This window comes from Trachypithecus francoisi, unplaced genomic scaffold (assembly GCF_009764315.1).
Source record: "Trachypithecus francoisi isolate TF-2019V2 unplaced genomic scaffold, Tfra_2.0 Lachesis_group12, whole genome shotgun sequence".
In the NCBI taxonomy this organism is placed as follows: domain Eukaryota; kingdom Metazoa; phylum Chordata; class Mammalia; order Primates; family Cercopithecidae; genus Trachypithecus; species Trachypithecus francoisi.
Window position 1 is genome coordinate 108,187,770 of NW_022681457.1, and position 144,179 is coordinate 108,331,948.

General features: G+C 44.6%; 2 protein-coding genes and 1 non-coding gene across 5 annotated transcripts; 1 reads left to right on the forward strand and 2 right to left on the reverse strand.

The window, feature by feature from the left end:
• Positions 1–893: 893 nt before the first annotated feature.
• SPEN (spen family transcriptional repressor) lies at positions 894–103,338 on the reverse strand. 3 transcript variants are annotated; one of them, XM_033228165.1, is made up of 15 exons: positions 103,009–103,338; positions 71,096–71,416; positions 67,563–68,039; positions 32,779–32,939; positions 31,285–31,485; positions 26,001–26,152; positions 22,938–23,063; positions 22,467–22,580; positions 21,007–21,120; positions 19,629–19,729; positions 5,121–13,284; positions 3,717–4,226; positions 3,356–3,550; positions 2,493–2,651; positions 894–2,052 (listed from the first exon to the last, which is right to left on the reverse strand). In XM_033228165.1, the coding sequence occupies exons 1-15, from the start codon at positions 103,089–103,091 to the stop codon at positions 1,921–1,923; spliced, it is 11,010 nt and encodes a 3,669-aa protein (XP_033084056.1). In that variant the 5' UTR covers positions 103,092–103,338; the 3' UTR covers positions 894–1,920. The 3 variants fall into 3 exon arrangements, with proteins under 3 accessions (XP_033084056.1, XP_033084057.1, XP_033084058.1); XM_033228166.1 differs by having other exon boundaries at positions 1,459–2,052; positions 32,779–32,936; XM_033228167.1 differs by lacking the exons at positions 71,096–71,416; positions 103,009–103,338 and adding an exon at positions 69,842–71,083 and having other exon boundaries at positions 1,459–2,052.
• LOC117094099 lies at positions 31,589–31,689 on the reverse strand. Its single transcript, XR_004441423.1, has one exon. It is a non-coding gene; the product is annotated as a small nucleolar RNA U13 (small nucleolar RNA).
• A 14,424-nt stretch (positions 103,339–117,762) lies between the features above and the next one.
• Positions 117,763–119,618, forward strand: LOC117093245 (the record flags this gene model as incomplete). Its single annotated transcript, XM_033228173.1, is given in 2 exon segments — positions 117,763–118,440; positions 118,442–119,618. Coding segments are annotated over 2 exon segments (771 nt in total), but the record flags the coding sequence as incomplete, so codon positions are not given.
• Positions 119,619–144,179: the final 24,561 nt, after the last annotated feature.

The window sequence follows — 144,179 nt, forward strand, 5'->3', positions numbered from 1 at the left end:
GGCCACTGCCCTGGCTCTGATGGGCCTAGGGGAGCAGATGGATGCCACACTTGCTTCAGGGTTACCTGGCCTGAGGACTAAGGCCAAGCCAGTGCCATCATCTTTTGGGAAGGTTCAAAAGATGGCATCTCTGCCACCAGGCTGGGGGCCCAGAGGGACAGGAAGGAGCAGCCAGGGGCTTTGATGGGGAGGTAGGGAGCTGGTGGAGCAGCTTTCTCACTCCTGTCAGCAAGGAGTCAGGAGGTACCATCTCAACTCCCTTCCTACAGTTGGCCCCGGCACCTGTGGTCCACCGTTCAGAGGGGGATGCCATCTTCTCAACACCAGGACAGGCCCATTTGTAGGAGCCCATTGGTATTGCAAGTGAGACCACCAACTTTGTAGTCCCCATGTCCCTGCCCCAACTCCACAGCTTGTAGAGGATCCAGCTGCAGGGGAAGCCCGTCCACAACTCCCATCCTCCTGTCTAGAGGCAGATACAGGATCATAGGAGTCCCAAGGGGCCCCAGCAGGCCAATGCCTCTGCAGGAGCCAGCCTGTTTCACACTGGGAGAAGGGAAGAGGGGGCAAGAGACAAGAAACCAAAGCTTGCTAAGATGTTTCTGAGATGGCATGGGGTACGATTATATTCTGTATCAAAATTGGAAGTGCCTTCCACATTACCTAAGAACCAGTTAGGACCTGTGAGAAATGGTCCAGTGTCCGTGACAAAAATCTCCTTTGTACAAGATAAAATTATCCTTGGGGAGGAGTGACTAGGAGGCAGAAGGGAAATAGTTCCCATGTACAGACTTGGCATGGGGAGCAAAAGCGTGATGAGGGCTGACTGTTCCCATTAGCCAAGGACCCATGGTTCGTCCTCCCACCCAAGTGACAATCACATTCACACTTGGTGTGTTTTATATTTTTTAATAAAGTTTGTAATCCAATGGACACACAAAACAAAACTGCGCTGAGAAAAACAGTTTCATAAATTAATAAGTGTTAGGAAGTTGGGGAAGAGGTCAAGGTAATAGGAAGAGGGGTTAGCCAGTCTTTCTGTACAGGTGCCATGTGACACTTCCACATCGCGGGAGCAGGACCCGTGCTGTTCCGAAGCGCACTTATACAAATGAGTGGGCAATACAAAGTCTGAATATGAAAATAAGATTTCCTCTGAAAACACATTTTTGGCACAGATTAAAAAAAATGTATGTCGGGGGATTTGATTTTTTAAGTCAGTATTATATATATTTATATATATTATATATTTATATATACACACATCCCAAGTTCTGCATATCCCACCAAGAGAAAACCTTTCTGTTTGCTCTTCAACTGTAAACTGTACATCCCGGTGAATCAAAGACGGTGGCAGCAGGAGAATAAAGGTGATGCATCCGAATGAGCAAGGAAGATGGGGGCGGACAAAAAACCCAATGAAATGTTCCTTGACCCCAAGGTCTCAGCAGAAGTTTGAAGTCCTTCCTGCGTTAGGAGTCCACGATGTGTGTCTACACACACCGAGACATCCAGAGTGTCACAGCCTGTCTTCACTGGGCAAAAGTCCAAGTCACTAATTTAGTGCAAAGGCAGTTCTGTTTTCTTGTTTCTTAAAAACAAAAAAAAAATTTTTTCATTCCACTGCCCTGTTCCTTTTCTCCAAAAAGAGGAGAGAGAAACCCAGCCCCAGGGTGTCTGCGAGTCCATCGGTTGGTGATGTGTCCTTGGGCTAAAGCATCATGTAAACATACAAGGTAGCAGCACCACTCCCAGAGGAAGTCTGTCCGACTGAGCCGGGCGGCAGGACAGCGAGAGGCTGGCCGTCTGGCAGTAGAATCTGTCCCCTTCGGCAGCTTCTTCCTCTGCTTGGCTGGGTTGTCCTTTGTTTTTACTGCAGAGCCCTGGGAAGATTCACTGAGGTGATAACCACTCAGTGGCTCACACGGAGGCAATGACAATCATGAGGTGGGGAGAGATGTTGGAGATGCTGGCAAGGAGGTCAGGGGCCAGGCGGGACAGGTGACTCTCAGAGAACTCACAAGGCGGGAAGATCTGCAGCACGTAGGCAGGCTGGAGACAGGATAGAGAGCAAAGTGGGACCCTCTCTTGACCCCTCACAACTCCATTTCCACTGGGGGGCCCTGAAGAGGCCCAATGCTAACAGCCAGGCCAAGTCAGTCCCCAACCAGCAAATGTCCCAGGACTACATCCACTGGAAGACCTAGCAGGTGTCAGAAAACTACATACAGGAACCCCCCTGGGGCCCTCTTCCCTATCTTTAAACTCATGGAAAACCTGTGTTCTCAGCGGTTCCCTGGGTTCTCCTCAGGATGGGTGATGGCACCCCGCCCCATGTGCTCTATTGACTTCTGTCCAAAATGCCCCTTTACCCACCTCTGGGAAGCTCTGCAGCCAAATCTAGCGGGTACCAGAAGAGTCAATCCACCTACCAACCCTGACCAGCCCCACCTGTGGGTGTATATGTGAAGGAAGGACACAGGACAACCGACCTGATTGGAGCCAGGATTGGGAACGTTGATGATCCCTGCCGCCTGCTTAGCCTGCAGGTAAGTGATGAAGGCAGCCTTGAGGGACTCAGTCTGGCTCACAACATCCTCTTGGTCGCGGCCACAGGGCAGAGCCAGCAGCAGACAGTAATCTGTCTCCACCTGAGGCAGAGGTCAGCCGCCAGTGAGCAGGGGCCTCTTAGTCAAACAGCAGCCCACATCCAACCCACGGTATCAGGTCCACAAAAACCCCCACCTCTGAGGTGACTTTAAAGTCTACCCTGATATTTGAATGAAAGAAAAAAAAAAAAAAGCTTTTTCAACCTGAGAAAGCTGATTTAAAAAATAATTTTTAAAAACTGTTAAGCCTTGTTTCTGAGTCTAGAGGTACTTTACATCCCCCACCCCAAGTAGAAGCATAGTGGACCCCTTCATTGCTTACTTCAGTAATACCAGCCAGGCACAGTGGCTCAGGCCTGTAATCCCAGCACTTTGGGAGGCCGAGGCAGCCAGATCACTTGAGGTCAGGAGTTCAAGACTGGCCTGGCCAACATGGTGAAATCCCATCTCTACTAAAAATACAAAAATTAGCTGAGCATGGTGGTGCCATGGTGGTGCATGCCTATAATCCCAGCTACTCAGGAGGCTGAGGCACAAGAATGGCTTCAACCCGGGAGGCAGAGGCTACAGTGAACAGAGATCGCGCCGCTGCACTCCAACTTGGGAGACAGAGTGAGACTCTGTTCCAACAACAACAATGAAGTTAACACTTCCATGACAGATCAGGGAGATGGGCTGGCAGGGACTACCTACGTCTTCCCTCCCTGTAGGTGGGGCAGTTGCTCACCTGGGCCTGAGAGTCTTACCGTCATCCTTCGGGCAACCCCTTCCAGCTGCGATGCCTCCAGCCGCATCCTCTGGGCGATCCTTAGTGGGGGCCCTCCTTCAGAAAGGGGCAGGGACCGATGGGCCAGGACATTGTTGCCAGAGACGAAGTGGAGCTGCACAGCAGCTGTGTCATTCTTCAGGGCCAGCAGGCCCTGCCACACGATGGGGTACTTCTGCACACAGGGAAACAAACAGAAATAAGCTCATGGCCAGAGGGCTGAGCCACGCTGGACACAGCCAGAGGCTGTAGCTTGCGGGTCTGTTAACTAGGGCATCTTAGTACATTTGACATGGCATAAAATCTAGGGGCCAGGAAGGGCGGCCCCTGCTCATGCTTACCTTCAGAAGCTGAACCATATCCACGGGTCTCTGTGAAGTCAGGTGTGGAGAGGAACCTTGTTTAGGGGTTGGCTGGAATTCAGTGTGTGGCAGAACCAGTCCTGGTGGGGTGCTGGGGCCAGAGGTTGTTGGGACAAACAACGGCTGTTTTGGGGCAGTCTGAGCGGGAAGAGGGACTGGAAGGTCAGGCTTCATGGAGACAGACACAGGGGAGGGGAAGGAAGTCGGGCCTGTTTCCACTTGTGCCCTCTGAACCTGGGTGTGAGGCTCAGGCGGCCTGTTTGCAGGTCCAGCTGGGAGGCGAGGCTGCTCTACTCCCGTCTGAGTCCCCTTTGCCTCCTGGGACACTTGAGGCATCTTGCCGCTTGGTGGCTGGCCGGGCTGGCTGAGTTGGGAGGGCGGGCAGGGTGGTGCTGTCTGGGCAGGCTGTGTGGACTGCACAGGCTGGGCTGGCTGTGTGGACTGCACAGGCTGAGGGGGCTGCAGGGGCTCACCTTCAGGAGGAGGGCCCTGGGGTTGGGAAGGAAGGCAAAGGGACAGAGTTAGTCTGTTGTGCACAAGCCCCTGGGCCCAACAAATGACCCAAAGGGCCATAGCGAAAGGGTAAGATATGGCATCTCCCATTAAGTCAGGCCCACAGAAGGAGCCTGAACCAAAGGAGCTGCTCTCGGGGTTCCAGGTAAGGAGAGATCCCTGATTACCTGCCTCCCACCGACGCCACCCAGCAAGAGCTCCCTCCCCATGATGTAATCTAATTCTTTCATCTCAGGACTAAGAAAGCTCTTTAAACTCATGAAAAGATCAACATCTTTAGGAACTAGCTGACCAGTTCACTTGTACTCAACCACTATCTTTACCAAAAGGCGGATTTCTTTTTCTTTAAGTAGGGACAGGGTCTCACCATGTTGGCCAAGCTGGTCTTGAACTCCTGACCTCAAGTGATCTGCCGGCCTTGGCCTCCCAAAGTGTTGGGATTACAGGTGTGAGCCACTAGCTCGGCTGTTTTTTTTTTTTTTTTGAGACTGTGTCTCACTCTGTCATTGGAGTGTAATGGCACCATCTTGGTTCAATGCAACCTCTGCCCCCAGGGCTCAAGCGATTTTCCCACCTCAGCCTCCCAAGTAGCTGAAACCACAGGTGTATGCCACCACACCTGGCTAAATTTTATATATATATTTTTTGTTGTTGTTGTTGTTGAGATGGGGTTTTGCCATGTTGCCCAGGCTGGTCTCGAACTCCTGGGCTTAAGCAGTCCTCCCGTCTGGGCCTCCCACAGTGCTGGGATTACAGGCATAAGTCACAACACCTGGCCCCTGATTGCCTTAACACATCTTTGCTTAAAAGCCTGCTGAGCCCCACAAGCACATGCCCAAAAGACAGTGGGGAGATACCTGGCTAGCTCACCTGAGCAGCTGTCTTGGTCCGGGAAGGCAGGCCAACAGAGGAAGCAGCAGGAAACTGAGTGTGTGTGAGCTGGGCTGGGGGGTGGTAGGTGCGGATATCGCCGTACCGGTACTCTTGAAACAGCTCCCCGCTGGAGTGCACAATCTGCACCCCGTGGGTCACCACCACAGGAGGGGTCAGAGGCAGCCCCTGGAGTTGGTTACTGGGGGTAACTGTGAGGATACGGGCCTCACTGTGAGGGGCAGGGGCAGGGAGGGGGACAGGGACAGGGACGGGGGCAGGGGCGGGGGTGGCTTTGGCATCTGGTGTCTTGGCAGCTTCCTTCCCTGGTTGCTGAGGGGCCTTGCTGGCTGGTGGCACCTTCACGACCCCATCCGCGGCCCTGGGTTGCTCGCTGACTGCCGTCACATGTGGATGCACCATGATCCTCACATCCCGCGGCACGGTATAGGGGTGCAGTCGGTACTCAGACTGCATGACTAGTACCTCTGACTGCACAGGGGCTGTGGCTCGAGCGACAGGAAGGTGATAATGCACTTCCTCCTCAGGAGGGTGCTGGGAGGCCAATGCAGGCACGCCAGCTGGGGCTGGCTGCGGGGTGCTGGCACGCTGTGGGGCCCTGACCTCTATTTGCTGGGGCTGCAGCGGAGCCCGAGGAGAGTGAAGCGCTTCTGGCCGGATGCTGTAGGTGATACTGGGCAGCGTGGGAGTGTTCATTCTCACCTCACCCTGCGAGAGGTGGCTCAGGGACACAGTCTGGGTGATGCTGTGGGGTGGCATGATGACAGACTGCTCTGGGTGGATGCTGGAGATGAACTGGGGCACTGGAATGCCTGCAGCCAGCATGACTGTGGCATTGGTGGAGAGCGCCGTGGATGCAGTACTGCTAGGGTGGCTTGCCCTTGGGAAGGAGGATGGCCCAGGTCCACTCGGTCGAGGAGAATGAGCATCTAGCTTTGCGGCTGCCAAATGGGAGACAGTTCGATCTGCTGGGATGCTGGGCCCCGAGGGGACATGGTTTACTTCTGTAGGCAGTTTGCTGGGCAGAGCAGGAGGGTGGTGAGGCGTGAGCGTGGACCCCAGGTTGGCCGGCTGAAGGACCTTGGTCTCAATTTTAAGGGTGACGGGGTCAGCAAGCTTTTTGTTTGTGGTGACAATGCTTGGGGTGAGGACCAGCTGGTTGTGAACCAGCACAGGGGGCGTGTTGATTCCCTGGGTGAGAACCTTCACCGTGCCTCCCTGGGTGACAGGCGTGGACACCGAGAGGTGAATGGGCTCGGGCTTCTCCAAGGATGGCCTATCGGCCTTCACAGACGAAATCACAGGAGAGGCGTTATACGTCTGGGCGGTCAGTACCAACGTGGAATGGGTGGCCACGTTTGCATAGCCTGCAGGAGCTTGAGGGCCTTTGGATGGAGGCTGCGATGCTGTGACAGAATCGGGTTTGACCTGCGACTTGGACACCGACTGCTGAAATTCAATGTCCATTGCACTGGCCGGGGGGATCTGGCTGATCTTGGCGCTGATCCGCTGTGGGCCTTCAGTCTTCTGCCCTGAGTAACTCAGAAGCACAACCCCTTCGGAAGTGTTCACACGCAGTCCCGCCCCTGAGCCTGCATCTGCTGGACGATCGTCGATCACAGGCATGGACCCTGGGTGGAACCGACTGTTTTCATTAGCACTCGCTCTCTGTTTGCACTTTGCTGATGGCGCAATCACTGCCCCTGCCATTGTCACCGTGCCTGTTGTGGCCGTCACACCACCAGATGCAGCAGTAACCGCACCCGCTGCGACGGTCACTGCACTTGCTGTGGCATTCACTGCACTCGCAGCAGCATTAACAGTGCCTGGGGCAGCATTCACTGTACCCACCGTGGCGTTCACTGGAGTGGTAAGAACATTCACTGGCCCCGTAAGAACATTCACAGGCCCCTTCAGGACGTTCACGGGTCCAGCAGGGGTGCTCACCAAACTTTTCAGTGTGGTTACTGAGCCCTTCACGGGACCTTTCAGGGCATTCACTGGGACCAGGGAGACGTTCACCAGGCCAGTGAGCGCACTCACCAGGCCAGTGAGGGTTTGAGGAGCTGGTTTTGCCAAGGTTATCTTCTGTGAATTTTCCAAGTCAATGCTGACAGGCATTCGGCTAATAACAGAGGTAATTTTGGGAGCAATGACTGGAGCCACCTTTTCCTTGTCAGCAGCTACCGGCACCTCCGAAGCTTGTGTCTCAGAGTTGTTTGTCACTGGAGCTGTTGTTTTTTCTTCTAAAGGCTTTTTAGATTCAACTGGAGGGGGCGGGGCCTCATGTAGGCAAGGGGCAGCACTGACAGGCTCTGCAATGGCTGTGGTGACACTCGTGGAAGTGACACCTGTTGCAGACACATACTTGGGATCCATGAGAATCTTCCTCAGGGTGCTAGAGCTGGTGTCGACGTCAGAGGCCTTTGTGTCTGGGGGAAGAGCTGGAGATGGAGTGGACTGACCCCGTGACTCCTCCTGCCTTGTGATCCACTCTGTCACCTTAGCAGGGGGGCTCTGATGTGGGATCCCCCCAGAGGAGACAGGGGGTGAAAGCTTTGCTGCAGTTACAGAAGGCAGTGTGGGTATGGGGATGCTTGGATCGCTGGGTGGGGTCACCGGGTCACTCTCAATGATGGAATGCACCCTGAACCTGGCTTGAGGTTCCTCATCCACCGGCACTGGCTGGGGGGGCTGGGGAAGGTCTGGGGGCACAGATGCTTTGGTTGGAGTCCTTTCCTCAACACTGATTTCTTGGGACGAATTCTCTGTGGAGGGAGTCTTGCTTGGGTCAGAAGTACATGACTGAGGAGGAGTGGAATGGGGTTTCTCACTCTGCTTTTCTTCCTGTGGGGCTTCGGGGTGCTGTAGTGTTGTCCCCTCATTTGCAGCAGGACTCTCGCCTTGAGCTTGGTCAGATTCAGGGACATGGCTCTCTACAGGAGCCACCACTTTCTTGTTTGTGTTCCGTTTGCGGCGTGATCGGGTTGTCTTCTGGCGCCCTTTGTCTTTCCGAACAAGAGTAACTTCCACTTCTTTAGACCCTTTGGCTTCTGGCGCTGAGTGTGAGGTCTCACTGCTATTTCCTCTGGCTTCCTTGGTATCTGTTGGGCCTGCTGAGGGGTCAGGAGCATTGACTGGCGGCCTCGAAGATTCTGTAGCAGCCTCAGTTTCCAGGATGCCAGATACAGCCTCATCCGTCTCCATTCCCTCCTCAGAAGGCTGCAGCGCCTGTGCACCTGCGTGGGGCTGCAGATCTGTCTGGGATTCTCCAGGAAAAGGTGGAGGTGCTGGGAAGTTTTCTGGCTCCCCAGAAATGTCATTGATGATGGAGCCGATGGCCGCAGCCAGCTCTGTTTCACTTGCTTGGTGTGCAGGTTTGTCCCTGTCCTCTGAGGCAAGGCCCTCTGGTGCATCTGCCTTATAGGCAGCAGAGGCAGAGGCCTCAGCAAGCTTTGCGATGTGTTCCACGGCCTGCTCCAGCTCCATCTGCTTGGCTAACTGGGTGGCTTCTGGGGACGGCCCAGAGGCAGACGTGTCTTCTTTCTCTGATTCCTTGTCTGGATCAACTGGATCACTTTTCAATTGGGATGATAAACCATCCTCCTTTTGGGGACTCTCACTTTTCTCAGGGGAGACTGCCACCACCCCAGGTTCCCTCTCCCCTGCCTGTGCCGCAGCCCCCCTGGGACTGACAGCAGCATCCACATTTTTCAGACTTGCAGATTTGTCCACTGCTAACCTGGAGTTGCGAGATCTTCCTCTCTTTGATTTGGAGTTTTTTTCAGGGGCTGGTTTTTTCTCTACAACTTCAACAGGGGCGGCTTCAGGGGGATTTTTGTCTGTGCCAGCATCTTTTCTGTCACATTTCTGTTCGCTCCCTGCCTCCTCCTCAGCAGCCTTGGGTTCCGTGGGGCTCTCTTTCACACTTATTTGGGGGCCCACCTCAGTGGTGACCTCAGGACGTGCAGCATCCACCTTCGGTTCATTTCTTCCCTTTTTCCCTTGGGGGCCACCACCGGCTGCAGTTTTCTGGGACCGTGGGGACCGCCATCCCTCAGGTGGCTTGAGTGTTTCTGCAGGTTCCTTGGCCTCGTTCTCCTCCTCTTCATCGGCTCGCCGGCGTGTCTTTGGAGGCCTTCCCCTCCGAGGGGTGGTGGGAACCGCCGCGGCCTCCTGAAGCTCTCGCTCCAATCTCTTTCTGGTCACTCTTGGTTGCTCAATGGGCTCTTTGACAGGAGAGCGGTTTTCATGGTCACCCATGGTTGCATAGACGCTCCTTACATTACGGCGCCTTGTTCGACTAAGAGGCAAACTTGGTTCGGGATGTTCAAGGTCTGCAGCAGAGTTTTTAGAAGCAGTCCTTGTAATCTTCTCTGCCTCCATCTTCAATTCCAAAAGTTTCTGTGCTTCTCCCCGAGGAGAATTGGACCGCTTGAGTTTTTCCCGGTCTATCCTCTCACTCTTCCTTGTGACAGGCTTCTCCACGATACTCACTGCAGTTGCCTGAACAGGGGTCTTTGAACGCTTGCTTTTGTTTGGCTTTTTATCTTTTGCAGCAACTGGAGGATCAACCTCTAAATCTTCAGAAGCTGGGGGCTGAGCCTCAGGAACAGCTTCAGTTTTCTGGTTTGCGTCAGGCTCAGCATCTGCAGTGGTGTCTGGCTTTTCAACCTTTGGCTCACTGGCTTCCTCAGACTTCTGAGCTGGTTTTGAAAGTGGCTGCATACTGTCAGGCTCTGGATCTACATTGCTCTCTGCCTGGGAAAACGAGGCCCCGGGAGTTGGAGGCTTGGCATCCAGATAAGGCAGCTGGTCACCTGATGAACCTTCCTCAACAACCACAGGAATCACGGCAGCTTCTTTATTGGAGTCTGCTCCTGGGGACAGGTCCACTTGTTCCGGCTGTTCCACAGGGGCAGGAGCAGGTTCAGACACAGGCTTTGCTTCTTCTGAGACAGTGGCTGGCTCCACAGTCTTATCTTCTGTTACCAAAGGCGCCTCTACCATTTTGTCACCAGCGGTCTTCTCTAGTGCTGATGGGGCTGACTCTAGAGTTGCGACTGTGACACTTGGAGGCCCAACGGAAGGTGGAGTTTTTAGTTCTGCATCTTTATTCTCAGGAGCAGATTCTGGGGTCTTGGGATGATTCTCTATATCTTCCTGTTTCTCAACTTCTTTGGGTTTCTGGTCTTTTTCTTTTTCTTTCTGTTGCATTCGTGTGAGCTCCATAAATCTGCTATGGAACAGAACTACTGGTTCTTGAATGGAATCAGTTGTGCTGTTTGCTCCCTCAGATGTCTGCTTACCATAGATCCTACCAGAAATGAAGTCAGAGTCTTCCTCTTTTCTCTCTAGATGCTGCAATCGCTTGGAATCTTGTTCAAAGATTGAGCTGTGTAAAAAACGAGAAGCAAACAATTCCTGCCTCTCTTGCTCTTCTTCTTTATGGTCCTCTTTCTTATCATCCATTTTCCCTTCTGAATCAGTCCTAATTTTCTTCTTTTTCATGTACCAGGATGGAATAGGTCTTGGAGCAGAGTCAACCTTTTCTTTATCTTTGTTGTTTCGAAAATTTGCAAATCGGGAGTCCCAATCAAGAAAAGACCAATTTTCTTCACGAGATGAAGATAGGGATTTAGCTCTTTCAAGCAAAGCTTTAGTGTCTGGTGTGATTGTCTTATCCAATGCAAAAGAGTAAAATTTGTTCCTTTCTAAAGAACTAGAGAGTCTTTCATCTCGCTCACGTAGTTTGTCTTCTCTGTCCCTCAATAAAAAAGACAATCGAGAACTTTCATATAATGCAGAGGCTCTGGGTGAGTGGGATTTGTGTTCACCATCTTCATCAGAATCAGAAGGCACCTCACCAGGTTCCAGATCTCGTACAGACCTTTTTCGAAGGCTATCTCTCTTAATTATGCTGTTTGGGAAACTCACATCAAATCTGCTGGCATCTTGTTTCATTTGAGAGTCCCAACGATTTAGTTCATCTTCAGAATTCAAGACAGATAGTTTTATTTTGGCCATATCTGCCATCTGTTCTCTCCTGCTAGAATCATAAGGATTAAATTTTAAAGACTCTTCCCTGACTGTTATGTTAGAATAGGGGAGGACTTTTTCGTCTACCTTAGGAGACCCCTTTACTGACATTAGCCTAGGGGAGCCTATGGGATCCTCATCTTCATGGAAGGAACCATGTCGGACACTGGGAGAACCACCAGTCCTTTCAGAATCTTCGCTGATTTGGCGTGAACTTCTGTAATTCCGTTCTCTCTTGGTGCAGATATCAAAATCAACATGATCCATCCTTTTCTTTTTGCTGGGAGGAGAGTCATCGGTGACATCTTGAGGGGGTTTGCCTACCTCGTGAACGAGGCTACGTCTTTCATATTCATCTACATCTTTTTTAGGACTGCCAAACTTCTCAGACTTGGCTATTTCCATTTCCATCTGCTGTTTCCTACGACTCTGCTCCATTTGTTTTCGGTAACTCTGTGTGTGATCGATGTCAATGCCAATTTTTTCTTCAGTATTTACTGAATGTGATTTCTCTTGGCCTGATTTATGTTCAGGTGTTTCTTCACGAAGACTGCAGTAGTTTTTCCTAATGTCTTCTCTCTCTGGTCCTTGATCATCTAACACCTGCAGCTGTTTGAGCTGTGGTTTTGAGGGAATGGGTTTTTTTGATTGGATTTCTTGATTTTCCTCAGATTCACCTGCTGGTTCTCCCAGTCTTGCTTGTAGGTCTGAGCTGGGCCTTGAGCCAGACCCAACAGAAACACTGGCAAGCTCCTGACAGTCTTTGGGGCTGGCAACAGTATTCAGTCTGTCCAGTTTGATTTTTTTAGATTCTCTTTTAAGAATTTCTTTCCTCACAGGCTTTCTTTCGGCCTCTCCTTCCCTCAGCAGAATGACCTCTCTAGAGGATACGTCAGGCTGCTTTTTTGAAAGCATGCGAGCATCCTCCATCTCTGGACTGCTTTTCTTGACCTCTGATTTTTGCTTTTCTGCTTTTAAATTGGAATCTGCAAAGCGCCTTTTCCTTGCTTCCAGCTTCTCCAGATCCACAGCACTTACCCCGTCTGCAGCCTGCTCAGGCTTGAGGTGCTTCCTGGCTTTAAGCCTGCCCTCCTTCTCCACCACTTCAACATGGCTTGAAAGCCCCTTTTCCTTTGGTACTTTCATTCTAACAGATTCCAGTTTAGACAAGTCAGACTTTGCAGGCTCCGTCTGAGAGACCTGAAGTTTCTGGTCCAGGGCAGAAGATTTGATAGTGTCATTATCAAGCTTGGCTTTCAACTTTTCCACAGGAGTGTGGTCAATGACCTTTCCCTCTTTCTCTTTTACTCGAGTCAAAACCACGCAAGGCATGAGTTCTAGGCGGTTTTTTGCTATTCCTTCTTTGTCAGCTTTCTCTCTGCTCAGTTTATTGGAACTCCTTGGCTTTTCAGGGCTTTGTTCTCGCTCATTTTCTTGGTCGGTTTCTGAAGACTGAGAACTAGGGGAGTGAACCTTTCCTTTGCGTTTTTGCTTGTCAGTTTTGTCCTTTTCCACTTTTTCCTTCCGTATTAAGCGTCTCTCTCTCTCCACTCTCTCGGGATCAAAAGTTCGTTCTTTATCTGTCTTTTCATTTTTTGTATAGCGCTCCAAACGAGATTTGTCAAGTTTCTCATATCTTGGAGGGGAAAGTGAGCTACAGCTTCCACTCCGGTCTGAGGATCGGCTGTAAAGCCTCCTCTCAGAATCACTCGGCAACCTCTCTGCCTGAGAGGGAGACGCTCCAGGACTCTGTGGACGTCGCAAGTGAACTGGACTTTGACTTCGTTCAATTGGCCTCCTCTCATGGTCTCTGTCCCGGTCGGACTCAAATCTTTCACGTTCTCTTTCTCGTTCCCTTTGCCTGTAACTATATTCCCTAATATCTTGTTCATAAGGATCATTCCTGTAATCCCTGTATTCCCGAGGATCATCGTAGTATCGTGATTCATAGTAGTCTCCTTGGTAAGTTTCCCATTCTGAATAAAACTCTCTCCCTCGAGCTGGATAGTCCCGCCTGGAATCCTCAGGATAAGTACCTGGAGTTCGAACACTCTCGTAATATGTACGATCTTGGTTATAGTCGTAGGATGCCCTTCGTTCCTCTCTGCCAAAAAATAACAAAGATATTAGTTCTTTTGTTTCCTCATCACTTATGCATGAAATCATACACATGAAATCAGAAATTCCTGCTTCTAAAAAATCTTTGACATTATTTAATCATTTGTGAAACGATTAGTTTGTAGTGGTTATCCACTATAGCTTCAAGTAGCTACTAGGCACTTGAAATCTAGCTAAATTGAGACGTGTAAAATACACACTCAATTTTGTAGACATAGTTTATAGAAAAACAACAATTTAGACCGATATATGCTGAAACAATATTTTAGCTATATTAAAGAAAATTAATTTCACTGTCTTTTTAATGTGGCTACTAGAAAATTTAAAATTACATATACAGAACTTATATAACTTACATTATGCTTCTATTGGACAGTGGTGATTCAACCCTTTTTTAATGTTTCTGGTAACTCCGGCGTTGTGACAAAGCAGACACTAGTTACTGGACAATATCCCCACACTCCTAAGTCTCCCACAAAATTACTATATAGAATAATAAAAAGATATTCTTACCACAACTTGGGAAATAAATCCACTGTTTAGAAAAACAGATAAAAATTTTAACTAAAATCTTACCATCTATGTGACCTGTATGATACTGGTAACACTTCTATCTAATTCACAATTTTTAAAAAATACACTAGAACCTGGTTAAACTCTCTGAACTCAGTCTCCTCACTCATAAAATGATGGTAGCTTTTCCTCATAAAGCTCTTAAAAAGATTAAGATAATATCTGTAAAAACTTTCCTAGCATAATCCTAGGCAGGCACTTGGCCTCAGTAAATGTTGTCACTTTCCCCCAGGCTGCCAACTAACAAACCAGGGATGACTGCAAGCACCGTGAGAGAACTCCTCCAGTTTTAAGGAACTCACTACAGGTTTTCTCCCACAGGGACCTGTCTGGTGCATTCAAAATAGGATTAAATTTACACACAAGAACATATATTATATGAAATTAAATACACCTGTAACAGAGGCCAATTACTTCCTTCGCTCGTTCATTCTCAGCAATGTTTGTTCTCTCACGTAGATACACCTGGCTCATTCTAGACAATATTACCATTAGCAGCTCACTGAAAGAACACTAGAACTTAATCCCCATAAAGTTACAGGCTTTGTCTTCTTGGCCAAAATTTCTCTAGCTCTTACAATAGCACTTGGCTCAAAGGACTCAACTGAATATTTGTTGAAAGAATGAACTTTTAGGCCGGGCGCGGTGGCTCAAGCCTGTAATCCCAGCACTTTGGGAGGCCGAGACAGGCGGATCATGAGGTCAGGAGATCGAGACCATCCTGGCTAATACCGTGAAACCCCGGCTCTACTAAAAAATACAAAAAACTAGCCGGGCGACGAGGCGGGCGCCTGTAGTCCCAGCTACTCGGGAGGCTGAGACAGGAGAATGGCGTGAACCCGGGAGGCGGAGCTTGCAGTGAGCTGAGAGCCAGCCACTGCACTCCAGCCTGGGCAGCAGAGCAAGACTCCGTCTCAAAAAAAAAAAAAGAATGAACTTTAGAAAAATACATCAAAGCTGCTACTAAATAATGTTCCAACTCCTTTGAACAGCAAACGAAGTATCTAGACAGAACATTCCAACACCGGAAACATCAATAACACATTGTTTTATATATATCTATATCTATGTGCGAGTGTGTGTGTGTGTGTGTGTGTATTTTTTGAGACAGAGTCTCACTCTTTTGCTCAGGCTGGAGTGCAGTGGCACAATCTCAGCTCACTGCAACTTCCACCTCTGGGGTGTAAGGGATTCTCCTGCCTCACCACCACCCCACCCTACCCCACCACTATGAGTAGCTGGGAATACAGGCATGCGCCACCACGCCTGGCTAATTTTTTTGTATTTTTGGTAGAGACAGGTTCACTGTGTTGGCCAGGCTGATCTCAAACTTCTGACCTCTGGTGATCTGCCCGCCTCAGTCTCCCAAAGTTCTAGGATTACAGACATGAGCCACCATGCCTGGCCTATTGTATGTACTTATATTGAACTTTCTCCGTTCAAAGAAAATACTTTATTGTGTATCTATGACATTTGGTTGAACTGGATTCAAGATGATTCTTCCATAGCTCCATGGGAATCAGATTAATTGTCTAAATACTGACCAGCCAGCTCATAAATAACTGTTACTGGGCATGGAATCGGGCTAATTTAACTCATTACCACCATAAATACATACTTTGGGGATATATTTTCCACATGAAGGTGAACACATTATATACCTTCTAATATTATAAAGTGAGTAAGACATCTAGAATGGTCGTTTACTGCCCATATTAATGGTAGGCTTCAGTCATATTTTAAAAACACAGTATCAAGATATCTTTTTAATTAAGCAAACTAAAACTACTTCTAAAAATATGGGCTGGGCATGGTAGCTTAGGCTTGTAATCCCAGCACTTTGGGAAGCCTGCTTGAGGCCAGGAGTTCAAGACTGACAGGATCAACACAGCGAGACCCCATCTCTACAAAAAAAAAAAATAATTAATAAAAATTTAAAAAGTAGTAACATGAAAAAAGTTTTGGAAGGCAGAAATATATGTATAAACATTCATGCTGGAGCACTATTCAGCTTAACAAATACTTATTTTGCTGGGCCCCATGACAACAAAAGAAATAAGCAGTCCTACCCTCAAAGAATTCAACAGTTTAAGCAGGGACAACACAACTGGCACTTGGACCATGTACGGGGACACTGAGGAACTGCAGAAAGTCAGGTTCAGAGAGAACTCTGTTCACAAAACCAAACAGTATCCAAAGGACCATAAGTAGATGTCATCTGAATCACAATGTGACCCTGTAAATTCATCTCAAGAACCACTACAGTAAAGGGTAAGCTCAATACACTAGCAGGTAGGAACCCTAGGTTTATCCCCAGCCTAGGCCCTTACTGGCCTGTGACCTTATTAGCAAAAGTTCTTTCCATAAAAAGGGTTACCTGACAGAGTATGTGAGGGATCAAATGAAGTACTACTCGGAAAATGGGAAAGCCCTATGCAAATACAGCTGTAATTTGCATTCCTGAGCTGAATTATCATTAGCGTTAAAGCATTTTTTTCATTCATGCATCAACTATTTAGTGAGATAACTTCCATTCTATAGGAAAGGCAAAGATCCTCAAGGTCTACGCAAGAAATGCATTCCATAAGCACTGCCAACTGAAACCACACGGGACAAACCTGGGTCACAGTGAAGTCCCACACCCTCCTGCTTCCTCATGAGGAGATTGAGAAAAAACACAGAACAAACCCAAAGCCAGTTAGTTCATCACTTATAAAAAAAAAAAAAATAATGAGTTTTGGCTGAGCGCAGTGGCTCACGTCTGTAATCCCAGCACTTTGGGAGGCTGAGGCAGGCAGATCACCTGAGATTGGGAGTTTGAGACCAGCCTGACCAACATGAAGAAACCCCGTCTCTACTAAAAATGCAAAATTAGCCAGGTGTGGTGGCGTGTGCCTGTAATTCCAGCTACTCAGGAGCCCGAGGCAGGAGAATCACTTGCACCCAGGAGGCGGAGGTTGTGGTGGGCCGAGATCGCACCACTGCACTCCAGCCTGGGCAACAAGAGCAAAACTCCGTCTCAAAAAAAAAAAAAAAAAAAAAGGTTTTTTTTTTTTTTTGAGACGGAGTCTCGCTCTGTCACCCAGGCTGGAGTGCGGTGGCGCAATCTCCACTCACTGCAAGCTCCGCCTCCCGGGTTTACGCCATTCTCCTGCCTCAGCCTCCCTTGTAGCTGGGACTACAGGCGTCCGCCACCGCGCCCGGCTAATTTTTGTATTTTTAGTAGAGACAGGGTTTCACCGTGTTAGTCAGGATGGTCTCGATCTCCTGACCTCGTGATCCACCCGTCTCGGCCTCCCAAAGTGCTGGGATTACAGGCGTGAGCCAAAAAATAGGTTTTAAGTAGTAATATACAAAAGTAACATCCACATTACATTATTGAACCCTTACAAAACTGCTATTCTAAAATATTTAATGTACACAGAGGATTTTAATGGATTTTCTATGTTTTTAAGTGCAAGTAGGCCTCTGGGACGCTTTCTACTCACATATAGACAATTTCTTGTAAGCATTTACTGTATTAACAATTACTTCAAATTGCTACTTGGGAAGCCAGGATGGAGAAGTTTTTCCTCTCCTGACATAAGACACACACATTCTCTTGCATGTGGCCACACAATTTTATACTCACTCTCGCTCTCTCTCACACTCACACATTTGAGAAAACAGCCTATCAAGCCTGACTTTCTAGCTAAAGGAGTGTTGATCTTTGAAGCTTTGTAATTTGGATTCCGATCTGGTGAGAAACCATCAAAACCTGACAAGTTTGAGCTTTTGAGAATTTGGCCATAGGGAGCATTTTTCATTTAAAAAGCACCAAGTAAGCCGGGTACGGTGTCTCACGCCTGTAATCCCAGCACTTTGGGAGGCCAAGGCAGGTGGATCACGAGGTCAGGAGTTCAAGACCAGTCCTGACCAATATGGTGAAACCCCATCTCTACTAAAACTACAAAAATTAGCCATGCGTGGTGGCATGCGCCTGTAGTCCCAACTACTCAGGAGGCTGAGGCAGGAGAATTGCTTGAACCTGGAAGGCAGAGGTTGCAGTGAACCAAGATGGCACCACTGCACTCTAGCCTGGGCAACAGAGTAAGACTCCATCGCAAAAAAAAAAAAAAAGCACCAAGTATTCAATGACTGTTGTACAATATTCCACTAAGAAATGAATTAATACATATTAATACTTGCTATCACTTAAACAAAAATGAAATGGCAAGAAGAGGCAGTAGAAAGGGAATGCATTCAACAGGGCTTCTGGCAGCGCAACCCTGACTTGGCTCATCTTGCCATGGAGCCCTTTTCATACTTTGAACTCAAGTGTCTAAAGGCGTTTTTCTTTTTTTTGTTGTTGTTGTTGTTGAGACGGAGTCTCGCTCTGTCGCCCAGGCTGGAGTGCAGTGGCCGGATCTCAGCTCACTGCAAGCTCCGCCTCCCGGGTTTACGCCATTCTCCTGCCTCAGCCTCCCGAGTAGCTGGGACTACAGGCGCCCACCACCTCGCCCGGCTAGTTTTTTTTTTGTATTTTTAGTAGAGACGGGGTTTCACCGTGTTAGCCAGGATGGTCTCAATCTCCTGACCTTGTGATCCGCCCGTCTCGGCCTCCCAAAGTGCTGGGATTACAGGCTTGAGCCACCGCGCCCGGCCTAAAGGCGTTTTTCACACAAACTTTTTGTCTAATACGTATGTACAGGGGTGGAGACCTAGTGGGAACATTCCAGAAAACTTAATCAGAGGCATATCTGGAAAAACAGCTTGATCATATGGACCAAATTTCCATTTTCAAAAGTAATCAGCTATTGAAGAATCTGGTGACATTATCTTAAGATGTTTTACTATATTTCAGTCTGTTCAGCAGAAAAAGGTATTAAATACTACATAACCATAACTGAAAATATTAACAAGGGGAAATCAGGTTTGCTCTGCACATTGCCAAACTTGCCAGTTTACATGTGGCTTGGCTTATTGATTCACTTTGAATATTTAAGAGATTCAACTTTAAAACAAAGCTCTTGATATTCTTTTGAAAGTTTTTATTTTTTTTAGTTAAATGTATGAGCACATGTGTGTTGACAACCTGGATGTTGTCATTACTAAATATGTAGCCATTTGACAGTTTATAATGCACTCTAACATATATTAATACATTTACTTTAAGAAGTAACTATAAGCAAGATGATTTGTATTTATGATTAACGGCACATAAAGCAGACCAGGTGCGGTGGCTCACACCTGTAATCCCAGCACTTTGGGAGGCCAAAGCAGGCAGATCACTTGAGCCCAGGAGTTTAAGACCAGCCTGGACAACATGGAGACACCCCGTCTCTACAAAAATTACTCCAGCGTGGTGGCAAGTGTCTGTAGTCCCAGCTCCTCAAGAAGATGACGTGGGAGGATCACTTGAGCCTATGAGGCAGAGATTGCAGTGAGCCATGATCATGTCACTGCACTACAGTCTGGGTGACAGAGTGAGACCCTGTCTCAAAAAAAAAAAAAAGTACATTATCACCTGGCAAAACAGTAACTCAAGCTCTATGAGCATTCAGTGAGAAATCCAGACAGGTTGCTCCAAACCCATAGGAATCACCTGAAAACTGAATTCACAAAAATAAACCTGTGTTTCCATATGCAGTGATAAAAGAGAAGCGTTCTCTATTTTAGAATATAAAAGTAGGGGTAAAGAATGAAAAATAAAATTTAATGCCATCTTAAGTTTCTCTATTAAAACTCAAGCTACACTGGTAAGTTTAAAATACATACCTTCTTTCAGCTAACATTTCATAAAAGTCTCTGATGTCTTGACCAGATTTCTCCATGCAGTGATAAAAAGCCAGCTGACTTTCCCGATTTGCAAAGTCCACCTTTAAAAAAAAAAAAAAGAGGTGTTTGATGCAAGTTTTGAATTTTAATGATGGAAAAATGTTACCAAATTTGAAAATTCTTCACAACATAGCCCTTCTGAGAAAATGTCAGGAAACAGCAATGTATCTCAGGTAAAACTGTCCTCATCACTGAAACTATATTGTATTAACCTGAAATCTCTCAAATTCTGTATAAATCATGATAAAGGAATGAAATTTATAAAATTTCAAATGCAATCGTGGAGTGAAAAAAGCAAAATGGAAAACTCAAAACGGCAATTCAGTAATCAGATCAACTAAATCCAGCAATCTCTGTTGCCAAAGCTACAGTTAGAATATAAAACAAAATATGGATGAACATTTTAAACTTTACTCACAGCTGGGTCTCAAAGTTATTCAAGCATATGATGTTCATCAGCTATCAATTATCTTATCATCTTATTTTTAAAAAACTTCTTTCAACCTAACAATCATAGTTATTAAGTGCATAAATTCCTTCAAACTACCATGAATACAAGTTTTTAAATACATAAACTGGACATAAAATTAAGCTTTCAGTGGCTACCCACTCTTCAGGGGAGTAGGAAAGGAAAGAAAGACGTATCATTCAGGATGCCGGACTGATACTATGAGGCCCTGGGTGTCAGACACCCATGGGTGACTGTGGTTGAGCCTGCGTTGAAAGTGTCTGTGTGAGCATCAGCACCCAGACACTGAGAGGCACACTTCTTTGAATAAGAGGATTTTTAGGGAAGGATCTGTGGGTAATGGTTTAAAGATGCTGTGCCCACAAGTAGCTGAGCATAAAATTGTAATATTCCCCTTAAACACTAATGATACAGCATACATGTCCTGTAAACCCCTCCCCTGACTGGCACGCTGGCAGTCTACAAAATGCTAGTTATTAACGGCGTGAGTTTTTTTTTTTTGGGAGATGGAGTCTCACTCTGTCACCCAGGCTGGAGTGCAATGGCATGATCTTGGCTCACTGCAACCTCCGCCTCCTGGGTTCAAGCAATTCTCCTGCCTCAGCCTCCCAAGAAGCTGGGATTAACAGGCATGCACCACCACGCCTGGCTAATTTTTTTTGTATTTTTAGTAGAGACAAGGTTTCAACATGTTCATCAGGCTGGTCTCGAACTCCTGACCTCAGGTGATCCACCCACCTTGGCCTCCCAAAATGCTGGGATTACAGGCATGAGCCACCATGCCCGGCCCAAGAGGGTGAGATTTAAATAGGACTTTGTTTTGCTTCTGTTTAAAGTCATTCTGCACACCTTAATTTTATTCCCACCGATTTTTCTCCCTTTGGTCTCTTTTACAGCTGCTTGTGCATATTCAATTTCATTGTAGAGAACCAGGGCCATGCCTTTTAAGCGGTCAAACACCACCTGTAAAACAAACAAACAAACAAAAAAGAAATAAGAGCCTCTTCCACTGGACTTTAGTGTCAGTCCCAACAAAATCCTAAGTCACAAGGACACCGATGAGAAAATGTATATTTTTATATATTTTATTCTATTTAAAAAACAGTGTGATGCACATTGTAGTGAATACAAAATGAAAATGTGCAGAGACGGTTTAGAATCATAGATATTATGGCTTGAGATATTATGCCTTTGTTTTTCTGTATTTTACTTTGTTTTCTATGTTTACAAACCACTATATTGTATTTCAGTAAAGCATTCATCTTGTTTTGGCTGAAAACAAAAAAGCAAAGCCAACAACAACAAAAAACACCCTTGAAAGGAAGGAAAAATTAAGAATAACAAAGATTTTCTGTGAATTTTGGCTATAAGTAGCACAACTGTCTTAAGGCTGTGGATTTTTTTATACAGGGAATCTTTAAGATGTGTATTTTTCTAAACAACAAAACCTACATTTAAAGTATTTTCTGCCAGGAATGGTGGCTATAATCCCAGCACTTTGGGAGGCCGAGGCAGGTAGATCACTTGAGGTCAGGAGTTTGAGTCCAGCCTGGCCAACATGGCAAAACCCCATCTCTACTAAAAATACAAAATTAGCCAGGCGTGGTGGTACACACCTGTAATCTCAGCTATTCAAGAGGCTGAGGCTAGAGAATCGCTTGAACCTGGGAGGCAGAGGTTGCAGTGAGCTGAGATCCCACCGCTGCACTCTAGCCTGGGTGACAGAGTAAGACTCTGACTCAATTTAAAAAATAATTAATTTTTAAAAAAAAGTATTGTCAAGGCTATACAATATACCTACCACAGAGTAAACACAGTTTTAAGGAACCGAAGCTTTACCTCCACACACTGAATTGGGTCTAGAGACTCTTTTCCTGTTGCTTATGGATGTATTACATAAAAAACATTGGTTAGATGAATATTCTGTTGTGTGAACTTCCACTCATTTAAAAAAGTCTAATTACCTATTTAGTGTAAATGTGAACAACTTATATAATCAGACTATCTAATTTTAATGTAAGATAAAATTATACAAATCCCTAAGCAACATTTCTATTTCATTCTATTTAACTATACTATGAGAATAGTTTCAAAATTAATCACCTTGGCTGGTTCAAAATAGTTTTTCAAAATACTCATAACTTAAGGCAACAGATGCAAATGCCCTTACTGACCAAATCTTAGCAAACATAATTTCAATGTGCTAGTTATTAAAGAAAAAGGCAATGCTAGCAATTGAGACTGAAGGGAGAGAACACCAAGACGAGGGAGTCAGAAGTCTGAACCACACACCAAAACCTCCCGCCTACCTTTACCACAGGCCCGTATCGGCAGAAATGTCGTGTTAAATACTGATCTGACACGTTCGAAGAAAGCCCATCTAGCCACACGCAGTTTGTAGGCATGCTCTTTCCAAAACCCAGCTGAATATAAAAAGCAAAATTTCTATTAGTAAGGTTCACAATTACTGTTCAACTACAGAATTCTGAGAGAACTGGTTTTCTATAGGAATCTTAGCAAATCAACATCTCAAGTGGGAACCATCTGGTTAAAATTAAATTGAAATTTACAAAAAAGCAATCCTGCCTGGCTAATCAAGTATTAATCAGATTATAGTATATAATAGGATAGGAATGCAAAGAAGTATATCACTTGTATGGTTATCTGTCTTACTGGGATCTTAAATACTAAGGCATATGCAAAAAAAAAAAAAAAACCCTTCAAATCCTAAAAAACAAAGCAAATCATAACAGCACAATAATTTATGCAAATTCATTTACCTTGAGGCGATTATTTCCAAGATATTCCCCATCCATCTTCTTAATAGCTTTACAAACACTAGCAATATCACAGTATTGCAGAAACGCATATTGAGGAACTCCATTTACTTTCTTAATGTCAATATCCTGAAAAAAAACAATGAATACGACTTAGCAATATGTCCAAGAAAATAAATTAGAATGAATCAAGTCCATATAGGGTATTTATTTCTCAAAAAAGTCATGTTCTCAATCATCATTTACTTAGTTAAAAAAATTGTACACCTTAATACAATGGTAAGTTAGTAGTCTGCTGTAAAACACACAGCATTTTTTGTCACAAACCATGAAATCCTTCCCATGTGAAGCTCTCTGCAGAGGAACAACAGCATTGCAATTCAAAATTCAAAATTTAAAATCCCTATTAACAGCATTAAGAGAAACTTAATGATAATAAAGAAAAGGCAGGCTATTTAATGAAGTCCTAAGAAATAATTCCCTTCTGCAACACCTAAAATTGTTATTAGAGGCCAGGCCATTTAAAATATAATATCTGGGTGGGCATGGTGGCTCACGCCTGTAACCCCAGCACTTTGGGAGGCGGAGGCAGGCGGATCACTTGAGGTCAGGAGTTCAACACCCACCTGGCCACCACGGTGAAACCCTGTCTCTACTAAAAATACAAAAATTAGCCAGGCATGATGGCACGTGCCTGTAATCCCAGCTATCCTGAAGGCTGAGGCAGGAGAATCGCTTGAACCCGGGAGGCAGAGGTTGCAGTGAACCAAGATCGCACCATTGCACAGGTGACAAAAGTGAAATTCTGTCTCAAAAATAAATAAATAAAATATGATATCTGAGAAGATTAATACATCTTTGTTCTTTAACCTTTAAAATTAAAAGACAAATAAATAAATAACAGATAACTGTCTAAAGACAAAAGGAGCTGGAGCCCATATAGGCTACTGAATTCCACACCACCCATCTAGGTAGGCAGTAGAACTGCAATTAAGAGTATATGCTACTCCCACAAAACCAAAAGAATTTGGCAGATCAAAATAATTGAAAATGAGGTCATCCATTTCTCCATCAGCCAGTTGGGGTGAGGCTGACATACCTATCAAGGACAATAAAACTAACTACCAGGGCTTCCAGTGCTTTGATGAAACCTCAGATGTGTGAGCTTCTGGCCAAGAATCTGTAATATCATATTGTTGGAGCATTAATTGGGGGTTGCAGTTCTCTATAAGTTTGCTGTGGCTGAACCAAGAAAGAAGACGTGCAGATTTCTACAGAAGTTACGATTCTATGAAAGATTTTGAGGAGATAAGAAAGGCTGATATCTTACAAAATGATATATCCCAGCCCGGGCGTGGTGGCTCACACATGTAATCCCACCACTTTAGGAGGCCAAGCCAGGCAGATCACCTGAGGTCAGGAGTTCAAGACCAGTCTGGCCAACACGGTGAAACCCCGTCTCTACTGAAAAATACAAAAATTAGGCCAGGTGTGGTGGCTCACACCTGTAATCCCAGCACTTTGGAAGGCCAAGGCGGTGGGATCACCTGAGGTCAGGAGTTCGAGACCAGCCTGACCAATATGGTGAAACCTCATCTCTACAAAAAATACAAAATATTAGCCAGGTGTAGTGGCGTGCGCCTGTAATCCCAGCTACTCCAGAGGCTAAGACAGGAGAATTGCTTGAACCCGGGAGGCGGAGTTTGCAGTGAACCAAAATCGTGCTATTGCGCTTCAGCCTGGGCAACAAAAGCCAAATTCTGTCTCAAAAAAAAAAAAAAAGCAAAAATTAGCTAGGCGTGGTGGTGGGTGCCTGTAATCCCAGCTACTCAGGAGACTGAGGCAGGAGAATCGCTTGAACCCAGGAGGTAGAGGTTGCAGTGAGCCAAGATCGCGCCTCTGCACTCCAGCCTGGGTTACAAGAGTGAAACTCTGTCTAAAAAAATAATAATAGTATATCCCAAGATTACAAAGCTGTGACCAAAATATTTTCATTTTTAAACTGACTCCAATTTTGAGTCATAAAGGAACAGAAAACTTCTTGTACCCCTTAATCTAACAATTACTTGCATAATATAATAAGTGATTCAAATTAAAACTACCTAATAGAACTGAACTGCTAACAGACGACATCCATATTCTAGCAATCCCCAAGGTATTTCTGATGTGCACTGTGATCACAAAACAATCATACGCTAAATTGCTGCTTCTGTTTTTGGAGACAGGGTCTCACTCTGCCACCCAGGCTGGAGTACAGTGCTGTGATCTTGGCTCACCGCAGCCTCTGCTTTCTGGGCGCAAGTGGTTCTCCAGTCTCAGCCTCCTGAGTAGCTGGGACTACTGAAGCAAGCTACCAACACCCAGCTAATTTTTGTATTTTTGTAGAGACACGGTCTCGCCATGTTGCCCAGGCTGGTCTTAAAGTTCTGAGCTCAAAGTGATCTGCCTACCTCACCCTCCCAAAGTGCTGGGATTATAGGCATGAACCACCATGCTCAGCCTGCTGCTTCATTTTTACAAACATTTTTCTCTTCCAGATTTTCCTTTCAATCCACAGGATTAGAGATGGCATTAAAACAGAACCCAAAGAACAAAGATAAAAATTGGGTAAGAACCAGCCTGGGCAACATGGCAAAACACCACCTCTACAAATAAACACGAAAATTAGCTGGGCATGGTGGGACATGTCTGTAAGTCCCAGCTACTCAGGAGACTGAGAGATGGGAGGATCGCTTGAGCCCAGGAAGTTGAGGCTGCCGTGAGTCGTAATCATGACACTGCACTCCAGGCTGGGAGATAGAGTGATACTCTGCCTCAAAAAAAAAAAAAAAAAGAGAGAAATAAGAAAATATGTATGTGTAAACAAAGGACATATATTACATTTTTACACACATATATAGAACCATACCCAATGGGTTTCTCTGGATTATCTTTTAGCAAGAGCTAAAAGCATACAGCAATATTCATTACACCATTAAATATCACCTTTCCAAATATAATCTGTACTATATGCTTTATGTGTTATGACAAAGACCTAAAATTGTTTTCATAGTAAAAGCAACATACCACAATTTCTCCAAAGCGTTGGAAGATGTTGCGAAGGTCATGGTAAGTAGTGGTTTTTTCAAGGTTGCCAATAAAGAGAGTTCTTGTTGCTTTGGGGTGAAATTCATCTATCCTTTCATCCAAGGGGCGAAATTCATTTTCACTTTCCGTTTCTGTAAGTAGAATAGGGGCCGAGTAAAAAGAAAAGAGAGTATTTTAATGCATATTTATATATCATGGAAAAAATCTACATTTAAAAAACATAATGGCCGGGCGCGGTGGCTCAAGCCTATAATCCCAGCACTTTGGGAGGCCGAGACGGGCGGATCACGAGGTCAGGAGATCGAGACCATCCTGGCTAACACGGTGAAATCCCATCTCTACTAAAAACTACAAAAAACTAGCCGGGCGACGTGGTGGCACCTGTAGTCCCAGCTACCCGGGAGGCTAAGGCAGGAGAATGGCGTGAACCTGGGAGGCGGAGCTTGCAGTGAGCTGAGATCCGGCCACAGCACTCCAGCCTGGGTGACAGAGCAAGACTCCGTCTCAAAAAAAAAAAAAAAAAAAAAAGTCTGAAATAATAGGCTTGAATACTCACACAAACTGAAATACCATAAACACCTTCAGAAACAGCCACCCCTTATTAACTCTAAAGCAAAAAAGGAATACAAAGGCTAAAGAAACATTTAAAAAAAATTAAGGCTAAAGTAACACTTTGTTTAACCTTTAAAATTAAAAAATAAACTGATTTAAATCTGCTAAATTAGCTGGGAATGGTGGCTCACGCCTGTAATTCCAGCACTTTAAGATGCCAAGGTGGGAAGATCACTTGAGCCCCCAAGTTTGAGCAACATGTTGAAACCCCATCTCTACCAAAAAAAAAAAAAATTAGCCAGGTATGGTGGCGCACGACCTGTATTCTCAGCTACTCGGGAGGCTGAGGTGGGAGAATAGCATAAGCATGAGAAGTCGAGGCTGCAGTGAACTGTGATCATGCTACTGCACTCTAGCCTGGGTGATGGGAATGAGAGAACCTGTCTCAAAAATAAAATAGAAAAAATAAAACAGATATCTTTGCTAAGGTGATCTGTTGTTGTTTTTGGGACAGAGTCTCGCTCTGCCACCCAGACTGGAGTGTACTGGCACAACCATGGCTCACTGGAGCCTCAACCTCCCAGGCTCAAGCAATCCTCCAACCTCAGCCTCCTAAGTAGTTGGGACCACCGGTGCATGCCACCATGCCTAGCTAGTCTTTTCCCCCCACGCCATAGAGATAAGGACTCACTTTGTTGCCCAGGCTGGTCTCAAGCAATCCTCCTGCCTCAGCCTCCCAAAGTGCTGGGATTACAGGCGTGAGCCACTGCACTTGGCATGATTTGTTTTAAAAATAATCACTGACATGGAAATAGATTTTAAACCCCAGCAAAAATGGTAATTAATTATTTGAGCCTAATCCCAATTTCCAAAATTACGTAGCAGGCTCTCAATTTGGAGTATAAAACTACACTCTGATATAAAATAGATATAAAAATTCAGCTGAAAATAGTCCACCTTGTTTGTTTAATTTCATTTACTTTTCAACATTTTACAAGATATTTAGCATTTCGCCCCTCTCATACTAACACAATAAATCAACTGTCTAAATGCAGAAATTTTAGATATAAGAGTAACTATGAAAACTGATTAAAGCGGTATGTTTTAAATATCTTTTGATATTGCATTGTCCCCAATGACAAACAGAAAGAGGTTAAGTGATTGCTACGACTTCTTTCCTTTTTTTTTTTTTTTTTTTTTGAGATGGAGTTTCGTTCTTGTTGCCCAGGCTGGAGTGCAGTGGAGCAATCTCAGCTCACTGCAATCTCTGCCTCCTGGATTCAAGCAATTCTCCTGCTTCAGCCTTCCAAGTAGCTGGGATTACAGGCACCCGCCACCACGCCTAGCTAATTTTTTGTATTTTTAGTAGAGACAGGGTTTCACCATGTTGGGCACGCTAGTCTTGAACTCTTGACCTCAGGTGATCCACCCACCTCAGCCTCCCAAAGTGCTGGGATTACAGGTGAGACACCACATCCGGCCTCTATTTTTTTATGATCAAAAGCCCTGGCTTAACTTCTAATGTATCATAGCCTTTCTCTGAACCTCCATTTATAAACTTGGTCTAAGGCAGGAACACTCAAGGTTTTGTAGATAACAATTATAGGAAACCACTGTGTGTTCTTTTTTCTTAATGTAAAACAAAGCCATCCAAAAAATTAATATTTAATCAACTTTACTGAAATGAAGCATTTAGGGTCAGCCATCGAACATTACTGATAATGTCAACGACACTGGTATTTTTAAAAACTCAATTTCAGGGACCTTGAGTTAAGTCAGAATACATCTCACGTCTGAGTCCAGACTGATGGCTCCAATGGTAGCTCAATTAATCTTACCACTTTCATCAATCGGACTATGATGTACTTTCACAAACTCAGGTGGACCCAGAAACTACCCAGGGCTCATAATAGTTGTCTCCATACATTCTGCACATGTCAAAGGAATATATCTCATTTTAAGCTCAATTTGGTCTTAATTTAAACGTGGGCAGACATTTAAGAATATTTCAAAAAATTCAGATAGAATATTGAGGTTTGTGCTCCGAAAGGCAGAATCACAAGAGGAAAGCATGATTTGCAACTATTAAAATCTGTAATGGCTTCATTCCCACCAAATGGCCTGGTACATTTACTTTTTCTTTCTCCCCCTTGGAGACAGGGTCTTGTTCTGTTGCCCAGGCTGGAGTGCAGTGGTGGGATCATAGCTTACTGCAGCCTCAAACTCCTGGGCTTAAGCAATCCTCCCACCTCAGCCTCTGAAGTATCTGGGACTACAGGGCCTGATTTTTTATTTTTTGTAGAGATGGGGTCTCACTTTGTGGCCCAGGCTCATGTCAAACTCCTGGGCTCAAGCGATCCTCCCACCTCAGCCTCCCACAGTGTTTATAGGCATGAGCTTGGTCAGGCATGGTGGCTCATGCCTATAATCCTAGCACTTTGGGAGGCCAAGGCAGGAGGATCACTTGAGCCCAGGAGGCCGAGGTTTTGGTGAGCCATGATTATGACACTACACTCCAGTCTGGGTGGCAACAGAGAGTAAGACCCTGACTCCAATCAATCAAAGTGTGAGCCACCACGCTCAGCAGTAAATTTTCAAGATCGGAAATTCAGTTAGCAAAAAAAAAAAAAAGTTTTTCACGTGTAGTCCACTTAACCTTCACAACCAGTCAAAGTCTTAATGTCCACATACATTTGGGAAAAAATTTCTTGAACCTGTAATTTCACGTTTAGGGGACTGTAATGCAAATGTATGGGAAAAGAAATCTTAGAAGCCACCAAGGGGTCTGTATGCAAAGTTAGGTTTCTTGGATTTGGATCTTTGAAAATAATCCTTGACCTAAGCAATCAGCTTAATACATTTCAATATAATATTCATGGTTTAACCATCTGACAGCATAATTCCAACTAAGTCTCCATACTCAAAATTCAACTGTTTTCACATATCCCATTTAACTGGTATTTAATGTTGTCCTATCTGGGAAAATTATTTAGCTTTTCTTATGTTTGAACCAACCAAACTTCTCAAAATTTTCACTGGCAAGTAGGTAAATCCTACTTCCTAGGTGCTAAATATCTAGGTTAAAAGCTTTTTACAGTAAAAATCTCAAGCTAGCCCTACCATCTAGAGATAAAAGTTACATACTGAATGCCCTGGATGAGATCTTCCTTACTTAATAATTATAATTATAATTGGCTCTAGAAATGTATATAGATCATATGACATTCTAAATGTTTCTCAAGCAGTTCTGACCTGTTCCAAATGTGTTAAATTTTAAAGAACTCCTGGAGTTGCTCTTAGCTTAGTAAAATTTAGGGCAGTCCATCTCAAACTTGATGGAAGAAGGTCTGTGAAGGCTTAACCTATTATCCTTTGAATTGTTATGTTTCATGGTAACATCAGAGTGACCACTTTGCAGTGATTACCCTAAAAATTCCATGCCAGTTTTACTATGCAAATAATATATTTGTGCATCCTCATCAGGGGAACTACATTTTTTTTCTTTTTAATTGTCTAATAAATGAATTCTGAGAATATTCATATTTATCCTATAACAGGCCATGTTTACCCTACAAATTCCACTTAAAAGTCTTAAAGTTCAATTGTCTCAGCTTCATAAGGTGACCATAAGTTTTTTATGCTTCTATTGATTCCTTTACAAATTTACTCACAAGTTCTCTTAAATCAGGGGTTCCCAAACTTAAGTGTGTAAATTCTGAATCAGTAAGCTGGAGCAGAGTTAAAGAGTCTGCATTTTTAAACAAGTACTGCAGACGGTCCTGAAACAGGAGAAATGCCGATGCAAGCCATGTGTGAGATTTCCTGTCTTACAACAGGTTTCACAGGTAGGTTCAAGATAATAAAATGTTCCCTGGAAATTCTCAGCGGGTTGCACCGATAAGGCTTATTCCTGTTACTCTGTCTTCAAGGTCATGCAAGCTGGAAAAACAGACCCAATTTGTATTTGGCATAATAGAAATAAAATTGGTCTAATAAGTCCCTCACATCAATATTAAGAGGTAGTTTGCCTTCTTTTTTCTTTTTATTTTATTTATTTTTGAGATGCAATGTTGCTCTGTCGCCCAGGCTGGAGTACAGTGATGTGATCTCAGCTCACTACAACCTCCACTTCCCAGGTTCACACGATTCTCCTGCCTCAGTCTCCCAAGTAGCTGGGATTATAGGCATGTGCCACCATGCCCAGCTAATTTTTGTATTTCTAGTAGAAACAGGGTTTCACCATGTTGGCCAGGCTGGTCTTGAACTCCTGACCTCAGCTGATCCAGTCTCCAAAGTGCTGGGATTACAGGCATGAGCCACCGTGCCCAGCCAGAAGTAGTTTCCTTTCTAATTCAGGGTAATTCTGTTGTCACACTCCTAGGAGCTACCTCCTAGTTTTGATAAATTCAATCCTTTTGGGAAGGCTGGACTTAATAAGGGTCTACAGTTCTGCCTTTCAGACTCTTAACAGTTACCAAGTCTCCATTATAGCAACAGAAAAATCTATCCTCCCTAACCAAAACAATGCTTTTTATTAAGTTGAACAATAAATAGAATCATCTTTTAAAACAGAAGACAATGGAAACATGTCCATAAATAAAGTCAGAATAGAATAGTGTCCTCATTCAGGATCATATGCTGCCTTCTCATACACTGCAACACAAACAGTGTGTATGATGTGTAACTCAAACTCAGCTTGCTTGTGTCTTACCTGGACCTATCCATGCTGTTACTTCAATCTGCATGCCAAAGAAAAGTTTTCCTTTTGATGCAGTCAAGGCTTTTTCTTGGTCCTCTTGCTGACGAAAGAATACCAGACCATACCTCTCTTCTGAAGTTCCATGTATCTGCACTGAAGTTACTTTTCCAAATTTCTTAAATTCATGGAAAAGGCCATCTTTAAGGCTTGTATCTAAATTCCCAAACAGAACCGAGTTATTAATTCTTCTAATTTAATTATAACTCAATAAGCAACCTACTAAATCTTTAGCCTGATTTTCTCATTGTTTTGTTCATGTCAGATAAGTAATATGCCAATGTCATAACAAGGTTTGAAGGAGGCACACCGCACACGGCATGAAAACCCAATAATCATGCTTATGAACCACAAATGGATCTAGCCTGAGATGTGACTTAAGGTTTACTGTCATTAAAACATTACTTTTTCAAACAAGCTCCAAAAACACATTTTGGAGATTATTGTACAAGTCTGAAAATAAACTAAGTGTTAGATGATAGTATTGGTTATTTGTTAGGTAAGAATGATACTGTGGTTATCCAGAAAAATGCCCTTATATATTATAGATATATACATAAATATATATCTGTAAGTAGGTGTGAAATAAAACAATATCAAGGATTCACCCTAAAGGTAAAAAAAAAAAAAAAAAAAAGAGTACGAAAGCAGGAAGACAGGAAACAGATAAAGCAAAAATGGCAAAATGATGATTTCTGAATCTTGGATATAAGGGGAGTTCATTTTGCTATTCCTTCTACTTTGGGGTATGTTTCATAATAAAAATTTTATATATATATTTATAAAGTGTTAAAGACTTGAAATGGAAAGGCATCTTTCTATCTTTCCAAGGATCATCTCAATGATAAAATTGTGTGAGAAGTGTCATGTAGCATGCCAAACAATTTTAACATCCTTTACAGATGAATCATACCATCTGGGGGTCTTGTGTTAATTTGCTTTATTAGAAATATAAAAGGTGTATAGAAAGGCAAGCCAATTTTACTCCCTTGTCCATTTCTAAATTACCAAGTAGTCTAAATCAAAAGCTCATCAACACTGATGTCTCAATAACTCTATTCACAAACCTGATACGTAAGTTTTTAGGCTATTTTAATAAATAATTTAAGCAAGCACTGAAATACACTTAGCTAAGAAATAATTTGGTCTTTGTTGGTATGACTATATACTAACAGTTTTAACTTGTTTACATGCTCAACATGACTAATGTAGGAGTAACAGTATATTATGGTCAGCTGTCAATCAAAAATATTACGAGTAAAGGAGAGACCACAGAATAGCTTAAGCAGACTTTTCCATTATTCATGGGTTTCCTCATTTAAAACGTTAATATTTTGAAATGGGTTTTCCATCACAATTTTATGTCCAAAGTTATTTCAATGTAATGCAGTATCATACCTCATTCCTCAGTAGTAGCACAGAGGAAAGGACATTCACACAAAATTTTACCTGTAGAGCGTACTGGAAGATTCTGGACCTTGATCCCAAAACTTTTACGGGGCTCATCTTTTTCCAGAGATGAAAGCAACTGTGAAGTGGGTGCTGGGACTGCTGCAGACTGAACTGATCGAGCTGGAGAATCATCACTTGAACTACTGCTGGAATCACTGCTGCAAAAAGGCAACAATAACAACAAACTTCAGTGAAAAGACAAACAGAAAATGAGCAGCATTAGAAAACTACTTAAAATAACTAACAGGTCTAAACTTTCGGGCTGGAATTTCTGGAGGCCCTGCATTCTACACATCTATCTCATACTCTACCTTCAGAGGTGGCAGAAGATGATAAACATGCAGGAGCACAAAAGTATAATCTTCATTTACCACCACGTACCACCAATGCAAGTGTTGCATTCTATTAATAACGTGAACAAATTTTTTCAAATGAAGTAAGACTAGTGAATTCAATTCACTTAGTGTAATAATAATAATAGTAAGTATATTGGTTTGGGATTCAGAGGTCTAGATTCAAATCTTGGATCAGACATATAGCACGTGTAAGTGGACAAATCACTTAACACCGTTGAAATAGGTTTCCTATCATAATTTTATGCCCAAAGTTACTGCATGGAACACAGGACTCTCAGCCAACATAATAAAACTAAATGAAAATAGTATTTCTAAAATTTCATCATACCCAATTTCCCCCAATATCAAATGTGTAAAATGAAAATAATCAATAATAGTACCTATATCACAGGGTTAAGAAATAAAACAGTCGGGGCGCAGTGGCTCACGCCTGTAATCCCAGCACTTTGGGAGGCCGAGGCAGGTGAGGTCAAGAAATTGAGATCATCCTTGCCAACATGGTGAAAACCCGTCTCTACTAAAAATATAAAAATTAGGTGGATGTGGTGGCGTGCACCTGCAGTCCCAGCCACTCGGGAGGCTGAGGCAAGACAATCACTTGAACGCGGGAGGCTGAGGTTGCAGTGAGCCAAGATTGTGCCACTGCACTCCAGTCTGGGTGACAGAGCAAGACTCCGTCTTCCAAAAAAAAAAGAAAAAAAAGAATTAAATAAAACAACGCACGAGTTTACAGAGTTTGGAATATGACAGGTATCCAATAAATAAAACAGAGCTAGATGTGGTGGCTCACTCCTATGATCCCAGCACTTTGGGAGGCAGAAGCGGGATGATCGCGCAAAGCCAGGAGTTTGAGACCAGCCTGGGTAACAGTGTCAGGCCTTGTTTTTAAAACAAACAAATAAACGAAGCAGTACTGCTCAGTTACTATTAGTAGTAGTAGTAGCACTACTACCTCATGGGTAATTTTTAGGAAAACAATATCCAAAATAATTTTCCAGGTAGATGCAATTTTTAAATTACTGAAGGACTAATGAATAAATATTATGTAAGTTACTAGAGTCATGTTACTTTAGGCTTTCTTCACTGTGGATAACATGGAAAAGTGATAGTTAATGAAACTAATCTCTTCAGTTTAATAAAATCCTCAAACAGATAGTCAACTGAAGGACAAGAAGGAAATGCTACTTACACAGTCAAATTAAGAAAAATATATATTTAAATAAGTTTATTATGCCTTACTTCTCAATGCAAGTTCATAGAAAAAAGTTTATTATGCCTAAGAACTATGTGAGAAACAAAATTCTCCTTTCAGTACTGGACATGCAAGACTCTTGTGGCTTGCTTTTATGGCATTCTCAAATACGTTAATAAAAAGTTATTTACAGATTTTACTATCTTTCTGAAATTTTGCTTCATATTCTCCTCCATGTTATAAAGCCCTCACCTTTCAAGCAAATCACTTTGAGTGGTGAATCCATCTTAAGCACACTAGCTGCAGGACAAGGCCCAGGGTAGTTTCTGTCTTCGCACTAGAACTACAGCTCTCGTATTCAGGACAATCACTAATCCATCCAGACAAATGAGTCCAAATCTAGGCTGAAAAAAATTTGCTACAGCCCTTTTTTTTCTTTTGAGACAGAGTCAGGCTGGAGTGCAGTGGTGTGATCGTGGCTCACTGCAACTTCCACCTCTCGGGTTCAAGTGATTCTCATACCTCAACCTCCCGAGTAGCTGGAATTACAGGCATGCACCACCGTGCCCAGCTATTTTTTGTATTTTTAGTGGAGATGGGGTTTCACCATGTTGCCCAAGTTGGTCTCGAACTCCTGACCTCAAGTGATCCACCCACCTCGGCCTCCCAATGTGCTGGGAAACACAGGCGTGAGCCAACGCATCCAGCTGCTACAGCATTTTTTAAAAGCTAAATAAATTCTATGTTTTCTTATAGAAAACTAAAGATGTCTCTAGAAAACTAATAATTTACACACCATTTTTAGCTCTCACATGTTACAGCAATAGATGAAAACTTGACTGGGTGCAGTGTCTTAGTTCCTGTAATCCTACCACTTTGAGAGGCCAAGGCAGGAGGACTGCTTGAGGCCAGCAGTTCAAAACCAGCCTGGTCAACATAGCAACACCCCATCCCTACAAAAGAAAAATTAAAAAATTAGCTGGGCATGGTGGCACGTACCTGTAATCCCAGCTACTTGGGAGGCTGAGGCAGAGGATCACATGAGCCTAGGAGTTTGAGGTTGCAGTGAGCCATGGTCACACCACTGCACTCCAGCCTAGGCAACAGAGTGAGACCCTGTCTCAAAAAAAAAAAAAGATGAAAACATGCCAGGCGCAGTGGCTCACGCCTGTAATCCCAGCACTCTGGGAGGCCAATGCAGATGAATCACTTGCGGTCAGGAGTTCGAGGCTAGCCTGGCCAACATGGTGAAACCTCATCTCTACTAGAAATACAAAAATTAGCCGGGCTTGGTGGCACGTGCCTGTAATTCAAGCTACTCGGGAGGCTGAGGCATGAGAATCACTTGAACCAGGGAGGCAGAGGCTACATTAAACCCTGATTGCGCCACCACACTCCAGCCTGGGTGACAGAGTGAGACTGTCTCAAAAAAAAAAAAAAGAAAAGAAAAGAAAAGAAAAAGCTTAATAAGGTTATCAGCATTTTCTGATAGTGGTTTGAAATGCAGGAAAATAAACCTCTGTCAGTACAAACTACTAGGGATAAAGGCCTTGAAATAAAATCATAAGCTGTCATTGCTAGGCCCCTTATGAATGACTTAGGTTTAGTTTTCCCATCTATAAGAGGAAAAAATGATTGCCGATCATCCAGCAAAAGCAGTGTTACTAGTATTAAGTAAATACTATCCTGAATACGATATTGTCACTGATATTAAGGTTTAATGAAATTATCTTCTGTTTTTAGCACAGAAGGAAAGATACTTGTTATACATGTTAAATACTCCAAGTAATATTAATACAAGATTATTCACAAGGCCACCAGATGACAGTATAGAATGTTATGTGACTTATCAACTTAGTCAATGGCAATAATCATAAACATTAAGGAAAATATTTTAATTACAATACTACCAATATTATATACACCAAACTTCCTTAGCAACAGTGGTTACAGAGGTAAACAATCACGAGCAAAAGCAAAATGTATGGCTATTGAAATCATTAATAAGGGCCAAGCGCAGTGGCTCATGCCTGTAATCCCAGCACTTTGGGAGGCCGAGGCAGGCAGATCAGGAGGTCAAGAGATCGAGACCATCCTGGCCAACATGGTGAAACCCCCATCTCAAATAAAAATACAAAAAAATTAGCTGGGTGTGGTGGTGTGCACCTATAGTCCCAGCTACTCAGGAGGCTGAGGCAGGAGAACTGCTTGAACCCGGGAGGTGGAAGTTGCAGTAAGCCAAGATTGCACCACCCCACTCGCGAGTCAGCCTGGGGACAGAGCAAGACTCTGTCCCCAAAAAAAAAAAAAAGAAATCATTAATAAGGCAACAAAAAGTTCTACACAAGCTTGTATTATAAAAATGAAGGCCAGGCACGGTAGCTAACACCTGTAATCCAAGCACTTTGGGAGGCCAAGGCAGATGGATCACCTGAGGTCAGGAGTGTGAGGCCAGCCTGGCCAACATGGTGAAACCCCATCTCTACTAAAATTACAAAAGTTAGCCAGGCATGATGGTCCATGCCTGTAATCCCAGCTACTCAGAAGGCTGAGACAGGAGAATCACTTGAACCTGGGAGGCGGAGGTTGCAGTGAGCCGAGATCGTGCCATAGCACTCCAGCCTGGGCAACAACAGCGAAACTCCATCTCGAAATATAAATAAAATAAAATAAAAATAAAAATGGAGGCGGCTGGGTGCAGTGGCTCACACCTGTAATCCCAGCACTTTGGGAGACTGAGGCAGGGAGATCACCTGAGGTCAGGAGTTTGAGACCAGCCTGGCCAACATGGTGAAACACCATCTCTACTAAAAATACAAAAATTAGCCAGGTGTGGTGGCGTGTGGGTGTAATCCCAGCTACTCTGGAGGCTGAAGCAGGAGATTCACTTGAACCCAAGAGGCAGAGGTTGCAGTGAGCCAAGGTTGCATCATTGCATTCCAGCCTGGGCAATAAGGGCGAAACTCCGTCTCAGGAAAAAGAGAGAGACAGAAAAGATAATCAGTGGTGACAATGCCTTTAAAATGAAGTACAAAAATAATGGTAGAAATCAGATTTATTATAAACATTTATACATGTTTATACTATAAACATTTAAACAGATTTATTATAAACATTATCACAGGCCATTATTATAAACATTATTACAGGCACGGTGGCTCATGCCTGTAATCCCAGCACTTTGGGAGGCCCAGGCGGGTGAATTACCTGAGGTCAGAAGTTTGAGACCTCAAAAAAAAAAAAAAAAGAATTATCACACTCTCTTTGGGTGAACCCCCTGCTGCCACACCAATTCTGAAACAAAATGTAGAATTTAACTTTCAGAATCATCTGCTGATTAATGTGAGGTGGCAACTAGAAGGGAAGACTGGTTTTAAAATGAATTATGAAACAATAAAAAATGGTACAAGTTTTTAGTTCACTTTTTTTTTTTTTTTTTTGGGATGGAGTTTCGCTCTTATTGCCCAGGCTGGAGTGCAGCTCACTGCAACCTCCGCCTCCCAGGGTCAAGTGATTCTCCTGCCTCAGCCTCCCAAGTAGTTTGTTGGTCAACATGCCCAGCTAATTTTGTATTTTTAGTAGAGACAGGGTTTCACCATGTTGGTGAGGCTGGTCTCGAACTCCTGACCTCAAGTGATCCACCTGCCTTGTAAACTGCAACGTACCATGGATTTCAAGATCCTGAATTAAAATGAAGGCATGAATGTAGGCCCCCAAATACTTTTCAGTCGTACAAAATTGACAGAAGGCCCAAATGCCTGGAATTCTTGTCCATTTTAATTTTTATGTTCATAATTTTGTTAGAGCTAAAGAATCACAACAGTTCATCAAAATGCATGATATAGTATTCAATTGTTTCTTAAAAGCCAAAAATAGTTCATCAGAAGCTAATCTGAGTTGTCTTAAAAGAAGTAGTAATAATGGTGTATTGACTGATTGTTTTAAGAAAGTAGAATTTACCCAAGCACAACAATATCACATGTTCAATATCAATTAAAAGTTATCATTCTAAGGAACTGGAAGCCAGGCATGGTGCATAGTCCCAGCTACTCTGGAAGCTGAGGCAGGAGGATCCCTTGAGCTCAGGAGTTTGAGACCAGCATGCACATGACATAGCAAGACCCCAGTCTCTTCAAAAACAACAACAATTTGAGGCCAGGCACAACACTTTAAGGCCAAGGCAGGCAGATCACTTGAGCCCAGGAGTCTGAGACCAGCCTGGGCAACAGGACAAAACCCATCTCTACAAAAAATTAGGCATGGTGGCATGTGCCTGTGGTCCCAGCTACCTAGGAGTCTAAGGTGGGAGGGATCACCTAAGCCCAGGAGGTCAAGGCTGTAGTGTGGTGTGATCATGCCACTGCACTCCAGCCTGGGCTGGAACACAATTTAAAAGAAATCTAGTTACACTTTTCCTAACCACATTTCCAAAGACAATTAAGGACAAATTATTTCTTATAATTTGTAATTATTGAAAAAAATGAAGAAGTAGATCTGACCAGTATTTCCTTATGAAGAAACATAAGAGTAGGCAACTGGTTACATAACAATTCTTGATAAACAGAATAAGGCTGGGCGGGGTGGCTCAAGCCTGTAATCCCAGCACTTTGGGAGGCCGAGATGGGCAGATCACAAGGTCAGGAGATCGAGACCATCCTGGCTAACACCGTGAAACCCCGTCTCTACTAAAAAATACAAAAAACTAGCCGAGCGACGTGGCGGGCGCCTGTAGTCCCAGCTACTTGGGAGGCTGAGGCAGGAGAATGGCGTAAACCCAGGAGGCGGGGCTTGCAGTGAGCTGAGATCCGGCCATTGCACTCCAGCCTGGGCGGCAGAGCGAGACTCCGTCTCAAAAAAAAAAAAAAAAGAAAAAAAAAAAAAAAACAGAATATACGATGCTAGGATTCTCATAAACCAAATAACGATATCATATCATCTACTAACCCTATTCCTGCAGCCATTTTACACACAGAACTACATGAGCATTTGACTTTTACCACTGAAAATGCCAAGGCACTGGGTATGCTATTTATAAGATGACTCAGGCTATATTTGTTAACATACAAGAGTGACATCTAATTACTGACTTCTGTATCCCTGTATTATTTGTAAACATTTACTTATGGCAAATATGCATCTATACTGTTTTTTTTTTTTAAGCTGGAAGATTAAAAAGCATTTAACCAAATCAAGTTGAGAAACAAAACTCTGGCATAAACCAATATTTTTAGAAAGGAGGAATCAGGGCAATTAGAAAATATTGCAACTAAGACAGTCAGAAGGGCCCATATGTCATAACCAGGTATCTCCCTACCCATCAGATAGCTAATAATTTTTCTCTCCATATAATCAATATATAATTTGGGTCAATATATAATTGGGGTCAAAAGATTTTCAATCAGGTTTGGGTGCCCACTGGTCCTTATCTAATTTCTATTAGAATAATCATCTATTTTAACTTTTATTTATTTTATTTTTTGTAGAGATGGGGTCTTATTTTGTTGCCCAGGCTGATCTCCAATTCCTGGGCTCAAACAACCTGCCCACCTCAGCCTCTAAAAGTACAGATTATAGGTGTGAGCCACCATTCCTGGCCCATAATCTCTTAAACAGAATGCATCACCACACCAAATAATAATACTTCCACGTCTCATTTTTTTTTATAAGTCCAAATTGTATCTTTCTAGTGCAGCAGTTATCTAAGCATACGAGGACCTGTGAGGACCCAAAATCCTTTTAGGAGATCTGTGAGACCTTCCCTATTTCAACTGTGTATCTCTGAGGCCAGATTTTCTTCACATACTTCACCCAAAAAACCTTATAATCACAGTTTGAATACAGAATTGGTTATGAGAATCTAACTATCTTACTAAACCAGACATTTAAAAGATTTTCAGGCCGGGCACAGTGGCTCACGCCTGTAATCCCAGCACTTTGGGAGGGTGAGGCAGGAAGATCACTTGAAGTCAGGAGTTTGAGATCAGCCTGGCCAGCATGGCAAACCCTCAACTCTGCTAAAAATACAAAAATTAGCTGGGCGTGGTGGCACGTGGCTACAGTCCCAGCTACTTGGGAGGCTGAGGCAGGAGAATGGTTTGAACCTAGGAGGTGGAGGTTGCAAGGAGCTGAAATCATGCCACTGCACTCCAGACTGTCTAAAAAAAATAAATAAATAAATAAGTAAAAAATAAAAGATTTTCAAAAAATAAAATGTCATTCTCAAGCAAAAATTTTAAAGTTTAAATTTCAATGATATTATCCACAATAAACGAAAGCCCGATAATTTTAAAATGTAAAGTCTTAAGCCTAGAAAGTTTTAAAAACAGTTCAGCAGTCTGATGTGACACCACTACCATTTTCAACCCTACCACTTCTGATGTAACCTGAATTTAAGCCTTTGTTGTTGTTGCTGTTGTTTTGAGATGGAGTCTCACTCTGTTACCCAGGCTGGAGTGCAGTGGCAAGATCTCGGCTCATTGCAACCTCCGATTCCCAGGTTCAAATGATCCTCCCACCTCAGCCTTCTGGGTAGCTGGGACCACAGACCACAGGTATGGACCACCATGCCCAACTGGGTTTTTTTTGTTTTGTTTTGTTTTTTTGCATTTTTAGTAGAGACAGGGTCTTGCCACGTTGTCCAGGGTGGTCTCAAACTCCTGAGCTCAAACAATCCGCTGACCTCGGCCTCCTGGCTCATTACAGGCATGAGCCACCACTCCCAGCTCTTTTTTTTCCCCCTAGACAGTCTCACTCTTTCCCTCAGGCCGGAGTACAACGACGCAATCTTGACTCACTGCAACCCCTGCCTCCCAGGTTCAAGCCATTTTGCTGCCTCGGCCGCCCTGACACCTTTTTTTTTTTTTTTTTTTTAAAGGGACGAGGTGTTACTATGTTGCCCAGGCTGGCCTCAAACTCCTGGGCTCAACATCCTCCTGTCTCAGTCACCCTAGAAGAAGCTGGAACTATATGCATACACCACCACACCTGACTCAAGCCTCCATTCTTTTTTTTACTCCAAAAAATAACAGGGAAATAATCAACTGGGTGACCTGCCAAGATACTTCATTTTGCCTCTTAATTTGAATTTCCCTAGCGGTTAGCAGACCTCATGATCTTTCAAGGTACCTACTAGTTTTAGCAGGGTTCTACAACATTTTTGTTGTCACAGTAGGAGTGGGGTGGGGTAGGGTTACCGGCATCTGCTTACCCTACAGTGCACATGACAGTCCCAACAAAGAATTCTCTGGTCTCAAATGTGAAGAGTGCCAAGGCTGAAAAACCCTGGCCTATGTTATTTCTTGGACTGCTTTCCTGTCTTTTGAAAAACCAACATGCTAATTTCAAGCTGTGAGCCAAATGCAGGATCCTTAACGTTGATTATTCTTCCTCATTACTAACGTATCATTTCATAAAAATCTTTGAACTGTAGGAAAAAAATGTAAACTTCTGAAAATCAGACTTCCTCAAGAAGAAGCTGAGATCTAAAACACTCTGGTGTCACTTGATTTTGGAAAACATGATAAAAAGGTAAAGTATAAACAACTTTTTTACAATATGTACTTCACCATTAAATACCAAGGTCACAGTACTTTATAGACAAAACCGTTTTATAATTTTTAAACAAGTTGTAAGTAAAATATATACAGTATTGCCACTCATACTCTAGGTATAAGGTTTACATCAATGAAAACAATTCCATTCATATTGAAATGGTTTTTATAGTACAACAGCTTTCCTTACCTTCAACCTAGGGCCTGAAGGTGGTAGTTAAATATCACAATTAGATTTTTCCTCACCAAAGTACAATGCTCAGAAGAAATTAGAAAAAGGTCTATTTCACACAATAAGGTTAATGGGGTATTTCGCTTTATAATTTTAAGACATTTTAAATTTCCTTTAAAAAGCACACTACAGGCCAGGGGTGGTGGCTCATGCCTGTAATCCCAGCACTTTGGTAGGCTGAGGAGGGTGGACCATCTAAGATCAGGAGTTCAAGACCACCCTGACCAATATGCTGAAACCCAGTCTCTACTAACAATACAAAAATTAGCCAGGCATGGTGGTGTGAGGCTGTAGTCCCAGCTACTCAAGAGGCTGAGGCAGGAGAACTGCTTGAACCCAGGAGGCGGAGGTTGCAGTGAGCCGAGATGGCGCCATTACACTCCAGCCTGGGTGACAGTGACACTCTCTCTCAAAAAACAACAACAACAATAGAAACCACACTACAACTCAACAACAAAAATCAACTTGTTCAAAACTGGTCAAAGACTTCAAAGACATTTTTCCAAAGATACATAAATGGCAGATAAGCACAAGAAAAAATGCGCAACATCTAATAATTAGGGAAATGCAAATCATAACCATGTGAAATTGGGCTCATACTTGTAGTTGACACTACTTGGGAGCCTGAGGCAGAAGGATAGCATGAGCCCAGGAGTTCGAGTTCAGCATGAACAACACAGTGAAACCCTGGATCTTAAAAAAAACAAAAACAAAAAACTCCACCACATGATATATCACTTAACACCCACTAGGATGGCTACTATTAAAAACAAACTGCCGGGTGCAGTGGCTCACGCCTGTAATCCTAGCACTTTGGAAGGGTGAGGCAGGCAGATCACTTGAGCTCAGGAGTTCCAAGACGAGCCTGGCCAACATAGCGAAACCCTGTCTCTACAAAAAATTACCAAAAATGATTAGCCAGGCGTGGTGGTATGTGCCAATAATCCCAGCTACTTGGCGGGGGTGCTGAGGCAGGAGGATGGTTTGAACCTGGGAGGTCAAGGTTACAGTGAGCCAAATTCGCACTACTACGCTGCAGCCTAGATGACAAAGTGAGACCCTGTCTTAAAAAAAACAAGCAAACCAAATAACAAGTGCAAGAATGTGAAGAAATTGGAACCCTTGTGCATTACTGGTGGGAAAGTAAAATGGTACAGCCATGGGGTTCCCCAAACGCTGACTTACCACATGAACCAGCAATTCCACTATGGTTATATACCCAAGAGAAATGAAGACAGGAACTCAAATAGATATTTGTACACTCACATTCATAGCATGTTCAACACCCAAAAGGGGGAAGCAACCCAAGTGTCCATCGACAGATGAGTAAACAAAATATGGTATACACATAAAATAGAGTATTATTCAGCCTTTAAAAGAAAGCAAATTTTGGCCAGGTGCAGTGGCTCATGCCTGTAACCCCAGCACTTTGGGAGGCCACGGTGGATGGATCACCTGAGATCAGGAATTCAAGACCAGCCTGGCCAACATGGTGAAACCCCATCTCTACCAAAAATACAAAAAAATTAGCTGGGCAGTAGTGGTGCATGACTGTAATCCCAGCTACTCAGGAGCCTGAGGCAGGAGAATTGCTTGAGCCTGGGAGGTGGAGGTGGCAGTGAGCCAAGACTGCGCCACTGCACTCCAGCCTGGGCAACAGAGTGAGATCTTATCTGGAAAAAAAAAAAAAAAAAAAAGAAGAAATTTTGACAAATGCTACATCATGAATGAACCTTGAAGATATTATGCTAAATGAGATAAACAGCCATACCCAAAACATATTGTATGATTCCATTTATAGGAGGTACCTGGAGCAGTCAACTTCATAAAGGTAGAAAATAGAATGGTGGTTGTCAGGGGCTGGGGGAAAGGGAGAATTGGGAGTTATTGTTTAATGGGTATAGAGTTTCAGTTGGGGAAGATGAAAACGTTCTGGAGATAAGATGGTAGTGATGGTTGCAAAATAATGTCAATGTATTTAACTGCCACTGAACTGAACACTTCAAAATGGTTAAAATGGTAAATTTTATTTTATACACACACACACACAAGATAAATTAAGAAGTAAAATACAAAGTTAGTGGTCACTCTCTATGTTCCTTAGAAAAAGATGAGCAATTTTAAACCAGTCAAAGTAAACTACCTACTGCTTTTTGTCTACAATGCTCTGCTCAATCAAGGGGTTTCACAACCTGTCTTTCCCAGGTAAAGTTCCTCAGAGATGACATTAGGGCAATGAGTCAGATCTAACTGGTGACTGTGCAACTATGACCTAACTGGGGAAAGCATTGCAGGACTCCACTGTATAAATCATCAATGAAGCCCTTTAGAGCCAAAGTTAATGAAAAGTTATCCAAACTCTTTAAATTTAGAACATGTATTAAGAAAATGCTGTGTTGATACATTAAAACGCAAAAATGCGGCCAGGTGTGGTGGCCCAAGCCTGTAATTCCAGCACTTTCGAAGGCCGAGGCAGGTGGATCACCTAAGGTCAGGAGTTTGAGACCAGCCTGACCAATACGGTGAAACCCCGTTTCTACTAAAAAATACAAAAATTAGGCCGGGCGTGGTGGCTCACGCCTGTAATCCCAACACTTTGAGAGGCCGAAGCGGGCGGATCACCTGAGGTCAGAAGTTTGAAGGCCAGCCTGACCAACTTGGAGAAACTCTGTCTCTACTAAAAATACAAAACTAGCTGGGTGTGGTGGCTGGCGCCTGTAATCCCAGCTACTCGGGATTACAAGCAGGAGAATCGCTTGAACCTGGGAGGCGGAGGTTGCGGTTAGCCGAGATTGTGCCACTGCACTCCAGCCTGGGCAAGGAGAGCGAAACTCCATCTCAAAAAAAAAAAAAGCCGGGCGTGGTGGCGTGCGCCTGTAGTCCCAGCTATTTGGGAGGCTGAGGCACGAGAATCACTTGAATCCAGGAGGTGGAGGTTGCCATGAGCCAGGGTCGCACCACTGCACTCCAGCCTGGTGACAGAGCGAGACTCCATTTCCCCCCGCCCCCCCCAAAAAAAGGCGTTTTTATTATGTAATCAATATTTTAACTTCAACTTTGTTTGGTCTATCAGATTTCTCCCATCATCAGAAACTACAAAGATTTCTAATGGAAAAAGAGCTGATATGATAATGACTAACTTAATAAGCAGAGTGAAACTGACAAAGGAGGAAAGCTTTCTCTTACTAGACATAGGCGGAGGTGGAAAAAGAACCATAACCCACCACCAACGCTAACTTTTCTTTTCTTTTTGGGACAAGGTCTCGCTCTGTCATCCAGGTTGGAGTGCAGAGGTGCAGTCTTGGCTCACTGCAGCCTCAACCTCCTGGGCTCAAGCAATCCTCCCACCTCAGCCTCCTAAGTAGCTAGGACCACAGGCATGCACCACCACACCAGGCTAACACTTAAAATTTCTTGTAGAGACAGGGTCTCACTATGTTGCCCAAGCTAGTAATTTTTCTTCTGACTACAATGACCCTTTGTTGCTGATATAAACAACTAATAACATTTCCTAAAGATTACTTAGTACAAAATCTGGACCTTAGAAATTAACTTCTTAAAGCTCTCCTATTTTCCATCTAGACTTCACCTCTGAATATTTATAAACATCAAACAAATCTAAACCTTAGGCAGGTACTGGCTCCACTTAACTAATAAATTAATAGGCAAGATTTAAGCTTAACTAGATTTAGTGTTGATGGTCACTAAAATAATGGTAAAGGCTGGGCACAGTGGCTCACTCCTGTAATCCCAGCACTTTGGAAGGCCGAGGCAGGTGGATAACCTGAGGTCAGGAGTTCGAGACCAGCCTGACCAATATAGTGAAACCACGTCTCTACAAAAAATACAAAAATTTGCCAGGAGTGGTGACATGCACCTGCAGTCCCAGCGACGTGGGAGGCTGAGACAGGAGAATTACTTGAATCTGGGAGGCAGAGATTGCAGTAAGCCAAGATCCCACCACTGCACTCCAGCCTGGGCGACAGAGTGAGACTGTCTCCAAAAAAAAAAAAAAAAAGTGATGGTAAAATCAAATGCAATAATTAATCAGTTTTATTATTTCTCATCTATTCTCAAGTCCAATAGTTTACATAAATGAGAGGAAAAAAAGAAAATCATTAAAAGACTGCGTTTTATAAAAGTGCCTTATTTTGGTAGAAAATGCTGTTTAAAATGGTGCTTAAATATGCTTTATGTGGTTAGCATGCTCACAAAAGATTAAGTATAGGCCAGGTGTGGTGGCTCACGCCTGTAATCCCCGCATTTTGGGAGGCCAAGACAGGTGGATTGCCTGAGGTCAGGAGTTCAAGACCAGCCTGGCCAACATGGCGAAACCCCATCTCTACTAAAAATATTACAAAAAATTAGCCGGGCACGGTGGCACATGCCTGTAGTCCCAGCTACTCAGGAGACGAGCGGGAGAATCGCTTGAACCTGGGAGGCAGAGGTTGCAGTGAGCCGAGATCACACCACTGCACTCCGCCCTGGGCAACAGAGTGATATTCTGTCTCCCAAAAAAAAAAAAAAAGGTTAAGTATAAGTAAATATTTGGGATCCAATTACAGCTGTAGTTAATGTTTTAAAGTTTACCACTGTCTTTTGGTAGAGTTAAGCAAAAGGAGTATGTTAATAGTTGATCCACAGGGTATCTGGTAGATAATTAAAGCTTATCCAAAAATAATGAAAGAATATTATTCACCCTTATAAAGGAATTAAATTATGATACATGTAACAAGACAGATGAGCCTTGACAATATTATGCTAAGTGAAATAAGCCAGACACAAAAGGACAAATGCTGTGTGGTTCCACGTATATGGGTACCTAGAGATGTCAAGAATTCATGGGGACAGAAAGCAGAACAGTAGTCAGCAGAGGCTAAGAGAGGGAGGAATGGAAGTTATTGTTTAATGGTAATGGATAGTGGTGATGGTCACACGATATGAATGTACTTAATGGCACAGAATTATACACTTAAAAGTGGTTAAAATGAGGCCAGGCATGGGTGATTCACACCTATAACCCCAGCATTTTGGAAGGCTGAAGCAGAAAAATCACTTGAGCCCAGGAGTTTGAGATCAGCCTGGGCAAGAGAGAGAGACACCATCTCTACAAAAGAAAAAAATAAATAAAAATTAGCTGGGCATGGTGGTACACGCCTATGGTCTCAGCTACGTGGGAGGGTAGCTTGAGTCCATGAGGTTAGGGGTGCAGTTAGGGGTGACTGCGCCACTGCACTCCAGCCTGGGTAACAGAGAAATACTGTCTCAGAAAGTAAAACAAACAAAAAATGATTAAAGTGGTAAATATTAGGCCGGGCACGGTGGCTCACGTCTGTAATTCCAGCACTTTGAGAGGCCAAGGTGGGTGGATCACTTGAGGTCAGGAGCTCCTGACCAACATGGAGAAACCCTGTCTCTACTAAAAATACAAAATTAGCCAAGCGTGGTGGCACATGCTGTAATCCCAGCTACTCAGGAGGCTGAGGCAGGAGAATCGCTTGAACCCGGGAGGCAGAGGTCGCGGTGAGCCGAGATCGGACCACTGCACTCCAGCCTGGGCAGCAAGAGCGAAACTCTGTCTCAGGAAAAAAAAAAAAAAAACAGTGGTAAATATTATGCTGTGCATATTTTACTACAATTTAAAAAAAACTTTTTTGAAGCCTTCTAAGCTTTGGCATTAAAAATATAATATGGACCGGGCACGGTGGCTCACGCCTATAATCCAGCATTTGGGAGGCCAAGACAGGCAGATCAGGAGGTCAGATCGAGCCCAATCTGGCCAACATGGTGAAACCCTGTCTTTACTCAAAATACAAAAATTAGCTGGGTATGTGGCACATGTCTGTAATCCCAGCTATTTGGGAGGCTGAGGCACGAGAATCGCTTGAACCCGGGAGGCGGAGGTTGTAGTGAGCCAAGGTCACATCACTGCACTCCAGCCTGGTGACAGAGCAAGACTCCATCTCAAAACAAAACAAAACATAATATGGTAGTTTCTGGATCTACTATCCTAATAACAGTAGCAAAAATGGAAAGAGGCTACGTTTTTGTTAATCTATTATTAAGAATCATGTGACTTATTTTCTGGTGGGTTTTACTGGACCCTTCACACTCAGAAAACCTTGTACTCAAGTAACTCAAAGCAAAAAGCATCAAACATGCATACTCCCTGAAAGTAGTAAGCAGATGTAACATGTCTGCCTAAGAACAAGAAATCCTTCCAACCTGGCAGCAGTCTTTTATATTTAAGAGACAAAAAAGATGAGAAAATTTAAACTGTCAAATACAATGGAATTTTCTCATTCCCTTAGTCACACAGTATATAAAATCTGGTACTTCTTGTTATGAAAAAACTACAACGTTTCAGAAGGCACAGGCCAAGAAAGCACACAGATCAAGTATGTGTGTGTGAGTGTGTGCGTGTTTTAATTCCAAATGGTCACATACAACTGATGTAGCATTACCAAACCCACAAGCAAATTTGAACTTTCAGGTTTTTGCCTTTTCTGTCGCCCAGGCTGGAGTACAGTAGTGCAATCTTGGCTCACTGTAACCTTCATCTCCTGAGTTCAAGCGATTCTCAAGCTTCAGCCACAAGTAGCTAGGATTACAGGCACACGCCACCACACCCTGCTAATTTTTGTATTTTTAGTAGAGACGGGTTTTTGCCATGTTGACCAGGCTGATCTCAAACTCCTGGCCTCAAGTGATCCTGAAGCCTTAGCCTCCCAAAGTGCTGGGATTACAGGCAGGAGACACTGCACCTGGTTTGCATTTTTTTTTTTTTTTTTTTTTTTTTTTTAAAGAGACAGGGTCTCGCTCTGTCACCCAGGCTTGAGCATACTGGCCTTTTTTCAATTTAACTTTGATACTAATTACATCTCCTTTCTATCCAGAATGAAAAAGAAGTTTGCTATTTCCCGCGTCTGAACTCTCCATTAGGGCAGTTCTAGGGACAAGGAGTTAGAAAGGTACCTAACTCCCTACCAGAAAGCCTAAGCCATTCACTATTTGGTATACTTTTTTGTTTATTTATAAATGACTACAAATTAGTAAGAAACCTCAGGCTAAAGTTGTTCTGCTTAAATATAATTACTTCTTTGCAGTTTCTTCCAGTGACAGATACAAAGCTACAGTCCAAGATGGCTCCATACACCATGACACAGCATAATCAGGAAGCTAATCTGCCCCTCTCTACCACCACTGAAAATAACATATAAAGAATCATAGACCTCTCTCAGTTTGGGTTATACAAATCATGCCTAGAAGCAACACAGATGTGTATTATTTGTGTCTTCTAATTCCAGTCTATTAGCACCAGTATGTAAACAGACATATTTTAAACCTCTATCAAAAGTATTAGCCATCACTTAAAATTGATCAGATGAAAGTGTTTTCTTTTTGTTTGTTTTGTTTTGTTTTGAGACAGAGTTTCACTCTTGTTGCCCAGGCTGGAGTGCAATGGCACAATCTCGGCTCTCTGAAACCTCCACCTCCCTGGTTCAAACGATTCTCCTGCCTCAGCCTCCTGAGTAGCTGGGATTACAGGTGCATGCCACCATGCCCAGCTAATTTTGTATTTTTAATAGAGACGGAGTTTCGCCATGTTGACCAGCCTGGTCTCGAAATCCTGACCTCAGGTGATCTGCCTGCCTTGGCCTCATAAAGTGCTGGCATTACAGACATGAGCCACTGTGCCCCACCGAAAGTTGTTTTTTAAATTTTAAAAATAAACTTACTCTGGTTAAGATTATTTGATTTTCTTCTTGGGCAATTAATTTATTTAGGGGCTTTGATATTAACATATTTCTAAGCCTAGAACCTGGACTTTGAAATAAATATTTCGGTTGAGCCATTCCCTCAGTCACCCTGGAAACAAACATGCATTTTGGCCTGACCAGCACCTGAAGTGTTGAAGATGGAATCTGGAAGTAGTTTAGTTTATATTTTAGGCATAACAGTCCCAAGAGCCTTTTCTATTAACCCATCATTTTCAAGAGACTAGAAGGGTTTGGGAAATTTAAAAAAAAAAAAAAAAACTCTATTTGTCTTTAAACAAACTCAAAAGCACTAAATTGATACACAAATTACTTCGTGATATTACAGCCTGATAGAGCTTGCTTCTAGAAGAGCACTGTCCAGTAGAAATATAAGCCACAGAATTTTAATTTTCAAACAGTCACATCTGAAAAAGTAAAAAGAAGATTGCTAGGTGTGGTGGCTCACGCCTGTAATCCCAGTACTTTGGGAGGCTGAGGCGGGCGGATCACGAGGTCAGGAGATCGAGACCACCCTAGCTAACAAGGTGAAACCCCATCTCTACTAAAAATACAAAAACAAAATTAGCCGGGCGTGGTGGCAGGCACCTATAGTCCCAGCTACTCGGGAGACTGAGGCAGGAGAATGGTATGAACCTGGGAGGCGGAACTTGCAGTGAGCCAAAATTGCGCCACTGCACTCCAGCCTGGCCACTGCATTTTAGCCTGGGCAACAGAACAAGATTCCATCTCAAAAAAAAAAAAAAAGTAAAAAGAAACAGATTAATTAATGTAGTAACATGCTTTATTTAACCTAATACATTCAAAATATCATTTGAACATGCAGTCAACATAAATAAACTTTTTTTTTAACCAGGTCTCCAGAACTTGGTGTGGATTTTCAAACAGTTCTACTGAGATATATGTGAATTTATCAACATGACACCATGACATTAGTTTTTCTTAATGGTTTTTATATTAGCCCAGGTATAGTGACTCATGCCTGTAATCCCAGTGCTTTGGGAGTCCAAGGCAGGAGGATCACTTGAGGTCATGAGTTCTAGACCAGCCTGGGCAACGTAGTGAGACCCTATCTCTTAAAAAAAAAAAAATTTTAGCTAAGTGTGGTGGCATGTCTATAGTCTCGGCTACTTAGGAGGCCGAGGTGAGGGGATCCCTTGAGCCCAGGAGTTCAAGGTTGCAGTGAGCCATGATTGCACCACCACTCCAGCCAGGGTGACAGAGCAAGACTGCCTCTAAAAAAATTTTTTTTCGTAGCAATTATTTCCAAATGTGCTAAACCTCTAAGTGTTAGCTCCTGTAAATGGAATTTATTTGTTAAAACCCACACACATATATTTCTGGGCTATGCTTAAGCATTATAAAGGCCTACCATTTTCTCCTGAAGGATGATGTGCTGGTTTATTAGGGAGGTTTTTGTTTCTAGATAGGATATCCAATACTGCAGCCACTAGTCACATGTGGCTACCGAGTACTTGAAATGTGGCTATTCGGTGCACCAGTACTGATCAATGGTGTAACATGAATGAACTGCAAAAACATACTAAGTGAAAGAAGCCAGTCACAAAAGACTGCAATATGGTATGATTTTCCTTCTATTAAATGTCCAGAATAGGCAAATCTATAGAGACAGATTAGTAGTTGCCCTGGGCGGGAGGAGAAAAAGAATGGGGAGCAACTGCTAACAGGTATGAGGTTTCTTTTCGGGATCATGAAAATGCACTAATTTCATTATGGTTGCAGAATTCCATAAACGTATTAAAAAGCATTAACTGTCCACTTTTAAATGGATGAATTTTATAGCGGAAGTTGCAGTGAACAGAGATTGCACTCCAGCCTGGGAAGCAGAGCAAGACCCAGTCCTTTAAAAAAAAAAAAAAAAAGGAAAGAGAAAGAAAGAAAATAAAAGAAAAGAAACCTGAGTCAAAATCTAAAAATGTCAACCAGCCCGGGCACGGTGGCTCATGTGTAATCCCAACACTGTGGGAGGCCAAGGTGGGCGGATCATAAGGTCAAGAGTTCGAGACCAGCCTGGCCAACATGGTGAAACTCAAATCTCAGTAGAGAATATAAAAATTAGCTGGGCGTGGTGGTGCGTGCCTGTAATCCCAGCTTACTAAGGAGGCTGAGGCAGGAGAACTGCTTGAACCCAGGAGGCAGAGGTTGCAGTGAGCCAAGATCACATAAAAAATAAAAATAAAATGTCAACTTGATTTTATTAAACTGTATATAACCCACCTATTTGTAAGAAAATGTTTTACTGCTGTACATCTCTCTTCCACACCAAATGAAAGATTTTAGAGGATGAGTGAAATTCTTAGAAACAAACTCTACAAAGACATTTTTAAAGCTATTTCACTTACTGTTTTGTCTACCTGGACATAGGAAGTTTATTTATAGTACAAAGTGGATTTAGAAAGATGTTCTATGGGCCGGGCGCAGTGGCTCATGCCTGTAATCCCAGCACTTTGGGAGGCCCAGGCGGGCAGATCACCTGAGGTCAGGAGTTCAAGGCCAGCCTGGCCAGCATGGTGAAACCCTATCTCTACTGAAAAATACAAAAATCAGCTGGGTGTGGTGGCACACGCCTGTAATCCCAGCTACTCAGGAGGCCAAGGCAGGAGAATTGCTTGAACCTGGGAGGTGGAGGTTGCAGTGAGCCGAGATCACGCCATTGCACTCCTCCAGCCTGGGTGACACAAGCAAAAAACTCCATCTCAAAAAAAAAAAAAAGAGAAAGAAAAGAAAGAAAATGCTAATGTTTAAAATGAGAATGCTACATTTTCCTTAATTTCTGGACATGCATGATTCCTTGTTTGGGGCAAGGTAAATTTGTGCCTTGGCTTCTAAGAATGACCATAGAGAACTTCCAAGTACAAACACCCCAAAAGAGATACAAGAAAAGAACAAGATGACCTGAACTGCACTAAGTTTTACCATAAGTAAAAATGATTGGCCAGGCACAGTGGCTCATGCCTGTAATCCTAGCACTTTAGGAGGCCGAGGCAGGTGGATCACACAAGGTCAGGAGTTCGAGACCAGCCTGACCAACATGGCGAAACCCTATATCCACTAAAAATAAAAAATTAGCCGGGCATGGTGGCACATGTCTGTAATCCCAGCTACTCCGGAGACTGAGGCAGGAGCATCACTTGAACCCAGGAGGTGGACGTTGCGGTGAGCCAAGATTGCACCACTGTACTCCAGCCTGGGCACCAAGAGCAAAACACAACCTCAGAAAAAAAAAGAGTTTACATACTTTGGCTGGGCGTGGTAGCTCACGCCTATAATCCCAGCACTTTGAGAGGCCAAAGTGGGCGGATCACCTGAGGTCATGAGTTCAAGACCAGCCCGACCAACATGGCGAAACCCCCATCTCTACTAAAAATACAAAAATGAGCCGGGTGTGGTGACATGTGCCTGTAATCCCAGCTACTAGAGAGGCTGAGGCAGAAGAACCACTTGAACCTGGGAGGTGGAGGTTGCAGCGAACCGAGATCATGCTACTACACTCCCGCCTGGGCAACAAAGCAAGATTCTTGCCTCAAAAAAAATAATAAAATAAAAAATTTTAAAAAAAGAGTTTCCATACTTTGTTTCCAAGTCAAACAAATACAATTTGACATGGCAGTTTTTATTTTTAAATTTGTTGTTTTCAGGATGCTGAGGCGGGAGAATCACTTGAACCCAGGAGGTGGAGGTTGCAGTAAGCTGAGACAGCACCACTGCACTCCAGCCTGGGCGACAGAGTGAGACTCCATTTCCAAAAAAAAGATAAGCAAATAAAATAAACTTTGTTGTTTAGAACTTTAATCTGCCTAATCACTTATTATTTTTAATTCTGGGGTTTTTATTGAGGTGGAGTGTCCCTCGGTCACCCAAGCTGGAGTGCAATGGGGCAATCTTGGCTCGCTGCAACCTCTGCCTCCAGGGCTCAAGGGATTCTCTTGCCTCTGCCTCCCGAGCAGCTGGGATTATAGGCGCTCACCTTACTACCATGCCCAGTTAATTTTTGTGTTTTTTTAGTAGAGACAGGGTTTCACCACGTTGGCCAGGTTGGTCTCGAACTCCTGACTTCAAGTGATCCGCCCGCCTCAGCCTCCCAAAGTGCTGGAATTACAGGTGTGAGCCACCGTACCTGGCAGATTTGTTTTTCTTTAAGAGATGAGGTCTTGCTATGTCTCAAACACCAGGCCTCCAGCGATCCTCCCACATGAACTTCCAGAGTAGCTACAAGCACATACCATCACACCAGGCTCAACTTTTTGATTTTTAGCAACATTAAAAATCAAACGTTGATTTGATTTTTAATCAAATTTTTTGTGGCCAGGCGAGGTGGCTCATGCCTGTAATCCCAGCACTTTGAGAGGCCAAAGTGGGCGGATCACCTGAGGTCATGAGTTCAAGACCAGCCCGACCAACATGGCGAAACCCCCATCTCTACTAAAAATACAAAAATGAGCCGGGTGTGGTGACATGTGCCTGTAATCCCAGCTACTAGAGAGGCTGAGGCAGAAGAACCACTTGAACCTGGGAGGTGGAGGTTGCAGCGAACCGAGATCATGCTACTACACTCCCGCCTGGGCAACAAAGCAAGATTCTTGCCTCAAAAAAAATAATAAAATAAAAAATTTTAAAAAAAGAGTTTCCATACTTTGTTTCCAAGTCAAACAAATACAATTTGACATGGCAGTTTTTATTTTTGAATTTGTTGTTTTCAGGATGCTGAGGCGGGAGAATCACTTGAACCCAGGAGGTGGAGGTTGCAGTAAGCTGAGACAGCACCACTGCACTCCAGCCTGGGCGACAGAGTGAGACTCCATTTCCAAAAAAAAGATAAGCAAATAAAATAAACTTTGTTGTTTAGAACTTTAATCTGCCTAATCACTTATTATTTTTAATTCTGGGGTTTTTATTGAGGTGGAGTGTCCCTCGGTCACCCAAGCTGGAGTGCAATGGGGCAATCTTGGCTCGCTGCAACCTCTGCCTCCAGGGCTCAAGGGATTCTCTTGCCTCTGCCTCCCGAGCAGCTAGGATTATAGGCGCTCACCTTACTACCATGCCCAGTTAATTTTTGTGTTTTTTTAGTAGAGACAGGGTTTCACCACGTTGGCCAGGTTGGTCTCGAACTCCTGACTTCAAGTGATCCGCCCGCCTCAGCCTCCCAAAGTGCTGGAATTACAGGTGTGAGCCACCGTACCTGGCAGATTTGTTTTTCTTTAAGAGATGAGGTCTTGCTATGTCTCAAACACCAGGCCTCCAGCGATCCTCCCACATGAACTTCCAGAGTAGCTACAAGCACATACCATCACACCAGGCTCAACTTTTTGATTTTTAGCAACATTAAAAATCAAACGTTGATTTGATTTTTAATCAAATTTTTTGTGGCCAGGCGAGGTGGCTCATGCCTGTAATCCCAGCACTTTGGGAGGCTGAGGCGGGCGGATCAGGAGGTCAGGAGATAGAGACCATCTTGGCTAACACAGTGAAACCCCATCTCTACTAAAAATACAAAAAATTAGCCGGGCGTGGTGGTGGGTGCTTGTGGTCCCAGCTACTTGTGGTCCCAGCTATTCGGGAAGCTGAGGCAGGAGAATGGCGTGAACCCGGGAGGCGGAGCTTATAGTGAGCTGAGATCATGCCACTGCACTCCAGCCTTGGCGACAGAGCAAGACTCTGTCTCAAAAAAAAAAAAAAATTCAGGCCAGGTGCAGCTCATACCTGTAATCCCAGCACTCTGGGAGGCAAAGGTGAGCAGATAGCTTGAGCCTACGAGTTCAAGACCAGCTTGGACAACACAGTGAGACCCCATTTCTACAAAAAATACAAAAATTAGCCCAGCTTGGTGGTGTGTGCCTGTAATCCTAGCTACTTAGGAGGCTCAGGTGCAATGACAGCTTGAGCCCAGGAAGTCAAGACTGCAATAAGCTGAGATCACCACTGCACTCCAGCCTGGGCGACAGAGCAAGACCCTGTCTCAAAAATAAAAAATAAATAAATAAACAATCATCCAGAGTAAATTAAAACACACAAAACATCATGTCATGTCACAACTTTGCCACCAAAACCTATTTTAATTCCTTCCACCTAAGAAACCAAAATAAAAAAATCCCAGTACAACCTAATTGGTAAGAATGAGAAGGGGTGAGAGGGACAGTTCATTTCAAACGGACTAACCTAACTAAAAGCAACACTCCTGGGGACTTTGGTAATAAACTCCTTGTCACCAAATGCTGACCATGTTGTGATGTGGCCAAGCACTGGCAGTGCAGAAGCAGTTTTACAGAAGCCGTAGCTTCTAAAAGGTAGAAGACTAAAAGTTACCATTAAAGCAAGGGCTAATAACAGAAAGCAGTATTAAAAATAGAGTTCGCACCAGCTTGCAGTCGGGCGTTCACCCTGGCTAGATTTGAAATCCTCCTCCCCAGGAACACTAAGGCACAGCCGTCCTGCCCCTCCCACCACCCGGCCCAGTCACCACGCAGCAGCCGGGTCCCTGTGCCCCGCCCCTGGACCGAGGGCTGTGCAGAAACTGGCAAAACAAGGAAGCCTCCAGGAGGTGGCAAGCAGCCAACTCAAACTGGATGGTTCCAGTTTAGGCTGGTTCGAGTCACAAACAACAGTTCCTAGTTTCCCCCACAATATTTAGACGCAGGGGCTGCCCGGGTGAGCGCTTCTCATCTGCTTCCAGAGCTAAGTCTATCTGGTTCTCATTCCTCTGCAGTAGAGCATCCTAATTAAACGCAAGGTTCCCACTTCAGCAATATGGGTCAGCCCAGCACTTGTTTCCAAAATGGAATGCCTATTCCATACAAGACCTTGCAGCTGACAACACCTACATATCTTTAAAAAAAAAAAAAAAAAAACATATTAAAACGCTGTATTTGACCAAAAAAGGAAATCCAGAAAGGAAACAGACCTATTCACAGGTATCCATTATGAGAGCTATGCCTACCAGAGCAATCAAGAGAGTACTCTTCCATGTTCCATATTTAGCACAAAAAAAGGCTTGGCTGGCTAATATGACCCCCTAAAACAGAAGGTTGCTTATTGCACAATAACAAGCTATGCAAGCAATACAGCAGCCAAAAAAAAGAATGTGTTTCCAAAATGTGGGCTCTTCAGTGACCTCTGCAGTTTGTCTGCCACTGATGGGGGAAAAAAAGGTTTTTTTGGTGTATTTCTCGTCCAAAGCGCACACCGCTGAACATTTATTCCATGCTGCTAAACAGCACCAAAATAGCATTAAGGAGGGAACAAGCAAATGCTTATTATTTTGTAAAGTATTTAAGAGAACCACTCAAAATGAGGCAAGACCTAACGTTTCTCAAGTATTACAGACACTAATATGCCTGCTGTTCTTTTCTTCCCTAACCCTTCCAAGTAGGTAACCTTTTAAATAATGTAGATACAAGTATTTTAAGGAAAGAGCACACTTAATCATACACAGTCAATAAAACCATTAATTGTCTCTTACAGGATTCCATCACAAAGAATAATTATAAACTTCAAGACAGAAACTTCACGTACACTTTCTCTTGTATGCTTAAAAAGAAACTTCATGTAACAGTTGGAAAGATCCAAAGCAATAAATATGTTTTATTCATAACACTAATTTTCAGCAAGAAATTCTCCCTTTAAACCTCTGGACAATCTAAAAAAGTAATAATGAAGCAGAACAAACTAATTAAAATCAAAGAATGGGCTGGGCGTGGTGGCTCACGCCTGGGCAACAGAGCGAGACTCCATCTCAAAAAAAAAAAAGAATCACAAAGCTACAAAACAAACTTATATCTACCACTGAATCCAGAAATTATTTGCCTATTCATTATTATAGATAACTTTTGATAATAAATCAGACAAATTTGTTTCTACAACCATCACCGAAAAATGATCACTAATTATTAATTCCTTTAACACTTTAAAACACTGACTTTCAGGCCAGGCTGGGTGGCTCATGCCTGTAATTCCAGCACTTTGGGAGGCCAAGGTATCCCAGCACTTTGGGAGGCCGAGGTAAGTGGATCACTTGAGGCCAGGAATTTGAAACTAGCCTGGTCAACAGGGCAAAACCCCATCTTTACTAAAAAATATAAAAATTAGCTGGTGGCGCAACCTGTAATCCAGCTACTAGGGAGGCTGAGGCAGGAGAATCACTTGAACCTGGGAGGCAGAGGTTGCAGTGAGTTTAGATTGCACTACTGCACTCCAGTCTGGGTGACAAAGTAAGACTGCCTTTAAAAAAAAGAGAGAGAGAGAGGGAGAGAGGGAGAGAGAGAGAGGGAGAGAGGGAGAGAGAGAGAGAGAAAGAAAGAGAAGAAGGAAGGAAGGAAGGAAGGAAGGAAGGGAGGGGGGGAGGGAGGGAAGGAAGGGGGGAGGGAGGGAGGGAAGGGAAGGGAAGAAGGGAAGGAAGGAAGGAAGGAAGGAAGGAAGGAAGGAAGGAAGGAAGGAAGGAAGGAAAAGGAAAAGGAAAGAAACTGACTTTTACTTCATATGTATTTTAAAACTGCTGCTAGGTCTGGCAGTTCCCAACACATCCCACGTATCATAACAAACTGTACAGCCAGGTAATAAAATCAGCATTCCTTCTCCCAATTAACACCTGAATGCGCATACCTGTTTAAAAAAAAAGAGAGACAAATGGAAGGTACACCGTCACTTTAATAAATACGATGCCACCATTCTTAATGGTTTTCCTCACCTTTATAGCCTCATCCACATTCTTTCACAAGACTATAAAAATGACAGCATTTTTGAAAAATTTTCTACTTGAACTTGGAAGAAAATAACTTCTCCTAACTACAATAAGTTAACTGCAAAATCTCAAGAAAAGACAAAAGGATATGTGAATAAAATTCCCCCTCTAGGAAAGAAACTATAATCTATAATATCTAAATTGTTTATGATTTGCAGATATGGTCTTTACAGAAAAAAATCCTTCTTATTAGACTAGAGACTTTCATGCTTTTTTAAGTTAAACGGGTCATATTCCTTTCTATAACCTTATATCTGTTGTTAAAATCCAGAATTCATTCAATATTCTAATTACTGTTTACCCATAAAAGAATCTTAGGCAGGGCGTGGTGGCTCACACCTGTAATCCCAGCACTTCAAGAGGCCGAGGTGGGCAGATCACAAGATCAGGAGATCAAGACCATCCTGGCTAACATGATGAAACCCCCATCTCTACTAAAATTACAAAAAATTAGCCGGGTGGGGTGGTGGGCGCCTGTAGTCCCAGCTACTTGGGAGGCTGAGGCAGGAGAATGGCGTGAACCCAGGAGGTGGAGCTTGCAGTGAGTCGAGATGGCACCACTGCACTCCAGCCTGGGCGATAGAACAAGACTCTGCCTCCAAAAAAAGAAAAAGAATTTAAATTGTCTAACATTAGGAAAAAAAGTAATAGGGTTATAGACAACTTTTGATATACTTTACTCAGTATACGTAATTTTTAAAAAAACTATACAGACAGGTTGTGCAAAGAATACCATCAGTAATAAGAAATACTTTCATTTCCCTTTAAATTAAAAAGTAAATTGTGGTAGGCCAGGAACAGTGGCTCACACTTGTAATCCTATTAGCCAAAAAATTAGCCAGATGTGGTAGCACACGCCTATAGTCCCAGCTACTCAGGAGGCTGAGGCGTGAGAGTTGCTCCACCCAGGAGACGGAGGTTGCAGTGAGGTGAGATCATACCACTGCACTCTAGCCTGGGCGACAGCACAAGACTCTGTCTCAAAAAAAAGAAAAAAAGCAAATCGTTCTAATGCAAAGCTAACACACTGGAGAAGAGAGAGACATAAGGCTTTCCGTATCTTAACATGGCACAAGAGCTGAAAAGTCTGGTTACTTGAAGTTCTATATGCTTTCCTTGTTACTTTAAGCAAACATCACAAAGGCTTTCACAGGTCTGCTTCCCTGCCCAGGAACTGTGTGTATGTCTTTCTTTCCCCCTTTCTTGTTCCCAAGCTTCTCCCTTGTATCTTCTAGCTTATGACAATGCAAAATAAATTTTAATAATGTAACAACTATACAATGAAAATGTGAGAAATGCATTTTTTAAAAATCAGCTCATTCTAACTTTTTAAATATATTTAAGAAAGCTTGGTCTCAAATTCCAATTTCTGGTGGATGCAGTGACCCTGTCACCCATTGCCTCCTTTCCCCTCTCTCTTCTGGGAAGAAGGGGGTTTCCTGCTGAGGGGGGAAGGGAAACTTCATCCTAGCCCCATGACTCAGACTTGGTTGGACCCTGGGGGAACCAAGAGCCCCAGGGGGAGTGTGGCCTGTGATGCTGCCAAGCAGAGCCATGAGGGCCTACCAACATACTCTTCTGCCATCACTCTAAAACTTGAGCATTACTCAACACCTGCTAGCCCTCTAGGCTGTGCCTTTCATCCTAGTACAGGTGTGTCCCATTGCATGTGCCCAGCATGTGCTAGCTGTCCACACCAATCTAGTTAGTATCTGTGCATTCCTTGGCTTACGGCAAATAAGAATTTTTTTTTTTTTTTTTTGAGATGGAGTCTTGCTCTGTTGCCCAGGCTGGAGTGCAGTGGTATGATCTTGGCTCACTGCAACCTCTATCTCCCAGGTTCAAACAATTCTCCCAACTCAGCCACCAGAGTAGCTGGGATTACAGGTGCCCCCTACTACATCTGGCTAATTTTTGTATTTTTAGTAGAGATGCGGTTTCACCATCTTGGCCAGGCTGATCTTGAACTCCTGGCCTCATGATCTACCCGCCTCAACCTCCCAATGTGCTGGGATTACAGGTGTGAGTCACCGCGCCTAGCCTGAAGGAAACTCTTACCACTTGATGGGGGGGGGGGGGGATTCCAATAATAGGGAACTATAGAAATAAAGTATGTTCAACTTCAATCAAGGGATTTTAAAATAAATGCTTCTGTGGAATTTATGCATTTAAAATGTTCTGTTGAAAAGACATGTGGCTCAATAAATGGCCATGACAGAGAAACGAAAAGACGTCAAGCAGTACATAGCAGCACATGGAGCCACGAAGGCCCAGTTCTCACCAGTTAAATACTGTAAATGGTTTTGCAGAAACAGTCGGTGTGTTATTTATAAGGGCTTCACAACTAGACTGCCATTAATCCCATGTTTACTCATTTCATCAAAACTATAACAATTAATAAGGATGGAGACTGATTAATTTCCCTATCAGTCATGAAGACAGAAGACAAACTTGTTTCTATAGGTAAAACTAAGCTATATTTTGCCCACTATACAAGTGCTAACTTTAAACATCTTTAAAGGACCTTTAGGAATGTCACAGTTTCACAAGTTTTAAAAATCAGAAGAAGTAACTTATTTCTTCCAAAAGGAAAACTGAATATTCTGAATTTCATAACATCTCAAAATATTACACTTTGAATTCAATATAATTATAGAGGAAAAGAGAACATCTAGGCCGGGCGCGGTGGCTCAAGCCTGTAATCCCAGCACTTTGGGAGGCTGAGACGGGCGGATCTCGAGGTCAGGAGATCGAGACCATCCTGGCTAACACGGTGAAACCCCGTCTCTACTAAAAAATACAAAAAAACTAGCCGGGCGAGGTGGCGGGCGCCTGTAGTCCCAGCTACTCGGAGGCTGAGGCAGTTCTCCATAAACCCAGGAGGCGGAGCTTGCAGTGAGCTGAGAACCGGCCACTGCACTCCAGCCCGGGCGACAGAGCGAGACTCCGTCTCAAAAAAAAAAAAAAAAAAAAGAGAACATCTAATAAAAGGGAATAATGGGTAAACTCTGAACACCAGAGGATTATTATTTCTGTACACTTGCTTCAATCACAATTTAAATGACAAACACTCCAAGCGCAGTGGCTCACACCTGTAATCCCAGCACTCTGGGAGGCCAAGGCGGGCAGATCACCTGAGGTCAGGAGTTCGAGATCAGCCTGAGCAACACAGTGAAACCCTGTCTCTACTAAAAATAAAAAATTAGCCGGGCATGGTGGCACATGCCTGTAATCCATCCCAGCTACTCAGGAGGCTGAGGCAGGAGAATCGCTTGAACCTGGGAGACGGAGGACACAGTGAGCCGAGATTGCGCCATTGCACTCCAGCCTGGGCAACAAGAGTAAATCTCCGTCTCACCAAAAAATAAATAAATAAGTAAATGGCAAAAACTTTTAGCTATCTACATCAATTTTGCTTTATCCTTAATGTTAACTAAGAACTGTATCTAAGTATTTCAACTACTTATTGGACATGTATTCTGAGAAAGGCAATAGGTTCTGTGATATGCATTAAGGCCACTCAGTCTTGTTCTTTCATATTACCAGAAAGTTCATTGTTTTTTACACATCAGGATAATCTGATTCTTAATACAATGTCTCTCCCACCTATTCCAAATTTCCCTTCTCTGAGGTACCAAGAGTAGGAAAAACAGAGATTATGAATAAGTCACCAGTTGCCTTTCTAAAGCAGAGATCTCAACAAGCTATATCTCCTTTCTTAAATATTTTAATGGCCCTCTCTGCATACAGAATAAAACCCAAAAGTTGGGCATTGTGGCTCACACCTGTAATCCTAGCACTTGGGAGGCAGAGGAGGAAGATCGTTTGAATCCAGGAGCTCAAGACCACCCTGGACAACAAAGTGAGACTCCGTCTCTACGAAAAATTTAAAAATTATCAAGGTGTGAATGATGTGCACCTATAATCCCAGTTACTCAGGAGACTGAGGCAGGAGGATGGTTTGAGCCCAGGAGCTATGACTGTATCACTGCACTCCGGCAGCCTGGGCAACACAGCAGGATTCTGTCTCTCAAAAAAAAAAAAAAAAAAAATCATTACCACAATTAAACCATTCTAAATTATCTGCTGTGCTCAAAACATTCTTCCATCTCAGGTTGTTTCTTCTACCCACAGTGTTACCTGTCTAGCCTAATCCTCCTCTCTTCTTGTTGAAGTCCTGCATATCCTTCATAGCCTAATCAAATGCTACCTATCAGGTCCTCCCAGCAGTCAGAAGATTTATCTCACTGTTCTTTTTATGTATAGATACAAAAGCTATCATTGGCCGGGAGCAGTGGCTCATGCCTATAATCCCAGCACTTTGGGAAGCTGAGGTGGGTGGATCACTTGAAGTCAGGAGTTCGAGACCAGCCTAGCCAACATAGTGAAACCCCTGTCTCTACTAAAAAATACAAATACTAGCCAGGCATGGTGGCAGTGCCTGTAATCCCAGCTCCTCAGGAGGCTGAGTCAAGAGAATCGCTTGAACCCGAGAGGCAGAGGTTGCAGTAAGCCAAGATCGCACCACTGTACTCCAGCCTGGGTGAGAGTGAAACTCTGTCTTAAAAAAAAAAAAAAAAAAAAACTGTAATTACATAAAACTTGTCACATCAGGCCGGGCGCGGTGGCTCAAGCCTGTAATCCCAGCACTTTGGGAGGCCGAGACGGGCGGATCACGAGGTCAGGAGATCGAGACCATCCTGGCTAACACGGTGAAACCCCGTCTCTACTAAAAATACAAAAAACTAGCCGGGCGAGGTGGCGGGCGCCTGTAGTCCCAGCTACTCCGGAGGCTGAGGCAGGAGAATGGCGTAAAACCCGGGAGGCAGAGCTTGCAGTGAGCTGAGATCCGGCCACTGCACTCCAGCCCGGGCGAAAGAGCAAGACTCCGTCTCAAAAAAAAAAAAAAAAAAAACTTGTCACATCAGTGAGATTAGAAGGAATCAATAAATTAATGAATGAGATTCAAGTAACTTACTAAAAGCAACGTGTAAATATAGGGTTGAAATCTGTTAGCTCTAGAAAATATGACTATATATGAAATGAAACCAATAACCTAAGTAAATGCTCTATAATCTCTCAGAAGGAAAAAAAAATAGTGATTTATAAAAAGGAAAAATCTACACAGACATAAGAAAGGGGGAACAGAGCAAGAATCTCTCAATGATTCTTCCCCAAGTCCATGGTAAGAAGGTGACTTCAACCAGCAGATTTCAGGATCCCTTACTTCCTTGTCAGGTATGGTCCTACAGTGCAAATCAGAGGGAAATAAAACATATAAGAGCCTAAATCTGGCCTTTGAGGTGGAAATTCCAATTTTTTAAATACTGGCAATAATTTAAAACACTATACAAGATGAATTAAATTTGTCTGCTGGGCCGGGCGCAGTGGCTCACACCTGTAATCCCAGCACTTTGGGAGGCGAGGCAGGCGGATCGTGAGGTCAGGAGATCGAGACCATCCTGGCTAACACGGTGAAACCCCGTCTCTACTAAAAATACAAAAAATTAGCCAGATGTGGTGGTGGGCGCCTATAGTCCCAGCTACTCGGGAGGCTGAGGTGGGAGAATGGCATGAACCCAGGAGGCAGAGCTTGCAGTGAGCCGAGATCATGCCACTGCACTCCAGCCTGGGCAACAGAGCAAGACTCCTCCTCAAAAAAAAAAAAAAAAAAAATTTGTCTGCTGGTCAGATGTCAAACCTCTAGGTTGTAGCTTTTGGTATATAAATGAATACATCTAGCTGCCCTAACGTGATAAAATAATCATCAAAAATCCCCTTTCTCACTAACTTTTTTATTGTAATTTAGTCCACAGGCAGATTTTCTAAGTGCATCTACCCTTCTAGCAGTTATCTTTCTGAGTGCAAATATTTAGAAGCATAGAACTGCTTTTTTTTTTTTTAATCACACGAGCAGGGATTAAGCTCTATCAAATTTATCAGATAGCCTCTGGGTTCAAGCTTCTGAGCCTACAATTCTGAAGGCGGATCCATTATACTCCCATCAAAGTATAATGCTACTCTGCAGGCATCATTCTCCTCTAGCAATCTCAGCTCACTGCAACCTCCGCCTCCTGGGCTCAAGCGATTCTCCTGCCTCAGCCTACTGAGCAGCAGGAATTACAAGCATCCACCACCACCCCCAGCTAATTTTTGTATTTTTAGTAGAGATGGGGCTTTACCATTGACCAGACTGGTCTCGAACTCCTGACCTCAAGTGATTTACCCACCTCAGCCTCCCAATGTGCTGGAATTACAGGTGTGAGCCACTTTGTCCAGCCTCAACACCTTTTCTTTTCTTTTTTTTTTTTGAGACAGAGTCTCATCTCTATCACCCAGGCTGGAGTACAGGGGCTTGCTCACTGCAACCTCTGCCTCCCGAATTCAAGTAATTCCCCTGTCTCAGCCTCCTAACTGGGATTACAGGCATGGCCACCACGCCTGGCTAATTTTTGTACTTTTAGTAGAGGCAGGGTTCCACCATGTTGGCCAGGCTGGTCTTGAACTCCTGACCTCAGGTGATCCACCTGCCTTAGCCTCCCAAAGTGCTGGGATTACAGGTGTGAGCCATCACACCCAGTGCCTCAACACCTTTTCAGTAAGTTTTGATCCAATGGAATGCAGTCACAGCTTTTTAATGAGGTAGGTTTGTGAAAAATGACAAAAACTTGAGTATTTTAGACAATTCTATGCAGAAAAAAAGTGGAACAACAAGATTTTATAATTAGTTTACATGGTTCAAATGAATTTCATCTATCATTTATCTAGACAGCATACCAAATAAAAGCAAAAGAGTTTTCATCCATGTCACAGGGCTTGAGAGCTGAGCACAGAATGCAACTTTCCTGACTTCCTAAACTATGTGCTTGTTTCATTTTAATATGCAAAATCTTCCAGAATGTTTGAATTATATCTAGATAGGCAGACGGATAAACAAAATGTTTTCATGTATTATTTTGAATAAGAAAATTTAGGAAGCCTAAAAATAGCCATTCAACTACATGACTATTTGCTTAATTTTAAGCAGGCAAAAGAAAAGTAATCTGAGCCTATTGATCAGGTCAAAGAATTTGACTGTAAATTTTAAATATATACCACCTAAACTGAAAAGTAGGACATGTGGGATTAACAAATTGAATAGAAGCATTTTTTTAAACATATACTAGGTATCAAAGTAAGCATTTTACATGAAGTTTTCATTTTAATTTTCACAATAACTTTTTTTTTTTTGAGACGGAGTCTCGCTCTGTCGCCCAGGCTGGAGTGCAGTGGCCGGATCTCAGCTCACTGCAAGCTCCGCCTCCCGGGTTTACGCCATTCTCTCGCCTCAGCCTCCCGAGTAGCTGGGACTACAGGCGCCCGCCATCTCGCCCGGCTAATTTTTTGTATTTTTTTAGTAGAGACGGGGTTTCACCGTGTTCGCCAGGATGGTCTCGATCTCCTGACCTCGTGATCCGCCCGTCTCGGCCTCCCAAAGTGCTGGGATTACAGGCTTGAGCCACCGCGCCCGGCCCACAATAACTTTATTAAGGTCCTTATTAAAAATGAGAAAGCTTGGCCAGGCACGGTAGCTCACGCCGGTAATCCCAACACTCTGGGAGGCCAAGGCAGGTGGATCACCTGAGGTCAGGAGTTAGAGACCAACCTGGCCAAAACAGTGAAACCCCGTCTCTACTAAAAATACAAAAATTGGCTGGGCATGGCGGTGGGCACCTGCAATCTCAGCTACTTGGGAGGCTGAGGCAGGAGACTCACTTGAATCCGAGAGGTGGAGGATGCAGTGAGCCAAAATCACACCACTGCACTCCAGCCTAGGTGACAAGAGTGAGACTCCATCTCAAAAAAAAAAAAAAAAAAAAAAAGGGAAAGCTGAGACCTGAAGAACATAAATAACTTATCCCAGATTACTTAAAGGATAATCTATATCATATACCTAGATCTGTGATTTCAAAATCCATATAACTAGGTTTGAAGCTAGGTTTCTTACTAAGATTACCTTCAACTTGCTATTTTTGCTTTTCGAATAAAACTCCTTGGTTGGGCACTCTGGCTCATGCCTGTAATCCCAGCAATTTGAGAGACTGAGGAGGGCAAATCACTTGAGGTCAGGAGTTCAAGAACAGCCTGGCCAACATGGCAAAACTTCATCTTTACTAAAAATACAAAATTAGCCAGGCGTGGTGGCACACGTTTGTAATCCCAGCTACTTGGAAGGCTGAGGCAGGAGGACTGCTGGAACCCAGGAGGCAGAGGTTGCCGTGAGCTGAGACTGCACCACCGCACTCCAGCCTTGGTGACAGAGCGAGACTCTGTCTTTAAAAAATAATTATTATTATTTGTAGAAAGAAATTCTCAGCTAGTGAGATCAGTTTAGAGAACAGTAAAGTTACAACCTGCATTCAAAGGAAGCTTTTCTACTTGAGTTTATAAACTGGTTACCACCCTGATGTTAAAATTAGCTAAAATTTGTTCATAAGTTGATTTAGTCATTAATAATAAATGTGTCAACAATATATTTCACCAATACATATTTAACCAGCTTTTACAAATCTTCAATCAAAATAATAGAAATAAACTGGTATTATATACCTACAAAATTAAAAATGTTAAAGAGATACCACATTTTCAGTGTCACAAGATTTGCCTTGCACAGCTAGAGTCACCACCTCCCTTCCTCTTTGATCATTTAATTTTAATATTGTGCATCTGGAGGATAAAATAGCACTTTGCAAATCATCACTTAACTTCAAGTACTTAGAACAGTTAATTCAATAGCCACATGCCAGTTTTACTGATTACATACATACATGATCCAAGATTACTTTAAAAAATAATACTATGCTGAAACCATTCCCACTGATTGTTGAGAATTTGTTTAAACCTAGCTCATCTGTTATAACAAAAGGCTGTTAACCTACCTGTCACTGCTGGTACTACTGCTGCTGCTGATTGAATCACTACTGGAGGATCTACTTCTAGAGCCGCTGCCGCTAGGGGACCTTGTGGGTCTAGACGCTTGGCTAGCCAGTCTCTGAGGAGACTGATTTCTAGACTGGGATGAATGTGGTGACCGACTCCTGCTGTGCTGGTAATTCCGCTCTGGCCTTCTGCCTCGTACCTCCCGGGTAATATCATCCCTGTAGATATCCCTGTGTACCACACTCGGCAGTGTAAACTGCTCACGAGCCCTAGGTTCGTATCGGGGGTCATGAGCATCAAAGCGATTTGGACTTCGACTCCGAGAAGCATAATAGAGCCCATGTTGTAAAGTCCGCTCTCGAGGATCTCTATAGTAATCCTGATCGTAATGTCTTGTCCGATCAAATCCTCCCGTCCCCCGTTCATGGTGTCCATAGGCACTATGTTCATAAGCACGCTCCCTGTTATCTGAAGCCCTGCATTTAGGAGGGGGAAAAATATTTAATCAGAAAGGAGCAAGCAAAACTAAAAGCAAGTCATGCAAACATTCACTTCAGCATTGTCTTTGTCTTTGCAACTGGTCATTTTCTAAACAGCATTAACCTACTTAGTAAGCAAATGCTAACAAGCTTAACATTTTACTTGACTCCAAAAATTATTTTCACAGCTGAGGAATCATTGTTTTCATTATTGGGCTTTCATGACAAGTGTTCTGCAGCTCAGTTGCTCACTTTAATTAGAGATTTTCTGACTTGCGTACATAAATATACAATCTCCTTTTCATGTTAACGGAACAAGACTATTTTAATAATATGAAAGTTTTTACACTTTCATCTGATTAAAGTATATACCAAATTTTATTTATTCACAAATTTCTTTCAGGCCACATTTCCATGCTATGTTTTAACTTAGACATGAAAGCCCTGCTGCAGCGCATGTCTCAACAGTAGGAAGGACTTTCAAGAAGTCCAGAAAAAATTTTCTAAGTTTAACTTTTTCATTAAGTTTTGACTGCTTGGATAATTATAAAAAATTACTAGACTACATAAACTAGACTACATAGACTGCACAGCGGTACCCAATTACATTTAATATTAAAAATAGAATCTCAAAAAAAAACCACTTCAAATATCAAAATATTAGGTTACCACATGCTACGCTACGTAAATTTAAATAAAAATAAAAATTACTCCTGTGTCATCAAATTCCAAATGACTTTAAAAATGACTATTCCATGATTCAATTTCTTAATGTATAAACTTAATGGCTGCAAGAAATACGTTCTTTTAGCTTTCAGCTATACTCAAATTGCCTGTGATGAAATTAGGCAACATTAGGAACTACAAGATATTCTAAGGTCACTATTAGCAAAATAGCTTAACTTAATTAAAAAAATCATTTAGTAGGATGTGAATATCTGTCAACCTAAAAAGTACAAAACACGTTGCATGTACAATTACACACATGCAATTATGTGTTAATATTAAAAACTAATTATAATCCTAAAAAGAAATCATAAGTTCTCTACTTTTGTAGAGAACTAGAACTCAGCTCCTGAGTTCCTAAAAGACCATTTCACTTGAGTTTCTCTTCAACCCATCTCTGGATCTATCTTCTATCAAAAGGGATTAAGGAATCATGAAACATAAAGAATTAGAATCTCTCCAATGAAGAGTATCTGGCAAAATATTTTAACAATTAATACTAGATCCCCAGTACATGCTTAGATTCCAGGTCTCTCCACTAATATTCATTTTCACCCATCATTTCACTTAGTAGCAACCCCACCTTCCTAGGCTTAGTTTAGCTTTTCTGCTGCTATCGTGAAAAACTGGCATGATAAACATTCTATATCTTTCCTACTTAAATGTATTAAATGAGTTTCTCTTTTATTTACTACAGTTCCGAAATTTTTGTATTTCAATGTCTAACAAATAAGAGGGTTTCCTTTGAGACTTAAGAGAAAATGCCATAAATAATTAATTTAGCACCCTATCAAATGTTAATCAGTGAAAGCCATTATTAATGATTTAACAGAAGCAATAGGCAAAAAAGTTCCAGGACAATTACTGCTACAGCTGCTATTTTATAAATATGCAACGTTTTTATCCATTAAGAAGACACAGAAGGCAGGCACAAGAGGTAGCAGAGTTGAAATCTAATGGCTATTCTCTGATTCACTATTAGTACTAAATACTTCTAGAGTTAGTGGGGAAAAAAAGAGAGTTTGACTTGGGTTAGGAGAGGGGCTAATATACACAGGTCAGGACATACCAACCTTTTCCAAGTGTGGAAACACGACCTATAATCCCAATTAAATCTAGGGAGAGAATTGTGAACATAACTTCCCCAATTTTGGCCCCTCTTATGGGGGTAATCCACCTTCTTAATGGGCAAGGGTGTCAAATGATATTTAGATGAACCACAAGAAAAAAAAATCTTAGTGACCAGACAAAATAATTCCACTGGAAGCAAGCAGTCCCAGACAAACTGTAACTCTCAAACCCCCAGACTTCTTTCTTGAGATAGTAGACAATTAGAAATTTATCCACATTCATAAATATTTCCAGCCCTAAGTATGAATCAGGCAGCTGGCAGAAGAGGAAATATCCTCTACAATTCCAACAAATGAGGAAGGCACAGATGCTCGCCAATAGTTCACTTTTGTAGCCATCCAGCCCAGTCAATTTTGATTGCTGTATCCACAACTGATCATCACCATGTGTTCAAAGCTAAAGTACCTTTGACTGGACAGCAACTTAAGAAATGATATAGTAATCCTCTTTCCCTGGGCTAGTGGAATCTTGACAGCATGACATCCCATATATCCCAGCAATTAGAAAAGAATGGCTATATTCCAGGATTTAGGAAACGTCCATCATTTTAATTTTTCCCCATTCCATCAAAGAGTGTAATTCCAACAATACAGAAATTGTGTAGATCCAAAATGGAAAAATCAAGCATTGCCTTCTCTCTTCTTCATCCAAGAACACATTTCCATGTTAAAGTATTGTTTGTAGAATCCAAGTGGTTGAATCATTATGGTCTGCTAGATTTTTTGTGACAATCCAATTTGTTTGTACATTTTATGTAGTGAAAATGGAGAGGCAGATATCAACTTCTAAAAGAATCTGTAGGCTCTAATATTCCAGAAATATTCCATATAGTATGAACACAAAAGCCAAATAGCTCCATCAGGTAGAAGGGATATATCCAAGGAAGGACTTAACATTATCCAAGAGAAGGAATAATTAATTCTAGAAGACAGGTAACTCCAAAAATGATGCTTCCATAGGAAATCTTCCATCACATTATATCTCAGGAACAGATATCCAATCAGCTGCAGGAAATATCCTCTATGATTCCATAAGATACCAGCCATTGGGACAGAAATCACTTCCGTTTCCAACCCAAAATAGGAAACATTGAGAATGCCCAAAACTTTAAATCCGTCTGGGGCCCCTAAATATGAGTTTCTGTTTCTCACCATATCAAATACAAAATACCTGCCTACAGAAACCTTGGAACTTACCCATCAAGTCTCCGCTCATAACGTCCTTCTCGTGCATGAAGTGACGGTGGGGGACCATAAGCAGGCCCTCCACCACCTCCTCTGAACCCAGAAACCTCTCTACTACGAGATGCTATGGAAACTGTATCATCCAATCCCCGAGCAGCACTCGGGATGGTGCCTGGTTCATTATAATCCGTGCGTAGGTCTCTATCTCCCATTTTGTTGACCGAGTTGTGAGCTTTCTGTGCACTTTTGATGTCCACAAAATCCACAAAGGCAGCCACTCCTCCTTCAGATCCCCTCTTGGGGAGAATTTTGACACTTTCCACGCGGCCATATCTGGAAAAAATAAAGTCAACGTTATTGCTGCATATCAGTAATTTTCCAAAATGAGTTTTTAGATTTATTTTTTTGCGGGGGTGGGGGGACAATTTGTGTTATGTATGTAGGAGGGACGACCTTTTCAAATGGATCTGTTTTACACTTACATTTTTCTCTCTGGGGAAAATATCTGCACCACATTATTACATTACTCTCATTTCTTTTTTTTTTGAGACGGAGTCTCGCTCTGTCGCCCAGGCTGGAGTGCAGTGGTGTGATCTCAGCTCACTGCAACCTCCGCCTCCCGGGTTCACGCCATTCTCCTGCCTCAGCCTCCTGAGTAGCTGGGACTATAGGCGCCCGCCACCATGCCCAGCTAATTTTTTTTGTATTTTTTAGTAGAGACGGGGTTTCGCCGTGTTAGCCAGGATGGTCTCAATCTCCTGACCTCGTGATCCGCCCGTCTCGGCCTCCCAAAGTGCTGGGATTACAGGCATGAGCCACCGCGCCCGGCCTACTCTCATTTCTTAAATATAATATTTACTAAATTCCCCTTCACCTTTTTACCTTTCTAGAACACTTAGCTGAAATGCACTTTTTTTTTTTTTTTTCTTTTTGAGACAGAGTCTCACTCTGTCACCCAGACTGGAGTGCACTTACTGCAACCTCCGACTCCCAGGTTCAAGCAATTCTCGTGCCGCAGCCTCCCAAGAAGCTGGAATTACAGGCATGTGCCACCACACCCAACTAATTTTTTTTGTATTTTTAGTAGAGACGGGGTTTCACCATGTTGCCCAGGCTGGTGTCAAACTCCTGACCTCAGGTGATCCGCCTGCCTTGGCTTCCCAAAGTACTGGGATTACAGGTGTGAGCCACAGCACCAGGCCTTGAAATACACTTCTCAGAAGCTTTTAGAAATATTTATAGTCTAAAAATGACTACTAAACCTAAGATAGAATCAAAGTAATTTAAAAATCTGTAAAACTTCCTATTAAAACAAAAACTATATATAGCTATTTTACAGATTTCATTTTAACTTAATTCATTAAGTGACAATTATACTGGAAAACTGAAGTACTCAAACACTCCTTACTTAAAGGCAAAAATAAATCCAAGTATTTTTGTGTCCATTTGCAAGTGATAGTCTAATTTTTCTTTTTTTTTGAGACAGAGTCACGCTCTGTTGCCAGGCTGGAGTGCAGTGGCACGATCCCAGCTCACTGCAACCTCCACCTCCTAGGTTCAAGCAATTTTCCTACCTCAGCCTCCCGAGTAGCTGGGACTACAGGCACGCACCACCACGTCCAGCTAATTTTTTGTATTTTTAGTAGAGAGGGTTTCATCATGTTGGTCAGGATGGTCTCGATCTCTTGACCTCGTGATCCGCCTGCCTCAGCCTCCCAAAGTGTACCGTGACTCACACCTGTAATCCCAGCACTTTGGGAGGCCCATGCAGGTGGATCATTTGAGGTCAGGAGTTCGGGACCAACCTGGCCAATATGGTGAAACACCTATCTCTACTAAAAATACAAAAATTAGCTGGGCATGTTGGCATGCATCTGTAATTCCAGTTACTCAGGAGGCTGAGGTGGGGGAGGATCACTGGAACCTGGGAGGTGGAGGTTGCAGTAAGTCAAGATCGCACCACTGCACTCCTGCCTGAGTGACAGAGCAAGACTCCATCTTAATTTATACAGATTAATAAATCTAAGAAAATCTTTTGATAGACCATACATTCTAATTTTTATTCAAAAAAAAGTGTACAATGTCTGTAAAGAAAAATTTTGAGATACTTGTTACATTCTGAAGCACATGAGAAATAAAAGTTGTAATCACTAAAGAAAATCATGAAAATACTATAAATTTCATTAGGAGTTAACACTTACAATTTTATGTACTCGTAATTTGGCATTTTAGAAAGGCAGACACAAGCGCTTTTAAATATAACACTTATTTTGCTGACAATCGACAGTCATAAGTTTACACTTCCTCTGAAGAAGCTGACTTTATCACAAAGCAGAATTTTTCTTTTTTGTATCCCCTAGCATGATTTAAGTTACCACCTCATACAAAGGAAACATAATCCTAAAACCAGTTTCATCAGGAAACTGAAATAGAAGTAATAAAACTATTTGGCACAAATTAATTTATTAAAATGTCCTTTTTCCCCCTTTACTGAGCAGCCCCCAAACCACCAGAATAGTTTCAGAGAGATCCCCAAAAAGGACCTTTTTAATTTAGGGGAAAAAAAAAAACTGATAGGAATTGAAATAGTTCTTTCCACACAAACACAAAAAAATGCCGTCCAATGTATTTGACAAAGGACTTGTATCTAAGAACACAAGAAACCTTACAACTCTATCCATTTTTCTTTAAATGGGCAAAACATTTCAGCCAAAAAGATATACAGATGGCAGACAAGCACATGAGAAGATGCTCAAAATCTTTAGTAATTAAGGAAATACAAATCAAAACCACCATATGATACTATTTCAAGCTGGGCACAGTGGCTCACACCATAATCCCAGCACTTTGGGAGGCTGAGGCATTAAGAATACTTGAGCCCAGTAGTTTGAGACCTGCCTGGGCAACAAAGCAAGACCCTGACTCTATGAAGAAACAAAAAAAAAAAAGGAGCTGGGCATGGTGGCATGTGTGCCTGTGGTCCAAGCAGCTGCTCAAGAGGCTGAAGCAGGTAGATCACCTGAGCCCAAAAGTTCAAGGCTGCAGTGAGCCAAGATTGTGCTACAGCACTCCAGCCTAGGTGACAGAGTAAGACTCTGTCTCAAAACAAAAACAAAAACAAGACATACTACTTCACACCCAAGATAATGGCTTTTCTTTTGAGTTGCAGCCTAGCTCCGTCACTTAGGCTAAAGTGCAGTGGCATGATCTCAGCTCACTGCAATCTCTGCTTCCCAGGTTCAAGCCATTCTCCTACCTCAGCCTCCTGAGTAGCTGGGATTACAGGTACCTGCCACCAGGCTCAGCTCATTTTTGTATTTTTAGTAGAGACAGGTTTCACCGTGTTGGCCAGGCTGGTCTTGAACTCCTGACATTGTGATCCGCCCACCTCCGCCTCCCAAAGTGCTGGGATTACAAGTGTGAGCCACCCTGCCTGGCCAAGAATGGCTTTTTTGTGTGTGTGAGACGGAGTTTCGCTCTTGTTGCCCAGGCTGAAGTGCAATGGAGCAATCTCGGCACACTATAACCTCTGCCTCCCGGGTTCAGGCAATTTCCTACCTCAGCCTCCCGAGTAGCTGGGATTACAGGCATGTGCCACCACACTCAGCTAATTTTTGGTATTTAGTAGAGACGGGGGTATCATCATGTTGGTCAGGCTGGTCTCGAACTCATGACCTCAGGTGATCCACCCGCCTCAGCCTCCCAAAGTGCTGGGATTACAGGTGTGAGCCACCATGCCCAGCCATGGCTATATTTTTAAAACTCTAAAAAATAAAAAAAAGTACATCCTTGCAAACACTTCTTTTCTGGTTTTTCATTTTTTTGTTTTTGGCTGGGCATGGTGGCGCATGCCTGTAGTCCCAGCTACTCAGGAGGCTGAGGCAGGGGACTCGCTTGAACCCAGGAGATAGAGGTTGCAGTGAGCCAAGATCGCACCACTGTACTCCAGCCTGGCGACAGAGCAAGACTCTGTCTAAAACAGAAAAAGAGAGAGAGAAATTTAAATCCTTATGCATAGGTGGTAGGCATGTAAAATGCTGCACAGCCCTGTGAAAAAGTTTGGCATTTTCTCAAAAAGTTAACCATAGAATTACCATATGACTCAGCAATTTCAGTCCAAAGAAATGAAAATTGGGACTCAAACAAGTATGTGTCTACCAATGTTCAGTGCAGCACTATTCACAATAGGCAAAAGGGTATAAACAACACAAATGGCCAGCAATGGATGAAGAGATAAAATGTGGAACACACAGAAAATGGAATACAAGATATTAAAAAGAAAGAGGTTCTGATAACACACTACAACATGAATAAAACCTTGAAAACATTACGCTAAATGAAATAAGCTAGATACAAAAGGATAAATAGTACATGATCCCACTTATATGAGGTATTTAGAATAGTCAAATTCATAAAGAAAGTAGAACAGATTACCAGGACGTGGGAGAAAACAGGAATGGGAAGTTATTGCTTAATAGGTAAAGTTTTTATATGGGATGATGAAAAAGTTCTGACTAGCCGGGCATGGTGGCTCGCGCCTGTAATCCCAGCACTTTGGGAGGCTGAGACAGGCGGACGGGTGGATCACGAGGTCAGGAGATCAAGACCATCCTGGCTAACACGGTGAAACCCCGTCTCTACTAAAAATACAAAAAATTAGCTGGGCGTGGTGGTGGGCGCCTGTAGTCCCAGCTACTCGGGAGGCTGAGGCAGAAGAATGGCGTGAACCCGGGAGGCAGAGCTTGCAGTGAGCTGAGATCGCACCACTGCACTCCAGCCTGGGCGTCTGAGCAAGACTCCGTCTCAAAAAAAAAAAAAAAGAAAAAGTTCTGACTATAGTCATGATGGTTACACAACACTGTGAATGTACTTAATGACACTGAATTGTAAATTTTAAGTGATTAAAATAAATTTCATATTACATATCTTTTACTCCCCCAACATACACATATACAGTTTATTGCTAAACTCAAGTTCACACATATTTTTCTCCTACCTAAAAAGAACAGAAAACAACAAAGAAGGAAGCAACAAATAACTTAGCCAACGGACACAAATGTCTAAGTTTAAATCCTAAAGAGCTGAATGCAAAAGAAATACATATGGAATGAGGAACTAAATACTCAATGCAGGTAGGGTGTGGTAGCTCACACCTGTAATCCTAGCACTTTGGGAGCCTGAAGCAAGAGGATCACTTGAGCTCGGGAGCTTGAGATCAGCATGGGCAACATGGAGAAACTTTGTCTCTACAAAAAATACAAACATTAGCCAGATGTGGTGGCATGCGCCTGTAGTCCCAGCCACCTGAGAGGCTGAGGTAGGAGGATGGCTTGAGATCAGGAGACAGAGCTTTCAGTGAGCCCAGATCCCACCACTACACTCCAGCCTGGGCGACAGAGCGAGACTCCGTCTCAAAATAATAAATTAAAATAAAAATAAAATAAAAGCATAGATGAATGCACACAGAACAAAAATCAAAGCATAATCCTTTCTTACAAAGGTGCGCTCACTGCTCATATCGTTTTTGTATAAGGAAAGTACCTTTTGAAAACAAACCACAAATTTATCTCCAAATTTAACAAAGAGAACAAATCAACACTACTCTTTTACACTAAGAAGACTGGAAACTCCCAAATTTTAAATAAACAAAAAGGGCTGCTTAAATCTTCATATCCGTGAAAACTTAGCTGGTAAATATGATTTCCTGACTTTGTCTACTCTTTCCAAAACAACACATTTCCCTTAGTATTCAAGCATCCCTCCAGTATTCAAACTAAACCATTTACCTGACATTTATTAAGTAAAAAAGAACAAGAATAATCAAACCACAGTTAGATATATTTTCCTTTTTTTTATTAACAATATCAAGCCTTAGCTATAAGTTTCCAGAGAACCTGCCTATGCAATATTCTCCAGTAGTAAGTATAAATACATCAGTTTCTAAAATAATATGGTCACTGGTTATGGTAATAAGCTAACTCATTTGTAGTTTTTATTTGGAAACAGGGAGCCCAGGCTGGAGTACAGTGGCCTGATCACAGCTCACTGTAGTCTCAACCTCCTGGACTCAAGTGACCATCCCACCTCAGCCTCCCTATCAGCTGGGACTACAGATGCACAACACCACACCTAGCTAATTTATTTTTAATATAGACAGAGTCTCGCTGTGTTACCTAGGCTGATCTCAAACTCCTGAGCTCATCTCGGCCTCCCAAAATACTGCGGTTACAGGTGTCAACCTGCAGTGGCACCCTGTCCTCATTTGTAACTTTTAAAGAATTAAGAAAACTGAAATTGGCCAGGCATGGTGGCTCATGCCTGTAATCGCACCACTTTGGGAGGCTGAGGTGGGAGGATCACTTCAACTCAGGAATTTGAGACCAGCCTGGGAAACACAGCAAGACCCTATATCTATTTAAAACAATTTTTTAAAGAAAATCAAAACCAGAGAGAAAATAAAGCTAAGAAATTCTACTTGAATGCTACACAGTGCAGTATAAAACAATGAGTTTGCCTTAAACAATTTTTAAAGACACTACTAGGTGGATCACGAGGTCAGGAGATCGAGACCCTCCTGGCTAACACGGTGAAACTCCGTCTCTACTAAAAATACAAAAAATTAGCTGGGCTTGGTGGCAGGCCTGCAGTCCCAGCTACTCTGGAGACTGAGGCAGGAGAATGGCGTGAACCCGGGAGGCGGAGCTTGCAGTGAGCCGAGATCGCACCACTGCACTCCAGCCAGGTGACAGAGCAAGACTCCGTCTCAAAAAAAAAAAAAAGACAATACTAAATTGGTTATGTTTAAAAAATCTTTCACAGCTAAGCATGGGGCTCATGCCTGTAATCCCTGTAATTTGGGAGGCCAAGGTAAGAGAATTCTTGAGCCCCACAGTTCGAGACTAGGCTGGGCAAATAGTGACACCCCAAAATAAATAAATAATTTTTTTAAAAAATTAGCTAGGTGGTGGTGTAGTCCCAGCTACTTGGGAGGCTGAGGCAGGAGGATTGCTTGAGCCCAGGAAATTGAAGCTGCAGTGAGGCATTATTGTGCCACTGCACTCCAGTCTAGGCAATAGACCAAGACCCCGTCTTTTTAAAAAAAAAAAAAAAAAAAAACACAATGCCAGGCGCAGTGGCTCAGGCCTATAATCTCAGCACTTTGGGAGGCCGAGGCGGGCGGACCACCAGGTCAGGAGATGGAGACCATTCTGGCCAACATGGTGAAGTCCCGTCTCTACTAAAACACACACATAGAAAAATTACCTGGGTGTGTTGGCACGCACCTGTAATCCCAGCTACTCGGGGGGCTGAGGTAGGGGAATCGCTTGAACCTGGGAGGTGGAGGTTGCAGTGAGCCGAGATCGCACCACTGCACTCCAGTCTTGGCAACTGAGAGAGACTCCATCTCAAAACAAAACAAAAAACTTCCCTATCACTAACATTTGATCAATATACACTATAGTCTTCTAAGTTTTCAAGAAAGAATGAAAAGTTACCCAAAATAATGCCAGGTGTCCTGAATGTTTGATCTCTTTTCAATATTTAGCAATCCATATAATAAGCACTGACAGCGTTAGAAGTGCCTGAAGAGATACATACATACACATAAAGATTTTCTTTTTTTTTTTAAAAGACTTGAGTCTCGCTCTGTTTGCCTAGGCTGGAGTGCAGTGGCACGATCTCAGCTCACTGCAACCTCCACCTCCTGGGTTTCAGTGATTCTCCCGCCTCAGCTTCCCAAGTAGCTGGGATTACAGGCATGGGTCACCATGACCGGCTAATTTTTGTATTGTTGGTAGAGACGGGGTTTCACCATGTTGACCAGGCTGGTTGTGAACTCCTGACCTCAGGTGATCCACCAGTCTTGGCCTCCCAAAGTGCTGAGATTACAGGCTTGAGCCACCACGCCTGGCCAATTTCAGTATATTGATGACCTCAGATTTCACATTTGAGAACAATGTGATATAGTGGAGAAAACACATGGCTGGGTGCAATGGTTCACACCTCTAATCCCAGCACTTTGGGAGGCTGAGGTGGGTGGATCACTTGAGGACAACAGTTTGAGATCAGCCTGGCCAACACAGTGAAACCCCATCTCTACTAAAAATCCAAAAAAATTAGCTGGGTGTGGTAGTGCACATCTGTAATCCCAGCTACTCAGGAGGCTGAGGCATGAGAATTGCTCGGGGTCAGAATTGTGGAGGTTGCAGTGAGCCAAGATCGCACTACTGCACTCCAGCCTGGGCGACAGAGCAAGACTCGATCTGAAAAAAGAATAGAAAATACATGAGAAAAGTGACTAGGGTTCTAATCCTGACTCTGTTATTAACTATATGGTTTTAAAAGCCACTGTTCAGGCCAGGCATGGTGGCTTATGCCTGTAATCCCAGCACTTTGGGAGGCTGAGGCGGGCAGATCACGAGGTCAGGATTTTGAGATCCAGCCTGACCAACATAGTAAAATCCCGTCTCTACTAAAAATACAAAACTTAGCCAGGTGTGTTGGCGCACGCCTGTAATCCCAGCTACTCAGGAGACTGAGGCAGGAGAATCACTTGAACCCAGGAGGCGGTGAGGATGCAGTGGGTCAAGATCCAGCCTGGGCGACAGAGCCAGGCTCCATATCAAAAAAGAAAAAAAGGCATTGTTCGAGAAGCTTAACACATCCTGGGAACAAAACAGAGATCCCTAGCCTCATGACATTTATTTACAATTTTCAGTTTGTTTGGTATGTGAAAAGAAGACCCCTCCCATTCTAAAATTGTTTTCATCAACTGCATAAGAAACTCACTCCATAACTTCCAAAGCATCAATTACACAAAGCTTTAAAATCCTTAGTATGCTAAAATCCAAGGAATTCTCTCAATACTCCTCCTTTCTAGAAGGGACTACATTCAACCTTTATTGGCTAGGCTATCAATAGGAACACAATTATTAATTTTAATCTCAGCTTTTGCAACTGACCTAATAAGCAATAGGAAAGAATTGCCACATACTTCATTCTCACGCAAGTCATACTACTATAGAAAACAATCCTCTCTGAGTCATTCTTGAAGCAAGACAACAGAACACCAATGAAAACAACACTTCCAAATTTTGCATCTAATCCCTCTTGGCCCAGTTAATTTCTAGAGCTAAAAAATCACATCTGAGTCTTTTTATGATCAGTAACATTACTGTTCTATTTCCAGGGAATGAGATCCTACCTTTACTAGCTCTCAAAGTTTTGAAATCCTGCTATGGGAGAAAAAGTTATTACAGAATTGTAAATGAGGACAAGTATCAAGCCTTTGGAAGATGCATGCAAACTACATAGCCACCCATCCATCTAAAACCCAATATATAACTTTAGAAAGATCACATTTTTATCAAACTACCCACGGCTTTGTGTATTGCCTACTTTTCCACCTTTCCGCCTCATCATCACCACAGCTGTGCCTTATTCAAAAGCAAATGATCGGCCTGCACGGTGGCTCACACTTGTAATCCCAGCACTTTGGGAGGCCAAGGTGGGTAGATCACCTGAGGTCAGCAGTTCGAGATCCAGCCTGACCAACATGGTGAAACCCCGTCTCTACTAAAAATACAAAAATTAGCCAGGCATGGTGGTGCGTGCCTGTAATCCTAGCTACTCAGGAGGCTAAGGCAGGAGAATCACTTGAACCCAGGAGGCAGTGAGGTTGCAGTAAGCCAAGACCACGCCCCTGTACTCCATCCTGGGCAAAAGAGTGAGGTTCTGTCTCGAAAAAAAAAAAAAAATTAGTCACTATAGACAGACAAAAAGCAAAGAGGAAATAAACACACCATAAAGGATAAGAAAAAATCTTAAGAGATGAATATATTCAAGTTTGGCTAGGCTACCTATAATGGTAGAGGTAATGGGCCAAATGTGGTGGCACACACCTGTAATCCCAGTAATTTGGGAGGCTGAGGCAGGAGCATCAGTGAAAATGGCCATGAGTGAGTCATGGCCATGCCACTCACCTCCAGCCTGGGCAATAGAGCAAGACCCTGTCTCATAAATAAATAAATAAAAACAGTAGAAACAATAAATGTTTGTGCTGGTTTTTTACATTATAAAAAGATTAAAATCATTCCTCTTTTGAACTCAGTTAAATCATAAATGTATCCATTACAACCACCAAATTATGTGGGCTAATGTAGTAACATTAACACGTATATTACTTTAACACAATTTTATAAATGAATTACTAACTTACAATTCAACCCACGTGAGTTTATATTTAGACCAAAAGGGCCAGGCACGGTGGCTCACACCTGTAATCCCAACACTTTGGGAGGCAGAGGTGGGCAGATGACCAGGTCAGGAGATCAAGACCATCCTGGTCAACATGGTAAAACCCTGTCTCTACTAAAATACGAAAAATTAGCCAAGCGTGGTGGTGCCTGCCTGTAGTCCCAGCTACTCGGGAGGCTGAGGCAGGGGAATGGCTTGAACCCCAGAGGCAGATTGCAGTGAGAGGAGATCACGCCATTGCACTCCAGCCTGAGCGACAAGAGCAAAATCTCTGTCTCAAAAATAAATTAATTAATTTAATAAAAGCTGTTGTCATCTACATAACTGAAGTAGATATTAAGACTACTCCATTCACAATTACTGATAGCCCCACATTTCAACATATTAAATGTAGCATATAACTTGAAATCATATACTCAGATTACAAGACTCCTACAATTTGAACATAATCAAATAAGACAGTAAAATTTGTAATATGTCATATACCTCATATCAGTTAAAATAAATTAAAACCAAAAGTAAAATTTAACAATTATCCAGCAAGTCAATGATAAATCTAAGTAGCTAAATGACAATGGCAAACTAAAACAGTTTTAAAAGTTTTATTCTGGCCGGGCGCAGTGGCTCACGCCTGTAATTCTAGCACTTTGGGAGGCCGAGGCGGGCAGATCACGAGGTCAGAAGATCGAGACCATACTGGCTAACAGGGTGAAGCCCCGTCTCTACTAAAAATACAAAAAATTAGCCAGGCGTGGTGGCAGGCGCCTGTAGTTCCAGCTACTGGGGAGGCTGAGGCAGGAGAATGGCGTGAACCCAGGAGGCGGAGCTTACAGTGAGCCAAGATCGTGCCACTGCACTCCAGCCTGGCAACAGAGGGAGACTCTGTCTCAAAAAAAAAAAAAAGTTTTATTCTATCTAAAGACATATCAAAAATAGATATAAACCTATGGAAGAGGAGAAAATATTTACAAATTACATCTCTGATAGGGAACTCTTAAAACTCAATGAAAAGCACAATCCAATTTTTAAAACTGAGACTGGACACAGTAGCTCAAGTCTGTAATCCCAAAGCTTTGGGAGGCCAGGTGGGAGGATCACTTGAAACCACGAGTTCCAGACCCACCTATACAACACAACAAGACCTCATCTCTACAAAAACAAACAAAAAATTTTTTTAACTAGCTGGGGCCGGACGCAGTGGCTCACTCCTGTAATCCCAACACTTTGGGAGACTAAGGCAGGTGGTTCATTTTAGCCTAGGAGTTTTGAGACCAGCCTGGGCAACATGGCAAAATCCCAACTCTACAAAACATACAAAAATTAGCTAAGGATGGTGGCATACACCTATAGTCCCAGCTACTCGAGGCTGAAGCAGGAGGATTACTTGAGCCCAGGAGGCGAAAGTTGCTGTGGACTGAAATCACGCCCCTGCACACCAGCCTGGGTGACAGAGCACATATACATATATACAAAGAGATGCATAAATGGCCAATAAACACATGAAAAGATGGCAAATTTAGTCCTCATTAGTCATTGGGGAAATCAATATCAAAATCACAATTATAAACCTCTTCATACCCACTAGGGCAGCTAAAAAAAAAAAAAAAAAAAAGCAATGATAACTAATAAATGAGGATTAGGAGAAATCTGAACCCTCATACATTGCTGGTGAGATAGCCACCCAGTCTGGGTGACAGAGCAAGACGCTGTCTCAAAAAACAATGAATGTACAGATATTTTTATAACAGCATTTTTCAAAATAGCCAAAAATGAGAAACAATCTAAATGTCCATCAACTGATGAATGGATAAAAAACGTGGCATGAGCCAGGCATGGTGGCTCAGGCCTATAACCCCAGCACTCTGGGAAGCCAAGGTGGGCAGATCGCTTGAGCTCAGGAATTGGGGACCAGCCTGGGCGACATGGTGAAACCCTGTCTCTCAAAAATAAAACTAAAAGGGGGGAGGGCATGCCCGTTCAATGGAATACTGTTCAGCAATAAAAAAGAACGAAGTCGGGAGGCTGAGGCAGGAGAATGGCGTAAACCCGGGAGGTGGAGCTTGCAGTGAGCTGAGATCCAGCCACTGCACCCCAGCCTGGGCGACAGAGCGAGACTCCGTCTCAAAAAAAAAAAAAAAAAAAGAATGAAGTTCTGATATATGCTAAAATATGGATGAATCTTGACAACATGCAAAATCAAAGAAGCCAGTCACACACTGCATGATTCCATAATACACAAAACGTCCAAAACAGGCAAATCCATACAAACAGAAAGTAAATTAGAGATTGCCAGGGGCTGAGAACAAAGGAGAATGGAGAGTGACTGGTTTCATTCTGGGGTGATGAAAATATTCTACAATTAGTGATGATGGTTGCACAACTCTGTGAATATATTAAAAGCAACTGAATTGTATAATTTAAATGGGTAAATTTTATGGTTTATAGCTTAATAAAACTGTTATCTTTTAAAAATACAAAAAATACCTGTCCCTGTCCTTCAACACAAAAGATTTTATATCTCCTTTAGTCACAAGCTTCTACATTATCTCACTATAAATCAACTGTACGCCACATTTATTATAAATAGGCAATCATGGAAGGCATTTTTCTATTTCAAGCATGCCTAACTAGGAACGTTACATATGATGAGGTGCCGATGATAGTCAAAATCTGCTAGCTTCATTTCATGATAATATTGAACTCTTTCAAGAAATTTATTATGAAATGGTTTTATATATAAAATGGATATATGAGCTGTTCTTAAATAACTAATGCATTCCTCCTTTAATCACTCTTTTGAGTAACAAGTATTTAGTAACAAATAATTACTAAAGATGGCAAAAGACACTGAGAATCCCTAAAGTCAGCAAAAGAAAGTTAACTACAGAGCCCTAATTTCATTTTCAGAAAAAGCTCATACCCTGAACTATTTCTCTACTAGGAGGGATGGGAAAAGGAACGGAAAAAGAGGTGGGCAAGAAGATTTTTCACAGTTTAAAGATATGTATTAGCTCTACGCCAAAAATAATAATTGAGCTGTCATATACTTTTGGAACTAGCAAAGAACTGGCATGATATAAAATCCCTAAACCATAAAGGAAAAGACTACATAAATCAAACCACATAAAAATTACAACTCCTGAATCACTTGAACCCAGGAGGCGGAGGTTGTAGTGAGCTGAGATCATGCCACTGCACTCCAGCCTGGGCAAGAGTGAGACTCCGTCTCAGAAAAAAAAAAAAAAAAAAAATTAAGGCCGGGCGCGGTGGCTCAAGCCTGTAATCCCAGCACTTTGGGAGGCCGAGATGGGCGGATCACGAGGTCAGGAGATCAAGACCATCCTGGCTAACACGGTGAAACCCCGTCTCTACTAAAAATACAAAAACTAGCCAGGCGAGGTGGCGGGCGCCTGTAGTCCCAGCTACTCGGGAGGCTGAGGCAGGAGAATGGCGTAAACCTGGGGCTGAGATCCGGCCACTGCACTCCAGTCCCGGCGACAGAGCGAGACTCTGCCTCAAAAAAAAAAACAAAACAAAACAAAAAAAAATTAGAACTCCTATATAGCAAGATATAAAGTCAAAAGACAAATCGAGAAAAAAATACTTGCAACACCTGAGAAATAAATTATTTCCTAACTATGCAGAGTTCTTACAAATCAAGCGAGACAAGATGCCCCAACAAAAAACGGCAAATGTGGCTGGGCGCAGTGACTCACATCTGTAATCCCAGCACTCTGGGAGGACAAGGCAGGCGGATCACCTGAGGTCAGGAATTTGAGACCAGCCTGGGGGCAATACGATGAAACCCCAGCTCTACTGAAATACAAAAATTAGCCACGCATGGCGGTGCGTGCCTGTAGTTCCAGCTACTTGGAGGTTGAGGCAGGAGAATCGTCTGAACCTAGGAGGTGGAAGTTGCAATGAGTTGAGATCCAGACACAGTACCGTCTCAAAAAAAAAAAAAAAACAGGCATATACCTGCATAGGAAGAGTTTCTAAAACACACTTACTCACAAATGGTAATTAAAACACACTCGCCAGACGTCGTGGCTCACGCCTATAATGCTAGCACTCTGGGAGGCCAAGGCTAGCAGATCACCTGAGGTCAGGAGTTTGAAACCAGCCTGGGAGCAATACAGTGAAACCCTGTCTCTACTAAAATACAAAAAAATAGCCAGGCATGGCAGCCTGCACCTGTAGTCCCAGCTACTCGGGCGGCTGAGGCAGGAGAATTGCCTGAATCCAGGAGTCAGAGGTTGCAGTGAGCTGAGATCTCGCCACTGCACTCCAGCCTGGGCGACAGAGTGAGACTCCATCTCAAAAAAAAATTAAAATTAAGATTAAAAACACACTCAAAGCTGCTCAATTTCACTCAAAATCTTACAAATGGCCAGGAATGATGGCTAACATCTGTAATCCCACCACTTTGGGAAGCTGAGGCGCGAGGATGATTTGAGGTCAGGACATCAAGACCAACCTGGACAACAAAGCAAGACCCCTCCCCACCTCCCCACCCCACCCCCATCTCTACTAAAAATAAAAACATTAGCCAGATGTGTTGGCACTTAGTAGTAGTCCTAGCTACTTGAGAGGTTAAGATGGGAGTTTGAGTCCTAGCTACTCAGTAGGCTGAGACAGGAGCTTGAGTCCAGTAGTTCCAGGCTGCAGTGGGCGATGATCATACTACTGAACTCCAGACTGGGTGACGGAGCAAGACCTTGTCTCAAAAAAAAAAAAAAACAAAAACCACAAACCTAAGTTCACAAACCTAGAAATTCCATTCACAAAAATTTATCATACATGTATAATTGCACTTGTCTGCAAGTGTACAAAATTGCTTACTACAACACTGCTTACAGTATTTAAAAAAAAAAATAAGAAAAGAAAAAAGCAGCCGGGCATGGAGGCTCACGCCTATAATCCCAACACTTTGGGAAGCGAAGGCGGGCAGGTCACTTGAGGCCAGGAGTTTGGGAACAGTCTCGCCAACATGGCGAAACCTCCATCTCTACTAAAAGTACAAAAAATTAGCCAGGCGTTGTGGCAGGTGCCTGTAGTCCCAGCTGCTTGGGAGGCTGAGACACGAGAATCACTTGAACCCAGGAGGAGGAGGTTGCAGTGAGATGGAGTCACTGCCACTGCACTCCAGCCTGGGCAACAGAGTGAGACTCTGTTTCAAAAAAAAAAAAAAGCAACCACTATTCTATTTGCTGTCTTTATGGAGCTGACTACTGTAGCTAGGTACCTCACATATGTATATCATACAGCCCATTTTTCCTTGTTTTGTAACTGGCTTATTTCACTTACGTAGTGTCTTCAAATGTTGTAGCATGTTTCAAAACTTCCTTTCTAAGGCTGAATATTCCACTGTATAAATCCTGTTTATTACACATCTGATAAATGCATTCTGTTTATCTATTCATTGATCATCAACATTAGAGATGCATTCACCTTTTGGCTATTGTGAATAGTGTTGCTGAAAACATAATTAGATTAGTTTTATTGCTTGTTTTGTTCTGAGACAAGGTTTTGCTCTGTTGCCCAGGCTGGAGTGCAGTGATGCAATCTGGGCTTACTGCAGCCTCAATCTCCCAGGTTGAAGCAATCCTCCTATCTCAGCCTCCTAAGCAGCTGGGACTGCAGGCAGGCACTACCACACCCGGCTAATTGTTTTTGTTTTCCATAGAGATGAGGTCTCAATATGTTGCCCAGGCTGGTCTCTAATTACTGAGCTCAAGCAATCCTCTAGTCTCAGTTTCCCAAAGTGCTGGGATTACAGGTATGAGACACTGCACCCGGCCAGATTACTTTTTTATATTAGAAACTATTTACTGGTTCTAATTAGAAAGGCTAAGAAAATTTTAAGAAAAAGAATAAGCTTAATTCAACCAATAAAACTATACCCCTATCTGTTTACTGAATCCAGGGTGAGTGCCTAGATCCCTGAACATAGAAAACTTGATAATTACAACTCCTGGGAAAAGGCATCTGTTTTCAGTAAAGCTCTGAACGTAGACATTCTTCAGAACTACTGCAGGCTTCATTACTCCAGTGAGGAAAAAATTGTATGTGTCTGTGTGTGTGTGCGTGTGTGTTATTTTGTTTTGTTTTTTTGAGACAGAGTCACTGTCACCCAGGCTGGAGTCCAACGGCACAATCTTGGCTCACTGTAGCCTCAACCTCCCAGGCTCAAGTGATCTGCTCACCAAAGCCTTCCAAGTAGCTGGACTATAGGTACATACCACCACGCCCAACTACCTTTTATTCCCCATCGAGAATGGGAATAGTGCTGGGATTACAGGCACGAGCTACCGCACTTTGCCCAAAAAAACTATTTATGCACATACATACTCACATTATATTTTACTCCAATCTAATGAGAAATTATTTATTAAGTAAAATTAACAAGTTCCAAAGTTTCTGTAATCTTTAGATTCTACTGGTCTTAGAGCAAATAAAAAGCCTGAATATTTCAGATAATCTTGGAAAAAACTCACAATGTGCTTCTTTCCCAGAGAACAAGACAGGAGTCTATACCACAAAAATCAAAAAGTAAAGTGCAGGAATATAAATATTCCTTAATGGTCATAATGACCATTAAGCTAACATTCAGACACTATTCTCACAATAATTAATGAGTAGCTTTCATAAATCTATCTGATTCACATAGTACTTTTCTAGGAAGAACTGAAGTATAATTGTAAATAGAACTGCTAATAACCAACATCAAATATTTCTTAAAGTAATGACAGTAAACAAAGCATTTAGATTAAGAAAAAAGGTACAAGGCAAGCTGATACAAATGCGAAGGCTGCAAAACACAAAGCTGAAGTTAGCAGAAGCCAAGAGATTAAATCATAAATTAGCAAAAATCTACATTAAGGGTCCCTCGAAAGGCCAGGAATTGTGGCTAACTCCTGTAATTTTTTCGGTGGTTGTTGTTTTTATTTTTTGAGACGGAGTCTCGCTCTATTACCCGGGCTGGGGCGAAGTAGCACGATCTCAGCTCACTGCAACCTCGGCCTTCCAGATTCAAACGATTCTCCTGCCTCAGCCTCCTGAGTAGCTGGGATTACAGGCATGTGCCACCACGCCCGGCTAATTTTTTCATATTTTTAGTAGAGACGGGGTTTCACCATTATTGGCCAGGCTGGTCTCGAACTCCTGATCTTGTGATCCACCCACCTCAGCTTCCCAGAGTGCTGGGATTACAGGTGTGAGCCACCGCGCCCAGCCCACTCTTATAATTCCAGCACTCTGGGAGTGGAAAATTACAAGAAAATTGCTGGGAATGGAAAGGACTCTGAAAAGGTGCTTACTAATACTGTTATTTACAGTATAATTGCTGAGAAGGAAATCAGATTCTATCCTTATGACTTACTTTTTAGTACAATAATAATTTTTTTAAACTTTGGGAAATATACAAATATTTCTAATATTTGACTTAACTAGTGACTTTTATCCTTACTCCATAAAAAAGTATTTGGGCCAGGCGCACTAGCTCACGCCTGTAATCCCAGCACTTTGGGATGCCGAGGCAGGCAGATCATGAGGTCAGGAGTTTGAGATCAGCCTGGCCAACATACTGAAACCCCGTCTCTACTAAAAATACAAAAATTAGCCAGGTGTGGTGGCACATGCCTGTAGTCCCAACTACTTGGGAGGCTGAGGTGGGAGAATCGCTTGAACCCGGGAGGTGGAATGCAGTGAGCCGAGACCACACCATTGCACTCCAGCCTGGGTGACAGAGTGAGACTCCATCTGAAAAAAAAAAAAAAATCATTCAGCCTGACCAATGTGATGAAATCCTATCTCTACCAAAAAAAAATTTTTTTTTTAAATTAGCTGGACATGGTGGTACACAACTGTGGTTCAAGCTACTTGGGAGGCTGAGGTGGCAGAATCAATTGAACCAGGAGGCAGAGGTTGCAGTGAGCCAAGATCATGCCACTGTTCTCCAGCCTGGGCCACAGAGTAAGATTCTGTCTCAAAAAAAAAAAAAAAAAGTCCGGGTGCGGTGGCTCACTCCTGTAATCCTGGCACTCTGGGAGGCCAAGGCAGGCACACGACAAGGTCAGGTGATCGAGACCATCCTAGCCAACATGGTGAAACCCCCTCTCTACTAAAATACAAAAAAATAGGCCGGGTGCGGTGGGCTCAAACCTGTAATCCCAGCACTTTGGGAGGCCGAGACGGGTGGATCACGAGGTCAAGAGATCGAGACCATCCTAGCTAACACGGTGAAACCCCGTCTCTACTAAAAAAAATACAAAAAACTAGCCGGGCGAGGTGGCGGGCGCCTGTAGTCCCAGCCAAAAAAATACAAAAAACTAGCCAGGCGAGGTGGCGGGCGCCTGTAGTCCCAGCCGCTCGGGAGGCTGAGGCAGGAGAATGGCGTAAACCCGGGAGGCGGAGCTTGCAGTGAGCTGAGATCCGGCCACTGCGCTCCAGCCTGGGCCGCGACAGAGTGAGACTCCGTCTCAAAAAAATAAAAATAAAAATAAAATACAAAAAAATTAACCAGGCGTGGTGGCAAGTGCCTGTAGTCCCAGCTACTCAGGAGGAAGAGGCAGAGGAATCGCTTGAACCCGGGAGGTGGATCGTGCTACCGCACTCCAGCCTGGAGACAGAGCAAGACTCCATCTCAAAAAAAAAAAAAAAAAAAAAAGTCGCTAATGGCCGGACATACACACCTGTAATGGTCACACTTGTAATCCCAGCACTTTGGGAGGCTGAGGCGGGAGGATCTCCTGAGCCCAGGAGTTTGAGACCATCCTGGGCAATACAGTGGGACCTTATCTCTACAAAAAAAAAAAAAATTAGCTGAAGCTACTTGGGAGGCTGAGATGAGAGGGTCATTTGATGAGCCTGGGAGGTTGAGGCTGCAGTGAGCTGAGATTATACCACTGCACTCCAACCTGGGTAACAGAACAAGACTGTCTTAAAAAGAAAAATAGTCACTGAAGTCTATGCCTTAAGATGTTAACTAAGCTGGGCACAGTGGCTCACGCCTGTAATCCCAGCACTTTGGGAGGCCAAGGCTGGCGGATCAAAAGGTCAGGGGATCAAGACCATCCTGGCTAACATGGTGAAACCACATCTCTACTAAAAATACAAAAAATTAGCCGGGTGTGTTGGTGGGCGCCTATAGTCCCAGCTACTCGGGAGGCTGAGGCAGGAGAATGGCGTGAACCCAGGAGGCGCTTGCAGTTGAGCTAAGATCGCGCCACTGCACTCCAGCCTGGGCGACAGAGCGAGACTCTGCTTCAAAAAAAAAAAGATGTTAACTGATCATTCTTTACACTTATTAAATACCTGAGCCTCTCCAGTCAACATTTTAATCTTCTGAATTATAGTATCTCTAGAACAAAAATCTTTCTCCAGAAATAAGAAGTATTTTTAGGAAGAGTCCTCTTGAAAATCATTTTTAAAACAAATTTCAAATCAATTCAATATACAGTAAATAAAAGGTCATAACTCTTTGAGACACAAAGCTGTGATGAAAGTTCCTTTTCTATATCTACTTTTAGAATGACAAAGCAAACAGGTTGAAAGGGAATGATCTGTGTCAAAAAAAAAAAAAAACACTGTGGAAAAGGGTTCCTTCTTAAGAAAAATAGAGGTAGAAGAGACCAAAAAAGAAAAAAGAGTGCATATCTTATATCTTTATAGAGCACAGATTAGTATAATGGAGTATAACAGAGCACACGGTCATTTTTTTAAAATTAACTGTGGCACACACTCATAATCCCAAGTGCATTGCTTGAGTTCAGAAGTTTGAGATCAGCCTGGGCAACATAGTGAGATCTCATCCCTACCAAAAATACAAACATTAGTTGAACATGGTAGCGTGCACCTGTAGTCCCAGCTACTTGGGAGGCTGAGATGGGAAGATCATCTCAGAAGGTAAAGGCTGCAGTAAGCCATGATCACACCACTGTACTCCAGCCTGGGTGACAGAGAGAGACCCTGTCTCAAAAAACAAAAGAACTATAAATAGAGTGCAGTGGCACATACCTGTAATCCTATATACCTGGGAGGTTGAGGTGGAAGTATTGCTTGAAGCCAAAAGTTGGAGGCTGCAGTGAGCTATGATCTCACCTGTGTATAGCCACTGCACTGCAGCCTGGGTGACATTGTCAGACTCCATCTCTTAATTAAAAAAAAAAAACTAAAAAAGAAAACTGACTGCAATATAATTTAAAACTATTTGAGGCCGGGCGCGGTGGCTCAAGCTTGTAATCCCAGCACTTTGGGAGGCCGAGACGGGCGGATCACGAGGTCAGGAGATCGAGACCATCCTGGCTAACATGGTGAAACCCCGTCTCTACTAAAAAATACAAAAAACTAGCCAGGCAAGGTGGCGGGCGCCTGAGGCCGGAGGCTGAGGCAGGAGAATGGCATAAACCCGGGAGGCGGAGCTTGCAGTGAGCTGAGATCCGGCCACTGCACTCCAGCCCGGGCGACAGAGCAAGACTCCGTCTCAAAAACAAAAAAACAAAACAAAACAAAAAAAAACTATTTGAAACTTTACAAATACTAATTAAGGAGAGATATGTTTGATTGAAGAACATAGCTGGTTAGCAGAAGGATTCATTTCAAAGTAACTGATACACCAATGTCACATATAATAGCTATACGCTATTTTGAAACATTAAGTTTTTTGTTTGTTTGTTTGTTTTTTCAAACAGGGTTTTGCTCTATTGCCCAGGGTAGAGCACAGCAGCGCAATATCAGCTCACTGTAGCCTTTGCCTCATGGCCCCAAGTGATCCTCCCATCTCAGCCTCCTGAACAGCTGGGACTACTGCACCACCATGACCGGCCTTTTTTTTTTTTTTTTTTTTTTTTTAAAGCCTGGGTTTCACCATGTTGCCCAAGCTGGTCTGGAACTCCTAAACTCAAGTGATGCACCTGCCTCGGCCTTCCAAAGTGCTGGAATACAGGCGAGAGCCACTGTACCTGGCCAAGTTCTTTTAAAATTCAACTGATCGGCTGGGCGCGGTGGCTCAACCCTGTAATCCCAGCACTTTGGGAGGCCGAGACGGGCGGATCACGAGGTCAGGAGATCGAGACCATCCTGGCGAACACGGTGAAACCCCGTCTCTACTAAAAAATACAAAACACTAGCCGGGCGAGGTGGTGGGCGCCTGTAGTCCCAGCTACCCGGGAGGCTGAGGCAGGAGAATGGGGGTAAACCTGGGAGGCAGAGCTTGCAGTGAGCTGAGATCCGGCCACTGCACTCCAGCCTGGGTGACAGAGCGAGACTCCGTCTCAAACAAAAAAAAAGAAAAAAACAATTCAGCTGATCATCCAAATATAGTCATGCATCACTTAAGAACAGGGATACATTCTGAGAAACGCATCTTTAGGTGATTTCATCATTGTGAAAACAACATAGGGCGTACTTACGCAAACCTCGATGGTAGAGCCTACTATACACCTAGGCTATGGTTTGGGTGGTATCAATTCTGTTGTACCAATTCTGATTTCCTAACTAGGAGGACTACAGGGTGGCAATACAGGAAAGTGTCCTTGTTTCAGGGAGGTACACACTAGAGAATTTAGAGTGGAAGGACATCATACCATAAAGACAACAGAGGGTAATGGAGCAAATGTGACAAAATATTAACTGGGGAATTTGGGAGAAGGGGATGTGGGAGTTCTAGTCTCATCCTGAACTTTTTTTTTTTTTTTTTCCTGGGCCCACTCATTCCTGTAATCACAGCACTTTGGTAGGACAAGGCAGGAGGATCACTTGAACCCAGGAGTTCAAGAACAGTCTAGGCAACATAGTGAAACCTTGTCTCTTTTTTTTTTTTGAGACGGAGTCTGGCTCTGTCACCCAGGCTGGAGTGCAGTGGCCGGATCTCAGCTCACTACAAGCTCCGCCTTCCGGGTTTACGCCATTCTCCTGCCTCAGCTTCCCAAGTAGCTGGGACTATAGGCGCCCGCCACCTCGCCCGGCTAGTTTTTTTTTTGTATTTTTTAGTAGAGACAGGGTTTCACCGTGTTAAGCCAGGATGGTCTTGATCTCCTGAGCTAGTGATCCGCCAGTCTTGGCCTCCCAAAGTACTGGGATTACAGGCTTAAGCCACCGCGCCCAGCCCCTTTTTTTTTTTTGAGATAGAGTCTTGCTCTGTCGCCAGGCTGGAGTACAGTGGCACGATCTTGGCTCACTGCAACCTCCAACTCCCAGGTTCAAGTGATTCTCCTGCTTCAGCCTCCCAAGTAGCTGGGATTACAGGAACGTGCCATCACGCCCAGCAAATTTTTGTATTTTTAGTAGACACGGGATTTCACTATGTTGGCCACGATGGTCTTGATCTCCTGACCTCATGATCCACCCACCTTGGCCTCCCAAAGTGCTGGGATTACAGGTGTAAGCCACCAGACCTTGTCTCTAGAACAAATTTTTTTAATTAGCTGGACATTATGGCTCATGTCTATAGTCCCAGATACTGAGAAGGCTAAGGTGAGAGGATACCTTGAGCCTAGGAGGTCGAGGCTGCAGTGAACCATAATTATGCCATTACACTCCAACCTAGTGGAAAAAAAATTTTTATGGAAAAAAGAAAATAGGGGCCAGGCATGGTGGCTCATGCCTGTAATACCAACACTTTGGGAGGCTGAGGTGGGCAGTTGCTTGAGGTCAGGAGTTCAAGTCCAGCCTGGCCAACATCGTGAAACCCCATCTCTACTAAAATTACAAAAATTAGCTGGGTGTGGTGGCGTAGGCCTGTAGTCCCAGCTATTCGGTAGGTTGAGGTAGGAGGATCACTTGAACTCAGGAGGTGGAGGTTGCAATGAGCTGAGATCACGCCACTGCACTTCAGCCTGGACAACAGAACGAGACTCCGTCTCAAAAAGGCTGGGTGCAGTGGCTCGCACCTGTAATCCCAGCACTTTGAGAGGGTGAGGCAGACAGATCACTTGCGCCCAGGAGTTCAAGACCAGCCTGGGCAACAGAGTGAGCCCTTGTCTCTACAGAAAATACAAAAATTAGCTAAGTGTGGTGGTACGCGCCTGTAGTCCTAGCTACTTGGAAAGCTAAGGTGGGAGGATCTCTTGAGCCCGGGAGGTCAAAAGGACAGTGAGCAGTGATCACACCACTGCACTCCAGCATGGGTGACAAAGTGAGATCTTGTCTCAAGAAAAAAAAAAAAAAAATACAGGAAGGAGAAAAGTAGATAGGCCATAGATGATGGTTGTTGGAGATGAACTACAGGTACTTGGGATTCACTGACTATTGTGTCCACTTTTGTGTATGTTCAAAATTCCTGAAATAGAATTTTTAAGATATGTAACACAAATTCATCATATGGTAATATATATGCTTTTTTACTAACACACCAAATAAAAGTATCTAGGCCAGGCGCGGTGGCTCATGACTGTAATTCCAGCACACTGGAAGGTCAAAGCGGGCGGATCACCTAAGATCAGTAGTTCAAGACCAGCCTGGCCAACATGGTGAAACCCCATCTCTACTAAAAATACAAAAATTAGCTGGGCATGGTGGTGAGCGCCTGTAATCCCAGTTACTCGGGAGACTGAGGCAGTAGAATTGCTTGAACCTGGGAGGCAGAGATTGCACTGAGCCAAGATCATGCCACAGCACTCCAGCCTGGGCAACACAGCAAGACTCTGTCTCAAAAAAAAAAAAGTATCTGGCAGCAGGTCTAACAGCTACTGTAATTTCCAAGTTGTGACGACTATAACGAAGTATTTGCAAAAACTGTAATACAAAATATGAAAATACATATGATTTGTATTGGTGATGAAAATCACAACTACTACCTATTAGTTTTCTCTATATTACAGTTGAAGGAAATATTAGATCCCAGTAAGAAGTTACTAAAAATAAAGATGTATTTTCCCACCCAAGTTTAGTACTTCCTCCTGAATTCTGATTGACGTGGTCTTCATTAAAGATTCTAACATCCGGCCGGGCACGGTGGCTCACGCCTGCAATCCCAGCACTTTGGGAGGCCGAGGCGGGTAGATCATGAGGTCAGGAGATCGAGACCATCCTGGCTAACATGGTAAAACCTCGTCTCTACTAAAAATACAAAAAAATTAGCCGGGCATGGTGGCAGGTGCCTGTAATCCCAGCTACTCAGGAGGCTGACGCATGAGAATGGCGTGAACCCAGGAGGTGGAGCTTGCAGTGAGCCAAGATCGCACCACTGCACTCCAGCCTGGGCAACAGAGAGAGACTCTGTCTCAAAAAAAAAAAAAAAAAGATTCTAACATCCTTTTCATATAATAAAGTAATAAATTGTTCTTTTATCTTTTAATCCAAGGAGACTTTTAAATAATCTTGAATGCAAATGAGCCTTCACTGCAAACAGCATACATATGTGTGTGTGTGTGTGTGTGTGTGTGTGTGTGTATATATATATATTTTTTTTTTTTCCTTGAAACAGAGTCTTGCTCTGTCACCCAGGCTGGAGTGCAATGGCATGCTCTCAGCTCACCGCAACCTCCACCTCCTGGGTTCAAGCGATTCTCCTGCCTCAGCCTCCCAAGTAGCTGGGATTATAGGCGCTCGCCACTATGCCAGGCTAATTTTTTGTATTTTTAGTAGAGACAGGGTTTCACCATGTTGGTCAGGCTCATCTCGAACTCCTGACCTCGTGATTCACCCACCTCAGCCTCCCAAAGTGCTGGGATTACAGGCAGGAGCCACCACACCCGGCTGCAAACAGCGTAATGTTAAAAAATTAATGGTTCAGACAAAATACTTCTACCACCCACCAATTTGATTGGTAAAAGACAAATCGCTACATGTTAAATGTAGTTTTGTAAACTACAAAATTTTTTTTTTTTTTTTTTTTTTTTTTTTTTTTTTTTTGTTGAGACGGAGTCTCGCTCTGTCGCCCAGGCTGGAGTGCAGTGGCCGGATCTCAGCTCACCGCAAACTCCGCCTCCCGGGTTTACGCCATTCTCTCGCCTCAGCCTCCCGAGTAGCTGGGACTACAGGCGCCCGCCATCTCGCCCGGCTAATTTTTTGTATTTTTTTAATAGAGACGGGGTTTCACCGTGTTAGCCAGGATGGTCTCGATCTCCTGACCTCGTGATCCGCCCGTCTCGGCCTCCCAAAGTGCTGGGATTACAGGCTTGAGCCACCGCGCCCGGCCCAAAATGTTTTTTGAGTTCATAAGCCCCAGTTTTTAAATCAAAGGAAAAAATATGATATGTAAAAAAAAAAACCACTTTTAGTCAAACAGTTTTAAGAATCAAAGAAACTATGAATGTATTACATGTAAAAGTACATATGTTATGTGTAACATAATGGGAATATAACAATCAAAGTCAATATAATGTATAATTAGATAAATCTTCATATCATTTGGCAATGTTCCCTAGTGACCCAAACAGCATCTAATACAAAGACACCCACATGCAACCCGTGCATTTAAGGCTGGACTAAAAATCTAGCACCAGGGACACAGTATAAGAAATAGTGTTTCTCGTTTGAATTTTCCCACAAATATTCCTTAATTCTAAGGATTGGAGCAGTTCCTTAAACTATATAACACAAATCTTTAAATATGCTAGAGTTCATTTCATTTCTATACTCAAAATGAAATCATAATTAAATCCAAGAATTCACTAAATTTAAGTTAGGATTTTACAGAGCCATTCCACTATGGTTTTTTTAGATGCTTGTAATCTTCAACTTGGCAGACAGGGATACACGTAGGGAGAACAATCTGAATATTGAGATACTTTAAAATTGTATCAAAAAAATCTTCACTCACTGAAAAGCATATTTCCACACACTAAAAACCAGCAAGATATCACACCAAAATTACATGGTTTATAATAAAATGATTAACATTCTAATTGGTTTCCACAGAGAGGTACACTATTTTCATTCAAAATATGTGTAGCTCTAAGGCACGTAAAAATATTAAGTTTAAAAAATTTTTAAATCAAATAGTAAAGATTTAACTACAGACAAACATACTCTATTTAGTCTCCTTGTTCAGCAAGCTAATATATGTTTCAAGCGGCTGAATGGCACTTATTTCAAATCATCCAATAACACAATTCAGGAGCCCAATTTAATGACTATATACACCAAGGTATTTTCAGCCTACATTATTTACTCTAAATACTGTGGACGGTTAACTACAGCTCAAACTAACAATAAAAATGTTTTAAAAATAAAAGCAAGCAGGCCGGGCATAGTGGCTCGTGCCTGTAATCCCAGCACTTTGAGAGGCAGAGGCAGGTAGATCACTTGAGGTCAGGAGTTCGAGACCAGCCTGGCCAACATGGTGAAACCCCGACTCTAATAAAAATACAAAAAATAGCCCAGGCGCAGTGGCTCACGCTTGTAATACCAGCACTTTGGGAGGCCAAGGAGGGCAAATCACGAGATCAGGAGTGAGAAGAGTCTGGCCAATATAGTAAAACCCCGTCTCTACTAAAAATACAAAAATTAGCTGGGTGTGGTGGCAAGCACCTGTAATCCCAGCTACTGGAGAAGCTAAGGCGGGAGAATCACTTGAACTGGGAAGGCAGAAGTTGCAGTGAGCTGAGACCATGCCATTGAACTCCAGCCTGGGCGACAGAGCGAGATTCCATCTCAAAAAAATGAATAAAAATAAAAATAAAAGCAAAGGCTGGGCAAGCTGGCTCATGCCTGTAATTTACCCAGCACTCTGGGAGGTCAAGGTGGGAGGATCACTTGAGCCCAGGAGTTCAAGACCAGGGCTGGGCAACATACGGAGACCTTCCATCCCTACAAAATATTAGTCGGGTGTGGTGGCACATGCCTGTGGTCCTAGCTACTTTGGAGGCTGAGGTGGGAAGATCACTTGAGCCTGGGAGGTCAAGGCTGCATTTAGCCATGATCCATCTTGGGTGACTCTATCTCAAATAATCAGTCAGTCAATTAATAAGAGCAAAGAAATATATAGTCTCCGATTGGATATGCTGGTTCTCATGGAATAGTTTAAATGTTTTTTTAATTTCAGTAAAATTTCAAACTAGGGGGAAAAAGGGAAACTTTTGAAAGACTATTTGGAAAAACCTCCTACATAAATTTTCCCAAAGGATTAGTGTTCACAGGATTTAAAATGTCCCATAAATCAAGCCTGAAACCTCTTCATAAGCATACCACACAATACAATCCCAGCAATCACGAGTCTACAACAAAGGTATTTAGAAAAAGGTGCCCTCTACACAAGTGAAACACTATCATTCTTCCTGGCACTGGGCCCTGTATTTTCCTCCAATCTGCCAGGGGCATTCCTTTTGGGAAATAAAATCCATTTTGTTATTTTTTATTATTTTGTATAATCTGTATAATTTTTCTGTATTATTCTGTATTGCTTTATATAATTATTCTGTGTAATTTTTAATGTTGCTTCAAGATAACTCTGAATTTTTTGTTTTATTTTTAAAATATGCAAAAGCCTATCATGAAAATAGATATTGAAAATCAGAATATCCAAAACCAGAGGTGGTTTCACAGACGGGATGGGGGTGGTATGGGTGGTATGGGCATAGACAAGAAGTGGTTTCATAGAAACCTTCTGGTCTCAAATGAAGAAGCCATGTAACAATGATACAGGTTACAGTGAGTCAAATGTGTTTAAGTTTAAAAATATCCCTAGTAGTCAGGACAAGGAAATTCAATATTTTATATTGTGTCCCAGAGGTAAAGATATCTGAATATACATAAAATGTAATAACTATTCCAGCTATTTAACTTAGGAAAGCCACTGTGATCAAACATTTAAAATCAGCAAAAACAAATTACATTTTTAAATGGGTCTCATTCTCCGCTCCCCCTCACAAGACAGAGTCTTGCTCTGTCGCCCAGGCTAGAGTGCAATGGCACAATCTCAGCTCACTGAAACCTCCACCTCCCAGGTTCAAGCGATTCCCCTGCCTCAGCCACCCAAGTAGCTGGGACTACAGGCGCACACTACTATGCAGGACCAATTTTTTGTATTTTAGTAGAGACCGGGTTTTCCATGTTCACCAAACTGGTCTTGAACTCTCGACTTCATGATTCACCTGCCTCGGCCTCCCAAAGTGCTGGGATAACAGATGTGAGCCACCGTGCCCAGTCTCTAAAACAGTATTTTTACACGAGGGGCTACCTCACTTCACCTCTGCATAATCTTTAACCTAGTCTCTAAAACTGGAGTTGGATGGGAAGAACATAAATTCGCAACATACTTAAAATCTGAAAAGATAAAGATTTTAAATATTTTAAGGGTTTTATTCATTTGCTCATTCCAATTCAAGGAGTCGCCTTTGCACACACCTCTCCCTCTCATAACTAAAAGACAGGAATCAATTGTTGTATAACTCCTCCCTTCCCCCTTCAACCCAGCTAACGTACAAAGGAAAGGGCTTTCTCTATTGTGCCCCTGTAATGAATCTTTGTTAACTAAAACCCAATTCAGAAATAGTTCTCATTTAATTTTTTTAAATCAGCCAACTGAAAACTGTAAAAATAACAACAGATTTATTATTATTGCAAGAAAAGAAAAGCCAATTTTTGTAAACGTTCTGATTATGTTTTAAGGATTTCGTCTTTCTTTGGCACTGGGGGGGGGGGGCCAAATCACTATACTCCTCTCAATCTACCGTTCATTTAAAAACAAACAAAACAATTAATCAGAATGTAAATTTAAAAATAAATTAAAAATTTTTAAAGAATTGACTGATCTCTTTTTTCTGTTAAAACATCTCTAAGCTGTCCCCAAAGCTGTCTGGTTTAATCTTTTTGTAAAATCCAAACACTTACTACAAAAGCCTAATCACTGTTAAGAGAACATTCATCTTGAAAACGTTTTACATAATGTATTCCCAGTGTACACCTCTTAATCCTGTAAAACAGTTATTAATGTAATCAGCTGGGGAAAAGGGTAAGAGTAGGCACTTTAAGTTCAGTTTTAATATAGGTATTGCATGGTTTTTCTCATTCTGATTTCTACAAGACACCGGAAGTGAATACTATTTCATTTTCTTGCAGGGACATCATTCTGGTACAACTACCTTTTTATTCCTTTCACTTATTCAGATTTCATTTTTACTCCTAGTAGCAATCACACATTTTACAAAATATATCCCACAATAGGGATAAAAAGCCTTGAGTTCCTCCAAACAAGGTCCATTTAGCTCCACGGCTGGATCAGCAGGAACATTTCTTGTACATGCAGAAAGATAAACAAGAAACCAGAAATAGACATTACCTGGATTTTGGGGGATGAGGGGAGGAAGTGTGGGAACTGGGAATCCCAGGGTCAGAGGTGGAGATTTTTCTCTGTATACCTTTCACGTGCTTTGAACCCATAAAAATGTACTGTCTATTTAAAGAACTAAATAGATGTGTTTAAAAATGAAAAAAAAAGACCTTTAAATGATTAAAAACAAAAGACCTTTAAAATAAAAGAATTCCAGGGACACATGATCTGCTTAGTTTTCAAATAATGTTTTTATCAGTAGCATCTGCTTTTACTCTGCAATAGGTAAGATACTCCTTTGAATGCAGTCGTGAGCAAAGTGCCAGCTAAGCCGTTTTTAATACAGTAATGTTCTTCCAAACTGCCGCTTTCCAAGGCAGCTCGAATCCTCCGCCCCCTCCTCCCTCTGTGCATTCTGAGATCGGCTCTGCTGATTCCCACATAAAGTGGGTCCTGGCCGCCATTTTAGAAAGTCATTCACACAAGCCAGACCGCAGCACCGTCCACTAAGAACCCTTCCAAAGCTGCCTGGGACTATTTCTTCTTTCTTCTCTGCCCCCTCATCTTGCAAAGGGGCCAAACTCCCCACCATAGGCATGCAATGTTTCTAGAATCTGCATAATAAGAAATGACACGTCTGGGCATATAACACTGAGCAGCGAGCGAATGCTGCAATGCACGTGCTTGCACATCGGTGCATACGAATTTCCCAGGCAGAGACCTACAGAGAAAGTCCGCAGGGGATTAAAGTGAGCACATCTAAGTGGTTTTTCCACTCCAATAATCTGCACCTAAATGATTTTTCCATCAAAACACTGACGATACTGGGGGAGACGGCAGGAGGTAGGAGGCGGGTAAGGGGTGGAGCAGCGCCAGGAAGAGAAAGTTCCCATCTGCTTCCCAATCCAGCCTGTGGTCTCCCCTTCATCCTAGGGCACAGAGGTGAATTTTTGCTCCCTGCTTCCCCCCGCCCCCGCCTGGTTTCTCAGGCACGACGTAGTAAACACCGGGAGAGTCCCTGGAAGCGCGCACCTCCCCCCGGCCTGCCGAGGACAGCTCCAGCAGGTTATGAATGGCCCCACGATTCCCGGCTCCTTTTCACACGCGGACACGCGCAGACGCGCGCTCCAGAGGCGAGGGTTTAATGCCCCAGTAACAGCAACCACCAACACAATCAATGATCCTCCATTTAAAAGACAGGAGGCTCCGCCGCCGCTGCTTCCATTTCCTTATCCAAGCGGCTCAAGGCGAGCGACGCAATCTATTTTTCCCATGGTGACTCATTAATGAGGACGCTCCATAATTTCCTTCACTCACTACATAGTAAGGGAAATTAAAAGCTAAACTTGAAACCTTCCAGGGTCTTAAATATCGGAATAAACTGTCATTTTCGAGGACAATCACAGATTTGCTGTGGTCCCTCTGAATTTGCACCAAGTACAAGCCAATCGTCATTTTAATAAGTGTTTTATTCGGAGGCCTATCCGTTACGGTACACAAGCATTTCACAAAGAAAACGCGCTACATGCTATTCAATAAGATGTATCAAGGACAACATTTATTCTTTTAATTCACAAAAATATTCAGGGGAGGTGGTTTTTTGTTTTTTTTTTTTAAGCTACACCTTCTCATCGTAAAAGGTTTGGAATGTTTTACCGTTTGATTCGGGAATTCAGGGGTGGGGGGCACCAGGGTCTTAGGGCGGCCGGGGAGTGCGACCCGAAGCTACGGGCGCCAGGGCGGGCAACCTCCTGTCAGAGTCCGCGGTCTCCTCCGCCGGGACGAAGGAGCCCAAACGGGCGTATCAACTTATTTCACACCACTCTGCACTCAGCCTCGCAAAAACGAGAAACGTTTGCCATTCCCAGTGAGTTTCAAGGGTGCAAATCCTCCGGAGAGGTCCTAGGTGGTCTCTCCGGGTCCGTGACGCGCCCACAGTACCTACTGTGACTTCTGTTTTCGCACCGCCTTTCCCTTCGCACGGAATCCTCCCGAAGTCAGACATTGCCGAGCGCCCGCCGAGCGGCTCGGAGTGGCGGCGCCGGACCGGGCTGTCGGGCGGGCTCGGGTCCCGGCTGCTTCGGGCCCGGCACAGCGCGCAAGGACGCGACCCCGCCGTCCAGCGCGGCTCCCACCGGCTCCCGAGCCGACGCGAGGGCAGCCCCTAGGCGCCGGCTGCCTGGAGGCAGAGCCTCGGCCACCTCCCTCGTCAGGGACGCGGCCGCCGGGGACCCGCGGGCTCTTGGAAGGCGGCGCGGCTCGACCGCCCGCACCGCCGACACCCGAGGCCCAACGCCGCAACGCGGGTCGAGCGGCTGACGAGGTCCCACAGAGCCCGTGGGTCCGGGCCGGGATCCTCCTCACCAGCTCTGCGCTCCGGGAGGGGCCGGCAACGGGCCGGGCCGAGAAGCGGCGCCCGAGGAGCAAGCGCGGCCGCGGGCCTCGTGTCACTCACCGTTTGAAATGCTCGATGATCTTCTCTTCCCGCACGTTCTCGGGTAAGTTGCCCACCCAGAGGTGCCTGGTTTCCCGGACCATGCTGGGCGGCGTGCCGGCGACCGCCGCTGCTGGCTCCCCCTCGCCGGCTTCGTACGAGACCGTCAGCGCCGGGAGGCGGGTGCCGGGGCGGCGGCGGCGGCGGCTGCGGCGGTGGCGTCGGCAGCGGCGGCGGCTCCTCCGGCTCCCCCTCGTGCAGAGACCATCCCTCTCCCCCAGGTTCTGACTCTCGGGCCTCGCAGCTCCGCTCTGCCGCCACCACACACCCGAAGCCGACCCTCGCGCTCCGGCGGCGCATGCGCCCGGGCAGCGGCGGGCGGGGGAGCGGGAGGAGGGGCGAGCGGGACACGGGCGGCAGCGACTACGACGAAGCTGGCGCTGTGGCAGCCGGACGCTTCCCACCGGCGCGCGCGGCCCGCCTCCCGCCGCCGCACCGCCTCCCCCTCGCCGCGGGCGCGCGCGCGTCCTCCCGCCCGCCTTGGCGGAGACGCTGAGTTCCTCCCAGCTGGCGCGCAGGCGCGACGGCCGGGCAACAAAGTGAGGAACGCCTGGCGGGGAAGCAACGCTCGCGCGCTCGCCCCGTGCGCAGGCGCGTAGCTGCTAGTGGAGTCCCGCTGCCTGGCGGGCTCTACGTCGGGTTCCCGCGCCGGGCAAGGGGCGGATGGGGAGGCAGGGGCGGTCTTTAGCCCCTCCAGCGGTAACCCAGGCCCTGGCCTGGTGGAAGATGTGAAGAGAAATGCAATTGGTTTCCACAGGGCTACGCGTCAAAGCGGCTGCCAAGGCCTGTCCCCTAGAAGCCAGACCCCTTCGTCCTCCGCTCACCCGGCGGCCAGCTCCCGGCGTTTCCGGGTACTTGGATCCTTGCCTGCTTGGGAAAGCGATCATTAAAAGGGTGCCCTTTTCACTGCCCTGCTGAACAGCGACGGCTTCAGAAACGCATCCCATCCAAGGGTCACTGGCTTGTAACATGAAACAACATTTTTTTTTTTTTTTAAACGGAGTCTTGCTTTGTTGCCCAGGCTGCTGGAGTGCAGTGGCATGGTCTCGGCTCACTGCAACCTCCGCCTCCCAGGGTCAAGAGATTCTCCTGCCTCAGCCTCCCGAGTAGCTGGGTTTACAGGCACCCGCAAACACAACTGGCTAATTTTTGTATTTTTATTAGAAACAGGGTTTCACCATGTAGGCCAGACTGGTCTTGAACTCCTGACCTCAGGTGATCCGCCCGCCTCAGCCTCCCAAAATGCTGGGATTATAGGCGTGAGCCACTGCACGCGGCCTAAGCAACTTTTTTATATAGGATCTTGCGAAACCGTTTGCAAGATACCCTTGCTGATCACTATGGTATACAAAGAATAAAACGAAAATGAGACAGTTAGGAATCCAATATTGTTCCCCTCAGAGGGTTTACCTAATTTAATTAGACCTCTGGCCTTTCCAGGCCTAAGAGCTTTTGAAACCTGCAGTTGAACTTTCTTTTTTTTTCTTTTTTTGAGATGGACTTTCGCTCCTTACCCAAGCTGGAGTGCAATGGCACTCTCAGCTCGCTGCAACCTCCGCCTCCCGGATTCAAGCGATTCTCCTGTCTCAGCCTTCCGAGTAGTTGGAATTACAAGCGCGCACCACCACGCCAGGCTAGTTTTTTGTATTTGTAGTAAAGACGGGGCTTCACCATGTTGGCCAGGCTAGTCTCGAAATCCTGACCTCAGGTGATCCGCCCACCTCGGCCTCCCAAAGTGCTGGGATTACAGGCGTGAGCCACCATGCCCGGCCAGTTGAACTTTTACATAAAGGCCAATTTACAGATATTAAAGGAAAACCCATAAAATTAATGCAACTATATTGAGAGAAAAAATAAAATTGTTTATAATAAATATCCACAGAAATACCAGAGGTGTGCTGCTTCAGGTGCAAGCCAGATTTTTTTTTTTTTTCTTTGACATGCAGTCTTGCTCTGTTACCAGGCTGGAGTGAAGTGGTATCATCTCAGCTCACTGCAACCTCCGCCTCCCGGATTCAAGCAATTCTCCTGCCTCAGCCTCCTGAGTAGCTGGGACTACAGGCGCGAACCATCACACCCAGGTAATTTTTTTACTTTTAGTAGAGGCGGGATTTCACCATGCTGTCCAGGATGGTCTCGATCTGTTGACTTCGTGATCTGCCCCCCTCAGCCTTCCAAAGTGCTGGTATTACAGGCATGAGCCACCAACCCGGCCAATTTTAAATACTTGGTCTCATGGATTGTCTCCTTAAATACAAACCAACTTACACTATTTGAATTCGAAAATATTGTCACCATAAACAATGGCACTAATATCTCAGGTCACCTATGCATAACTAAATTGTTTCTTTGTAGTCTCAGCTACTGGAGAGGCTAAGGCAGAGGCATCACCTGAGTCCAGGAGTTCCAAGCTGTAGTGCACTATGATAGTGCTTTGAAAAGCCCCAACACTCCAGCCTCAGCGAGAAACCCCTCTCTTAAAAAAAGAAAAAAAAAAAAAGTAGAATTCACTATTTACATCTGGCCACTTCTGTGTCACAATTATCACATGAGGAAAGTCAGGCTAGCACCCTACGACCTAAACTCATGAACTATTCAGTAGTGTGAATGTTAGTCAAGTGTTGAACTAATACGCATTTTTCTATAAAGCATGAATTTGAATACAAGCACCCAAGTTTGAAGCACATTTTAAAATCTGATGTAAATTACTCATTTAAAATCTGATAGACTCTGAATTACCTAAAACCTCTTGGGAAAGACCAGTGTCACCATAAACAACACAGTCACCATGAAGAACAGTGTCACCTCAATTGTATTAAAAGGTGCAACTGACAAGAGGATTCAGGAAAGTGTCTTGCAATTAGAGAAATAAAGGGCATGTCTCACCTTGAATGCAGACTTCTGTTAAAATCATGATTTAAAAAAAAAAAAAAAAAAAAGCCAGGTGCGGTGGCTCACACCTGTAATCTCAGCATTTTGGGAGGCTGAGATGGACGGATCACCTGAGGTCAGGAGTTCCAGACCAGCCTAGCCAGCATGGTAAAACCCCATCTCTAATAAAAATAAAATAAAAAATTAGCCGGGTGTGGTGGCACGTGCCTGTAATCCCAGCTACTTGGGAGGCTGAGGCAGGAGAATCGCTTGACCCTGGGAGGCGGAGGTTGCAGTGAGCCGAGACCAAACCATCTCACTCCAGCCTGAGCAACAAGAGCAAAACTGAAAAAGTTTTTTTTTTTTTTTTTTTTTTTGAGACAGAGTCTTGCTCTGTCACCCAGGCTGGAGTGCAGTGGCACAATCTCGGTTCACTGCAAGCTCCGCCTCCTGGGTTCACGCCATTCTCCTGCCTCAGCCTCCCAAGTAGCTGGGACTACAGGCACCCACCACCACGCCTGGCTAAATTTTTATTTTAGTTTTAGTAGAGATGGGGTTTCACCATGTTAGCCAGGATGGTTTCGATCTCCTGACCTCGTGATCCATCCGCCTCGGCCTCCCAAAGTGCTAGGATTACAGGCATGAGCCACCGTGCCCAGCCTAAAAAAGCATTTTTAAAAAACATTATCAGACTGGGCACAGTGGCTCATGCCTATAATCCCAGCACTTTGGGAGGCTGAGGCGGGTGGATCACCTAAGACCAGGGGATCAAGACCAGCCTGGTCAACATGGCGAAACCTAGCCTCTACTAAAAATACAAAAATTAGTCTGGCGTGGTGGTACTCACCTGTAATCCCAGTTACTCAGGAGGCCGAGGCAGGACAATGGCTTGAACCTGGAAGGCAGAGGTTACAGTGAGCCAAGATCATGCCACTGCACTCCAGCGTGGGAGATTGAGACTCAGTCTCAAAAAAAAAAAAAAAAATTCATCATTATAGCCAGGTACTGTAGTCAAATCAAGATACAGTGATTGCATGTCAAGTATGAAGTTTCTTGCTTTTTTGTTTTGTTTTGGTTGACTTTTTCTATTGCAAAAGCTCTTAATGGGGCCGGGCGCGGTGGCTCAAGCCTATAATCCCAGCACTTTGGGAGGCCAAGACGGGCAGATCACAAGGTCAGAAGATCGAGACCATCCTGGCTAACACAGTGAAACCCCATCTCTACTAAAAAATACAAAAAACCAGCCAGGCGAGGTGGCGGGCACCTGTAGTCCCAGCTACTTGGGAGGCTGAGGCAGGAGAATGGCGTAAACCCGGGAGACAGAGCTTGCATTGAGCTGAGATCCGGCCACTGCACTCCAGCCTGGGCGACAGAGCGAGACCGCGTCTCAAAAAAAAAAAAAAAAAAAAGGCTCTTAATAACAAAACTGGTAAGTACATGCCCTTTGCTCAGCCCCAAATCAAGTTTTTGATTTTCTCAGTGCTTTTCATTTTTGCTGACAATGCATCAAAAAACACCAGAAAAGCTTTTTTCCATTGGTATTCCTGTTACAAAGCTTTACAGGGGCAGAACTTCGTTAAAGCATGTATCTTTGTTATGTTTTCAATAGAAAGGCAACCCACTCTGTTATTCTCTGATGATTTTTAATTTAACAATAATTGATGCTCATTGAAAAAGATCAAAAAGTAAGTTGTGATTTATCTATGATAAATGGATGGTGAAGCGAATTTCCTAATTTGATTATTAAAGATAATTCAGAAAGCTGACATTAAAGCAGAGCCATTTGCAAAGTGGAATTAAAATAGATTTGTTTTTAATCAGGTTTTATTTTTCACACTGTGAGGAGCTGCTGTATTTAGCATGCTAGACATGCTCAGAGAGTTCAGTCATGCGTAATGAAAGCTCAGATGGAAAAAGTGTCTGAGCCTCAAACTCAGGCTTTGAATGCTAACCCAACCAGTAGAGTAGTAAAATAATATCTCCATTTAAACAGGAGGACACGATAGTTATCAGATTTTAACAAGAATTTGGTTACAAATCAGGTCCCAAGCTATTAAAATTAAGCTGTTTCGGCCGGGCGCGGTGGCTCAAGCCTGTAATCCCAGCACTTTGGGAGGCCGAGACGGGCGGATCACGAGGTCAGGAGATCGAGACCATCCTGGCTAACACGGTGAAACCCTGTCTCTACTAAAATATACAAAAAATTAGCCGGGCGAGATGGCGGGCGCCTGTAGTCCCAGCTACTCGGGAGGCTGAGGCGAGAGAATGGCGTAAACCCGGGAGGCGGAGCTTGCAGTGAGCTGAGATCCGGCCACTGCACTCCAGCCTGGGCGACAGAGCGAGACTAGACTCCGTCTCAAAAAAAAAAAAAAAAAAAAAAAATTAAGCTGTTTCGGCCAGGTGCGGTGGTTCACACCTGTAATCCCAGCACTTGGGAGGCCGAGATGGGCAGATCACCTGAGGTCAGGAGTTCGAGACCAGCCTGACCAACATGGAGAAACCCTGTCTCTACTAAAAATACAAAAATTAGCCGGGGATGGTGGTGCATGCCTGTAACCCCAGCTACTCAGGAGGCTGAGGCAGGAAGGAGAATAGCTTGAACCCGGGAGGCGGAGGTTGCGGTAAGCCGAGATGGCGCCATTGCACTCCAGGCTGGGCAACAAGAGCAAAACTCTGTCTCCAAAAAAAGAAAAAGAAAAAAAAATTCAGCTGTTTCAGGAGAAAACATGCACTTAAATGTAAGCATTTTGGCTGGGCCCAGTGGCTCACACCTGTAATCCCAGCACTTTGGGAGGCCGATCACAAAGTCAAGAAATCCAGACCATCCTGGCTAACACTGTAAAAACCTATCTCTACTAAAAATACAAAAAATTAGCCAGGCATGGTGGTATGCGCCTGTAGTCCCAGCTACTCAGGAGGCTGAGGTAGGAGAATCACTTGAACCCAGGAGGCAGAGGTTGCAGTGAGCCTAGCTCGTTCCACTGCACTCCAGCCTGGGCGACAGAGCGAGACTCTGTCTCAAAAAAAAAAAAAAAGAAGAAGGCCGGGCATGGTGGCTCACGCCTGTAATCCCAGCACTTTGGGAGGCCGAGGCGGGCGGATTACGAGGTCAGGAGATCGAGATCATCCTGGCTAACACAGTGAAACCCTGTCTCTACTAAAGAATACAAAAAAAATAAGCTGGGTGTAGTGGTGTGCACCTATAGTCCCAGCTACTCGGAAGGCTGAGGCAGGAGAATGGCGTGAACCCAGGAGGCAGAGGTTGCAGTGAGCCGAGATTGCACCACTGCACTCCAGCCTGGGTGACAGAGCGAGACTCCGTCTCAAAAAAAAAGAAAAAAAAAAAAAAAATATATATATATATATATATACATATATGCATTTTTTTTTTTATTTTGAGACAGTCTTACTGTGTTGCCCAGGCTAGAGTGCAGTGGCACGATCTCAGCTCACTTCACCCTCCGCCTTCCAGGTTCAAGAGATTCTTGTGCTTTAGCCTCCTGAGTAGCTGGGACTACAGGTGTCTGCTACCACACCCGGCTAATTTTTGTGTTTTTAGTAGAGACGGGGTTTCCCCATGTTGGCCAGGCTGATCCTGAAACACTGACCTCAAGTGATCCACCTACCTAGGCCTTCCAAAGTGCTGGGATTACAAATGTGAGCCACTGCACCCAGCCCAAAATATAAAAAACATATATATAAAATATATATATATATAAAGTATTTCTTTGTTTCTTTTGAGACGGAGTCTTGCTCTGTTGCCCAGGCTGGAGTACAATGGTGCCATCTCAGCTCACTGCAACCTCCTCCTCCCAGGTTCACCTGATCCTCCCACCTCCGACTCCCTAGTAGCTGGGACTAAGGTGCACACCACCATGCCCAGCTAATTTTTGTAGTTTTAGTAGAGACAGGATTTCACCATGTTGGCTAGGCTGGTCTGGAACTCCTGACCTCAGGAGATCCACCTGCGCATTTCTTCTTAAAGGCATCATATAAAGTTATATTAACTGGCCAGGTGCAGTGACTCATGTCTGTAATCCCAGCACTTTGGGAGGTCCAGGCGGGTGGATCACGAGGTCAGGAGTTCAAGACCAGCTTGGCCAAGATGGTGAAACCCCCTCTCTACTAAACATACAAAAAATTAGCCAGGTGTGGTAGCAGGCGCTTGTAATTCCAGCTACTCGGGAGGCTGAGACAGACAATTGCTTGAAGCTGGGAGGGTGAGGTTGCAATGAGCCAAGATCATGCCACTGCATTCCAGTCAGGGCGACAGAGTGAGACTGCGTCTCAAAAAATAAGTAAATACAATAAAATAAAATTATAGTAGCTAGCTATAAAATGAACAAAGCCCCAACCACATGAGAATTTGACAATACCAACAAACCCTTACGATTAGAGCCAAGTAGTTTTTTCCCCAAAATAACAGAAAATAAAACACAACACCACTGTAATATTATCCAAGGGTGTTTGACATCTTGCTTTTTTTTTTTTTTTTTTTTGAGATGGACTCTTGTTGTGTCCCCTAGGCTGGAGTGCAGTGGTGCAATCTTGGCTCACTGCAACCTCCACCTCCTGGATTCTAGCAATTCTCCGATCTCAGCCTCCAAAATAGCTGGGACTACCGGGGCACGCCACCATGCTCAACTAATTTTTTTGTATTTTTAGTAGAGATGGGGTTTCACTATTGGTCAGGATGGTCTCGAACTCCTGACCTCTGGTGATTCACCCGCCTTGGCCTCCCAAAGTGCTGGGATTACAGGTGTGAGCCACAGTGCCCAGCCTAACATCTTGCTATTTCTGAGGCTCAAATGGAGATAGACCAGTCTATTAACAGACTTACATTGATACAGTAAGGTCACTCTGGTGAAACTGTCAATAAATTATCAGAACTCCACTAGACGCAGTGGCTCATGCCTGGAATCCCAGCACTTTGGGAGGCCATGGCGGGCGGATCACCTGAGGTCAGGAGTTTGAGAGGAGCCTGACCAACATGGAGAAACCTCGTCTCTACTTAAAATGCAAAATTAGCTGGGCATGGTGGTGCATGCCTGTAATCCCAGCTACTTGGAAGGCTGAGGCAGGAGAATTGCCGGAACCCAGGAGGCAGGGGAGGAGGAGGTTGCAGTGAGCCGAGATTGTGCCATTGCACTCCAGCCTGGGCAACAAGAGCGAAACTCCATCTCTAAATAAATAAATACGTAAATAAATTATCAGAACTCCAAAAAAGTGAACAGTATTAGCTAGCTAGTCCTCTAGTTCTTTTTTGTTGTTGTTTTTGAGACAGGGTCTCCCTCTATTGCCCAGGTGGAGTACAGTAGTGCAATCTTAGCTCATGGCAACCTCCACCTCCCACGCTCAGGCCATCCTCCCACTTAGTAGCAGAGTCTACAGGCACATACCACCAGGCCCAGTTAATTGTTGTTGGTATTTTTTTGTAGTGGCTTCTCCATATTGCCCAGGCTGGTCTCGAACTCCCAAACTCAAGGGATCTGCCCGCCTTGGCCTCCCAAAGTGCTGGGATTATAGGTGTGAGCCACTGCACCCAACCTAGATCCATTCTTTAAGCAAGCTAATACTTCATAACAGAGCCAGGCACAGTGGCTCACGCCTGTAACCCCAGCACTTTGGGAGGCTGAGACAGGTGGATCACCTGAGCTCAAGAGTTCGAGAGTAGCCTGGCCAACATAGTGAAATCCTGTCTCTACTAAAAATACAAAAATTAGCTGGGCATGGTGGCACGCGCCTGTAATCCCAGCTACTCAGGAGGCTGAGGCAGGAGAATCACTTGAACCTAGGAGGAAGAGATTGCAGTGAGCCAAGATTGCACCACTGCACTTCAGCCTGGGCGACAGAGCTGACTCCGCCTAAAAAAAATACTTAATAAGGTACTTTACTGTTCAACCCTCTAAATAAATAATTTATTCCATGTTAAATAAAGCTAAATAATTTATTCCATGTTATTTTTAGTTTTTCAGAAATGAATATACTGGCTGATATATTTTTAAATCAGTTCCTAAGTTTCTACCATTGTTTATTCCTGGAAAGTTGATAAAAGTAACATTTTTCTCTCTATGAAGAAATACTAGTAATATACTTAATACCAAGAATTATTAATGCAATTTACCAATATTTGTGTAATTGAGTGGAAAACAGACTGGAAAGGTATTTGAGTATTTGCAAATGTTAATCATGGTTAATGCCTATATGGTAGAATTTGAATTTTTTAAAAAAATTTTATTCCTGGCTGGGAGCAGTGGCTCATGCCTGTAATCACAGTACTTTGGGAGGCTGAGGCCAGTGGATCACCTGAGGTCAGGAGTTTGAGACCAACCTGGCCAACATGGTGAAATCCCGTCTTTACTAAAAATACAAAAATTAGGGCCGGGCACGGTGGCTCACACCTGTAATCCCAACACTTTGGGAAGTTGAAGTGGATGGAACACGAGGTCAAGAGTTTGAACCAGCCTGGCCAACATGGGGAAACCCCGTCTCTAATAAGAATATAAAAATTAAGGCCGGGTGCAGTGGCTCATGCCTGTAATCCCAGCTACTTGGGGGGGCTGCTGAGGCAGGAGCATTGATTGAACCCAGGAGGCAGAGGTGGCAGTGAGCCAAGATCGCACCACTGGACTCCAGCCTGGGCAACAGAACAAGACACTGTCTCAGAAAAAAAAAAAAAAAATTAGCCAGGCATGGTGGCGTATTCGTCTAATCTCAGATACTTGGGAGGCTTAGGCAGGAGAATCACTTGAACCCGGGAGGCGGAGGTTGCAGTGAGCCGAGATCATGCCACTGCACTCCAGCCTGGGCGACAGAGCAAGACTCCATCTCGGAAAAAAAAAAACAAAAAAACAAGTGCCTGGCGCGGTGGCTCACATCTGTAATCCCAGCACTTTGGGAGGCCAAGACAAGCGGATCACGAGGTCAAGATATCGAGACCATCCTGGCTAATGGGGAAACCCCATTTCTACTAAAAATACAAAAAATTAGCCGGGCTTGGTGGCGAATGCCTGTAATCCCAGCTACTCAGGAGGCTGAGGCAGGAGAATCACTTGAACCTGGAAGGCAGAGGCTCCAGTGAGACGAGCTCGAGCTACTGCACTCCAGCCTGGGCAAAAGAGCAAGACTGTCAAAAAAAAATGTATTCCTCTATATTTTCTTTTTTTTTTTTTTGAGACGGAGTCTCGCTCTGTCGCCCAGGCTGGAGTGCAGTGGCCGGATCTCAGCTCACTGCAAGCTCCGCCTCCGGGTTCACGCCATTCTCCTGCCTCAGCCTCCGGAGTAGCTGGGACTACAGGCGCCCGCCACCGCGCCCGGCTAGTTTTTTTGTATTTTTAGTAGAGACGGGGTTTCACCGTGTTAGCCAGGATGGTCTCGATCTCCTGACCTCGTGATCCGCCGTCTCGGCCTCCCAAAGTGCTGGGATTACAGGCTGAGCCACCGCGCCGGCCTTTTTTTTTTTTTTTTGAGACGGAGTCTTGCTCTGTCACCCAGGCTGGAGTACGGTGGCGTGATCTCGGCTCACTGCAAGCTCCGCCTCCCAGGTTCACGCCATTCTCCTGCCTCAGCCTCCCCAGTAGCTGGGACTACAGGCGCCCACCACCACACCCAGCTGATTTTTTATATTTTTAGTCGAGATGGGGTTTCACCATGTTAGCTAGGATAGTCTCTATCTCCTGACCTCGTGATCTGCCCGCCTTGGCCTCCCAAAGTGCTGGGATTACAGGCCTGAGCCACCGCGCCCGGCCTCCTCTATATTTTCTAAATTTTTTTTTGGTTAACAGGTATTACTTTTACCATATTTTATTATTCTTTGACATAGGGTTGCTCTGTTTCCCAGGCTGGAGTGCAATGGTGTGATCACCTCTTACTGCAGCCTCAACCTCCCGGGCTTAAGCAATCCTCCAGCCTTAGCCTCCTGAGTAGCTGGGACCACAGGCCCATGCCACCACACCTGGCTTTTTTTTGGGTTTTTTTTCGAGACCAAGTCTCACTCTGTCACCCAGACTGGAGTGCAGTGGCGCAATGTTGGTTCACTGCAATCTCTGCCTCCTGGGGTCAAGGGATTCTCCTGCCTCAGCCTCCTGAGTAGCTGGGACTACAGGGGCACGCCACCACACCCGGCTAATTTTTGTATTTTTAGTAGAGATGGGGTTTCGTCATGTTGGCCAGGATGGTCTCGATTTCCTGACCTCGTGATCCACCCGTCTTGGCCTCCCAAAGTGCCAGGATTACAGGCGTGAGCCAGTGGGCGCGGCACCCTAAGTTTTTATCTTTATTAAAAGAGACAGTGTCTGACCATATTGCCCAGGGTGGTCTGAAACTCCTGGTCTCAAGTGATCCTCCAGCCTCAGCCTCCCAAAGTGCTGGGATTATAGAAGTGAGCCACCAAGCCCTGTCAGATATTGCTTTTATAATCTGAAACAAAAACGTTATAATAAAATGGCCTGGGCCACCCTGGTGGCCCACACCTGTAATCCCATCACTTTGGGAGGCTGAGGCGGGCGGATCACCTGAGGTAGGGAGTTCGAGACCAGCCTGACCAATATGGAGAAACTCCGTCTCTACTAAAAATGTAAAATTAGCCAAGCCCAGTGGTGCATGCCTATAATCCCAGCTACTTAGTAGGCTGAGGCAGAAGAATCGCTTGAACCTCAGAGGCGGAGGTTGCAGTGAGCCAAAATCACCCCGTTGTACTCTAGCCTAAGCAAGAAAAGCAAAATTGCGTCTCAAAAAAATAAAAAATAAAATAAATGACTTTTGGAAGTTAGCATCTGGGTCACTTTAGTTGAGGGTTCCCCTGAAATGTTGATAGTTGACTGCATTAAATTAACATATTTATTATATTAACAAATCCCACATGAACAAAATGTTATTACTCTCTATGTTAATTCAGAGATTTTATTAACTTTTTTTAGAGGGTGTCGTTCTGTCACTCCCGCTAGAGTGCAGGGGTAGGATCATTGCTCACTGCAACGTCAAACTCCTGGGCTCAAGGGATCCTCCCGCTCCAACCACCGGACTACAGGCGAATGCCATGGTGCCAGGCCCTCATTCAACCTTTTAAGACCCTACTGGTAATCATTATCAAAAAGCTTAACTGTTTCACCGTAAGTGATCATCACATTAGCCAAAACACCCAGGTCTAAGATATTGTAACTTCTACAACATCAAGACACAAACAGAATGTAAATAACGCAAATCAAGACTTCTGTTTTCTTTTTTTGACGGAGTCTCCCTGTCACCCTGTCTGGAGTATAGCTTCACAATCTTGGCTCCCCGCAACCTCCCCGTCCTGGGTTCAACCCATTCTCGTGCCTCAGCCTCCCCAGTAGCTGGGATTACAGGCGCCAGCCACCACGCCCGGCTAATTTTTGTATTTTTAGCAGAGACGGGGTTTCACCTTGTTGGCCAGGCTGGTCTCAAACTCCTGACCTCAAGTGATCCCCTGCGTCAGCCTCCCAAAGTGCTGGGATTACAGGCATGAACCACCACAACCGGCCAAAATTTCTGATTAATTCAGAGAAGGCTATCAAACTGCATTTGATGAAATCTCAAAAACAATACCAAATAAATCGTGTTTAGTAGCTTATTACATATGGATGGAAATTTTCAGCAGATTTGTTTCAGGCTCCCCTGCTGCTTCTCTCAGACACCTGGCTGTAGTTTGAAGTAAATAATTCAAACAGGCCCGAACCGGTGGGTAACGCCTGTAACCCCAACATTTTGGGAGGCTGATGTGGGAGGATCACTTGAGCCCAGGAGTTCCAGACCAACTTGGACAACAAGGCAAGACCCCTGTCTCTACGAAAAATGTAAAAATTAGCCAGGTGTCGTGGTGCGCCTGCAGATGGGTGAATCCTTTGAGCCCAGGAGGTCAAGGCTGCAGTGAGTTCTGTTCCTGCCACTGTACTCCAGCCTAGGAGACACAGAGAGACTCTGTCTCTAAATAAATAAATAAAATAAATCCATCTCCAGGATCCTATTAGCACAAAAGAACTTTGATATGATGCCTATTTCAAACTATAAAACATACACGCCACAAATTTTCTTCCTCTTATTTAGTAGTCAGTAGTATAATTACCGTAGGAACGCCGATTTTAAAGACTCTATTAAGCATAAATTATGTTAAGACAGAATCTATAACAGAAATTCTACGAATTCAAGAGACACTTAACCTGGTCATTTCCAAGCCTCAAATTACAGCCTTATCAGAATTCTATTGCTTGCTGGTACATCAACACTCTCTAGATACGTTTCATATACTGAGTTCATAGGACTCTGGCACCAACTCACAGTTCCCACCGGGCAATGAGCTCGCCCTTTGTTAGGGGCTACGAAGCGGCCCCGCCCAGCGCACTGCCCCAGCCCGACCCCGGGCTGACGCAGTCAGTGGTGCACGCGCACCCGCCCCGAGTCAGCACCTCACGAGAGCCGTAGGGTCGCCGCGCGGCTCGCCCCCCCCCCCCCCGATTGTGGCGTCCACGCTGGCCTCTAAGAGCCCCCGATGTGCTTTCTTCTCGAACAAGCTCTCTTTTTTAAAGCCTTGCACCTATAGAGACTTGGGGGTTCGTCACAAGACAATACATCTAGGGAAGTGGCTATGCCAGCAGGGACGCGAGGGTCCTTGACTGGGCAGCCTGGCAAGGAGAGCGCGCAGGCGCGAGGCAGAGGCAAGCCGCCCGGGTTCCCCGAACTTTGCACACGGGGGAAGTTGATTACACAAGAGGGTTTTTTTCGTTTTGGTTTGGCTTTTTGTATTTTGAAGAACCCAAAACCCCGGCAATAATTTCCACCACACTCCTAAAGGACAAGAAGAAGGGGAGGCACTGAACGAAGAGCAAGTGCGGTCACTATGGTTACCACCGCCCAGCTCAATTCGGCAGAGGGAGAAGCAGCTGCGGTCTAGGCCTTCTGCACCCACGCACCTAGCTGAGCCCAGTGCCCGCCCCGCCGGCCTGAGCGGAGGACTGTGGCGGGCACTAGGAGCCCCACCCCATTCCAATGAAAATGACACCTTTTAAGACCATTTTAATTATTTTTTTTAAAAAAGGCCGGGCATGTCGGCTCACACCTGTAATCTCAGCACTTTGGAAGGCCCAGGCGGAAGGATCTCCACGTCAGGAGTTCCAAAGCCGCCTGGGCAACACAGCGAGACCCCATCTCCCGGCGGGGGTCCCGGTGGGAGGAAAGCCGGGCGCGGTGGCTCAAGCCTGTAATCCCAGCACTTTGGGAGGCCAAGGTGGGCAGATTAACTGAGGTCAGGAGGTCGAGACAAGCCTGACCAACATGGTGAAACCCCATCTCTACTAAACATACAAAAATTACCCAAGCGTATTGGCCGCCGCCTGTAGTCCCAGCAACATGGGAGGCTTAGGCAAGAGAATGGCTTGAACCCGAGAGGCGGAGGTTGCAGCCAGCCGAGACTGCACCACTGCACTCCAGCCTGGGTAACAAGAGTGAGACTCCGTGTCAAAAAAAAAAAAGACACCTCGCAAACATTCCACTCAGTGCCTAATGTAAGCCGGTCGGGGCACCACCCAGGCCCTGGGTCAGGACTGTTTTCCCGTTTCGAAAAGACTCCACCACACTCTACACGGCTCCACTCAAGAGCCGTTCCAAACATGGCGCAGGCAGGGGTGGAAGGCAGCCTCATTCCCGGGGCGCAAAGGGGAGACTAATCTCCAGGAAACTCGGACTACAGAATCGATAACCCCACAAGAAGCGAATTCCTATTCCGCGAATAGGCCTTGAGGAAAAAGTGGGTCGGGCACAAGCGAGCTGTTCAGACGCACTTCACATCAAAGACTCTGTGACAACACAGCGAGATGAAAATGACCCCGGGCGCAGGCGCGCGGAACCACGACTAGCGCGCTTTGGGACGACCCCTCCCGCTTCCCTCAAAGGCCAAGGAAGTGGCTCCGAGGCGCTTGCGCGGGGACGGAATGTTGGGGGGAGGGGAAACCCTTTCCCTTCTTTGTGAGAGAGAACCGCCCCCGCACGGCGAGCGCGCGCGCGCTCACGCACCACTCTCACACTCCGGCGCGCCCCGGGCTTTCCGCCCGGGTCTCGCGCGTGCGCGGAGAGGAAAGCCGCAGCGAAGTCGGAGGCTTTTTGCCGAGTTTCTCTGAGAAGTTTCTGGAAAGACGGAGCCAAAGGGACGCTGGGGGGTGGGGAGCGCAAGGAAGCAAGCGTTTGAAAGAAAGCGAAAAACCCCAGGCACACCGCCACACCTCCAACCTTCGAGCCACGGCCCAAACAGAGCCCAAGTCCACTGAGACCCTCACGCCAGGGAAAAAGCATAGGGACCGCGGCAGCCGCTCCTCCTTCTGCCACTGCTCAGTCCCCGGGATTCCTCAACATGGGGAGAGGGCAGGGGGTAGCCATGAGAAGCGTAGAGCGCCCACTGGACGTTTGCAAGGTGGAAGGAAAGCCGAAACCCACCCTTTGGAGCCGCCTCCGCGCACGGGCCCCCTCGAGTGGGCTCAGTACGTTAGGATTCAGCGTGGCCGCCGAAGCATTGGGTTGGGGGCGTCTTTCACTCATTGTTTCTAGGTTTTCCCTCCTCTCGGGCTCTGTGGTCGCTTCCCCGCCCGGCTTCACTTTGGTGGCCTGACGCTAATGCTGCGAGTGTGGGGAAACCGTAGTAACCTCGAGTCTGAGGGGCGCCCTGGGCGGCGGTGTTCCGTCGCTTCCAGCCGTTTCCCCTTTAAGGAAAGCCACCGAGAAGGGCCCGTGTGGCCGAGTAAAGGTAGCGTGCGCCCGCACAAAGGCACCGCGTTGTTGGCGGCCCTGGACGCGGTCGCAGGTGACGCCGGGCGCCCTGGGCTGGGCGGCGTGGGAAGACCGGGGCGCCTGGGCGGGTAGAACGACGTTGGCGCTCGCGGGGCCGGGCCGGGGGAGGAAGCCACGGCATCTAGCAGGTGCCTCTCCGCGGCCGGGCGACTGCCATTTTGTAGTGCGGTCGCCGCCATTTCGCGCGGCCGAGGGGCGGGGTATGGGCGGAACGGCGGGCGCGCCCGGGCTGTCCCCCGGGGCGGCGGGCGAACGCGGCCCCTTTGTTCTTTCCTTCTCGGCTCGAGGCCCCAGTCTCGACCGCTGACTGCCTGGGAACCGGGCTGCGTTCGAGTGGCCATGCGGCGTCCGCAAGGCGGACTCTTCCGCCCTGCAAGCCTTTCGAAAGTGAGATTTCTCACCCCACCCTTGCAGGGTAGAGGGAACACGTTTTAAAGAGGGGAGGCCTAGAACCCAGCCGTGGGAAGTGGCTGTCTAAAGCCTTGTGCTGGTGCCAGTAGCAGACCCGTGCCCGTGCTGGGCTTTGAGCGATCATGGCGTTCTGCAAATAGCTCAACGGCAGAGCGTGCTCCTTACAGCTTCCTGTGCTGCCGGGAGGCCTCACAAAGGTGCTAAAACCCGGTGTCCCCAGAGATTGGCTTCTTTGGAAAAAAGAAAAAAAAAAGGGTAGGATGTCTTTGAAGTGCTGGAAGATGGAGTAGAATGAGACGTTGCTTTTCATTGGCTGGCCATGAGGCACGCACTGCGCAACTGTTTTCCAGATACGGGTTTATAGCCCATTATTTATATCCGAGCCATAAACTTGAACAATAGATTGGAATATCTTATTTCTGCCTGTTGAGAACATCTCCCATTTAACTTCTTTTTGAAGTCTCAGATGAGTATGTAAATAATACATTGACCCAATAGAATTTATTGTGTGCTTTCAAGCGTCATTTCAAATCCTGAAAGAGCTATTGTTTTTTTGATTTCAAAAGAAATATTTAAATGTGAGTCTTGGTGTTTTATTGCTAACGTTGTGGTTCGAAATCAACAAAGGCAGGAAATTCAAGAGAACTGCTGCTAAATTTGTCTTCCCCGTTTGCTTTCGTGCAAGGTTTTTTGGTGTGTGTGTGTTTTTTTGTTTTTAATTTGTTTTTCTTCACCACAGCGTGAGTTCATAAAAGAGCCAGCCCGTTTTGGCTCAAATCTATTGGCATCTCAGCTGCCATAGTTTTTTTATTTTATTACTATGTGTAATTATAGGAAGTTATTTGTTTCAGCAGTAGGAGGTAAAGCTTATAATGATGGGATGAAAAGGTAAAAAACATCTGTTGTTGACGGAATTGATCAGGATTTGGTGGCTTCCAGATGACATAAGTATCTGAGAAGAGGCTTTTGGATTCCAAATAATTTAGTTTCATGATGACCAAAAGCACTGCATAGAGCTTTAAATTTTTATACTGTGTCTTTTGACATCAACTGTCTTTTTTTTTTTTGAGACAAGGTCTCACTCTGTCTTGTGGAATGGCGAAATCACAGCTCACTGCAGCCTCGAACTCCCTGGGCTCAGGTTATCCTCCTACCTCAGCCTCCTGAATAGCTGAGACAATAGGTGCGAACCACCATGCTGGGTTTTTGTTGTTGTTGTTGTTGTTGTTGTTTTTGAGAAGGAGTCTCTGCCCCTAGGCTGGAGTGCAGTGGCACGAGCTAGGCTCACTGTAACTTCCGCCTCCCGGATTCAAGCAATTCTCCTGCCTCAGCCTCCGCTGTACCTGGGATTACAGGCATGCCTCACCACGCCTGGCGAATTTTTGTATTTTTAGTAGAGAGGGGGTTTCACCATGTTGGCCAGGATGGTCTCGGTCTCCTGACCTAGTGATCCGTCCGCCTTGACCTCCCAAAGTGCTGGGATTACAGACATAAGCCACTGCGCCCAGCTAATTTTTTAACTTTTTGTAGAACTGGGGTGTCACCATGTTGCCCCAGCTGGTCTTGAGCGTCTAGGCTCAAGAGATCCTCTCAAAGTCTTGAGATTACAGGCGTGAGGCACCACGCCTGGCCTGTCCTTCTGGCGGTGAGAGCTTACAGAATTTGTTGTTGTTGTTAATGCTGTAGTTTTTTTTTTTCTTTTTTGTCTGCACAACGAAAATGAAATAGTATAAAGCTATTAGTTTTATTGGAAATTTGGAATCTGTTACAGTAGCCTGATAAGCAAATTATTATAGCTCTAATTAGCTGGGCAGTTTAGATGCGAAGAATGATTGCCCAGCACTTGAACAGACTAGAAGGATCTGTTTAAGCAGTCCTAATTCCTGGGGTTCATTTTTTTTTTTTTTTAATAAAACACATACTTTAGGCCGGGCACAGTAGCTCGGCGTGGTGACGGGCGCCTGTGGTACCAGCTACTCAGGAGGCTGAGGCAGGAGAATGGCGTGAACCCGGGAGGCGGAAGCCAAGATCTTGCCACTGCACTCCAGCCTGGGCGACAGAGCGAGACTCTCTCAAAAAACAAACAAACAAAAAAACACATAACTTTAAACCTTTAACCATTACATTTAACACAGAAAACACATCCTTTTGTTGTGCAAAAAAAAGGTGTTGATTTGTATTTTCTTAAAGAATGGGTGGTGTTTGCACTGTTGACATCTCCCTTATGACCCATGGTGTACATTTGCAAAACAGTTGAACAGAAATCCAGGGCTAACCTCCTCCCCATCCTCATATCGACCTCAAGACCAGCTTCTAAACCGAAAAACCCCAAACACTGTTGGAACTAGTGAACTTTAAATATACAGAGAACCATGTTCAAATAAACATTTTCAATCATGGCAATCTCATGATCTGCCCCAGAGGTGAAAAGGCCTTTGTTTATGTAGTCCTGGATCTCATTTGTGTTTGTCAAGTTAGATCACGACTAGTGAATTCCAGAATTGCCAATTCATTGTTCATATAGTTTTTCTTTCTTACTCTAAAACTGAGGTGTCTGAATTAATTCGTACCACATTTGTGTTCCCTAAAAGACGGTAGATGTTAACCAATACTTTGATTACACCCAGATTCTTAAGACAGTCAATGCAGAATAGAAATGGTGTGGGCTGGGCCGGGCATGGTGGCTCAAGCCTGTAATCCCAGCACTTTGGGAGGCCGAGGCAGGCGGATCACTAGGCCAGGAGATAGAGACCATCCTGGCTAACACGGTGAAACCCCGTCTCTACTAAAAATAACAAAAAAAAATTAGCCGGGTGTGGTGGCGGGCACCTGTAGTCCCAGCTACTTGGGAGGCTGAGGCAGGAGAGTGGCGTGAACCTGGGAGCCGGAGCTTGCAGTGAGCCAAGATCACACCACTGCACTCCAGCCTGGGTGACACAGCGAGACTGTCTCAAAAAAAAGGGTAAATGGTGTGAGCTAGGCCCCTTTTGCCCATACCTTTGGATTTGTTCCTTTTTTTTTTTTTTAATTCATTGTTCAAGGAAAGAACAGCTTCTTATGGCAAATTCTGGAATAGGAGAGAATTTAAAACAGCAATAACTTGTTCCTGGTAAAGATAAATTAAGTTCTTTAGAGACTTGAGTAATACGGGAAGTCCTTCAAAATATTTTTGGCAGCAGTTAGCACTCCCACATAGTGTAATAATTTTTTCTCCTTTGAGGCAAAACATTCAGAAAGTTGGTTATAAAATGCTTCCCTGTACTTCAGAAGTATTGGAGTTCAAAGAACAAATCCTTGCAGCAACAGTATGTTTCTTAGAAAAGGAGAAACATGGCTGGGCACGGTGGCTCACGACTGTAATCCCAGCGCTTTGGGAGGCCGAGACAGGCGGATCACGAAGTCAGGAGATCCAGACCCATGTGACCAACATGGTGCAACCCCGTCTCTACTAAAAAACGTAAAAATTAGTCAGGTGTGCTGGCACGCGCCTATAGTCCCAGCTACTCGGGAGGCTGAGGCAGGAGAATTGCTTAAACTGGGGAGGACAGAGGTTGCAGTGAACCAAGATCATGCCACAGCACTCCAGCCTGGGTGACAAAGTGAGACTGCATCTCAAAAAAAAAGAAGAAGAAAAATAGAAACACATCTATAAAAGTAAATGATGCTCCGGGGACACCCAACGTTTGTTTGTCCTGCCAGAGTACAAAATGGTCATCCCCAAAGCAAAAATCTGTCCTGACAAGTGTGCAGATGATATGAAACCTGTAGATTTATCATTTTGGCATCATGGTATAAGTGGCCTAGTTAGACATATCAAAAAGACTCTGAAAACTCAGGATTTTAATTTACTTGTTTAACAATTTTTGAGCATCAATGGGCCAGAGCCTATCCCAGGTGTTTAGGTACATCACTGAATAAAAGCAAAGCAAAGATCCCTGTTCTCATGGAGCTTACCCTGGTGGAGAAGGGAGACAGACAATAAGGAAATTAAATAATAGAAGTGGCAAGTGTTACAGTGAAATACAGTGAAGAATAATAGAGATTAAGCAAGTCTTGCAATTTTAAATGAAGTGTTTAGGATGGGCCTCAAGAAGGAGATGGTTTTACTTTTATTTGTACTTTTGTAGAGAAGGGGTCTCGCTATCACCCCAACTGAAATGCAGTAGTGTAATCCTAGTTCACTGCAGCCTCTAACTCTTTGGCTGGAGTGATCTTCCCGCTTCAGCTCCCCAGAGTGCTAGGATTATAGGGGTGTGACATGGTGCCCCAACAAAGAGATAATTTATGAATGAAGATTTGCAGGAGCTAAGGGAGCAAATTGTGGATATCTAGAGAAGAGACTGCAGAGGGAATCGTAAATGAAAAGACCTTCAGGGAGGAGCAAGCATGACTGGCACTTATGAAATAGAGGAAGGAAATCAGTAGGGTTGAAATAGAATGGTCATAGCTGGGCGTGGTGGCTCATGGCTCATGCGTGTGATCCCAGCACTTTGGGAGGCAGAGGTGAGAAGACTGCTTGAGGTCAGGAGTTCCAGGTCAACCTAAGCAACATAGGGAGACTAGTCTCTTGAAAATGTTACAATTACCTGGGCGTGGTGGTGTGGGCCTTTAGTCCCAGCTACTTGGGATGCTGAGGCAAGAGGATTGCTTGTGCCTGGGAGTTTGAGGTTACAGTGAGCTGTGATTGCATCACTGCACTCCAACCTGAGCAGCATGGTGAAACCCTGTCTCTACAAAAATATTATAAAAATTTATAAAAGTTATCCAAAAAATTTATAAAAGGCATGGTGGCGTGCACCTGTGGCCCCAACTACTTGGGTGGGAGAATTGCTTGAGCCTGGGAAGTGATTCGAGGCTGCAGTGAGCCTTGATTGAGCCACTGCACTCCAGCCTGGGTGACAGTAAGACCCTGTCTCAAAAAAAATAGAATGGTCAAGACGGGGCTATAGGATGAATGTCAAAGAGTCAGAGGAGTATGTGGGGCAGATCTATAGAACCTGGTAAACTGTAATAGGTTTATGGTTTTTAATGATATGACAGGTTTTAGAAGGATTGTCCAAGGTATTGAAAATAAGAGGCCCTGGGCTGGGCGCGGTGGCTCACGCCTGTAATCCCAACACTTTGGGAGGCCAAGGCAGGCAGATCACGAGGTCAGGAGATCAAGACCATCCTGGCTAACACGGTGAAACCCCGTCTCTACTAAAAGTACAAAAATAAAATTACCCAGGCGTAGTGGAGGGGGCCTGTAGTCCCAGCTACTCCTGGAGGCTGAGGTGGGAGAATGGGTGAACCCTGGAGGCGGAGCTTGCAGTGAGCTGAGATTGCGCCACTGCACTCCAGCCTAGGCAACAGAGCAAGGGTCCGTCTCAAAAAAAAAAAAGGCCCAGGGTAGAAGCAGGAGCCGAATGGATCAGTCATATCAGTAATCCAAATGAAGGGGAGGGTGGCTTTAATGACCAAAATGTATCCTAGAGAGAGAGAGAGAGAGAGAGAGAAGGCCGGGCGCGGTGGCTCAAGCCTGTAATCCCAGCACTTTGGGAGGCCGAGACGGGCGGATCACGAGGTCAGGAGATCGAGACCATCCTGGCTAACACGGTGAAACCCCGTCTCTACTAAAAAATACAAAAAACTAGCCGGGCGAGGTGGCGGGCGCCTGTAGTCCCAGCTACTCAGGAGGTTGAGGCAGGAGAATGGCGTAAACCCGGGAGGTGGAGCTTGTAGTGAGCTGAGATCCGGCCACTGCACTTCAGCCTGGGCGACAGAGCGAGACTCCGTCTCAAAAAAAAAAAAAAAAAAAAGAGAGAGAGAGAGATTGATTGTTTTCTTCAGATGGAGTCTTGCTCTGTCACCAGGCTGGAATGCAGTGGTGTGATCTCAGCTCACTGCAGCCTCTGCCTCCCGGGTTCCAGCGATTCTCCTGCCTCAGCCTCCTGGGGAACTGGGATTACAGGCACATGCCACCACACTGGGCTAATTTTTGTGTTTTGTTTTGTTTGTTTGAGACAAGAGTCTCGCTCTATCACCCAGGCTGGAGTGCAGTGTCACAATCTCCGCTCACTGCATCCTCCACCTCCCAGGTTCAAGCTATTCTGCCCCAGACTCCCGAGTAGCTGGGACTACAGGCACCCGCCACCATGCCCAGGTAATTTTTGTATTTTTAGTAGAGACAGGGTTTCACCATATTAGCCAGGCTGGTCTCGAACTCCTGACCTCAGATGATCTGCCCACCTCAGCCTCCCAAAGTGCAGGGATTACAGGCGAGAGCCACTGCGCCTGGCCTTTTTTTTTTTTTTTTTTTTTTTTCTGAAACAGTGTCTGTGTAGCCGAGACTGGAGTGCAGTAGTGCAATCTCGGCTCACCGCAACCTCCACCTCCCAGGCTCAAGCGATTCTCCTGCTTCAGCCTCCTGAGTAGCTGGGACAGCAGGCATGCGCTACTACTGCCTGGCTAATTTTTTTTTTTTTTTTTTGAGATTGAGTCTTCCTCTGTCACCCAGCCTGGAGTGCAGTGGTGGGATCTTGGCTCACTGCAACCTCCGCCTCCCAGATTCAAGCGATCCTCCTGTCTCAGCCTCCCGAGTAGCTGTGATTACAGGCATGTGCCACCCAGCTAATTTTTGTACTTTTTAGTGGAGACAGGGTTTCACCATGCTGGTCAAGCAAGTCTTGCATTCCTGACCTCCTAAAGTGCTGGGATTACAGGTGTGAGCCACAAGGCCCTGGATATACTTTAACAGTAAATCCAAGCAGACTTTCTGGTAGATTGAACCTGGGATTGATAAAAAGAGGAGTCAAGGATGAGCCAAAACATTTTTTGACCTGGGCAACTAAAAGAGTTGTAATGAAGGAGGACTGGATAGAGCAGTTCTGCAGGGGAAGATCAGAAGTTCAGTTTGGGCATGATCAATTTGAGGTATTTATTAGATATCAAATGGAGACGCTGGTGGGCTATTGGATATGTGGGTCTTGATTTAGGAGGAAGCTCTGGAGATGTATATTTTTATATATGCCCTTTTTGTATATTATGTATATTTGTGTGTGAGTTATCCTATAGGTAGCATTTAAAAGCATCAAACTGGATGAGATCACCAATGTAAATATAGAAGGAAATAGGATCAAGGAAGCCCTGAGGCACTCCACTGTTAAAAGGTCTGAGAAGAAGGTTTGCAAAGCAGGATGAGAAGGAACAACCAGTTAGGTTGGAGGATAACCAGGAAAGGGTGGTGTCCAGGAAGTCAAGAAAATGGAGTAGGTGGCCTAGCAGGGTGGCTCACACCTGTAGTCCCAGCACTGTGGGAGGCCGAGGCAGGCAGATCACTTGAGGTCAGGAGTTCAAGACCAGCTGGCCAATATGGTGAAACCCTAACTCTACTAAAAAAACACAAAAATTGGCCGGGCGTGATGGTTCATGCCTGTAATCCCAGCACTTTTGGAGTCCGAGGCGGGCGGATCGCCTGAGGTTAGGAGTTTGAGACCAGCCTGAACAACATGGAGAAACCCCTCTCTACTGGAAATACAAAATTAGCTGGGTGTGAGGCTGGGCGCAGTGGCTCAAGCCTGTAATCCCAGCACTTTGGGAGGCCAAGGCAGGTGGATCACGAGGTCACGAGATCGAGACCATCCTGGCTAACACGGTGAAACCCCGTCTCTACTAAAAAACACAAAAAACTAGCCGGGCAAGGTGGCGGGCGCCTGTAGTCCCAGCTACTAGGGAGGCTGAGGCAGGAGAATGGCGTAAACCCGGGAGGCAGAGCTTGCAGTGAGCTGAGATGCGGCCACTGCACTCCAGCCTGGGCGACAAAGTGAGACTCTGTCTCAAAAAAAAAAAAAAAAAAAATTACCTGGGTGTGGTGGCGCATGCTTGTAATCCCAGCTACTTGAGAGGCTGAGGCAGGAGAATCACTTGAACCCGGGAGGCGGAGGTTGCAGTGAGCTGAGATTGTGCCATTGCATTCCAGCCTGTGCAACAAGAGCGAAATTCGGTTTCAAAAAAAAAAAAAATTAGCTGGGCTTGGGCGGGGCTTGGTGGTTAATGCCTGTAATCCCAGCACTTTGGGAGGCCAAGGCGAGTGGATCACGAGGTCAGGAGTTCAAGACCGGCCTGGCTAACATAGTGAAACCCCGTCTCTAGTAAAAACACAAAAATTAGCCGGGAATGGTGGCGCACAGGAATAGTGGCTCTACTCGAGAGGCTGAGGCAGGAGAATTGCTTGAACCCGGGAGACGGAGGTTGCAGTGAGCCGAGATCGCGCCACTTCATTCCAACCTGGATGACAGAGTGAGCCTCGGTCTCAAAAAAAAAAAAAAAAAAAAAGTGGAAGAATGGTCAACTCTGAAATGCTGCTGAGAGATTAAGTTGAGGCATGAAAATGGAGTATCGTATGAGCAAGTGTAAGTCATTGGTGATCTTGACACGAGCTGTCTGGGTGGAGTAGGAGGCAAAAGCTTGATTGGAATGAATTGAAGAAAATTTTAAAAAAGTAAGTATGACCTTTGGAAAAGTCTGACAGTGAGGCTTAGAGGGGAAGATGCCAGAGACTGTGATGTTGGAAAGTACCTTCTGTTTTAGGAAGTTCCTGGGCCAGTGCAGCAAGTGGGAACTCAAAACCTTAGGGCTTCTGGAGGAATTGTTACGCTCCCAGGATATGGTCTCCTTCTACCCTCATTATCTGCTCCATGATGACATGAATAATAAATTATTTCGTGGGCGGGAGAACTCCAGCTCAGACGATCTTCCCGCCTCCATCTCCCAAAGTACTGGGATTATAGGCGTGAGCCACTGTGCCCAGCTATATTTTTCTTTACTTTTTTTTTTTTTTGAGACAGAGTCACACTCTGTCACCCAGGGTGGAGTGCAATGGCCTGATCTCTGCTCACTGCAACCTCTGCCTCCTGGGTTCAAGTGATTCCCCTGCCTCAGCCTCCTGAGCAGCTGGGATTACAGGCATGCGCCACCACACCTGCCTAATTGTTGTATTTTTAGTAGAGACAGGATTTCACGATGTTGTCTAGGCTGGTCTCGAACTCCTGACCTCATGACTTGCCTGCCTTGGCCTCCCAAAGTGCTGGGGATTACAGGCGTGAGCCACCTCACCCAGCCGTAATTTTCTTTTTAAAAGACTTTCTTCCCCCATATTGGACCCTGCTCTAGTTCCACCACATCCCAGTGAACAACAGTGAAATAAATAAATAGTCTACGTGCTTAATTTGAAAACATGGGCCGGGCATGGTGGCTCACACCTGTAATCCCAGCACTTTGGGAGGCCAAGATGGGTGGATTGCCTGAGGTCAGGAGTTCAAGACTAGCTTGGCCAACCCGGTGAAACCCCATCTCTAATAAAAATACAAATATTGGCCGGGCGCGGTGGCTCAAGCCTGTAATCCCAGCACTTTGGGAGGCCGAGACGGGTGGATCACGAGGTCAGGAGATCGAGACCATCCTGGCTAACACAGTGAAATCCCGTCTCTACTAAAAAATACAAAAAATTAGCCGGGCGAGATGGCGGGCGCCTGTAGTCCCAGCTACTCTGGAGGCTGAGGCAGGAGAATGGCGTAAACCCGGGAGGCGGAGCTTGCAGTGAGCCGAGATCGCGCCACTGCACTCCAGCCTGGGTGACAGAGCGAGACTCCGTCTCAAAAAAAAAAAAAAAAAAAAAACACAAATATTAAGGTTGGGCGTGGTGGCTCACGCCTGTAATCCTAGCACTTTGGGAGACTGAGGTGGGCAGATCACCTGAGGTCTGGAGTTCAAAACCAGCCTGACCAACATGGGGAAACCCCATCTCTACTAAAAATACAAAATTAGTTGGGTGTGGTGGCTCATGCCTGTAATCCCAGCTACTCAGAGGGCTAAGACAGGAGAATCGCTTGAACCCAGGAGGTGGAGGTTGCAGTGAGCTGAGATCGTGCCACTGCACTCCAGCCTAGGTGACAGAGCGCGAGTGATAGAGCGAAAAAAAAAAAGGAAAACAGATATATCACTCTGAGGTCAAGCTCCACCTTCAGAATTTCAGAATTTTTTTTTTTTTTTTGAGATGGGGTCTTGATCCCAGCACTTTGGGAGGCCAAGGCGGGTGGATCATCTGAGGTGGGGAGTTTGAGACCAGCCTGGCCAACATCGTGAAACCCCATCTCTACTAAAATCCCAAAAATTTGCTGGGCATGGTGGCACATACCTGTAATCCCAGCTGCTCTGGAGGCTGAGGCTGGAGAATTGCTTGAGCCCAGGAGGGAGGGGTTGCAATGAGTAGAGACCGCACCGTTGCACTCCAGCTTGGGCGACAAGCGTGAAACTCCCACTCAAAAAAAAAAAAAAGTCAAAATTTGTATTTGCTTTTTTTAATCATCCATCTCAGCCTTCTGAGTAGCTGGGACTACAGGTGGATGCCACTACACCCAGCTAATATTTAGTATTTTTGATAGAGATGGGGCTTCGCCATGTTGCCCAGGCTGGTCTCCAACTTCTGAGATCAGATGATCCACTCACCTGGGCCTCCCAGAGTGCTAGGATTACAGGCGTGAGCCACTGTGCTTGGCCAATTTATACTTTCAATGTATTACTTTATCGTTCTTTATTGGAGTATGTGATTAAATACAGATATAAAGTATCATGTATATTTTATTCTGAAACATTTATGCCTAATAGCTATTGAAACTTTTTTTTTTTTTTTTTACTCTTGTTGACCAGGCAGGAGTGCAATGGTGTGATCTCAGCTCACCGAAACCTCCCCCTCCAGCATTCAAGCAATTCTCCTGCCTCAGCTTCCTGAGTAGCTGGGATTACAGGCATGTGCCCACCACGCCGGGCTAATTTTATATTTTTAGTAGAGATAGGGTTTCTCCATGTTGGTCAGGCTGGTCTCAAACTCCTGACCTCAGGTGATCCCCCCCGGCTCAGCCTTCCAAAGTGCTGGGATTACAGACATGAGCCACTGCACCCAGCCAACAATTTTGGGATTTTTTTTTTTGAGTTGCAGTCTTGTCATTCTGTCGCACAGGCCAGAGGATGATGGTGTGATCTTGGCTCACTGCAGCCTCCACCTCTAGGGTTCAAGCCATTCTCCTGCCTCAGCCTCCCAAGTAGCTTGGACTACAAGCATGAGCCACCACACCCAGCTAATTTTTGTATTTTTGGTAGAGGCAGGGTTTCACCATGTTGGCCAGGCTGGTCTGGAACTCCTGACCTCAGGTGATCTGCCCACCTTGGCCTCCTAAAGTGCTGGAATTACTGGTGTGAGCCACCACGCCCAGCCCACAATTTTTTTTTTTAATACATTTTCTAATTATTTATTTATTTTTATTTTATTTTTTTTTGAGATGGAGTCTCGCTCTGTGGCCCAGGCTGGAGTGCAGTGGCCGGATGTTGGCTCACTGCAAGCTCCACCTCCCGGGTTTATGCCATTCTCCTGCCTCCGCCTCCCCAGTAGCTGGGACTAAAGGCGCCCGCCACCTTGCCCTGCTAGTTTTTTTTGTATTTTTTAGTAGAGACGGGGTTTCACCGGGTTAGCCAGGATGGTCTCAATCTCCTGACCTCGTGATCCACCCATCTCGGCCTCCCAAAGTGCTGGGATTACAGGCTTGAGCCACCGCGCCCGGCCTCTAATTATTTATGAAATGTTGCTCTCCAGCTTATGTAGAATAAGGTCTTCACCTGTTTTTCCTTTGTCCTAGCACACACTATACTTCTGTCATTTACACTCATTTATACTGGTAGAGATTTAGGGATTGGATTCAGTCTGGAAGCATTGGGAGGCAGATGTTGCAGTGAGCTAAGATCATACCACTGCATTCCAGCCTAGGGGACAGAGTGAGACTCCCTCTCAAAAAAAAAAAAAGCTTGGGGGTGTTGAGGAAAGCTGTCTTCTAAAATGGAATATCAGGATTTCGAGGGATTCTGATACATCCTTTGAATTATCTGCTTCGTGGGACTTTTCTCACTTCTCCTAAGAATCACTGCTGTGGAACTTAAAATATAGCTGAGGAAAAGATCATTTCTTTTTTTTTTTTTTTTTTTTTTTTTTTTTTTTTTTTTTTTTGTTGAGACGGAGTCTCGCTCTGTCGCCCAGGCTGGAGTGCAGTGGCCGGATCTCAGCTCACTGCAAGCTCCGCCTCCAGGGTTTACGCCATTCTCCTGCCTCAGCCTCCCGAGAAGCTGGACTACAGGCGCCCGCCACCTCGCCCGGCTAGTTTTTTGTATTTTTAGTAGAGACGGGGTTTCACTGTGTTCGCCAGGATGGTCTCGATCTCCTGACCTCGTGATCCGCCCGTCTCGGCCTCCCAAAGTGCTGGGATTACAGGCTTGAGCCACCGCGCCCGGCCAAGATCATTTCTTTAAGAAAGCAGTTGAGATGTATTTCTGATGGTATTAGTGCATTAGTTACGTGTAGAGTATATGTCATGAAAATTCTACTTCCTGGAGAGTGGTAAAATTTTTTTTTGTTTTTTGAGACAGAGTCTCGCTCTGTCGCCCAGGCTGGAGTACAGTGGCGCAATCTCAGCTCGCTGCAACCTCCGCCTCCCGGGTTCATACCATTCTCCTGCCTCCGCCTCCCAAGTAGCTGGGACTACAGGCGTCCGCCACCACCCCCAGCTAATTTTTTTGTATTTTTAGTAGAGACAGGGTTTTTTGAGACGGGAGTCTCGCTCTGTCACCCAGGCTGGAGTGCTGTGGCCGGATCTCAGCTCACTGCAAGCTCCGCCTCCCGGATTCACGCCATTCTCCTGCCTCAGCCTCCCGAGTAGCTGGGACTACAGGCGCCACCACCTCGCCTGGCTAGTTTTTTGTAGTTTTTAGTAGAGACGGGGTTTCACCGTGTTAGCCAGGATGGTCTCGATCTCCTGACCTCGTGATCCGCCCGTCTTGGCCTCCCAAAGTGCTGGGATTACAGGTTTGAGCAACCGCGCCCGGCCTTGAGACAGGGTTTCATTGTGTTAGCCAGGATGGTTTTGATCTCCTGACCTCATGATCCGCCCGCCTCAGCCTCCCAAAGTGCTGGGATTACAGGCGTGAGCCACCACGCCTGGCTGAGGGTGTTAAATTTTAAGAAAGGTTTGGGTTTTTTTTTTAAATGGAGTCTGGCTCTGTTGCTCAGTCTGGAGTGCAGTGACACAATCTCAGCTCACTTCAACCTCTGCCTCCTGGTTTCTTGTTGTTGTTGTTGTTGTGTTGTTGTTGTTGTTGTTGTTGTTGAGATGGAGTCTCCGTCTGTCGCCAGGCTGGAGTGTGATGGCACGATCTCAGCTCACTGCAACCTCCACTTCCCGGGTTCAAGTGACTCTCCTACCTCAGCCTCCCCAGTAGCTGGGGCTATAGGCACGCACCACTACGCCTGGCTAATTTTTGTATTTCAGTAGAGACAGGGGTTTCACCATGTTGTCCAGGATGGTCTGAATCTCTTGACCTCATGATCCTCCGCCTTCCAAGATGCTGGAATTACAGGCATGAGCCACCACGCCTGGTGCCTCCTGGTTTCAAGTGATTCTCCTGCCTCAGTATCCTGAGTAGCTGGGACTACAGGCACATGCCAGGATGCCTGGCTAATTTTTGTATTTTTAGTAGAGACAGGGTTTCCCCATGTTCGCCAGACTGGTCTCGAATTCCTGGCCTCAAGTGATCCACCCACCTCATCCTCCCAAAGTGCTGAGATTACAGGCATAAGTCACTGTGTCTGGCCTTAAGAAAGATTTCTCTCTCCTTTCAAAAGAAGATTAAAAAAGTAAGTACAGTATCCATTATATTGGGGACATTGAAATCCTGTGTACAAATATGCTGGATGTTTTCAAGTTTTTTTAAATTTTTTGAGACAGGGTCTTGCTCTGTCACCCAGCAGTGATGTGATCATGGCTCACTGCAGCTTTTAACTCTTGGGCACAAGAGATCCTCCTCTCTCTGCCTCAGCCTCCCAGGTATCTGGGAATACAAGAGCATGCCACCACCCCCAGCTTTTTTTTTTTTTTTTTTTGAGATGGAGTCTTGCACTGTTGCCCACGCTGGAGTGCAACGGCGTGATCTCGGCTCACCGCAACCTCTGCCTCCTGGGTTCAAGTGATTCTCCTGTCTCAGCCTCCCAAGTAGCTGGCATGCACCACCATGCCCAGCTAATTTTGTATTTTTAGTAGAGACAAGGTTTCTCCATGTTGATCAGGCTGGTCTCAAACTCCTGATCTCAGGTGATCCACCTGCCTTGGCCTCCCAAAGTGCTGGGATTACAGACGTGAGCCACCGCGCCTGGCCACCCCTGGCTAGTTTTTAAATTTTTTTGTAGAGACAGGGTCTCGCTGTGTTACCCGGTTGGGGAGTAGAGAATTCATGTGGGTTGGAGAGTGAAAAGAATTGACAGCATGACCTGAGCCCTGAAATAGGAGGGAAGGGCGCGTAAGCAAAGGAACTGGCTTTTGATAGTTCAGCTAGTAGAGGACTGGAAGATGGAATGTATGGGGGCAGATGCTGGCAAGCAAATGTGGTTGAGCAAGTCCATGCAAGAAATGCCACTGATTTACCAAGAGACAAGAGTCAAGATAATTATCTATGCTGGCTGGGCACTGTGGTTCATGCCTGTAATCCCAGCACTTTGGGAGGCCAAGGCAGGTGGATCACCTGAGGTCAGGAGTTCAAGACCAGCCTGGCCAACATGGTGAAAACCCATCTCTACTAAAAAAAAAAAAAATACAAAAATTAGCAGGGTGTGGTGGCACATGCCTGTAGTCTCAGCTACTCAGGAGGCTGAGGAAGGAGAATCGCTTGAACCTTGGAGTTGGAGGTTGCAGTGAACCGAGATCACACCTTTGCAGTCCAGCCTGGGCGACAGAGCAAGACTCTGTCTCAAAAAAACCAAAAATGATGCTTCACTTTTCCATATTAAGATAGGAAAAATGATAGAGTACGCCAGTCAAAATGAATGGATTCACTTTCTGTGTTCTTGGGCAAGTTACATAAACATTTTTGGCAGGGTCTTGGTGTGTTTTCTTTTTGACTGAGTGGTCATCTTCTAGACTAGTGCCTGGCAAACAGTAGTTGCTCGATAAATATTCATTGGATTAATTTTAGAAATTTATTAAATCTATTAAGTATATACAACACATCTACCCCACAGGGTTGTTTTGAAGATTCAATCAGGGCCGGGCGCGGTGGCTCAAGCCTGTAATCCCAGCACTTTGGGAGGCCGAGACGGGCGGATCACGAGGTCAGGAGATCGAGACCATCCTGGCTAACACAGTGAAACCCCGTCTCTACTAAAAATACAAAAACTAGCCGGGCGAGGTGGCGGGCGCCTGTAGTCCCAGCTACTCGGGAGGCTGAGGCAGGAGAATGGCGTAAACCCGGGAGGCGGAGCTTGCAGTGAGCTGAGATCCGGCCACTGCACTCCAGTCCGGGCGACAGAGCGAGACTCCGCCTCAAAAAAAAAAAAAAAAAAAAGAAGATTCAATCAAATCAGATAATAGATGTAAAAGTGCTTTATAATCTGAGAAATACTATTTAAACTATTTAAACTGTTTATGTTAGTATGAGAATAAAGTCCACTGAGTTTTTTTTTTTTTTTGGGACGGAGTCTCACATTGTCACCTGGGCTGGAGTGCAGTGGCATGATCTCGGCTCACTGCAACCTCCACCTCCCAGATTCAAGCAATTCTCCTGCCTCAGCCTCCCAAGTAGCTGGGATTACAGGTGCCCCCCCACCAACGCCCAGCTAATGTTTTGTATTTTTAGTAGAGACGGGGTTTCACTCTCTTGGCCAGGCTGGTCTCAAACTCCTGACCTCATGATCCACCCGCCTCAGCCTCCCAAAGTGCTGGGATTACAGGCATGAGCCTCCATGCCCGGCTTTTTTTACTTCTTACATGGATTTTTTTTAAAGCATAGAGGGATACACCAAGACTCTAATGATGCTGTCAACTGCTTTGAAATTCATGGATGGAGTATAACATTTTACAAAATACTTTTGCCCTATAAAACCATATAGTATTACAGAACTGTCTGTTTTGTTTTTTTGTTTGTTTTTTGAGACGGTCTCACTCCGTCACCCAGGCTGGAGCACAGTGACGCAATCTCGGATCACTGCAACCTCCACCTCCTGGGTTTAAGCGATTCTCGTGCCTCGCCCTCCTGAGTAGTTGGCATTACAGGCATGTGCCACCAGGCCTGGCTCATTTTTTTTTTTTTTTTTTTGTATTTTTACTAGAGACAGGGTATTTCGGTCAGGCTGGTCTTAAACTCTTGACCTCAAATGATCCTCCCCTCTCGGCCTCCCAAAGTGTTTGGATTACAGGTGTGAGCCACTGCACCTGGCCCTATAGAACTGTCAAAAGCATAATAAAAAGGCCAGGATCAGTGGCTCATGCCTGTCACCCCAGCACTTTAGGAGGCCAAAGTGGGAGAATCGCTTGAGGCCAGGAGTTCAAAAAAGACGGCATACAAAGCTGTGAAGTCGATTAGCTTTATGTTGTAAATTAAATCCCAAATTACATTTGTAATGCTGGGCATGTGAGTGTTATATTATCTCTTTTTGCTTTTATCCTTTCTTTTAAGACAGGATCTCACTCTCTCACCCAGGCTGGAGTGCAATGGTGTGATCATAGCTCACTGCAACCTCTCCACCTCCTGAACTCAAGCCATCTTACCCACTCAGCCTCCCAAACAGCTGGGACTAGAGGCACACACCACCCTGCCCTGCTAATTTTTGTACTTTTTGTAGTGATGGGGTTTTGCCCTGTTGCCCAGACTGGTCTTAAACTACTGGGCTCAAGCGATCCACCCACATTGGCCTCCCAAAATGCTGAGGTCAGAGCCACTGCACTCACCCAGCCCTCTTTTTTTTCTTTTCTTTTTTTCTTCTTGGTAGATTATAATTTCCAAAGCAAATGCAGCATTAGAGTTGTAACTTTCTGTGTAACAGAATTAAGTTGTTTTTTATGAGACAGAGTCTTGCTCTGTTGCCCAGGCTGGAGTGCAGTGGCATGATCTCAGCTCATTACAACCTCCACCTCCCAGGTTCAAGCTATTCTCCCACTTCAGCCCCTTGGGTAGCTGGGACTACAGGCACATGCCACCACGCCTGGCTAATTTTTTTGTATTTTTGGTAGAGTCGGGTTTCACTGTGTTGGCCAGGTTGGTCTTGAACTTCTGACCTCTGGTAATCTACTCGCCTCAGCCTGCCAAAGTCCTGGGGTTACAGGCATGAGCCACTGTGCCTGGCCAGAATTAAGTTTTAAATGTATGGATATTTCTGCTAAGGATTTCTTAATTCCTTCCTAACTAATCATACCCCAAGTAAACTGCACTATTCATTTTCATGATAAATCTGTATGGTCTTCCTGAATATTACAGGAGTGATCTGGACCAAAGTTCTAGCTGATAAAAATTTTGTAAAAATCTAGTTCAGTGCATTTCCATTTTCTCATGCGTTCCAGGGGCTAAAGTGAAGTTTGAAGGTAGTTTCCTGCCTGCTGGGGTTTTATTTAGAGAAGCCCTTATCATTGGTCCTGATAGAATATCTGCAAGGAGAAATGAATCAACTCATGCCATCATTTTCACATTTTTCATTACCACTGGAGATTAAGATATTACATAATTATCCAAGGTCATATCAGAGGATTCAGTGGAACAATTTAGGGTTAAATTTAGGAATTATACATTAGGAACTCATTGGGATTCCCATATGTGTAAGTGTTGCAATATGGGGATGTTTTATTACGCTACTAGCCTAGTTCCTGCTATTAACGCAGCACCAGGCCTTTCAAGATTATTTAGAAAAAAATGCTCAGGCATGGTGGCTCACACTTGTAATCCCGGCACTTTGGGAGGCCGAGGCAGGTGGATCACCTGAGGTCATAAGTTCAAGACCAGCCTGGCCAACATGGTGAAACCCCGTCTATACTAAATATATTTTTTAAAAGATTAGCTGGGTGTGGTGGCGGGCACCTGTAATCCCAGCTACTCAGGTGCGTGAGGCAGGAGAATCCCTTGAACCCGGGAGCCAGAGGTTGCAGTGAGTCGAGATCACGTCATTGCACTCCAGCCCGGACAAAAAGAGTGAAACTTCATCTCAAAAAAAAAAAAAAAAGAGAGAAAACAAATGCTCAGTTCTCAGAAAATCTTAGAAGCCAAGTTCAGACTAAGGAAAGATATTTGCTGGGTAATGTGACTTGGTCCCCTTCCTTGTAAAGCCAGAAGTACCATATCTGTTTTCGTAAATAGCCCCACCAGATTTTTCTAGGCCTAACTGTGCATCATGAAGCTAACCATTCTGCCTCTGGGGATCTATGCATTCTCAGTGATGTTTCTCTCCATCTGATGTGATAATCTGTACAAGTTTCCTATCGCCCAGGTCTGGGTCACGTTGAAGGATTGTGCCACATAATCTTTTTTTTTGGAGGCAGAGTCTCACTCTGTCTCCCAGGCTGGAGTGCAGTGGCGAGATCTCGGCTCACTGCAAGCTCCGCCCCCTGGGTTCATGCCATTCTTCTGCCTCGGCCTCCCAAGTAGCTGTGACTTACGGCCACCACGCCGGCTAATTTTTTTTTTTTTTTTGTATTTTTAGTGGAGACGGGATTTTACCGTGTTAGCCAGGATGGTCTTGATCTCCTGACCTCGTGATCCACCCACCTCGGCCTCCCGAAGTGCTGGGGGGTTACAGGCGTGAGCCACCGCACCCAGCCAATTGTGCCACATAATCTTAACCTACTTTTTCCTCTACTGCGTCGTTCAACAACAGTGGTGACACCCACAAAATATATCTGCCCTCACAGCAACACCAGTCCATCTTGCACCTGCACAGGACACTTTTTAATCTGAAGGATCTCAAAGCCCTTTGCATACATTAATTGTACTTTGTAAGTACCTCATTGCCTACAAGCCCTACTAGCCCCATTTTATGATTGGACATCCCGGAATAAAGAGATGGAACCTTTCTTTTTTTTTTTTTTTGAGACGGAGTCTGGCTCTGTCGCCCAGGCTGGAGTGCAGTGGCCGGATCTCAGCTCACTGCAAGCTCCGCCTCCCGGGTTTACGCCATTCTCCTGCCTCAGCCTCCCGAGTGGCTGGGACTACAGGCGCCCGCCACCTCACCCGGCTAGTTTTTTGTATTTTTTAGTAGAGACGGGGTTTCACCATATTAGCCAGGATGGTCTCGATCTCCTGACCTCGTGATCCGCCCGTCTCGGCCTCCCAAAGTGCTGGGATTACAGGCTTGAGCCACCGCGCCTGGCAAGGAACCTCTTCTTTAGTCTACTCAGAAAAGGACAATCCTGGGTCACGAGTCTACTTAAAACTGTCCCTTGGGCTCTCTGAGATCTAATTTTCTCCCTCTTCATGTTCCCCCAGTGCTCAGAAAACACTTAAAAGTGTCTCTGGGGGCTGGGCACGGTGGCTTAATGGCTGTAATCCCAGCACTTTTGGGAGGCCAAGACAGGCAGATCACGAGGTCAGGAGATTGAGATCATCCAGGCCAACATGGTGAAACCCGTCTCTACTAAAATACAAAAAATTAGCCAGGTGTGGTGGCGTGCATCTGTAGTCCCAGCTACTTGGGAGGCTGAGGCAGGGGAATCGCTTGAACCTGGGAGGCAGAGGTTTGTTGCAGTGCGCAGAGATTGAGCCACTGCACTCCAACCTGGCGACAGAGCGAGACTCTGTCTCAAAAAAAAAAAAGTTTCTCTGGGTGGTTCTCTCAAATGCCTGTCTTGCTTTTGCCTCTGATGTGGCCTCAGTGCTTTCCAGTCTAGCTAAATGTGGGGATTGTTTGTGCTTGAATTCACCTTTGTTGACGATTTGTCAAAAAAAAAAAAGGAAAACCTCTTAAATTTACACTGGTTTGAATGCATATATATCATCATCAGAAGCAGTTGAGACACTTTCTAATGCATTTTTTTCTTTTTTTCATTAGGACAGGATGATATATTCACTCTATTTTTGGTTCTCAGATAAGAGATTGTATTTTGGAGTCATCTTAATGAGTGCTGCCCTCTCGAGGTTACAGATGCAGCTGTCCATGCTAGAACCTAGGTTAGACAAGGGTGAGAATGAGCAGAGATAAGGTATATAAAAGGACCAAGTAGTCATTGTCATGAGAAGCTGAGAAACCTTTGTTTATCCACTTTTATATGGTAACGAAGTGAAAAGAGCACTAACAGGGAGCCAGAGTTATTTCTGCCATTGACTCTCTGTGTGATCTTAGGCCAGTCATTTTCTCTGTGCCTCAAATTTCCCATCAATGGAAGGGGAGCTACTGGTCCAGCCCAGGGGCCAGCAAGCTTTTTTATTTTATTTTTTATTTTTTATTTATTTTGACATGGAGCCTCGCTGTGTTGCCCAGGCTGGAGTGCAGTGCAGATATAATATATATATATAAACAAATGAGAAAAAGTTTTATTCCCATTTTGAGAGGCTGAGGCCAGTGGCTCATCTGAGGTCAGGAGTTCAAGACCAGCCTGACCAACATGGTGAAACCCTGTCTCTACTAAAAATACAAAAATTAGCTGGGTGTGGGGGCACACGTCTGTAATCCCAGCTATTTGGGAGGCTGAAGCAGGAGAATCGCTTGAACCTGGGAGGCGGAGGTTGTGGTGAGCCAAGATCGCGCCACTGCACTCCAGCCTAGGAAACAGAGTGAGACTCTGTCTTAAAAAATAAAAATAGGCCGGGCGCGGTGGCTCAAGCCTGCAATCCCAGCACTTTGGGAGGCCGAGACGGGTGGATCACGAGGTCAGGAGATCAAGACCATCCTGGCTAACACGGTGAAACCCCGTCTCTACTAAAAATACAAAAACTAGCCGGGCGAGGTGGCGGGCACCTGTAGTCCCAGCTACTCGGGAGGCTGAGGTAGGAGAATGGCGTAAACCCGGGAGGCGGAGCTTGCAGTGAGCTGAGATCTGGCCACTGCACTCCAGTCCGGGCGACAGAGCGAGACTCCGCCTCAAAAAAAAATAAAAATAAAAATAAAAAATAATAATAATAAAAATAAAAATAAAAAAGGGCCAAGCACAGTGGCTCACCCCTATAATCTCAGCACTTTGGGAGGCCAAGACGGGCAGATCACAGGGTCAGATATTCGAGACCAGTCTGGCCAACATAGTGAAACCCCATCTCTACTAAAAAAAAAAAAGAAATAGCTGGATATGGTGATGTGCACCTGTAATCACAGCTACTCAGGAGGCTGAGGCAGGAGAATCACATGAACCTCGGAGGCGGAGGTTGCAGTGAGCCAAGATCACACCATTGCACTCCAGCCTGGGTGACAATGTGAGACTCTTGTCTTAAAAAAAAAAAAAAGCCAAGCGTGGTGGCTCACACCTGTAATCCCAGCACTTTGGGAGGCTGAGGTGGGTGGATCACGAGGTCAGGAGTTCAAGACCAGCCTGGCCAAGATGGTGAAACCCCATCCCTACTAAAAATACAAAAATTAGCTGGGCATGGCGGCAGGAAGCTGTAATCCCAGCTATTCAGGAGGCTGAGGCAGGAGAATCACTTGACCTGGGAGGCAGAGGTAGCAGTGAACCGAGATTGCGCCACTGCACTCCAGCCTGAGAAACAGAACAAGACTCTGTCTCCAAAAAATAAAAAAAATTATTCCAATAAAACTTTTTTTTGTGGACACTGATTTTTGAATTTCATACAATTTCACATGTCATAATTAAATTATTCACAATAATCACGACATTATTTTTATTTTTATTTATTTTTTATTTTTTTTGAGACTGAGTCACTCTGTTGTGCAGGCTAGAGTACAGTGGCATGATCTCGGCTCACTGCAATCTCTGCCTCCCGGGTGCAGGCAATTCTCCTGCCTCAGCCTCCCGAGTAGCCCGGATTACAGGCGCATGCCACTATACCTGGGTAATTTTTGTATTTTTGGTAGAGATGGGGTTTCATCATGTAGGTCAGGCTGGTCTTGAACTCCTGACCTCAGGTGATCCGCCCACTTAGAACTCCCAAAGTGTTGGGATTACAGGTGTGAGCCACTGTGCCGATCTTTTTTTTTTTTTTTTTTTTTGGCCTTTTAAAAGATATAAAAGCCATTCTTAGTTCCCAGGACATCAGGAAAACAGGCAGTATGCTAGATTTGGCCCAGGCCCAAAGTTTCTGACTTCTGGACTGAATAGTTTCAGGCAGTACTTCCAATATAATTTCTTTCTTTCTTTCTTTTTTTTGAGACAGTGTCTCGCTCTGTTGCCCAGGCTGAAGTGCAGTGGCGCAATCTCAGCTCACTGCAACCTCTACCTCCCGGATTCAAGCAATTCTCCTGCTTCAGCCTCCTGAGTAGCTGGGACTACAGGTGCAATCACCACGCCCACCTAATTTTTTGTATTTTTAGTAGGGACGGGATTTCACTGTGTTAACCAGGATGGTCTTGATCTCCTGACTTCATGATCCGCCCGCCTCAACCTCCCAAAGTGCTGGGATTAGTGGTGTGAGCCACTGGGCCCAGCCTACTTCGAATATAATCTTACGCGATTTTATTTTTATTTATTTATTTCTGGAGACAAGATTTTACTCTGTCACCCAGGCTGGAGTGCAGTGACACCACCATAGTTCATCGCAGCCTTGAACTCCTGGTCTCAAGCTATCCTCCTACGTCACCCTCCTGAGGAGGTGCACCACTCCATGCCTGGCTAATTTTTTTTTTTTTTTTTTTTTTTTTTAGAGATGGATTCTCAGGCCAGGTGCGGTGGATCACGCCTATAAAAAATACAAAAATTAGCTAGCAGGAGTACTGCTTGAACCCAAGAGCAAGAGGTTGTAGTGAGCCAAGAATGCGCCCACTGGTTGTGGTGGTGTAGTCCCCGCTACTTGGATGGCTGAGTTGGGAGCATCACTTGAGCCCAGGAGGCAGTATGCAGTGAGCCAAGATTGTGCCACTGCACTCCAGCCTGGGTGACAGAGAAGACGCTGTCTCAAAAAAAAAAAAAAGAAAGAAAGAAAGAAAATAGGACCAGTTGGGCATAGATTTTGAGTGGAATGGAGTTAAGGCAAAAACATACTTTTTTTCTACTATTTTTTCTTTTTTGTTTTAGTAAGAGATGAGTTCTCGATCTGTTGCCCAGGGTAGAGTGTCACCTAGGCTGGAGTGCAGTGGCACCATCATAGCTCATTGCAGCCTCGAATTGTACTCCAGCTTGGGCAACAGAGTGAGACTCTGTCTCTAAATAAATAAATAAATAGTCCGGGCGCAGTGGCTCACGCCTGTCATCCCAGCACTTTGGGAGGCCGAGGCGGGCAGATCACGAGGTCAGGAGATCGAGACCATCCTGGCTAACACGGTGAAACCCCATCTCTACTAAAAATACATAAAAAATTAGCCAGGCGTGGTGGCAGGCGCCTGTAGTCCCAGCTACCCGGGAGGCTGAGGCGGGAGAATGGCGTCAACCCAGGAGGCGGAGCTTGCAGTGAGCCGAGATCGTGCCACTGCACTCCAGCCTGGGTGACAGAGCAAGGCTTCGTCTCAAAAATAAATAAATAAATAAATAAATAAAGGGAAGAGCAGTTGATTGGGGATGAGGAAACTGGGTCTTAGCCTAGCTGGTTGCTTACTATATGGCTTGAATAAGTCATTTCACTTCAGTTTCCACAGGTGCAATATGAAGATGAAAACTATCCTGCACACCTTACAAAACTAAGGTGTGTGTCTGAGAGTGGGAGGATAATGTGAGACGCCTTTGTCTTCTAAGCCACCTCTAGGCTCACACTGACTAGCAAGCTTTGCTTGTCCCTTTCCGTTGCAATGTTGCTGTCACTGTTACCCTATAATGTCTTTAATTGGCAGTTGCAGACCAAGGACCCACCCTTCCTTTAGTGACAGCTGACTGAAGCCTTCCAACTTCAGTTGTCCCAAGTCACATAGGCTGACTTATAAAAGCCATATCTGTGGCCAGGCGCGGTGGCTCATGCCTGTAATCCCAGCACTTTGGGAGGCTGAGCCGGGTAGATCACCTGAGGTCAGGAGTTCGAGACCGGCCTGATCAACATGGTGAAACCCCATCTCTACTAAAAAAATACAAAAATTAGCCAGGTTGGTGATGCACGCCTATAATCCCAGCTACTCAGGAGGCTGAGACAGGAGAATCACTTGAACCTGGGAAGTGGAGGTTGCAGTGAGCCGAGATTGCACCACTGCACTCCAGCCTGGGCAACAGAGCAAGACTCTGTCTCAAAAACCCATATCTGTTCTCTAGTCAGCTCCAAGGAAGTGCCTAGGTGGGAGAAACCCACACATCTCATCTAGTGGAAAAATAGTCATTGTTCCTTGCAATGGTTATTCAAATACACAATGCTTACGCTCACCTCAGGACTTTATCTATGCTGTTTCCTCTGCCTCTAAGGTCCATGCTCAAGTTCTGCACACGGAAGACTCCTTGATATCACTTACATCTCATTTCACGTGTCCCTCCCCTCCATTCTTTCCCTTGCCTTATTTTTCTTATTTCTATCTGCATTCTCTTGTTTACCTGTTTTTGTCTGCATCTCCCACTGGGATAAAAGCTCCAGAATATCTGGCAGTAGACACTCAGTACAATTAATCTCCCCAGCTTCTCCACTCTCAGCTTAGTCACCTCCCAAGAGCATCCCTCCTCCAGCCAGACCACACTGGCTTGCCCCAATGAGTGTTCATGCCTTAGGTACCGCCAGAGCTTCTTCTGGATACCCTATGACTACTTCTATCACTATACAACATTTTTACAATTATGACCCAGGTGCAGTGGCTTATGCCTGTAATCCTAGCACTTTGAGAGGCCAAGGCAGGAGGATCGCTTGAGCCCAGGAGTTCAAGACCAGCATGGGCAATGTAGGGAACCCCTGTCTCTACAAATAATAAAATTAACTGGGCATTGTGGTGTGCACCTGTGGTCCCAGCTACTCAGGAGACTGAGAGAGGAGGATCGCCTTAGTTTAGGAGGTCAAGGCTGCAGTAAGCTGTGATTGCACCCGTGTACTCCAACCTGCGTGGTAGAACAAGACCCTGTCTGAAAAAAATAAATAATAAAATTATCAATTTGTTGGCTGCTAAATTAGAACAGTTAGGAAAACAGAAAGTAGTCTAAGTGGTTCAGATAAAAGCGGACTTT

What these genes read in the sequence shown, in the direction of transcription:
- SPEN (XM_033228165.1), bottom strand. Translation starts at nt 103,091, where the DNA reads ATGGTCCGGGAAACCAGGCACCTCTGGGTGGGCAACTTACCCGAGAAC. An exon ending in AACAGCATGGATAGGTCCAG is followed by an intron (nt 26,153 to 31,284) that starts GTAAGACACAAG and finishes TTCTACTTACAG; the next exon opens with AAACGGAAAGTGAAAATGAA. An exon ending in GGACCAAGACAGCTGCTCAG is followed by an intron (nt 4,227 to 5,120) that starts GTGAGCTAGCCA and finishes TCCCAACCCCAG; the next exon opens with GGCCCTCCTCCTGAAGGTGA.